Here is a 101,369-nt window from a genome sequence, read left to right as displayed (position 1 = left end):
CCCCACCCTGGGCCTCTGACTCCCTCTCAGGAGGCCTCTGGACATGCGAGGGGGCGGGGGACTGAGGCCACTGGCTTCCTCTACCAGTGGGGTCGGACAGATGGACCGATGATGGGTTTGAAGTTAGGGCTTGTGTGGGGCTCTGCCATCCTAGGCAAGTCATTTCTCTACTTTGGGCCCAAGTGCCCGTCTGTAAAAGCGATCACAAAACCCGTGGCAGGGCTGTCCTGGGGAGTGAAGGTGCACATGCCCGACAGGAGCAACCCCCAGCTCTGACCTCCGTCTCCGAGGCTGGGGGTAGAGGTCAGCATCTGACTTGGGGACAAATGCCCACACCGTGCTTGGCAGCCACACGGGGCCGAGGGTCCGACTACCTGGCAGCTTTCTGAGGCCATTTCTCGGGAAAGGGTGAGATGGCTGGAGTGAAACTGGTACTGGAGGGGACCCCCAGGCACAGGCTTGGGTCCAAGGGCCTTACGCCCCTTTAAGTCCTCCGAGCCGACTTGGAGCTCCTCAAGCCTTTGCTGTGACTTTGAGGGAGTCCTCTTCTTCCTCTGGGCCTCAGTTTCCCAAGATGCAAAAGGGAGAGAGCTGTTCACGAGGGGTCTACCATCCCTACATGCCACAAGTTCCCAAAATATCAACTGCTCACGGGGTGTGTGCTTGGCCCAAGGTGCTGAACAAGAAGCAAGGAAAACCAGCGGGCTCACAGCAGCCAAAACGCAAGCAGCCCGTGTCCATCGAGAGACGGTGGATAAACAAAGTGTGATCTTTCCATACAGTGGAGTATCTTTCAGCCTTAAAAAGGAAGGAAGTTCTGACACATGCTGCAACATGGATGAACCGTGCGGACCTTATGCTACGTGAAACAAGACAGACACAAAAGGACAAATCTCATTTCTATGAGGGACCTAGAATGGTCAAATTCATAGAAACGGAAGTAGAATCGTGGGTGCCAGGGGCTGGGGGCGAGGCGGAATGGGAGTGAGGGTTTAATGAGGACAGAGTTGCAGTTTTACAAGATGAAAAGAGCTGTGGGGATCGATGGTGGTGACGGTTGCACAGCAATGCAAATGGAATTAATACACTGAACTGTGCACCTAAAACTGCTGAAAATGGAAAATGGTATGTCATGTATATTTTAGCACCATAAAAAAACAAATTTAAAAAAAGCCAGTGGGTAGAGTGTAGTCTTAGTGTTTGTTGAACAAAGCCTTTGGAACCAGAGCCAAGCAGCAAACAGCTCGTGGTGCAGGTGAAGAGACGGGCAGCAACGTCCTCCACCACCGAGGCCAGCCAGGCCAGGCACGCTCTGAATGGAGCAGGAAGGGACCTGGGGGCTGCGGGAGAGCTCGGGGAGAGGCCGCTTCCCTCCAGGACCAAGCAAGTGAGCACCCACAATGCAGCTGCGCCAGAATCCCAGTGTCCTCCTCTTCCTCCCAGAGGGGATGTGCTGGCCTCAGGGTCTCCAGAAAGCTGTCCCCTCTGCCTGAATGCTGGTTCCCTCAATGCTTCACCAGGTTCGTTCCTTGTTCATTCTAGTTTCAACCCACGTGCACCTTCCGAGGAGGCCTGGCTTCGCACGGGACAGACTCTCACAGCCCTCAGTGATTCTCCCCTCTGACATTGATCTAATTGTCATCAAATAACCATTTGTGCCATTGTCTGAACACAACCCGTGAAGGTCTCCCCTGCTTCCCCTGCATCTAGCAAGTAAATATTTTTCAACGGATGGATGGGTGGATGGATGGGCAAACAAAATAATGGGCCTGTCCCCCCTACACCCCAAGGGGCTGGTGCATGGTGAGGTCCCAGGGCTGGGGTGGGGGGCTGTGACTTGGGGTCCGGAAGCCCCGGTCAGTCCTACCTGAGCTGCATGGACTTCCCGGCCATTAGCGAACGGATGTGAGACCCTACCGCAGGGAGAGAGCCCCACTACCCATCGGGAGGACCAGCCCTCAGTGTGATCCGATCGTCTTGGAAGACCCATCCCAAAGGGGACCCTGCATGCACACGGAGGACTTCCCGTGTAAATAGCTGCCGCTATGTATCCCTGTTTTACAACCGTGGAAACTGAGGCGTAGGCTTGTCCATAGCTTGGATGAATTTTAAGGGACCTCTGCCCAAAGGCTTTTTAATCTGAAGGTAAGCCCTGCCCCAAGGATCGGGGATTCAGTCCCGGCTCCGTGGCCCGCTCTCCTCCCGACACCCACACCTCTAGTCCTGGGTACCGAGGTGGCATCCCTGCGTTGGGCAGACCGCGAGGGGTCGAGCCCGGAACGCTGGCGGTAGCATCCAGGACCGCAGCGCCCCTTCCCTCCCTCTTCCCCTCCCTCTTCTCCCCCTCCTCCTCCCCACTCCCTGCTTCCCCCCTTTCTCGCCCACCTCTTCTCCCTCCCCATCTCCCTCCCCCTCTTCCAAGCGTCAGGTGGGGCCGTAGCCCTGGCTAGTCCTGAGGCCGGAAATGCTGAATTATTAGGGTCGTTCATCCCTTTCCCGCGGGGACCCGGCCGGGATCCTTGCGGAGTCGGGAGGGCACGGCGCCCCCTGGTGGCCGCGCCCGCAGGGGGCGGCGCAGGGCGGGAGCGCGCGGGACTCCCGGCGTGGTTCCGCTTTCGCTCCCTGACGATCTCATTCATTAGCCGCCCTCTGTCTGTCTGTGAAAGGCGCCGGGAAACGGGCCAAAGAGACCCCACCAACCACAAGCAATCGGGCGGGGGTGGGGGGTTCGGGGTAGTGGGCACCACGTGTGCCGTGTACAGGGGCCTCTCCAAAGTGGGAGACGGACACCTGTTCTCAGAGGTCGCCCTGAGAAGAAGGGGAGGGCGGGGGCAAAAGCACGGAGGCTCTGGGGGGCCCCTGGAGCCGCAGGGTTAGGAATTGGGGGCGGGGGGGGTAGGGGGCAAAATGGATGTGGTTTGGAGAGTCTGGGGGAGCAGGACCCCAAGAATCTCTGTTAAAGGTTTTGGGGTCCCCGCCTCCCTCAACCTCAGCAATGAGCACCAAGGCTCATTGAGCGAGAAGCGCCCCCTGGCTTCTGCGGGGCGGCAAGGCTGGCACCAAGCCCTGCGAAGGCGGTGAAGCCGGGGAAACGGGGAGGTGGAGGTGCCCAAGGCGGTCAGGGCTGGAGGATGGCCTGAGGCCCCCACAGGTCCCTGTGACCCTCACACAGCCTGGCCTCGTGGGGGGTGGGGAAGGAGAGATCATATAGGGTTGTGGCCCCAATGGGAGGACCTTTGGTGCCTCCTGACAAAATCACAGATGTACATGCCCTTTGAGCCAACAATATCTTACAGATATCTGCCCATGTGTTAAGTGACACACAACAGTGATTCATTGCTACCTTGTATTTGCAAAAGGTTGGAAACAACCTAAGTATCCCTCAAAGAGGACTGGTTAAATAAATCATGGTCCAACCATATAGTGGAACACTGTGCATCTGTTCAAAGAAATGAGGAAGTACCATGTGAACTGATACGGACTAATTTCCATGACATATCGTCACGCGAAAAAGGCGGGTATGGAAGGGAGTGTATAGTAAGCTATCATTTGTCGTCAATTCATCTAGAGTTGACTTTTTTTTTCTTGGCCGCACTGTATGGCTTGCAGGATCTTAGTTTCCCGACAAGGGATCGAACCTGTGCCCCCTGTAGTGGGAACACAGAATCCTAACATAAAGCAAGTCCCCCCAAATTTCAAAAGGGTGAAATCATACAAAATATGTTCTCTGACTACGGTGGAATTAAGCTAGAAGTCAATAACAGAAAAGACAATTTTTAAATTCCCCAGTTTGGGGATATCAAGCAATACACTTCTAAATAACCCTTGGGGGCTTCCCTGGTGATGCAGTGGTTAAGAATCCGCCCGTCGACGCAGGGGACATGGGTTCGATCCCTGGTCCGGGAAGATCCCACATGCCACGGAGCGGCTAGGCCCGTGCACCACAACTACTGAGCCTGTGCTCTAGAGCCCACGAGCCACAGCTACTGAGCTCACACGCCACAACTACTGAAGCCAGCGCGCCTAGAGTCTGTGCTCCACAACAAGAGAAGGCACCGCAATGAGAAGCCTGTGCACCGCAACGAAGAGGAGCGCGCACTCGCCACAACTAGAGAAAGTCTGCGTGCAGCAACGAGGACCCAACACAGTCAAAAATAACAAATAAATAAATAAATAAATAAATAACCCTTGGTATAGGTGTTACAGGCATTGAAAAGACCCTAAGAGAAGTTTCAATTTCAGTTAGGATGTAGAAAGTTGTGAAGGACAATTGCCTCCACCGTAACAATGAAAAAATTGCGGACAGTTCCAAGATTTGGGGGACTTGATGCTTACACAAGCTTAGGGTCGTTCTTTAGGCCAAAGAAAACAAAATTAAGAGTAAAAGATAGGTATCCAAGCAAATAGCTATGTGGGACGAGAGAAGAAATCCTAACAAATGATAAATATTTAAAAAAATAAAAAAGAACCCAAAACAAAAACAAACCGAAAAAAAGTAAAAAAGAAATTTAAAAGGAAGAAAAAAAGAAAGAAAAATTTTAAAATCCAGGAAACTATGTATGTGAATTAACTGTTGGACCTCTCTTTACGTACCTTTTCCCTACATTTTTTTGGGTCCACACTCTTTGCTTGCCTCCTCTTACAACAATGATGTTGTAATATTTTCTACAGAGAGAATGGAAATTCTTTAGCATGGTTGATCAAAATGTAGCTTTTGGGGGCTTCCCTGGTGGCGCAGTGGTTAAGAATCCGCCTGCCAATGCAGGGGACACGAGTTCGAGCCCTGGTCCAGGAAGATCCCACGTGCTGCAGAGTAACAAAGCCCGTTCACCACAACTACTGAGCCTGTGCTCTAGAGCCCGCGAGCCACAACTACTGAGCCTGTGTGCCACAACTACTGAAGCCCGCGCGCCTAGAGCCCGTGCTCCGCAAAAAGAGAAGCCACCGCGATGAGAAGCCCGCGCACCGCAACGAAGAGTAGCCCCCATTCACTGCACCTAGAGAAAGCCCGCGCGCAGCAACGAAGACCCAATGCAGCCAAAAAATAGATAATAAAATAAATAAATTTATTTTTTTAAAGTGGCTTTTGTTACCGCTAGTTAAGAACTGTTTTTTCAGCTTCATAACCTATGATTGAGGATCCTGAGGTAAGATTTGGTCAAATATGTTTAGGGAGCATGAAACATGCTACTTTGCCCCCAGATGTGCGGCTATCTGAGGTGCTGCTACAGAGCTGGGCCCTGCACAGAGCTCTGATAAATCCTATTTTGTGTGAACGTCATCAAAAACAAAAATGTATGCTGCATTTATACCTTTATACTTTGCATTATCACATCTATTCCTGATGGGAGAGAACTTCCATTTTCACTGTTGATGAGAACCGAATCTTCTGCTTACAATTTTTTACAAAAATTGTGGTGAAAAAAACATAAAATTTACCATCTTCACCATTTTTTAGCGCATAGTTTGATAGTCTTAAGTACATTCACGTTCCCGTGGAACCATCACCACCATCCATCTCCGGAACCTTTCCATCTTGCAAACTGAAACTCTACATCCATTAAACACTAACTCCCTATTCCCCCTTCCCCAGCCCCTGACAACCAACCTTCTACTTTCTGTCTCTATGGATTTGATTTCTCTAGGTCCCTCATATAAGTGGGATTATACAGTATTTGTCTTTTTGCGACTAGTTTATTTCACTTAGCAGCATATCCTCAAGGTTCATCCATGTTGTAGCATACGTCAGAATTCTCTTCTTCTTTCTTTAAAATTAATTAATTCATTTATTTTTGGCTGCACTGGGTCTACATTGCTGAGCACGGGCTTTCTCTAGTTGCAGCGAGCGGGGGCTACTCTTCGCCACGGTGCGTGGGCTCATTGCGGTGGCTTCTCTTGTTGCAGAGCATAGGCTGTAGGCACGTGGGCTTCAGTAGTTGGGGCACGCAGGCTCAGTAGTTGTGGCTCACGGGCTCTAGAACGTAGGCTTCAGTAGCTGTGGCGCACGGGCTCAGCTGCTCCATGGCATGTGGGATCTTCCTGGACCAGGGCTTGAAGCCGTGTCCCCTGCATTGGCAGGCAGATTCTTAACCACTGCACCACCAGGGAAGTCCCATAATTTTCTTCTTTTTTAAGGCTGAATCATATTCCATTGTATGAACGGACTGTATTTGTTTATCCATTCATCTGTTGAAGGACACTTGGGTTGCTTCTGCCATTTGGCTATTGTGAATAATGCTGCTATGAACGTGGGTGTACAAATGTGCCTTTGAGACCCTGCTTTTACTTATGTTGGATGTGTACCCAGCAGTGGAATTGCTGGACCATATGGCCATCCTATTTTTAATTTTTGAGGAACTGCCATACTGTCTTCCACAGTGGCTGCACCATTTTACATTCCTCTGCTTACAGCTTCACACGTCTGCAGGATGGAGGGATTTTCCATAGACAGGCCTCTGGCTCTGGCTGCTATACTGCCTTTGGCCGTGGACCTTCATATCACACCACCAGCAAACCGTCACAGAAGGCGGTAAGAGGGTATTTCTGGAAGCCATTCTTACGTGGGTTGGCCACCAATAACTTACCTATCACAGAAGTGACTACATTCTCAAACTAAAAACAGAACTATGACCCAACAATTCCACTCCTGGGTATATATCTGAAAAAAACAAGAACACTAATTCAAAAAGATACATACACACCAATGTACATAGAATCATTATTTACAATTGCCAAGATATGGAAGTAAACTAAGTGTCCATCAACAAACAAATATATAGATATAGATATAGATATACATATACATATATATATATATATATATACACAATGGAATACTACTCAGCCATAAAAAAGAATGAAATTTTGCCATTTGCAACAACATGGATGGATTTGGAGGGCATTATGCTAAGTGAAATACGTCAGACAGAGAAAGACAAATACTGTATGATATCACTTATATGTGGAACTAAAAAGCCCCATCAGACTAAAGAATATAACAAAAAAGAAGCAGACTCACAGATGTAGAGAACAAACTAGTGGTTACCAGTGGGGAGAGGGAAAGAGGGAGGGGCAACGTAGAGGTACGGGATTAGGAAGTACAAACTACTCTATGTAAAATAAGTAAGGTTGAGAGTCCGCCTGCCGATGCAGGGGACACGGGTTCGTGCCCCGGTCCGGGAGGATCCCACGTGCCGCGGAGCGGCTGGGCCCGTGAGCCATGGCCGCTGAGTCTGTGCTCCACAACGGGAGAGGCCGCAACAGTGAGAGGCCCGCGTACCGCAAAAAAAAAAAAAAAAAAAAGCCACAAGGATATATTGTACAACATGGGGACTATAGCCAATATTTTATAATAACTATAAATGAAGTATAACCTTTAAAAATTGTGAATCACTATATTGTACACCTGTAACTTACATAAGATTTTATATCAACTATACTTCAATAAAATAATATATATAATAAAAAAACAGAAGAGGAGAGAGACACAGACACAGAGGGGAGAATCCTTCGAAGATACAGATACACAGAGGGAAGATAGCCCCGGGCCCATGCAGGCAGCGACTGGAGTGATGTATCTAATACAACCAAGGAATGTCAAAGACTGCTGGCCGCTCCAGAAGCCGAAAGAAAGGCGTGGAACAGGTTCTCCCCCAGAGGCTTCAGAGAAAGCCCGGCCCTGCCAATATCTTGATCTCGGACTTCTAGCCCCAAAACTGTAGGGAGAATAAATTTCTATTGTTCTAAGACCCCACCCTCAAAAGTGACTACAGATCAGGCACATATATTCCACTCAGTCGAAACGGAATGTACTCCCAATGTGACTTCCCCGAATCAAGCCTCCCAGAAATACCGGTGACCACTTCAATGCCTCCCAACGCAAGGGGAAGTGGGACAGGAGGGCAGGTTAGATGGAAAGAGACAGCAGTCTTAACCAACGGCAGTTAAAATATCTTACCTTTTCCCTTTTTATAAAGACATCTGCCCGTGTGAACACGACGCCAAGGGGCCTTGAAGGAAGGTACCTGCAACTGAGGAAGCCTGATGCTTAAATTTTATTAGCTGCGTGGAAATTTGCCTCTGCCTCTCACATTTTTGAAAATATTTAACTAGGCCACAAAAACTCTATTTACGAACAGTCTTTAACGTTCAGCCTTGTAGATGTTTAGTTTAATTTTGCTTTGGAGCCAGTTGACTAGGAAGACGAATGTCCTCTGGAACAGTGTGTCCCACTTGGAAGTAAAAAGCAAACGGAAACCTCTATGTAAACCCCATCCTCCACGTTCCCATCATTTGCATCGCAGCGGCGGGGCTGTGTGAGAGGATGACTGGGCCTGGGCGGGCTGGTACCTGTGCAGCCGGGGAGAGGGGTGGCCACGCTCCCCCGCGGTTGGACTTGAGAGGGAGCGGGCTGCTGACCCCAGCACAGACTTCTTAGGAGGTCCCTGGTCCGTTTCCCTTCCTCTGCGGCCGCTTTGCCCTTTCTTCCAGGGTGTCATAGGCGTAGCGTGACCACCAGGTGGCGGTGTTTGCCTACGTGGACGCTCTGTCGCCACCTCGTGGCCGAAAGTGAACACTACGCCTTCTGTCCCGTTCTAAGGGCGCAGTGAGAATCCAGTTCCGGCTGGGGAGTGTTAAACCCTCACTGTGTGCTCCATGGACTAACCCAGCGGCCCAGGAAGAAATATTCAGATTCTGGGGCCCAAAGGAAACATTTTCCAAAACCCTCCTTGCCCTCGGTTAATAGAGGATCAGTAACCCCCCCATCCCAGGTACCATTCCCCACACACACACACAAAGAATGGGCTCGCCGGCCAGGATTCAGTATTCAGACCCTGGACCGGAGTCAGATGCGGGAGTTGTGGGTTAGAGGGGTGTCAGGCTGCTTCCCCACCCCGCTCCATGGGATTCGGCCTTACCAATCAGCCAGCAGCCCCTTTCCAACGCCCTGGGGTACCTCTACAGATAGGACAGCTATGTGTCCTCAATCAGGGAGCGGGGACTGGGACGCTGGGACAGCCCAGGGGCGGGAACAGAGGATAGGAAGATGTCGAGGGTGCTGGCCACTGCACCCACCACTCCCGAACCGGGGTCCCCAGATACCCAGGGAGGATCTGAGCCTGTGCAGACCTGGTGGAGAGCTCACCTTGTGACTCCCTGGGGTCTGGTGGAGTGGGGTGGGGTGTGCTGGGGAAACACGCTGCAGGACCCATTGCAGGAAAAGACAACATAAACTGGACTTTGTTTCTCCGCTGCAGTCTCATTGCCTGGTATTGTATTACGTATTGATTTGCTTCCTTTCTTGCTGTCTGTCTCAGCTGATCAGACGTGGTCTCTGCCCATCTCACGGTCTCCCCCGCTGGTCGTCGGTGCCTGGCACAGGGTCCCGCACACGGAGGTTGCCCAGCGAGCCTTTGTGAAACACCTCGTGCTGCCATTCAACCACCTAGGTCGTGCATGGGGCATTCAACACTCTGTGCCACGTTAGAGAGAGCCTCCAGCCTGGGAATGGGGGTCTCTTTCTCTCTCTCTCTCTTTTTCTAAATTAATTTTTACTGGAGTAGAGTTGATTTACAGTGTTGTGTTAGTTTCTGCTGTACGGCAAAGTGAATCAGTTATACATCTGCATATATCCCCTCTTTTTTAGATTCTTTTCCCATACAGGTCATTACAGAGTACTGAGTAGAGTTCAGAATGCTATACAGTAGGTTCTTATTAGCTATCTATTTTATATATAGTAGTGTGTATATGTCAATCCCAATCTCCCAGTTTATCTCTCCGCCATGTTCCCCCCTGGTAGCCATAGTTTGTTTTCTGCATCTGTGACTCTAATTTCTGTTTTGTAAATAAGTTCATTTGTGCCATTTTTTTAGATTCTGCATATAAGTGATATCATATGATATTTGTCCTTCTCTGTCCGACTTACTTCACTTAGTATGATAACCTCTACGTCCATCCATGTCACTGCAAATGGCATTATTTCATTCTTTTTTATGGCTGAGTAATATTCCATTGTGTATATGCACCACACCTTTATCCATTCATCCGTCAATGGACATTGAGGTTGCATCCATGTCCTGGCTATTGTAAATAGTGCTGCAGTGAACAGGGGGGTCTCTGATTTCATGAAAGGGGTGAGGGATGACGGCGAGGCCTGCCATGCAGTGAATGACTTCCAGTAACTCGAGAGAGCAGTGATAAATGGAATATTTATAAATGGAATATTTCCTGCCATATCAATAAACAAAGGAGGTCACAGTCACCAATGATGGCAGCCCTCCGACGTGAGCTGGTGAGCCCTGAGGAAGCGCAGGGCTGAAGAGAATACCTGCCATCTGGCAGTCATCAGACTGCAGCCACTCCCTGCGGTGAGCGCTGAGGAAACTCAGGATGTGAAAACACAGGCTCCAGATAGCTAAGGTACACGTCAATTAAGGAATGATTTCAGTGAGCCCAGACTCTTGCATCTTCCCATATATAGAAAAGCGCTAACTTCCTTAACTTGAGATATCTGGTTTTCTTTAATTAACAATAATCCTTTGACAGTTCCCCACTACCTGCCCTTTGTTGCAAAACTCCAGTATATCCCGGCCCCACCCCTGGCCTCCTCGGAGCAGTTTCTCAGAGCCATCTGAAACGCTGTCTCCCGGGCTGCAGTCCTCATTTTGCCCCAAATAAAACTTAACTTGCAACTCTCACATTGTGCATATATATTTTTAAAGTCAACAGCAGAAAAACTGCCCCACTCGTGACAGAAAGTGTCACGACTCAGAAATGAATCTTGAAAATGCTTTAAAACCCAATGACTCTGTCCTCCTGTACGAGTTTCCTGTGGCTGCCGTAATAAATGACCACAAACTAGGTGGCTTAAAACCCAAGAGAAATATATTCTCACAGCTCTGGAGGGCAGAAGTCCGAAACCCAGGTGTCGGCAGGGCCGGGCTCCCTCTGAAGGCTGGAGGGGAGGGTCCCTCCTGCCTTGTCCAGTGCACCTGGTGGCTGCCAGCAACCCTTGACTAGTGACCACATGACTTCAATCTCTGCCTCTGTGATCACAAGGCCTCCTCTTCTCTGTGTGTCCAATCTCCTCTGCCTTTCTCTCCTAAGGACGTTTGTCATTGGGTTTAGGGCCCAGCTGGGTAATCCAGGAAGATCCCATTATCTCAAAATCCTTATAGCTTAATTACTCTGCAAAGACCCTTTTTCCAAATAAGGTCACATTGGCAGATCTCAGGGATTAAGATGAGGGCGTGTCCTAGGGACCTCCATTCAGCACACGACACCCCCTTAGGCTGCCTTTTTTCTTAGCATATATAATACACAGCATGCCAGGTGTGAGAATTACGTACGTGTTTATTACCTGTCTCCCTTCTTGTGGAGGGACCTACTGCCTGGTGCACGGTGGAGACTCAGAAAGTTTTCGTTGAATGATTGATGAATGGAACCAACGTTTGGCTTCGTATTTGACTACACTGAGTCCTGTCTTACACCCCCAAGATGGAAATAACCTGTTTCGCCTTGATGATGAGAGCTTTATATATCTAATACCTCCTACCCCCGCATTCCTCCCCAGCACTCACGCATGCCATGTGAAAGAAAACATTGAAGCAGGCATAACATTTCAAACCGTGTGGGCCAGTCTCCAGACACCCCAGTGAGGACCAGTGGGTGAAGCAGGCCGTCCCCCCCGAGGGCAAGGCAGAAACTCCACTTGGGGTGGCCAGACTCAAAGCTTCGAGATGGCAAAGCTCCCGCAAGGCTTAGACGGATGCCAAGATTCAGCCTGAGACCCAAGAGGAGAGAGCCGGCGCCTCTGCCTGTCTCGGCGGAGGGTCTCTGAGCCAGGGAAGGGCAGCTCAGCCACCACAGTGGGCAGTGGAAGGCGCACCCTTCAGTGTCTCGTGCCGGGGTCCCCACCTTCCCCTGAGCAGCAAACACTGGTCACCAACACCCAGGTCTCTTTTGGCGGCTGCATCTCTCTTGGGTGGGAGTGGCATGCACCAGGCGCCCCTGGCCCCCACCCCAATCCAGACCACAAGAGGTGGCGAGAGCTGCAGAGACCCCAAGCCCTTCTGTCCAAAGGGATGAAAACTCCCACTGCAGGAGGACGAGGGTGGGGAAGGATGCCCGGAAACCGGGCAGGGAAAGACCCCCTCAGTGTGCAAATATTAAGTGTCATTGTTACCTGCTCCCAATGCAGGTGATGTTTGGGGAAAGTCCCAGCTGCTTCTTTAACTGGGTTCCTGAACCTTCCTGGCCTCCCTTTCCTCCCAGCCCGGCCTCACCGTCCTACTCCTGTCTCTGACCTCACCACCTTGGATCCCAGGTAGGACAAAGTCTTTGCCCTCAGGAAACTGCAGCTCTGGTGGAAGAGACATAAAAAAGAAATAAAACAGCACTGCAGATTGTGTGACAGGATGAGTTTGGATGTCAGGGTCTCAGAGGGTGACACCAAACTCTCCACGCAAGGTGACCTCTTCATGGAACCCTGAAGGATGCTGAGGGGTCAGCCAAGTGGTGGGATGGGGAATGGGTGGGGGAGTCACTGGAGACAAAGCCAGAGTGAGATTTCATCCTAGAGAGATCACTCTTGCTTCCATAAGGAGAACAGATTAGAGCAGACAAAACTAAAAAGGATCATTGGATTGGGGGCTAGAGGTTGGTCAGGACCTCAGTGGACACCCTAAGGCTGTGAGTAGTTTAGAATCAGCTTTGCAGGTTCAGAAACGCAATGCCTTCCATACCCAGAGGTAAGAGCGTCATATTTAGCAAATAAAAATATACCTAGCTAGGTTGGAATTTCAGATAAATAACGACCAAATAATTACTATAAGTATGTCGCCAACATTATGTATGTATCCAATCTAACTTAACTGTGTATCCAATATTTCATCAGTCACTCTACCGACAGTGACAGCCCTCAGGACTGACTCATGTGTACCACACTCAGAGGGGGATGATATAAACACACCGATTTATTAATTTACAATTGTGGGCAGGGGTAAAAATATACATCTATTATTCAGATTCTCCTTTCTGGAAAATTAAACCAACCCAGAATACTGTTTGGTGAGCATGGAATGACAGCACAGGACATGAGAAGTTTAAAAGGACATTTCATCTCAAGGCATGGAAAAGCCTGGAGAATTATCCTGGCCTCACAGCATAGAATCTTCTTTGATGGTAGAATATGCAAGTTCCCACAGGAGAAGGCCGGTCAGGGACTGCTAAGCCGTCATGTCCAGCCTCCTCTGGCCCGTCCTCCACGTGCTCTCAGAGGGGCCTTCTTTTCAAAGTCTCGGGGCTCCCAGCCGATGACATATATCTCACACTCAGATTACACACTTTTCTTTTAAAAATGTATTTCGTGGTCTTTGCAGCCGTTTATTTGGCCTTCTTAAATCCATCTAGAATAATGAGGTAATCTCGATTCAGAAATCACTTCGGAAACTTGGGGTACCCATATCCAAGGGGTCCCTTGCTCTTACTGATTTTTTTTAACACCTTTATTGGGGTATAATTACTTTACAATGGTGTGTTAGTTTCTGCTTTATAACAAAGTGAATCAGTTATACATATACATATGTTCCCATATCTCTTCCCTCTTGCGTCTCCCTCCCTCCCACCCTCCCTATCCCACCCCTCCAGGCTGTCACAAAGCACCGAGCCAATATCCCTGTGCTGCGGCTGCTTCCCACTAGCTATCTACCTTACTACGTTTGCTCTTACTGATTTTTATCCCATGACATCCTCAAATCCAATCCCTTCTTTCCTTTTTTTTTTTTTTTTTTAAAGTATTTATTTGGCCGCACCGGGTCTTAGTTGTGGCATGCGGGATCTTAGTTGCCAAGTACGGGAACCTTTTTTTTTTTTTTTTTTTTAGTTGTGGCATGCATGCAGGATCTAGTTCCCCAACCAGGGCTCGAACCCAGGCCCCCCGCATTGGGAGTGCGGAGTCTTAACCACTGGACCACCAGGGAAGTTCCCAGTCCCTTCTTTCCATCCTCACTGCCACTTCCCTGACCCCAGGCAGCATCTCTTACGTGTATTATGCAGCCTCTCTGTTGGTTTATCTGAATCCACTTTTGCCTTTTCTGGTCTCTTCTCTACACAACAGCCACATAGAGTCTTTTAAATGCATAAATCAGATTCTGGCACTCCCTGCATAAAACCCTTCAAAGCCTCTCCATCACACTCAGAAAAAGCCCATCCGTTAGGTACATCCTTTTTAGGTCTGGCCTATGTCGACCTCTGACCCTTCATCTCCCCCTTACTTCACTCCCTATAGTTTTGTTCCTGGTGAATTTAAGGTTCTTTTTTCATCGCGAAAGAATTCAGAGACGAAGCAGGGAGGTTAAGAAAGTAAAGTGAATTTATTTAATTCTTTATTTAAGAATTTATTTAAGGGTGGGATAGGGAGGGTGGGAGGGAGACGCAAGAGGGAAGACATATGGGAACATATGTTTATGTATGACTGATTCACTTTGTTATAAAGCAGAAACTAACACACCATTGTAAAGCAATTATACCCCAATAAAGATGTTAAAAAAAATGAAAAGAGAATGTGAAAAAGAAATTCATATTTATTTACAGGTAAGACATTTCATGCATTGATAATAAAGAAGCTGAGATATAAAAAAAAAAGAATTTATTTAAGCAAGAATACCGTCTCAGAGGGAGAGCGAGCAGACACGTGAAGAGCTGCTGCCCGGGGTTTCTTTGGCAAGCCAGTTATGAGGGGCATACAAAGGAAGGGGCGGAATATTCACTGGGGAAGGAGGAGTTCGGGGTTCGTATTCCCTGATTTTCATCCCAGCTCCATCTTCCCGAGGGTAGGAGGGATTTTTGTCCTTATTTAGCTTAGATGAGAATTGTCATGGCGTCGATGCATGATGGGTACTTCTGTGAGGCTAATTTTATTGTAATGAGGGCATAATGAGCAACAGGTTACATTTGGACGCAAGAGATTCCCGCCTTTCCTCATCCTTCTTTGTATGCTTCCAGGACACTTATCACTCAGAATGTGTGGTTTCCTGTCAGTCTGGAGGTTCCTGTTTTTCTTTGTCTGCCCATGGACCCCCTGCCACCTGGCCCCTGCCCTTCTTTCTCTTCTCATACCTACCTACCTGCCTGCTGTTAACAGTTTTGCCTCCCGTCATTTCCTAGAATGGCCCCGGTCCCTCCTTTTAGGGTCTTCCACAGCCGCTCACTTAATGCTTCTCTCCTGTTAGGTTCTGAGTAGTGCCCAGCACACAGCAGGCGCTAAATAACTGTCTAAGAAACGAAGGACAGACACCCGCATTCTGCCCCGAGCTCTCACCGGGGGAGGGGGGCGCTCCCGGTTTTCCGTGTGTGGAGGTGGGCGAGCATTCAAAGCACAACTCCCAGGAGTTCCCTGATCGTCTAGTGGGTAGGATTCCGGGCTTTCGCTGCCCAGCTGCGGGGGGTTCAATCTCAGGTCGGGGAACTGAGATCCCGCATAGCCCGCGGCGTGGCCAAAAAAAAAAAAAAAAAAAAGATTCAAAGTGAAATTCCCTTGCGCTTCCCATTTCCAGATTAAACTCCTCCTGGCCTCCGTTCTGGGGCGGCCAGTAGGAGTGGGGGGGCCGAGCCCCCAAGAAACCGCTCCAGCGGACCCGGCGTCAGCAAACCATTTCTGGGACCTCAGCACGCAAGAAGACAGGCCGGAAGTCTACCTCGAGCCCGCCCTCGAGCTGTCATTGGGTGGGATCCGAGGAAGGGGAGGAGACCCGGCCTAGTCCTGGTTCATTATTGACTAAAAACCTATGCAGGCGGAAGGAGGGCGCTGAAACTTCGCTTCCTTCTGACTCTTCATTGGCTAAAAAGTTCGGCGTGTCTCTCGGGTTCTCATTGGCTAAAAGAGTGGGCGTGTCTTACAAGCCTCCAGGTCCCTCGCGGATTGGTGGAAGAGACAGATCCCTACCCCGCCCCTCGAGTTCCAACCCTCCTCGTTTTAAACACGAAGTTGAGGGACGGGCTGTCGTTTACCCCGAGCCTCGGGGCCTCACCTCGGCGGTGTGCTCCCAGAGGCCTTCGAGCCTCGCGGAACTCAGGGATTTAGACAAACGCGAGCGGGGAGGAAGCCCGGAACGATTCCTTAGCGGAACAGATCAGGCTAGGCCTCTAGGAGCTTGGGGAGGGACGGCCCGCGGCGGGCCCGACGAGACTGGCAGAATGGCGGCGGCAGACTGGGGTCCGGGGGTCGCCGTCCCCGTGGAGCTGCGGCGCGAGCGGCACATAGTGTGTGTGGAGTACCCGGGCGTGGTGCGCGACGTGTCCAAGATGCTGCAGACCCTGGGCGGCGAGGAAGGCGTCTCCCGGGTGAGGAGCGGGGAGTCTCCGGGGACCACAGGGGAGGTCTGAGTCGTTTGACTACGGCCGAGGGGCGGGACTACCCAGGGATGTGAGGTTTCCTTGGCAACGGAGCTCGAGGTCGGCTCTGGAGCGGCCAGTGGGCGGGGATTTGCTTCAAGACCCGCCGGGCGTGGAAGTTAGTTTAGCGCTGGGATCAGAGGGGAGAGGGTGTCCATTCCATCCCATCATTACTGCCATGAAAAGAGCTCAGTTGCACCGAACCCCCCCCCCCCGCTCCCCAGGATGTGCTGGGCTGCCACATCCTCATTTCACAGAGCAGAAAACTGAGGTATGGGGAGATTAAGAACCGTTGACCTACAATGAGAGGGGGAGGAAGGATTATGTTATTAGTGTTAAAAGTAGTAATAGCTAACAATTTATTCTGTACCAGCTACATTTCTAGGTGCTTTACTTACATTCAATTCGCATTAGAACCCTGCCAGGTAGGAACTGTCATTGTCCCAATTTTACAAGGAAACCGAATCAGCTTGTTCAAGTTCACCCAGCAAACAGTGGAGCTGGGATGAATTCTTACCTTGTGCAAAGCTCTATGTAAGTGACTTACACGCACCAGATCTTGAAGTGTCTCTTCTTTAGAGAGTCCTTCCTCGACTGCCCTTACTAAAGTGGCTGCTAGCAGCTAACCTCTAATTGCAACCTGAAATTATGTTTTAATGTGTTTATTGTCTGTCCTGGACCTTTGGCTCTGAGGCTGTAAACTGTATGAGAACGGGACCTCCCGTGGTCCTAATGTCCATAACTGTGCCTGCTTCTAAAATACTCGTCAAATGCATGATTGAATCTTCACGACAATCTAGTGAGTTAGGTACCATTATTATTCCCATTTTTCTGATAAAGACACAGGAAGAAAGGTTGGGTCAGACAGGCTCCTACATGGTACAGTGGGAATTTGAACGCATGCACATCTCCCTCTGAAGTCTGAACTCTTAATTCTGCTTCCTCATCCTTTATGAATACTGAAAAACCTTGAACCTGTCATTAAGCACAGGAGGCCAGTAGAGGCCCAGTCAGTCACGTTTTCTTCTTTTATCCTGACTTACTTTACGGCGGCATTGACCAGGACCCTTGCTCCTGCTAACGCCAGGGATGTCTGGACACAGTTACAGTGGGACCCCTTTGGGAAGAGACTGGTCATTCACTCGTTCCATTCCTGTTTCTTGTGCACCTCCTCTGTGCCAGCCCCACATCTGGGGTCATTCCCAGCACAGCAGTCTCAGAGACCTGTTTCCTGACAATAGGGGCTCTTTTTAACTTGCTTTCCCTAGATGCTTCCTGAGCACCTGCTAAGGGCCAGGTTGTGTCCTGGGTGTTGGGGAGCCAGCAGACCAGCAAGCAGATGACCTTGGCCTGGTTAACATTGTTGGTGCTGCCACACGCTCACAGCTGACACTGTGTCCCTCCTACCCAATGTGGGACAAGCATTCCTATATCGATGACACATTACCATGATTTAGGTGTCAGGCTAAGTGCTTTACATATATTTCCATTTAATCATTGTAACAATCTGATGAGTAGGTACTGTTATTATGTCCATTTTAAGGAGAAGGAACCAAGGCATGGAAGGATGAGTCACACTAGTCAGGGCCAAAGTGCTTGTTATTTGTTGATTTCATCTCCTTTGGACCTCGAAACTTTTGTATATATGAGGGTGAATGCCAGGACCCTTTGGGGTGGGTAGTTCCTAGAGAAGAAGCCCTGGACAAGTCATTCAACTCCCACCCAGGCTCTCCACGGCAGACACGGGGGTGACACCTCCGTGAAGTGCTCCCAGAAGAGTAGGTGGTTACCCGCACTGACCTGTCATTCGAGAGACAATGGCTTTACTTAACTGACAGTTACTGTCTCCAACTTTACAACCTCTTAGAAGGAAGAGACTGTCTTCATTTTCCCTACCAGATAAAAGCTAAGATACTTGGGTTTGAAAAATGAGTCTTTCGGGAATTAAAAGCTCAGAACGAAACGGAAAAATCCTCCTGGCCCTTCCCTGGCCACCTGGGTTGCCGTCAGGCTTTCACTGAGGGAGGAGCTGCCGGCTGCTTTGCTGCCCCCTACTTCACTCTGTCTCCTTTGACCTCCCGCAGATCTATGCAGACCCCACTAAGAGGCTGGAGCTGTACTTCCGGCCCAAGGACCCCTACTGCCACCCCGTGTGTGCCAACCGCTTCAGTACCAGCAGCTTGCTGCTCCGGATCAAGAGGAAGATGAGGCGGCAGAGGGGGGCGCCGGGGCCTGAGGCTCACCCCAAGGTCACGTTCGACATAGAAAGCCTTGGCATCGTCTCCACCGTTTACAAATTTCAAGGTAACTGCAAAATGCATTCTTACCACACTGGGTTATTTCGGGGCCTCGTGCCTGCAGGAGCTGCATGGGTCATCCACACGGTGAAGGGGGCCCGGATATGCCCAGGCGTGAGGGGAGTGGCAGAGCGCAGGCCCTGTCCAGGAGGCCCTGCTCGTTGCTGCTCGGTTTTCTGCATTCTTAAGAGAAGCTGGAATTCTCTGAGAAATCGCATTGTTAAAGCCGCTTTACGGGGCCAAGTTAAACTGGTCCACAGGCCTCCAGTTTTCAGCCCCACCCCCGCCCTCGTGTTTGGGGAGCTTCTTGGTTTTTACTGCTGCTGGTCTTGCCGACCCTCTGAAGCCTCCCCAGGTCACCTCAGCCCCTTGGGACCTTATGTCCTTTGAACTCTCAGCCAGCTGGATGTCTCCCGTGGGGTCCTCAATCGAGTTTGCTCCCCACAGGGAACCCCTGGGAGGAGGTGCTAAGGCGTGGGGTGGAGAGGGGGAGTTGTGCCTGCCTCAGCCTCCCTCGGTCTCCCTGTCCGTGCAGTGGGAGCCCGGAGTTCCTCAGACCCTCGTGGAAATTCAGAGAGACGATGCCCGTGTGCCGGTTTGCACACACGTATGGTACTTGGCAAATTACTAACAAGCCTCAAGAGTATCTATAGTTGCAGCTGCAGTTCTAAGATAGAAACTGAAGAGAATAAAGACTAAAAAGGAAGAGGGCGATAGAAAGTGTAAAGAAACTAAAACAGGACCTGGGATCCCACAAGTGGGGCATTTGGAACGTCCGTCATTCTGGTGGAAAGTGGTATTCACCAAAGAGGGCCGTCCGTCCCGGGACGAGGCTTCCCAAGTGATCCGTTTCTTTCTCTCTCTAATTGAGCTGGTACGTCACCACTCAGTGTGTGTCCCAGACCAGCAGCATGGGCCTCACCTGGGAGCTTGTTAGAAATGCAGCACCTCAGCATCTGCATTTAGCAAGACCCCTGGTGAGTCACGTGCACGGTACAGTCTAAGCAGCACTGGCCTAGACTTTATCCTCACATATCAGGTAACTCCCCGACCCCCCAAAGTAGTATTTATCCAGGCGACTGGGCTGTTCCCAGAAGCGACTCGGACATATTGTTTTGGCTCCGGCAGCCTCCCCTGCGAGGCCCGCTCAGCGCACCCGAGGAGACGCGGGTGCTGGTGCGTGGCAGCTGCCAGTGCCTGGGCGGGTGCGCTAGTGTGTCCGCCGTCTGTCTACCTCTCTTCCCAGGAATGTCCGACTTCCAGTACCTGGCCGTGCACACAGAGGCGGGTGGCAGGCACATGTCCATGTACAGCAAGGTGCTCATGGTCAAGCCCGAGAAGGAGAATTTCTTCCACCAGGAGCTGCCGCTCTACATCCCCCCGCCCATCTTCTCCAGGCTGGACACCCCGGTGGACTACTCCTACCGCCCAGAGACACAGCACCGGTAAGTACCTCCCTGTGGCCGCCGCCCTGCAGCATCGGGGCTCAGGGCAAGGGCCCTGCGCTCAGAGGGCTGGACTCTTCCACTCGCGGGTCAGGCGGCCAGGGTGGCCGGCTTTACTCAGGCCCGTGGCCCCAGCAACAGAGCAGCTGGTGACCAGGGGCCCTGACCAGGGGTGTCAGGAACCAGCCCTGGTCCTCGCGCCCCACCCGGAGGCCTTGCTCAGGGCTGTCCTCACACCACAGAGTGTGAATCAGGATGTTGCCTTTGGACTTAGACCCCTCCCCAAAAGCGTGTACCTTGAGGTGTGGAGAGACAGACACCCCCTGCCGCAGGAGCCCTGGGAATGAGGTCGATATTTTTTAGAGAGCAACCTGGCAGAATCTATTACAGTTTTAAATGTTCTTTCCTGATGACCAGGCGGCCTGTAGGAATTTATCCCACAGTGACTGTCGCCTCTGTGCCCAAAGGTACACTGACAAGAGCGTTTTCTGGCTGGTTGTGGGCAGTCGCAAGGAGCTGAGCGGGCCTGGTGGGGCGAGAGAGCCCGGGTGGGCGGGGCCCGCGTTCAGGTCCTGGACCTGTGATCCCTCATCACAGGCCGGGCAGGTGAGCCCCGACCTCCCGCGCCAGCCTCCCCGCCTGTAACAGGGGTGATGATAATAGTAACAGTACTCACTTCTCGGCGTCGTTAGAGGGCTGAATGACTGAGGCTTTTGGAAATACTCAGAACACTGAGTGCCGGGCAGAGTTTGATAAAGTGGATAAGTGAGTGATCAGTCCACTAATAGGGATGATGTAGTTAATTAAACGACGGCCTGTCTGTGCCAAGGAAGACCGCACAGCCTTTAAGAAAGCAGGCTCCATGGGCCAACAAGGCTCGTGTCCAGAAAGCTTGCTCTAGGAAAAGCAGGTGTTAGAGCAGACTCTGTGCTATAAAAGTAAACTGGGTGATAATGGAAGCCTGGAAAGACGGGGAAGTTTGGGCCCAGAGCAGTTATCTGCAGAGCGGCGGGAGGGCGAGAAGCTTCTCTTCCCTCATCAAGTATTTCCATCAACGAGTACTGACCGCCTGTCGGGGCCCAGGGCTCCCCTTGGGGCCAGTGTCAGTGGGGACGCGACAGGCGGCTCCGTGCAGGGCCGGGGGCTGGGGAGCCGGTGGAGCCCCAGTGAAGGATGAGCGGGCGGTGGGAGCCTGCGGGCAGGTGTGTGTCTTAAAGGGGATAAGTGGGGAGTGGGCTGTCATGCACAGTGAGTGGGGTGCGGGAGGGTCCTCAGGGGAGCTGAACTTTGAAACAGACCTGTGTGATGACAGAGCCGGGCAGGTGAAGATCCGGGGAGAACGTTCCAGACCAGGGGGCTGGCACATGCAAAGGAACAGTCGGGGGTGTTGCCCCCGAAGCGCAGAGAGCCGAGAGAGGGGTGGGGTGAGGGTCCCACGGACCACAGAAAGGAGCTTAGATTTTATGCTAAGGAGAAAGGTGTGTTGTCCCCTTCCTTTAAAAAATATATTCTGGGGAGTTCCGAAGGAGAGAGGAGTGTGTGATGGACGCCCACCTACGTCACCAGCCTCAACTTTCTGCTGCTGGTTTCACCTCCCCACCACCTCCACCCCCAGCATCACAGCGCGTCCTCCAGAAACAAGTGTGTGTCTCTAACTGGGAAGGACTTGGTTTATTTTAACTTAGCCATAGTGCTGTCATCAGAACGAGCAAACGTTAACAGTGTCCTTCATGTCATCCAGGGCCCAGTCCTTGCTGCGTTTCCCCATTGCCTCAAAAGTAAGTCGAGAGCCAGACAAGGGTCGATGTCTCTCAGGCCAGTTGAGTCCATAATGCCACCCCCCGCCATCCTTTTTCTGACTGCAGGAGTAAATTGTGCTTGTTAGAAAAGACCAGACATTATAGAAATGTATAACTGCAAGGAATCGGGTCCATTCCCTCCCTGCTGAAAACCCTATTGTGTGCAGTTTTCTGTGCGTATGTTATACTCATTATGAGAGTTTCAAATGTTTTAAATGTACATGTTTCTGAAATTTGAAACTTATTTTTCCCCCACAAGCATTTTACTCTTACAGTCAGAAACAAAAATATGTAGAAGAAGGAACTAGAGGCACCCGTCCCCCACCCCGCATTGCCGGCCCTGATGCTGGACGGCAGCGTCAGAGTCACTGCTCCGTCCTGTAGGGCCTGCAAACAGCTGTCTCCCAGCCTCGGGGAGGGGGACAGGGGTGGAGGGCCGGCTGCCCTTGAAGCCACAGGCCCTGTTTTTCTCCCATGTCGTTTATCGATTTTCCAGTGCGTGGAAGGAACCTGCCTTTTCTCCCAGGGCTGCCATCGATTTTCCTGCTCTGATGGCCCTCATGGGTACCAAGGACTGGCAGAGGAGGCCTGGCCCCCGCCTTGCTGGCCTTCCTGGGTCCAGGGGGGCTGAGCTTCCTATATGGCCAGTGGGCAGAGGACCGGCTGGGACGCTGGCCTGACAGGGGTCCCCCCTCCTCGAGGCAGTGGAGGGGTGAGGGCAGGCGGCCCGCGCCCTGCAGCTGCCTGGCCCAGAGGGAGTGCCCGGGGCTTTCTTTTTCTTCGGGGGCGTCTGGGGCCTCAGGGAGTTGTCTTGGAAAGCAGGACAGTGTTCAGGACGGCTCCAAATGGAGTCATGTTGTTTAACGAAGGTACAGATTTGATCCCGTCTTTGTAATTTTGTTTCCCCATGTGAAAAATCACTTTGTTGTTCTTTATAAACACGCAGATGGTATGCACTCATGTAGAAATTACGGTAAAAGGAAACAAATTTAAAAGGTATTAATCACCTGTGTGACATCCAGGACATACTCTGAAATGCACTGCAAAGTAATTGAGTGGGTTTGGGGTGGGGCCCGGATGGCGTGAAATGGGCCCTGTGACGGCAGTTGTGGAAGCGGACGGTGGGCTTATGGGGGCTCCTTGTACTGTTCCCCCTGCTTTAGCGAAGCTGTGATGTTCCTGATGTCCCACCTCCGAGGGAAGCGCTCCGAGCCCCCTAGGAATCGTCGACCCTGTGTGTTCTGTGCTAACGGCTGGTGGCAGAGCCCCATCCCCCCCTTTTGTTTTTGGCCGCACTGTGCGGCCTGCGGGATGGATCCTAGGTCCCTGACCAGGGCTCGAACCCAGGCCCCTTGCAGTGGAAACTCGCAGTCCTAACCACTGGACCTCCAGGGAGGTCCCCAGAGGTCTTCTTTTAGCCTCTGTGACGAGAGCGTCTGGTAGTATACGTCCTCCCTTCACCGCGGTATCGTTGAGATGCTTCCGAGCAGGACGGAGGTTAGCGGCCCCGCCAGCCTCCCTGGGCTCAAGTCCCAGCTCCATCACCTCGCTCTCTGGCTCGAGGCAGGTTTCCAACCCCTGTGGCCTCAGTGACTTCATGGGAAATGGGTCCTTCCTCGTAGGATTGTTTCGAGGGTTAGATAAGTGACTTGTGGGCGTCAGTAAGCACAGCTGCGCTCTGACAGCTGATTGGTGGTTCCCGTGTGGCCGCCCGCGCCTCAGCTGATTCCACTGTCCCTGCCCTGATGGGCATCTGGGCTGTTTCCAGCTTTTCACTGGCTGGACGGTGCCGTGCTCGACGCGATGCAGTCGTGAGGCCACCAGCCTCACGGCAGGGGCCCTTCCCCACACCCCAGCCTCTGGGGCTCTTGGCCTGGCCCTGCTTCGGAGCCTCTCTGAGCTGACTCAGACTCGCTCCCCCTTCTTCTCCTGGTCATCAGCCTGAGAACACAGGCGCCTGCCTTCAGTGGCCGGGGCTGAGATCCGCTTCTCACCCAGATTCCAGGGAAACGCACCCACACGTGGGCTGCCCGTGTCCAGCGGGCCCACGCCTGGCCCCGCCCTCAGCAGCTCTCTGCTCCTAGGGAAGGCTACAACAACCCCTCCATCTCCGGGGAGAACCTGATCGGCCTGAGCAGGGCCCGGCGCCCTCACAATGCCATCTTTGTCAACTTCGAGGGGGATGAGGCACCCGAGCAGCCGCTAGAGGCTGCGGCCCAGACCTGGAGGAAGGTGTGCACCAACCCCGTGGACCACAAGGTGGAGGAGGAGCTGAGGCAGGTGAGCCCGGCCCCCCGGCCACACCTTCACTGGCCGCACCTTGTCTTAGGCTCACTTATTAACACATGGGAACTCTTCACCTCCAGATGTGACATCTAAAGCTATGCCAGTGTAAGCCCTGCCCTCCCAGAGTTCAAAGTGCTCCTTAAAACTCATAAGAGGTCCCTTTGGGATGGTAAACGTTGTCCACATGTGACCTCGGCGTGGAGCTCCGGGATTCCGGAAGCTTTGTTCATCCAGCCCTTGGCTGCAACACACCAGATGGGGCACCTGGTGTGTACCAGGCCCGGTGCTTCCTCCCCGTTAGAGCCGGGCTGGACGGGGGCCCTGGGCGGAGGCGGCCTTCTGCCTTACCCGCTGGCTTGCAGGTTCTGGGAGACCCAGGCCAGGGGACTCTGGTCCTTGTGTCGCCACAGGTGTGGACAGTAGGTTCTCAGCACGTCACTGCTGACCGACCCTTGCCCCTGCCCCTGTTGAACTTGACTGTCCCCTTGGTGCGGGACGGGGGTGGGGTAGGATGTTATTTCTTAAGTGGTGGACACCTTGTTATGTTTCTAGCAGTTGCTGGGTCGGGGGGAAGTGGGGGCCACTCTCCAAGGCCCCTCGTTGTCATCAGGACACAGCCCAATCTCCCACCTGGCTCGGGGCCGCTCCCACCCTGGCCCTCCCACTCCAGCCCCACTGGGAGGGGGTGCGCCGTCCCCTGCGGCCTTCGTCACATCCCGGCTCAGGCCCCTGCCCTCTGGGGCTGCTCAGGGGCCCAGAGCTCCGGCCCGTCCCCCTCCTGGCCCTGCTCTGGCTCCTTTGGTCCTCTGCCTCCCCGCTGCCCTTTGAGCCATCTAAGGACAGGGACAGCGTCTCTCATGGTCATTTCAGGACCCCCAGGCCCTGCAACCGCACTTGACACGTGCTGGGCGAGCAGGGCGCTTCTCAGCGCGGGACGAGTGGGCGTGCGCAGAGGCCCCTCCCCACCTGCCTGGCCCCTGCTCCCCCCACCCCCGCTCCTCTCAGGAAGGTCCTCTGGGGCCAGACCGTGCGGGGAGCCTGGGGCAGGCGGGGAAGCTGTGGGTGCTCTTCTCAGCCTCTGCCTTGACCTTCCAGCTGTTTGAAATCCGCCCCATCTGGTCACGTAACGCTGTCAAGGCCAACATCAGCGTCCACCCCGACAAGCTCAAGGTCTTGCTGCCCTTCATGGCCTATTACATGGTGAGTGCCCACCCACCGCCCACCCCGCTCCCCACCTGCTCTGTCCTGATCCCTGACGTGCCTCAGAGCCCCAGCAAGGGCAGGCGGCCCTGTCCCAGCAGCTGGAGGATGGCTTCTTAAAGGGATTATACTTTGTTTTTTGTGGTACGCGGGCCTCTCACTGCTGTGGCCTCTCCCGTGCGGAGCACAGGCTCCAGACGCGCAGGCTCAGCGGCCATGGCTCACAGGCCCAGCTGCTCCACGGCATGTGGGATCTTCCCGGACTGGGGCACGAACCCGTGTCCCCTGCATCAGCAGGCGGACTCTCAACCACTGCACCACCAGGGAAGCCCGGGATTATACATTTTTTAATGGCCTGGTATGGAGAGCTTTCTAAGGACCAGGCCCTGGGTTAAGTGCTATGTGCATAGCATCCTTTCTTCTTCTGTGGGGCATGGCAGCAGGGTTTGGACCTCTGATGAAGAGGCTCGGCTCAGATGGCGACTTGATGGGCCAAGATCCTACAGCCAGGGAGTGGCAGAGCCCCCTGGGGACCCCGGCCTGTTTGGCTGCAGCGCCTGGGCCCCTAACCACAGTGCCACCTGCCTTCACGCATTCTCCCTGGGTTGAGGGGCGTTCAGTGGGGGTCACATGCGCCTTGGACTCAGTCCAGGAGGGATGGAGATGGGGCTGTCATCACTGAGATTCCCCAAGGTGCTGTGAGGAAGAGCTCCTGCCGGCCAAGGGTCCAACCTGGGGCCTGGGGAGGCAGACGGACAACGTGACCGTGACTGTGATGGCCAGGAGGTGGGGGGCATGAGACGGGCTCATCCCTCCTGGGCTTAGACCCGACATCACAGAGCTGCTGCCTGCCTTTCAGCGATGGCTTTCTGGACACAAGGACCTCGGGAGCACTGTTTGGGGACAGTGCCTCCATCCATTAGCACAGTTGTGACAGTTCTTGAGCTCTTTCTCTGTGCCGGGCACTGCGGTGAGGGCTTCAGGGGCACCGTCTCATTTAATCCTCACCAAGACGCCATCTGACTGGAAGACCAAGGCTTGGAAAGGCCAAGTGACCTACCCGAGGTGACCGAGCCACACGTGCGAGCTGGGGGTCAGGGTTCCAGAGCCTGTCCCCAACTCGTGGGGGTGTGGTGCTGCCCCGTGTGGGCAGCCACCTGGGTCTGCAACTCAGGGGGGCCGGGGATCAGCCGTGACCACACTTCGCACTCCCGCCCTTTCTGTCTCCAGATAACAGGCCCCTGGAGAAGCCTCTGGATTCGATTCGGGTACGACCCCCGAAAACACCCAGACGCCAAGATTTATCAAGTCCTTGACTTCCGAATCCGTTGTGGAATGAAATACGGTAAACAATTACCGAAACCCTTGCTTTCCTTTTCCCTTTATCGCTTTCTGTTTCCAGCATTCTCTTCTGTAATACGAATATATCCACGTGGAGAGGATATATTCCCCCCTTGGTGGGACTGTTAGGGACAGAATAGCGCAGACACGAGGACCCGAGCTCTCGTCCTGGCTCCTGTGGTGATGCTCTAGTGGCTCCTTACAGCTCCTGTGGTGCAGGCCAGGCGTCCCGTCAGTCTCCTGTCCCCGGCCCGCGGTGACCCCCCCGCACACAAAGCACCAGGACGCGGCGGCTCCTGTCACTCCAGCGGGGGGCCTGAGTCCCCTTCTCAGGAGCCGCCCCAGGGAACCCCGGTGCACCTGTGGCTGCCAGAAGGGGCTCTGTGCCCACCCCAGCTGATGCACGCCCCCCCTCTGGCAGGTTACGCCCCCAGCGACATGCCCGTCAAGGCCAAGCGCAGCACCTACAACTACAGCCTCCCCATCACCGTCAAAAAAACGAGTAAGGGGCTCAGGCTCCCTCTGCGGATCAGGCGCTGGGGAAGATGGGCGTCCGGACGGCGGGATGGGAAGGGGCTTCCCGAGGAGGTCACTCCAGGGCACTGCTGGCCCGCGCACCCCGGGGAGGGGGGGCGGGAGAAACACTCACCCCCGTATTCCAAAGCCCTGCCGTGGTCCCCTCGCAGGCAGCCAGCTCGTCACCATGCAAGACCTGAAGCAGGGCCTGGGTCCCTCGGGGTCGGCCAGTGCACGCAAGTTGGCCTCCAACAAGTACAAGCTCAAGGTGGGTGTCCCCTGAGCTGCCCTCCTGGGTGAGGGCGCGGGGGGCGGCGGCCCCTCCCTCGGGCAGGCCCAGGACCCCTCACACAGCCCCCAGCCCCGCCTGTGACGCCAGGAGGGGCTCCGACTGAGGCCGCTCTGCCCTCCCTGTGCCTTTACGTGACTCCCACCTCCCGGGACAGCCTCTGGGCATGGGTGCTGGGGACCACCTGGGTACGTCTTAGGGAGGGGCTCAGATGCCAGGAGCCCCATGTGGCAGCCACGGGGCTGGTGAGCCTCAGGCGCTGTGGGCCTGAAGCCAGAGCAGGCCGTCTGCACCCTGGCCGCGGGCTGGACGCGGGCCGCCCTCACAGGCTCAGGCTCTCGTTAGCACAGGCGCGCAGCAGGGGCGGCGACTCCCGGGGCCCTTCCTGTGCCTGGCCGAGGTGAGCTGCTCCAGGCTCGGAGGGGGAGGCCGGCAGGGTGGCCCCCTCCCTGGAGTCACTTGCCTCGTAGAGGGGGTGGGGCGGCTGTCTCCCAGCAGCGTCAGGTCTTCGCTCCTCAGGGAGGGCCCGGACCCTCGCCAGAGCAGCCGTCCTCCTCCAGGACTCTTGTCTTAGGCCTTTATCCCCACCTCTGGAACTGGCCTGCAGAGCCACCTAAGATGACCGAGCAGTGGAAGAGAGACGTGCGGAGGGCCCTGCAGGGAGGCTCCGAGGCAGAGCCCAGCCCCGGCCCCCGGCGGCTCACGGTCCCAGGGCCCAAGGGAGGGCCTGGCTGCTTCGACCACCCCTCGACGCCTGGGGAGTTGCGGCTCGTTTTCTGCACACCGGCTCCCCGGCCTGTGGCCCGTCTGCCTCGCCTGAGTCCAGGGAGAAGAGCCAGGCCTGCCGGGTCCCGGGAGCAGGATCGGCAGCCGCCCTGGGAGAGGCCCCGTGGGAGCCACGGCGTGGGGCTCTCCTGCGCCGCCCGCCCCCGGGGCCGCTCCCTCCGACCTTGCCGTCTCTGCCCTCCTTTGCCAGGACTCGGTCTACATCTTCCGGGAGGGGGCCTTGCCACCGTACCGACAGATGTTCTACCAGTTTTGCGACTTGAACGTGGACGAGTACGTACGTGCGGGGCCCTGAGACGCCGAGGTGGGGACCGTGGGACTCGGGGTCAGTGCAGAGAAACCAGCCGGGGACCGAGGTGTTTCCTGCGACTCTTCCACTTCACGTCAGCCTTAATCTCTCAGCGAGAAGGCCGGCTGCCTGGGAGTCCTCTGCCCGGGCTCGCGTGGCCCTCGGGAGTGGCTTCCCGGGTGCGCCTCGGGCCGCACCTCTGAGCAGCCGGCTGTGCTGCGCGCAGAGCACAGCGCTGGGCCGGGGTGTTTGCCTTCCTCCTCCTTCGCCTGCATGGGGGTTCCTGACACGGTCCTCAGGCCCTGGAGTTGATCAGAATCCCAGAAACCTTTAAGCCAGTTGTTCCTAGTGATGTTTAAAAACCTGGGGGAGGGGTGCTGGGGTGGGAGGAGGCGGGAGCGTGGTAAATCCAGCCTGGAACCTGGTGAACGCTCAGGCTCTCGCCAGGCAAGTGGGCCGCGGCACACGCCCGCCTCGTGTGCAGGGTGGGGTCGGGGCCCCAGCTGGGGGTGGACCGCTTTCTTGACGCCCTTCGTGACCGAGCTCCTCCCTCGGGGTGGCGCTCTGAGTGCTGTTTTTCTGAGCACGACCCCAGCTCTGCCAAAACCGCTTCCTGGCCCCTGTGAGCAGAGACCCCACCCTGGAACTCTGTCTCCCAACGCCCAGGCTGCAGAAGATCATACACCGCAATGACGGGGCTGAAAGTCTCTGCACAGAGCGGGACGGCTGGTGCCTCCCCAAGACCAGTGATGACCTGAGGGACATGATGTCCCTCATGATCCGGCACACCATCCGCTCCAAGAGGCCTGGTGAGAGTGCTCGGGGTGAAGGGACGCCCTGGGTGCTCTGGGGCCCCCTCTGGGGCCCAAGCAAGTGTCCCTAGTGGACCTGCTCCCCAAGAAATTGCACCCAGGTGGGAGCCTCTTGCCCTGACAGTGGTGGGAGGGGGGCCTTTGGAGACAGGGCTCAGCCCTGGGGGTTGAAGGCAGGAGACGGGCCCAGAGGGGTGGGGCTGGAACAGGGCCAGTGCTGCCAGGGGGGCCGCCGCTTTATGCCCTGACGTCACCCTACATCCTCTGGCCACGTGTGGGCACGTTGCTCCCGTCTCCCCTGGGAGGGCAGGGACGGCGGGGCCTGGGCTCCTGTCACCCGGCACTGCCTGCCCCTCCGCAGGATGAGCATCCCTGCACGGGGTGTGAGCCCTGCTGCACTGCAGGTCTGACGGGGCTGGGGGAGAGCAAGCGAAAGGGCCCCTCTCGGGGTTCCTCCCAGGCTCGGGGAGGGGGCGTCCCAGACCCACCAGCCCCTGTGGAGCTGATGGGAGTAGGGGTTCTCAGCCTCCTTTAGGACACAGCCCCCCTCTGAGAGTCCAGTTGAGAAAAGCACTGACACAGAGCCCTGCACACTCCTGGGGAGTCCACGGGACCTATGAGCTGCCGGAGGCTCCTCCGGGGAAGAGGTTTTCAAGGCCCTTGGCCTCAGTGTTCCTTGAAGTGCTTTTTCAACTGGAGTCCCAGGTCCCCCAGCCGTCCTGCTTCCCAAAGCAGCTTCTCTAGAGCTTGAGCCCAGACACCCGTATTTGTAGACAGGCCCCCAGGAGCCGAGGGCCTCTGGCTGAGACCAGCGACAGCTGGTGTGGGTGCGCCCAGGAGCCAACGACGGGACACACACGGCCTGTCTTTTGGCCCAGCTCTCTTCTCCAGCCCGGCCAAAGCTGACGACGGGAAAGAACAGCTGACCTGCGGATCTGGGGACGAGGAAGCAGAGGACGCGGAGGACGAGGACGACGAGGACGATGAGGACGACTTCAAGCCGTCGGACGGGAGCGAGAACGAGATGGAGACGGAAATTCTGGACTACGTGTGATGCAGCCCTGGGCTCCAGGCTGGGCCCCCCGACCAGGCCTGATGAGGGACCCAGGACAAGCCGGGGTCCCCTGCTGCTGCCCACAGAAGCCAGAATGTCCCCAGGCGGCCCTGCTGAGGAAAGCAGCCGGGTACAGCCGACCCTGGGTGCCCGGGGCCATCCCGAAGGTGGTGCCCCGACTTTGCACAGCCGCGAGCCAGCCCGGTGTCCCTCGGGCTGAGCCAGCGCCCAGCGCCTCCCTCTGGCCGAGACCAGCAAGCTCTGGAGGTGCAGACGGTGCAGCGGGGGAGGGCCGGCCCTGGCTGCTGCTGAGGCAAAAGGACGGGGCGAGGAGCCTGGTCCGTGGTCACAGGCGGCGAAGTCTGCCATCGTGTCTGGACCCCATCCGTTTGGGGTAACCTGGCAAAGGGCAGGCCCAGCTGGAATTGTCCGTATTAAACACATTTTCCCAAGGAGCCTTGGTGTCTCAGTGGGGATGTCAGCCAGAGAGGGGTTTCCTCTTGCCTCTGGGCTTGGGCTCCCTGCTGGACGTCGTTTGTCCCTTCAGTCGTTCATTCAGAGACCTCGTGGTGGGTGATGCCGCGATGGTTGAGAACAGGCCTGATGCCCCTCGGCAGGTGGGCCAGGTGAGAGCAGCCAGAAGTAACTGCAGCCCGGGGGGCCCTACAGCCTCACGTTCATCCCTTCCTGTTCCAAGTGGGTGTGTTCTTCAGAGGCTCACGGGAGACAGACCCTGTCTCAGGGCTGCCTGGTGTGAAGCCAGAGGTTTCCAGGGATTGCAGGGTCCCTGGTGGGGCTGAACCTGCCCTCCCCGGGGAGTACCCACACACACACTGCCTGAGCCAGAGATGAGCCCCATCACGCAGTTCCTCAGCCGGCAGGCTGGGCCACGGAGTGTGACCACAAGTTCCAAAGTCAGACGGAAGCCCCCTCCCACGACAGGTCAGAAACCCCAGTGGCGCACAGTTGGCCTGAAGTGGTCAGTTCTGGGAACCGGCCTTGGAGAGCTGAGCGCCCCGACGTGCCTGTCGCTCCCACTGGGGGTGAGGTGCAGCTGCCTGGGCCTTCCCCCTTCCCTCACCTCTGTACCGCTTTCACTCAGGCCGAGGTCTCTGCTGGTGGATCTTAGCTGCGGCTGGTCCCACTTCTTAACCATGCTGCTAACCTCAAAGCTCAGAGGGAGAAGGTCTGGGTTCTGGCCCCCCTCTCCCGGAAGCCGCCTTGGTCCCTGTGCAGAGCTGAGAGAGGCATGCCGGGGGGCAGGGACACTCCCTCTGCAGCTAAGCCCCACCTTACCCAGAACCTGCCTCCTATGTGCCGAATTGGACGGGCTTCCCAGGTTCTTGAAAAGTATTCAGGGGTTCCCTACTTAGAAACCGAAATACCTACACACACCCCCTTTTAAAAAGCATTTTATTACGGAAAATAGCAAATATACACAGAAGTTCTGAGTATTGTATAATAAGCCCCTATTTATCCATCATATGGCTTTACCAGTTACCATCCCATACTTCAGTGTGTGTCTAACACATCAGGACTTTTTGTTTTCAAAACACAGTGACGCTGTCATCACACTTAACAAATCAACAGCAATTCAGCTTCGAATGCGCCCATCCAGTTGGGAGGCACCGATGCCTGCTGGGTCCCTTTAGTGACATGAGCATTGACTGAGCAGCAGATTCGGGTGCTGTCGCCCTCCTCCGCTGGCCTCGTTTATGGCTCCACAGCAATGACCAGTGATGACCGGGGGATGCTTTTAGCTCTGTGATGATCTGCTTCGATCAGTTGCAGTCCTGCTTTTTGGTGCCCTACTTGTCTCATGTCTGGCCTGAGAGCAGCCCCGGGTTGGGTCCTGTGTCGTTTGACGCACCCTCTGGTCCGCGCCTTCTTGCTTCCAGCCACCGCGATGGCCCAGGCTCCTCCACTGCATTTCCTGTCTTAGATCCAGCCTAGCCGTTGCTCCAGGGTGCCACCTTCCTTGGTGTGGAAATGGTGTTTAGACACCCCAATCTGGGCACCAGGGGGTGCTTGTTGCTCCTGGGTTTTCTTTACCTCTAGGGCTTTGAATTACACAGAGCTAGGAAATGGACACTTTTTTACCCCCCCAAAAATAATAATAATAAGTTACGAGTTCATATAGATATCTCCCAATGAAAATGTAAGATTATAAGGTTTTACTTCTCTGCGCAGCATGTGGGATCTTAGTACCCCGACCAGGGATTGAACCCACACCCCTTGCATTGGAAGTGCAGCGTCTTAACCACTGGACCGCCAGGAAAGTCCCTCTCTGATCTTACTCATTTCTTTTTCCACCTATGCTGAAAATCTTCCACCACTAGCATAATTACTTTTTCTCCTATAACATACATATATTTTCAAAATAGAAAATATTATAATAGATCATATAAATTATCAAATATACAAATTTAAATAACAAGTGATAAATTATATAAAGTAATCTTTGATAAAATAATATGACCAGCAAAGATCATTTAAGATTGTGTTGCACTTGCTTTCTCCTTAGGATAAATGCTGCTATGAACACAGTCACGCCTCCAAGTCACTTGAAGTAACTGTTTTCTCTGTGGCTACAACATCTACTGATATAGTTAGGTTCCCTACAACTTAAAATGGACATTTCTCTGCCTGAAAACAAATTTTAAATGTTCATTTTGAGCACCTTGTAAACAGTAGACCCTGATAATTATTGTGCTATGAACCTCTCAGACATCGTTCCCTGAGCAAAGGTATCAGTGGGGAAGTTAAGAGAGGTAAAGACACGTGTCCAGATCCCACAGCTATCGAGTGGCAGTGTCAGGGTTGGACCTGTGTCTGTCTGATTTACAACGTCTGCAAATGTTAACACAGGTGCATTTGCCCTTACAGAATGTGCTCCAGCCCAGAAAAACATTTTTAAAAAGTATTTGTGCCATTAAATCAATTTCGTCAGTTTTCTACTTTGTCAGTTATACCAATTCAGAACTTTTGATACTTCCAACCTAGACTCTTTGGAAGGTCACAGATGCTCCGAGCATACAGTGATAACCATGGAGTCTTTCTGAAGGAAAATATACTTCCTCACAAATATGTGCATCAAGTTTCAGGGCCATCCAGGCTCCCATGGCCTGTCCTTAAACTTCCTAACAGGTCCATGGACCAGGATTCAAAACTCCCAGTTCAGACATTTGGATTAAGTTTTCTCCACCAAATTACCATAAGGTAACAACCACACTGCTCCAAGTTTTGTCTGATTTTCCCAGTTTTCTTTTGTGAGAACCAAGGAGTCAGAAGATTGCCTGAGAGAGGAAAGAGCTACAGCCGAGGCCATGCACAGCAAATCCCACACAATCCACAGCAGGGGGACCGAGGTGGCCCAGGCACGCAGGCCAGCCCCTCTTCCAGGTTAGAGTCCCAGGGCTCTTGGGAGATCTGTCAAAGAAAAACCAGACTACACTCCGGTAAAAATGATTAAACACACACACACACACACACACACACACACACACACACACACACACACACACACAGCTGGACAGTTGTTAAAGCAGTAAGAAGACTTTTTTTTTTGGCCGCGCCGCATGGCTTGTGGGGTCTTAGTTCCCTAACCAAGGATGGAAGCCAGGCCCCCTGCAGTGGAAGCGTGGAGTCTTAACTACTGGACCGCCAGGTAATCCCCCAAAACAGATTTTATTCAGGATTATTGCAATAGGGAAAGAGAGACTTCCATATAGATCTGAGCTCAAGTCCAAATACAGCCTGGGCAAGTGGGGTTTCCTAGCCAAACAAAGGGTGAGAGAGAGTCTGTGGATGGAAACTTACTAAGAGGAAACACCAGGGCTTCCCTGGTGGCGCAGTGGTTGAGAGTCCACCTGCCGATGCAGGGGACACGGGTTCGTGCCCCGGTCCGGGAGGATCCCACGTGCCGCGGAGCGGCTGGGCCCATGAGCCGTGGCCGCTGAGCCTGCGCGTCCGGAGCCTGTGCTCCGCAATGGGAGAGGCCACAACAGTGAGAGGTCCGCGTACCGCAAAAAAAAAAAAAAAAAAAAAAAGAGGAAACACCAGGGGAGAGGGGGCTTCCGGAGAGACTGACCTAACAGGATTCTTGCTGAAGACAGACCAGGGCGGTCAGCGATCATCGGTGAGGGGGACGGCAGAGGATGGGGACCCCAATCAGAGATCAAGGCGGGGCAGATATGGAGGGTGGGGCATTCCGGTTAAAGCAATTTAGCGAGAGTCTTGCTAAAACTGGACGATGCAGAGTTGAAGAAGAGGTCGGGGAGCCTGAGTAGTTTGGTCAAGGAGAGGCTCTCTGTCAGACCTCAGCCAGTGGCCAAAGCTTTCAGCTGAGAGGTTGGTCTCTAACACAGGGTCAAGCAATGAACACAGTGGACAGACCCAGCCAGGAAGCCGGGGCGGATTTTTTTACTGGACAGACAGTGTTAGATTCTCCCAGGCACTTCTGGGCATGCTCGTCCTGTGTCTATCGATCACCTACTCTGTGCAGGACCACGTGAGGCCCTCGCTATTAAATGAAGAGGCAGCCACCCCCATTAGTGAGCTGCAGGCCCCCTTCCCTCTCCTGCCCCCTTCCTTTCCTCCTCGGCTACTATAAATAACACTGCACGGAACGTCCTGGCATGTTCCCCTCCCCCCTATTTGGAATTAGCTCCTCTAGAACAGATTCTTAGAACTGCAGGAGCAGGGCAAAGGTGTGAGTCGACAAGTGCCTTTCCTTGTCACTGGCAGCACCCCTCAACACCTTTGCACCCCGGCCCCACACTCGCCAGCCCAGCCTGCATGGCCTCTTCTTCCCAGTGTCCTGACTCCCTCCCACCTGCAGCCGCCCACCCCTCCCCACCTTTCTCCAGCCTCTCTCCATTCACTCTGCGTCACAAAAAATCTGGGCACAGGAAATGGTAGGCGGACAGGCAGACAGACAGATGGACAGCTGTGTATTTGCAGGTTCCCTGTGGCCAGAAAGCCCGGCCCTTCCTTTTCCCCGGGAAGCCCTCAAGGCTGGGCTGGATCTCTCGTCCTGCCCTCCCAGGACTGTGCTGCTGACAGCGAGAAGCCCCCACACTTGGAGGGCGGGACCACCTCATGATGCTCAGGTCCCCACCCCACCTCGAACCGCACAGCCAGCCGCTGCCCAGTAGCCCGTGGCCCTTTCTATCCCAGAAATCACGCACCCAGTCGCCTATCAGCGCCCACTGCTGAGCTGCAGGCACGGCAGGGGGACGCAGCATGCCCATTTCCCCAGGAGCGAAAGCAAGCCCTTGTCGAGGCGCCAGAATGCAGCGCACTTAGCACCCAGCCAAGCCCCAGCCCTCCCCACACCCCCTGCACCCGTGCCATCTGCCTCTGTTCCCAGGTAGGCAGTAACCTGCACAGGTGCACTGTGGGGACCAGGTCACAGGGCAGCAGCTGACCCTGGGAAAGATGGACTGTCCCCACGTGTGTGTGTGTGTGTGTGTGTGTGTTTGCGTATATATGCGTGTTTGCACGTGACCTTGGCCCAGCCCGACCCCGGCTGGAAACAGCAGGTGCCTCCTGACCCCAGCTACACCACCTGGCGTTCGGCCAGCCTGGAGGAAAGGGTAACGGTAGGAGGCGGGGGAAAGGGTCCCCCTCAGGCAGCTCTGGGCTGGCTCCAGGCCCATAAATACCGCAGGCCCAGAGCGAGGGCCACAGAGAGGCAGCCACACACCATGGGGCGCTGGGAGCCGGTGGTCTTGGGCCTCGCCTGCTGGCTGGCTGTAGCGAGTGCGGCGAAGGTAGGCGAGAGCCCAGCAGAGGGGTCGGGCCAGGGGACGGGGTCCCTCTCTCCTCCGCTGAGCCAGACATGGAAACTGGGGACAGGGCCCAGCCGAGGGAAGACAGGCAGAGTCACTGGCAGAAAGAGCCAGACTGAGAAAGAGAACCCGACATCAGCCTTTCCCGGGCGCTTACTCTGCACGTCGTGTTTCGCCCTTCGCAGGATGACTCAGGCTGCCACATAAAATACTGGGTGCCCAATTCAACGTGAATTTCACATAAACCACGAGTCATTTTTGGTGTATGTCCCACCCAATATTTGGGACATACACTAAAAAAATCATTATTTATCTGAAATTCAAGTGTAACTGGGCAGCCTGAACTTTTATTTGCTGAGTCGGCAACCTGACCCACAATACCCCTCTGGCTCCTTCCCCCCTCTAGAGATGTCAACGTTGTCCCTCTTTTCCGGAAGGGGAGACAGGGGCCCAGAGCAGACAAGGGGTTTGCCCAACATCACACAGCCACAGGGGCTGAGCAGGAGCCTGGAACCTGGGCTAGTCCAACCCTGGAGTCTGGCTTGAAGTGTAACCTCCATCTCCCGGTCCCCCACCCGCCTGCTTGCTACAGCTCCCCTCCCCAGTGAGAGTCAGGAGGCCCAGCCAACCCTCCTGGGGCGGCCATACCGTCTGAGCTCCCTCACTGCCCTCCTGCAGCGTGAGGGACACAGGGCGGGGAAACACTTCCAGGGCGGAGCGAACAGCCACTCGCAGAGCGCACCATGCGGGTCCCGCCACCCTTCAAGCTGCTCTCTCAGGCCCTGCTCTTTCCACCCTCTGCCGTCCCGAGGTTCGAACCCCTGCTGCCTCGTTCTGGGCGCCGTCTGCCCCCGAGAGAAGGTCGCTCTCCTTCAGGGGGAGATCTTTTCTAGGTGCTGAGGGGGCCCTGGTTCCCTCCATGTTGCTCCAGAGCCAGCGACGCCCCTCCCCACCGGCCTCGATGGATGGCCAGGGTCCCCATGCCCTGCCCCTCCCCGGGGCCCTCAGGCTGATCTCAGTCACACAGAGCCACTTCTGAGCTGCTCCCCGCCAGGCGCTGACCTGGCCCGTGCCCTCTCCCAGCAGCCAGGGAGGCTGATCAGGAAAAATGCCTCGAGGCCGGGGGTGTGTGAGGCTCCTCCGGGACAGGAAGCGGGGAGAGAGAGAGACAGGGGCCAGCCTGGGCTTGCCGCCTGGGCCCAACTCCCAGGCACCCGGCAGGTGTTGCTTCCAGCCCCTTCCTCTCCAGTTCCAGCCCGCCTGACCCCCACCCAGCAAGGCAGGGGGCCCCTCTCAGCATAGACTTCAGAGGGCAGCTGGGATCCCGCCAGGCCTGGGACGTGGGGCTGCCCTGCCCCTGCCCACCTGGAACCGAGCGCAGCTGAGAGCCAGGAAGCATGGACCTGTGCTCACCCTGGGCCACGGGGTGAAGCGCTGGGAGGGGAGAAGGGCCGGCTCTGAGTTCAGACAGTTTCCCAGCGGTGACTTCAAACAGGAAAGCCTCAGTGTTCCCTCCAGGAACAATGGGTAGCTGGGCACCAGCCCCCGGGATGCTGGTGAGGACTGGACACATTGGTCCGCGGGGGGCCGGCTCCGCACAAGGGCTGGATATGCAGCAGCGGTGCCGGCGGCCTTGGGGGGCAGGGTTCTTTCCCGGCTTGGAGCACAGGGGCTGTGAGGACTTGAGGGGACACCGTTGGGGGAGATGAGCGGAGGAGAAAGACGGGCCCACCGCTCAGGGAGCGCACGGCTGGGCGTGAAACATTCAGTGTCCGCGGTGCACCTGTCACTGCTGGCAGCTGGACAAGCAAACGGGCCACGAGGGAGATACTGTCGTCACCCATCTTACAGGAGGGGAAACTGAGGCTCAAGGGCACAGGCGGCCACAGCAAGAATCCAAACCTCCACCCCACCTGTCCCGGCCTTCTTGGAAGGCTTTCCTGAGGACACACTGCTTGAACCAGGCTCCTCTGAGATTCAGGGAGCAGGACACCCAGGGGGCGCGTGGGGAGTGAGTCCCCTCCTCAAGCAATGGTGGCAGGTGGCAGGGGCCTCGGTCTCAGGTGCAGATGGGCCCCTCCTTGAAGCTGTCTCTGGGGAGCCTCTGGGCACCCGGGGCCTGCGGGTGGGCTCCCTACCCCCAGGGGCTGACCAGCCCAAGCCCCCCTGATCTCCCGCCTCCCATCCCAGCTGGGTGCCGTGTACACGGAGGGCGGCTTCGTGGAAGGAGTCAACAAGAAGCTGGGCCTCTTTGGCAACTATGTCGACATCTTCAAGGGCATCCCCTATGCCGCCGCCCCCAAGCCCCTGGAGAACCCACAGCGACACCCCGGCTGGCAAGGTGGGAGTGGGTGAGGGTGGGGCAGGCCCTGTGGCTGGTGGGCCCGTCCTCACCCCAACCCCTCCGGCCGTCCCCAGGAACCCTGAAGGCCAAGGACTTCAAGAAGCGATGCCTGCAGGCCACCATCACCCAGGACAGCACCTACGGGAAAGAGGACTGCCTCTACCTCAACATCTGGGTCCCCCAGGGCAGGAAGGAAGGTCTGCTCTCCCCACACACCCTCCAGCTCCCCTCGCCCTGCAGGAAGCCCCCAAGTAGCCAGAGGCCCGGTCCCTGCCCCTGGGTTGTGTCTGGGGGCTTCAGAGCTGAACTTCCCTGACATCAGCACAGAGCGGGGAGGGGGCTCATCTGGGATCCCCGGGCCTGCTCCCCCCCCCTCAGTCTCCCGGAACCTGCCCGTCATGGTCTGGATCTACGGAGGTGGCTTCCTCATGGGGTCCAGCCAAGGGGCCAACTTTCTCAGCAACTACCTGTACGACGGGGAGGAGATCGCCACTCGGGGCAACGTCATCGTGGTCAGTTTCAACTACCGCGTCGGCCCCCTGGGCTTCCTCAGCACGGGAGACTCCAACCTGCCAGGTCCGCCGGGCACCGGGGCACTGGGTGTGGGAGTGAGCGTGCCCAGCCCCTAAGCTCTGAGCCCAGCGGGGACGCCCCTCAGCAACCCTTGCTCTGAAACAACTCCCGACATCCCCCTAGAAAGGCCCAGAATCCTATCTGCAGAGTGAGGGAGCTGGAGCTGGACCGTGAGACACAGCTGTAACCAAAGAGAAGAGGTTGCCAGCCAGACCCAGAGAGCGCCGCGGGGAGGGGCAGGGAGGCAAGTGAAAGAGACAGGGGCTGGGACACCGAGGCAGTGACTCGGGACGCGGAAGCCCCAGGACAGACGAGAGGGAGTGTGGCCCAGCGGGAGACAGCTGAGCGGCCCTGGCCCTCCGCGCCCCTTCCCGAGCCTGGGACCCGCTCCCACAGCTCCCAGCCCGCCAGCCTCCTGGGGACGCTGCAGGACGTAACATCCTGGGGCTCCAGAGGGTCTCCGCACAGTCAGGGACGTGCTCATCCCACCCACACGGACAGCGCACCTTGTGTGGGCCAGGCCCCTAGCACCCCGGTCTGGGCCGAGGGTCCCCGCTGAAGGCCCTTGCCCTGTCCCCAGGTAACTATGGCCTTCGGGACCAGCACATGGCCATCGCTTGGGTGAAGAGGAACATTGCAGCCTTTGGGGGAGACCCTGACAACATCACCATCTTTGGGGAATCAGCCGGAGGGGCCAGCGTCTCTCTGCAGGTCTGGGGACCCCTAAGGTGTGGGAGGGGGTGATGCAGATAGGGAGTAGGGGGGGTGGAGCTGACGTGTGGGGTGTCCTTGGCCGAGCCCTGGAGACGGGGGTCGGGGGCGGGCGAGGTTGGTGACAGGACCTCTGTGTATTGCAGACCCTCTCTCCCTACAACAAGGGCCTCATCAAGAGAGCCATCAGCCAGAGTGGTGTGGCACTGTGCCCCTGGGCCATCCAGAAGAACCCCCTCTTCTGGGCCAAAAAGGTAAAAGGAGGAGCTGTGGGGGGGGGAGGAGCCTTCCTCCTTTCCACTCTCTGTCCTGGACCCCGTGTTCTCTGCCCTGAGCACCGCCTCTCCCCAACCCCTAGATCGCAGAGAAGGTGGGCTGTCCCTTGAACGATACTGGCAGGATGGCCCGGTGTCTGAAGGTCACTGACCCCCGTGCCCTGACATTGGCCTATAAGCTGCCCCTGGCAGGCATGGAGTGTGAGTAGGGGCTGCTGGGCGGGGGACACGGGGGCTCCACATTGGGCGCCAGGTCTGATCCTGGCTCTGTCGCCAGCTCGCTGGCGTCCCCAGGCAGCCTGCTGCCACCACTGCCCTTGCAGGCCTCAGTGGCCTCGGCCGTAAGGGGAGGAGGGGCCGTTCTTTCCTCTTGTCTTCGGTGGGTCACGACCCCTTCGAGAAGCTGAAGAATGTTTGGTCTCCATTCCCCCAACAACGCACACATGTGCAGTCATCTGTACACAATTTTTGGCAGACTCGTGGACCCCAGACCAAGAGCCTCTATACTAGACGAACATTCATTCTTTCCTCCACTCATTCGTTCAACAACATTTCCTGAACACCCGCTGTAGCATTTGGCCCTTCCAGCTCTGCTACTCTGTACCCCAGGAAGGTCAGGGCGACCCCAGCAGCAAAATCCTATGAGTGTCAGTCTCATCAGCCCAGTAGGTGAGAATTCTCTCTTGCTCCTTCTTCTAAGGCAAAGCATGATGGGACCCCATCGTTTGTATTTTACCTAATGTGAATTAAACCATAAGTGCTAGGCAAAATGAAACCAAAGCAAACATGGCCCCAAATGCAAACCAACTTCATGTCTGAGGGTTCCGCATCTGGGGAGTCAACCAACTGAAGATGGAAAACGTTAAAAAAAAAATTCCAGGAAGTTCCCAAAAGCAAAACTTGAGTTTGCCTCCCGCTGGCAACTATTCACATAACGTGTGCATGGCATTTACAACTATTTACATAGCATTTGCATTGTATTAAGTATTATAAGTAATCTAGAAATGATTTAAAGTACGCAGGTAAACGTGGGTAGGTTATATGCAAACACTGCACCATTTTATATAAGAGACTTGAGCACCTGGATTTTGGTGTCCTGGTAGCAATACCCATGGATTTGCAGAAATGCGACTCTATTTCCTTTTGAGCTGCACTGGAGGGAAAACGGGCCAGGCCTAATGAAGGCAGGACAACCCTCTGCCCTAAGCCAGCCATACGGTCCTTTCCGGGCCAGTTCAGGGGTCTCGCGCCATTTCCGGCTAACACACTGGAACCCAGCACGGAGAGGGGGCACTCTTTCTCCATCGGTCCCCTCAATGATTTCGAGGTCTTCCTCCCCCCTGATTTAGGCCCAGCAAGAAAAGAGGGACAGGAAAGGGACATCAGCTGCAGCGAGAGGACAGTCTTGGTCCCTGGACCAGTGGTTCTCAACCTGGGCGATTTTGTGCCCGGGGAACACGTGGCAGTCTGGAGACACTTTTGGTGGTCGCAGCTGGGGAGAGGGTGTTACCTGGTGTCCAGTGGGTCAAGGCCAGGAAGGCTGCTGAACACCCTGCACTGTGCAGGGCGGCCCCTACGACAGAACGATCGGGCCCGAATGTCAGTCGCGAGGAGCCCTGGTCTCCATCAAAGGAGGCAGATCTCCACCGCGGCCTCAGGATGGAGTCAGCTCCTGTCCCGGAGGTTGAGGGGCAGGGCAGGTGGGTACCGGAAGGTGTGAAAACCTGCTGCTCTCCCCCGCTCCCCCCCAGACCCCCTGCTAAACTACCTGGGCTTCCTCCCTGTCGTCGACGGAGACTTCCTCCCCAGTGACCCCATCAACCTGTACGCCAACGCTGCGGACATTGACTACATAGCAGGCACCAACGACATGGACGCCCACGTCTTCGCCAGCGTGGAGATGCCGGCCATCAACAAGGACAAACGGGCCATCACAGAGTAAGGGGGGTGGTGGCACAGGGACGGTGCCCCGGGGCAGCTGGGGGAGGCATCGACAGAATGAGGAAGGGAGCACCGTGGCAGGGATGGGGGGGGGTCGCCCGTGGCCTTCTGTGGCATAGGGGTGCAGATATCCTCCTGTGGGCATGGGGTGGAGGATCCAGTGTCAGCCTGGACTCTGCAGGGAGGACTTCTACAAGCTGGTCAGCGGGTTCACCATCACCAAGGGGCCCAGGGGTGCCAACGCCACCTTTGACTTCTACACCAAGCCCTGGGCCCAAGACTCGTCCCAGGAGAACAAGAAGAAGACCGTGGTGCACTTGGAGACCGACATCCTCTTCCTGATGCCCAAGGAGACTGCCGTGGCCCAGCACAAGACCAACGCCAAGTGAGGAGGGGGGCGCGGGGCTGGCCCACCTGGGATCACGCACCTTGCCAGCGAGGTCTGGCAGGTGGGTGGCTCCCAGGTGTCCGAGAGGCCTGGGAAGGGCATGCTCAGTCCCCGCCTGTGCCTGCACCATCTACCAGGCCTGACGGGGCTTGAGAGGACCCCTCTTCCCCTGCCAGCCTTGAGGGCTTTACAAAACCCTCCTGTGAGCCTCTGCCCAGTGCAGCCCTGCACGCTCTCCCACACCCCATAGCTCTCCCCATCGGAAAGTCCTTGAGTCTGCCTTCCATCCCTCATGCTGTGTAGAAGGAGGGCAACACTGAATGATGTTCTCTGCTGTGGGTTTCGAATTTGCCAACTTTCAAAATAAGCCTGTGGCCACATTAAAAACCTCCACATAATAATAGCCGGTGAAAATAAAAAAACAAGTTAGGAATGCTTAAAAAGCAGAAAGATAAAATTACACCTAGAAGTCTGGGATGAAAGCTTTGCAATAAATTTAGCTCTGAGGTTCCTATCAGTCAAAGCAAAAAGGGAGACATCTGAGGGCATATACTACCTTGTCCAATCAAATCAAGAACACAAATTCACTTGCAGAGAAAAAGAATCTGTTTTTTTTTTTTTTTGGCTGTGCCGTGCAGCACGCGGGATCTTAGTTCCCTGACCAGGGACTGAACCCGTGCTCCCTGCAGTGGAAGCGTGGAGTCTTAACCACTGGATCGCCACGGAAGTCACAAAAACAATCTTTCTTGATACTGAATTATGAAAGGAAGACGCCTCCCTATGTTTGGTGGAGGCGAAGAATAAATACAATTGAAATTGTAGAACCCATGAAGTCATACATTTGGCCACAGCTTTCCTTCCCCCAGATGTAATGATCCAGATCCTTCCTGAGCCTTTTTTAAAAAAATACTTTAGATTTATTTATCTATCTATTTATTTATTTTGTCCATACCACGTGGCTTGCGGGATCTTAGTCCCCCGATCAGGGATTGAACCCGAGCCCTCGGCAGTGTAAGCGCTGCGTCGTAAGCACTGCACCACCAGGGAATTCCCCTTCTGAGTCTTGTGGGAATTCCCCAGACCCCTCCCTGCTCCCCCCATGGCCTTCCCCTGGGGCCCCATCTCCCGGGGCGGGCGGCCCCAGGTGAACACCCTGCCAACGTGGGTGGTCTCCACTGCCCTCCTCAGGAGCGCCAAGACCTACAGCTACCTATTCTCCCAACCGTCTCGGATGCCCACCTACCCCCGCTGGATGGGGGCTGATCATGCAGACGACCTCCAGTACGTCTTCGGGAAGCCCTTTGCCACCCCGCTGGGCTACCGGCCCCAAGACAGGACCGTCTCCAAGGCCATGATCGCCTACTGGACCAACTTTGCCAGAACTGGGTAAGGCAGTGGTGAGGGTGGCCTCCTGCCACCTTGCCCTGCAGGGCTGGGGTCCAGTCCCTGTTCCCTCACTTACACTTAACCTCCCTGAGCCTCGGTACCCCCGTCTGTGTAAGGCTCAGAGCTCCTGGCTGGGCCTCAGGATGCGCACGTGCCCAGCCAGTGCCCAGGAGACAGGGAAGTGCTTACGGGGCAAAGGGTGGAGAACTGCCCAGGAGAGCCGGGGCAGAGCCGGGCCAGGGACCTGGGTCTCCAGCCTGCCGTGAGCCCCTGGGCCCCAGCCAGCTACCCAGCCTTTTTTCTCACTCTGCAGGGACCCTAACATGGGCCACTCGCCTGTGCCCACGCACTGGGATCCCTACACCCTGGAAAGTGGCAACTACCTGGAAATCAACAAGAAGATGGATGGCAGCTCCATGAAGCAGCACCTAAGGGCCGATTACCTGCAGTACTGGACCGTGACCTACCAGGCACTGCCCACGGTGACCGGCGAGGGGGCCACCCCCGCGCCCACCGCGGGCCACTCTGAGGCCACCCCCGCGCCCACCGTGGGCGACTCTGAGGCCACCCCCGCGCCCACCGCGGGCGACTCTGAGGCCACCCCCGCGCCCACCGCGGGCGACTCTGAGGTGGCTCAGATGCCCATAGTCATGGGCTTCTAATGTCCTTGGCCTCCAGAGGCCACAGGGTGTGACCCCATGGCCCACCTTCCCTCCCAAGCTCTTCCTAAATAAAGCTTCATCCCTCTCTGTCTGGCATCTCTTTTTGCTCCCAAGACCCAGCTGGAGGAAGGGGGGCCCTCAGCTCTCATAACAGCACCAGGAGCCCGGCCCAAGCATTTCACCCTGATCTGTCAGCCCTCAAGCTCCAGGAAGCCGACAGGACCATCCTCATTTTGGAGAGGAGGAAACAGGTTCAAAGAAGTGAAGCGTCAGGGCCAGGACTGGGGTTCTGGCGTGGATCCCTCCACACAAGGCTGCTGGCTCCGAGGGGCGGGGCTCTGCAGGCGGTGGCCGCCTCTGGACCAGTGGAGCCCAGCCACGGCCAGGTCCTGTGGGGTGCGGGGAGGGGCCTCTGTGTTCTAACTACAGTCTGCCTCCAGCGGGATGCGAGTCAGTGAGAGGGTAAAGCATTGCACTGGAAGGATCAGAAGCAAAGGGTGCAAGAGAACTGGGCGTTGGGCAGTGCCCGATGTCTCTGGCAGAGTCGGCGGGGGGGAGGCAGAGGTCAGAGTCGGGGTCATCTCCACCTCTGGGAGTCTAGCCCAGGCACATGCCCAAGGTCATCAGAGCAAGATTCAAACCCAGAGACTCCACAGCCAGTGCTTGCAACAATGTTGGGGCTTCCTCTCCCCGCTCCCCTCCATTCTTCAGTCACTGTGGGGTGGGGGTGAGGGATCAGAGATTCCGGAGTCCTGAGCAGCTCAGCCTGGGGGTGGGGGGTGGGGGCAGTGGGTGCAGTAGCACCGGGGGTCAGCCGGCCACCCTCCCTCTCCAGCAACAGATGGAAGGCTGAGCCCGGGCAGCGAGTCCTGCAGCCCCACGCAGCAGAGCTGAACAGGGGGCAAACCTGGCCCCCCGAGGAGCAGGGGTCACCCCAGGCTGGCCTGTGACCACCTTGGCGGCTCTGGGCTTCCCGGCCTGGTCGGGTGTAAAAGACGGAAGGAGACAGCCCCTCGCTGCGGTGTGGGCTCTCCCGGTCACTAGCCCTGCTCTCGGCCGATGGAGCCCAAGGATGCAATGTATCCCTGCTCTGCACGCACGTGACTTCTGTAAGTGTTTCTACCTGCTGGGTCTGCTCTCAGGAGCCTCCTCTGGGCCTGGACAGTGCTGCAACGCGGTACTTCTCTCCCTTGCTGGGGGAGAGAACAGTTGTGCCCATCATTCAGGAAATCACGTCCCTGGATGGCTGGGCCGGGCCACATCACAATGGCCGGCATCCAGGTGTGTGCTCAGTCCCTAGGCTGCACGGGCCTCCCTGGCAGGGGCGAGCCCTGCTGTGTGTCTGGGTGACGCCCGCAGCCGTCGGGACAACTTGGGGAGACGCCTCGTAATTCGTCTGGCTCTTGCCTTTCCAGGCTTTATCCAGGGGATGAAGCTGAAAATATCAAGGTGCGGGCCAGAGGCCTGTCCAGAGTCCTGGAGGCTCCCTGATGGGCCAAGTGGTAACCCTTTAACTCCTCTCATGATGAAGCCCCGGGGGAATGCACAGGTGAGCTCAGGTCAGAGTCTGTTTACCACCCTGACGAGACGTGGTGCTTCAGTATGTCGTTGGCAAGGCTGTGCCCAAGCGTGTCTGTGGGTTGGCAGTCTTGGGGGCATCCCCCCTCCCCGCCCCCATGCCTCATCTTTCAACCTTCCCCGCGGGAAAGGTTCAAACAACCCCCCGCCCCGTGACATAACCACAACACAGACTTGGACAAAAAAACGCAGCCATTCTGGGGGACTCTGCAAGCTCTAAGGGCTCCGGCCCAGCTAGCCTTTAGGACATAGTACCAACACAACTGCCTTTGTAAACTGGTGATTGTGTAAGACGGTGGACCTCAGAACCACACGGCCTCTGACTTTATCTTGGCTAGAGAGGGACAATGCAGGGGTCCTTCACTGGCAGGAATCAGTCTCCTTACCCTGGCAAACCAGCACTCACCCGGGATTCATCAGACGCCAGCCCGGATGAGTGGCCACCACATGCCAGACAGAGAGAGGCAGGACGCCTTCTAGCGAGTTTCTGGGTGAAATCAATTGTGTGAAGAGTTGCAGAAAATCCTAGAGTTGCTGGAAATTCTAGTTCACAAGAGCAGAAATGCTTAAGGAACGAGGCCCAGCTGCAGCCTTAAAAGCTGCATCACAAACACTTCTCCCGGACGTGAAACCAGCAGGAAAAGGAATTCTGATGTCAGAGGCAAGGATTCCAGGAGATCAAGGGTCGATCACAGGGCCCTGGAGGATGCAGAGTCCCCTGCTGTCCATAGGCCACTGGCTAATAATGACCCCCTGGCCCGTTCCTTCCCACACTGCACTTTTTGATCTGTTGACAATTTCTCCCCAGTTACTGCTGATGAAATTCCAGAGTTTGACCTTGAAATCTACAAGTGGTAGACTGGTGGTCAAGACACTCTAACAGGACAAGGAGAAAATGCTCCCTCTTCCTGGAAAGCTGTAGAAATCAGCTTGTATATGTCAATCCCAGTCTACTATATATAATACAGATAACTAATAAGAACCTACTGTATAGCATTCTGAACTCTACTCAGTACTCTGTAATAACCTATATGGGAAAAGAATCTAAAAAAGAGTGGATATATGTATAATTGATTCACTTTGCTGTGCAGCAGAAACGAACACAACATTGTAAATCAACTATACTCCAATAAAAATTAATTTAAAAAAAATATTTTGCCAATAAGAAAAAAAAGAAAAGCAGCTTGGGAGGAAGTTATTTTTTTAAAAACTGGGATAAAAATATATATAACATAAAAATGTGAATTTTATAAACAAACATTTATTTAAATATTAAATTATTAAATAGATTATTTATTTATTTAAAGATTTATTATTTATTTATTTATTTGGCTGTGTCGGGTCTTTCATTGCGGCTCTCGGGCTTCTCTCTAGTGCGCAGGCTCCAGAGCGCGCGGGCTTAGTAGTTGCGGCACGCAGGCTCTCTAGTTGTGGCCCACAGGTTTAGTTGCCCTGCAGCATGTGGGGATCTTAGTTCCCCGGCCAGGGATCGAACCCACGTCCCCTGCATTGGAAGGCAGATTCTTAACCACTGGACCACCAGGGAAGTCCCAAATATTTTATTTTTAAAAGTATGATTCAGTGACATTAATTCTATTCACACTGTTGTGCAACCATCACCACTATTTCCAAAACTTTTCATCACCCCAAATAGAAACTTTATACCCATTAACTGCCCATTCCCCCCCTCCACCTCCACCCCAGTAATCTCTTCTACTTTCTGTTCCAATCAATTTGCCTGTTCCAGATATTTCTTACAAGTGGAATCAGTGTTTTCAAGGTCCATCCACGTTGTAGCATGAATCAGAGCTCCATTCCTTTTTACGTCTGAATAATATTCCTATGCATACCGTTGACGAACAATTGTGCACAGTATTCTCTCATAATCCGTATTTCTGTAAAGTTGGTAGTGATGTTCCCACTTTCGTTTCAGGTTTTAGTAATTTGAATGTCTTTTTCCCCTTTTTTTTCTTCAGTCAATCTAGCTAGAGGTTTGTTAATTTCATTGATTGTTTTTCAAAGAACCAACTTTTGGTTTTGTTGATCTTCTCTGTTTTTCTACTCCTCTGTTTCGTTTCTCTCCCCTATAATCTTTATTATTTCCTTCCTTCAGCTAGCTTTGGGTTTAGTTTGCTCTTTTTCTAGTTCTTTAAGGTGTAGAGTTAGGTTACTGATTTGAAATCTTATTTTTTAATGTAGGCATTGACAGGAGTAAAATTTCCTCTTTGTACTACTTTTGCCACATCTATAAGTTTTTGGTACATTGGTTTTGATTCCTTTCATCTCAAGGCATTTTCTAATATCCCTGTGACTTCTTCTTTGACCCACTGGTTGTTAAAAGAGTGTGTTGTTTAATTTTCACATACTTATGAGTATTCCAGCTTTCTTCTCCTGTAGATTTCTGGCTTTATTCCACTGTGGTTGGAAAAGATGCTTTGTACAATTTCAATCTTTTAAAAATTACTGAGACTTGTTTTGTGGTGTAATGCGTGGTCTATGCTTGAGAACACGCCACATGTTCTTGAGAAGGTGTGTTCTCTGTTATATTCTATACACGTTAGCTAGGTCTCATCTGATGTCTGGGGTTGTTCAAGCCCCGTTTCCTTACTGGTCTCCTGTCTGGTTGTTCTAGTCATTATTGGAAGTGAGGTCTGAAGTCTCCACCCGTCTATTTCTCTCTTCAATTACGTCCATTTTTGCTTCATGTGTTTTGGAGATGTGTATATGTTTACAATTGTTCTATATTCTTGATGGATTGAATCTTTAAGCGATATATACTTTCTCTCTTGTTACCTTTTTGACTTAGTCTATTTTGTCTGATAATAACATAGCCGTTCGGCTACCTTTTGTTTACTATTTTCACAGAATATCCTTTTCCATCCTTTATTTCAACTTTTTCATATCTTTGTAGATAGGTGGATCAGGCTTTTTAAAAATCCATTTTATCACTCTGACTTTTAATTGGAGAGTTTAACCCATTTACATTTACAGTAATTACTGATAAGCACTTTCTTCTTCCATTTAGCTATTTGTTTGTATAACTGTATGCCTTCTACACTTTTTGTTCCTCAATTCCACCACTATTGCTTTTTAAGGATTTGATTTTTTTTTTTAATTAAAAAAAAATTTTTGTTTTTGGCCACACCTCGCAGCTTGTGGGATCTTAGTTCCCTGACCAGGGACTGAACCTGGGCCCTCGGCAGTGAAAGTGCAGAGTTCTAATCACTGGACCGCTGGGGAATTCCTTTGGTTGATCTTTTTTTAATAGTGCACCATTTTGATTCCTTTCTTTCCTGTGTATTCCTAAAAAAATATTTTCTTATTGATTGCCTTTGGGATTACAAGGAACATCTTAAACTCGTAACAGTCTAGTTTGAATAATACCAAATTAGTTTCAGTAGTATACGAACATGCAGCTCCTCTGATCTCCATCCCTCCCCCTTTATGTGGTTGTTGTCACAGGTTATGTCTTTATACATCCTGTTCCCATTAACACACTTATACTTATTGTTTTATGAATCTGCGTTTTAAGTCATATAGAAAAAAAAAAAGAAAAGGTACAAACAAAAGTGCAACAATACAGGCTTTTAGAATTACCTGTTAGTTACCTCACCTAGTGTTCTTTACTTTTTCACATGGCTTGGAGTTACAGTCTAGTGCTCTTTCATTCAACCCAAAAGGCTCCCTTTAGCACTCCCTGTAGGCAGGACTATTAATAACAAACTGCCTTAACTTTGCTTATCCGGCAACATCTTAATTTCCCTTCATCCTTAAAGGAGAGTTTACTACATACAGAATTCTTTTTCTTTCAACACTCTATTTTCTATTGTTTTTGGCCACACCGCTTGGCATGCGGGATCTTAGTTCCCTGACTGGAGATTGAACCTGTGCCCCCTGCAGTGGAAGCACACAGTCCTAACCACTGGACTACCAGGGAATTCTCATCTTTCAACACTTTAACTATGTTACTCTACGGCCTTCTGGTTGCCATGGTTTCTAATGAAAAAAATCAGCTGTTAATCTTATTGTGGAGGGACCCCACCCCACCCCTTGCACGTGATTGTTTCTTTCTTGCTGCTTTCAAGATTTCCTTTTTGTCTTTCAACAGTTGTGTTGTAATGTGTCTTGTGTGGCTCTCTTTGAGTTTATCGTGCTTGGAGTTCATTCAGCTTCTTAATGTGTAGATTTATGTCTTTGATCAAATTTGAGATGTTTTCAGCCATTATTTCTTCAAATAATCTCTCTCCTTCTGGGACTCTCTTTATGCATATGCAGTTACATTGGATGGTGTCCCCACAGTCCCTCTGGGTCTGTTCAATCTTCTTCATTCTTTTTCCTTTCTGCTCCTCAGGCAGAATAATGTCCACTGCCTTAGTTCACGGATTCTTTCTTCTGACTGCTCAGATCTGCCACTGAATCCCTCTAGTGAGTTCTTCATTTCAGTTATTGTACTTTTCAGATCCAGAATTTCCACTTGGTTTATTTTTATAATTTCTATCTCTTTACTAAATTCCCTACATGTTCGTACATTGTTCTCTTGATTTCCTTTAGTTTTTTTGTCTGTGGCTCCTTTTCGCTCGCCGAACATATTCAAGACAGCTGACTTAATGTCTCTGACTCGTAATTTTAATGTCTGAGCCTCCTCAGGGATAGTTTCTGTCCAATTCTTTTTTTTTTTTTTCCTGTGAACAAGCCCTATTTTTCTGTTTCTTGATACGCTTTGTGATTTGTTGAGACCTGGATATTGAGAATTATAATATCGTAACTCTGGAAATCAGATTCTCCCCCTCCTCAGGGATCGCTTCTGTGGCTTGAGGGCTGCCGTCTTCCGTTTCTGTAGTGACTTTCCCAAACTGTTTTTGCAAGGCCTATATTCCTTGTTGTGTAGTCACGGCAGCTTCTGCCCCATTGTCTCAGGGGGTCAGTGTGTGACCTGACAGAGATTTCCTTAACAGCTGAAGTTCAGCAGCCGTCACCCTTCATCAAGCACTCTCCTGGTTGTTGTGTCTGATGAGGTTCCAGAGTCCCAAAATTGTTGATTCTGATAGTTTTTTTTCCCCAGCTTCATTGTTGTTTCCATGGAGAGACTGATCTTTACTCCACCATTTTCTGTTAAAAACATTATTTTTATTTATTTAAAAAATATTTATTTATTTGGTTGCACTGGGTCTTAGCTGTGGCACGCGGGCTCCTTAGTTGTGGCATGCGAACTCTTAGTTGCGGCATGCGTGTGGGATCTAGTTTCTTGACCAGGGATCGAACCCGGGCCCCCTGCATTGGGAGTGCGGAGTCTTAACCACTGCGCCACCAGGGAAGTCCCCAAAACGTTGTTTTTAAAAACACTGGAATTCCACAGGTTGCTGCTATGCCGTGTGAAAGCGCTTCCAAATTCAAATACCAGGGGTTCTGAGGGGCTGTCTCAGCTCATGGCCCAGTTTAATGATACTGAAGTGAACATCTGCTCTGTGAAAGGTGGACTTCTCTGTTTCCTTAAGTGAGCCAGAGAAGGGGGGCTGGCCCTTCTTGCTTTTCCTGCCCTTCTTTATTTCCTGTGTAAAATAAACCAATAACCCTGCAAGACTTCCTATTTGAACATGGAATGTGAGAGTCTGTATCTCACTTCAATGAGCACAGGCAATGAAAGAACAATACCACAGCTCCCAGGCTATAGTAGAAACAGGATTTTAATATAATATTCAAGTCTAGCATTTGCTATTTACAACAAATAAATATTGCCCCTCCCCAACTGGTAAACATTTTTTTTCACCTTTTATACAAATATTCAATCCCCCTCCCCTCCCCCCGAAACCCTCCTTTCCCACCAATCCCCGTCTCGTGTGGTCTCGTAAAGCCCAGGATACAGTGGTGGATGGCACTTGCAGTGTCACGAAATCTGACATCAGTGGGACTTGGCCGAGACCGTCCTCACTCACCGGTTAAGAGTGTGGTCCGTGAAGGGGGTGTCTCTCTCCTCTGCCAGGGGAGGGCTGGAGTGGGCAGTGGGCGAGACTCCCTCCCTTTCAGTTGGCCCTGATGATGGAATCTTTGGTGCAGCCTGAGGAAGGCCACGATGGTGGGAGGAGAGAACTGCAGTGGTCAGACCCGGTGGATGAGTAGTGCCCTGGGGTGCCCATGGGCACAGGTGGCAGTGGCCCACACCTGGGAAGGTGTGAGGGAAGTGTACGGAGGGCAGTGCCCGGCGGCATGCAGGGCTCCCTGCCCATTGGCAGCGCTCCTTGGCAAAAGTCAGCTCGTCCTCTGGTTCCAGAGAGCAGAAGGCACCTTAGGCAGCGAGTGGTCCAGGGGAGGCCAGGTCAGCCATCGACGGGCAGGCGTCAATCCCGGCAGCAGGAGAGGTTCAGGGTGAAACTGGAGTCTGGGGGTGGCCTGGGCTGGCAGCTTGGGCGCAGGTGCCCACCTGGCCTGAGCCACTGTAGTCTGTAAGTGCTTAGTTGCCCAGCCAGCTAGACCCTGGAAAGGGCGGCTCTGTGGCTGGCCAGCTAGGGACAAGTTAGAAGATGCCCTTGGCAATCTTGAGTCCCTTCTGCTTCATGCGTGGGAGGGTAGAGCTGGCTCCATGCCTGACCTTTGCCCCCTTGGTGAAGGTCCGTTTCTTTAGGACAAAGTCATAGTTGGCAGTAGAGTTCATGGCGTAGAACACGTTGGCGTTGTCAGGGATCTTCAGCTCTGGTCGGGGAGGGGCAGAGGGTCAGCTGTGCTTATGCGGGCCCCACTGGACACCCCACCACTTGAGAGCCCCCAGGAGGGCAGGCCTGATCCAGACACCTGAGACTCCTCAAGGCAACTCCAGGACCACCAAGGACCCCCCTTAATGACACCTGCCTGGGACAGACTCTGCTGAGGCACTGAGGGACTTCCCTGGTGGCACAGTGGTTAAGAATCCGCCTGCCAATGCAGGAGACACGGGTTTGATCCTTGGTCTGGGAAGATCCCACATGCCGTGGAGCAACTAAGCCCGTGCGCCACAACTACTGAGCCTGTGCTCTAGAGCCCGCGAGCCACAACTACTGAGCCCGTGTGCCGCAGCTACTGAAGTCTGCACGCCTAGAGCCCGTGCTCCGCAACAAGAGAAGGCACCGCGGTGAGAAGCCTGCGTACCACAACAAAGAGTAGCCCCCTCTCGCCACAACTAGAGAAAGCCCGCACGCAGCAACAAAGACCCAGCACAGTCAAAAATAAATAAGTAATTAATTTAAAAAAAAAAAAGAAAAAAGGAACTCAAAAACAAAAAGGACTCTGGGGACTTCCCTGGTGGTGCAGTGGTTAAGAATACGCCTGCCAACGCAGGGGACATAGGTTCGAGCCCTGGTCCGGGAAGATCCCATGTGCCGTGGAACAACTAAGCCCACGCGCCACAACTACTGAAGCCCGCGTACCTTAGAGCCTGCGCGTCACAACTACTAAGCCCATGCACTACAACTACTGAGCCTGAGTGCCAAAACTACTGAAGCCTGCGCACCTAGAGCCCGTGCTCTGCAACAAGAGAGGTCACCGCAATGAGAAGCCCGCGCACCGCAACAAAGAGTAGCCCCTGCTCGCCACAACTACAGAAAGCCTGTGCGCAGCAACGAAGACCTGACACAGCCAAAAATAAAAATAAAATAAAAATAAAAAGGACTCCGACTCCAGGAAGCCCCACCTCAGTCTGCAGCTGGCAAAGGGTCATCCCATCCTGCCCCCTGCTGCCTTCACTGATCGGGAGGTCCAGCTGCAATAAGCTTTCTAGAACCTAGATCACCTCCCCCAAATCCTGCACAACTCAGGACAAGGGCTCTGGGGCCAAGTTAAGGGCGGGCTTTGCCCCAGGCCTCCTGCACAGGGTTTCATAGGGTGCCAGGATCCCAGCAGGTACTTGCTCTTGGCTCTGTTTCCCACCCTCTCCTCTGGCCTTGAGCCTGATACTCTCCACTGCTGGGCTGGAACATGTGTGCTCTGGGCTCCATCGTGTGGCTCTTACTCTGGTCCTCAACCTGTCTAGGTCTCAGGCTTCCTCTTCTGTAAGATGGGGGTCCCACCTGCCTTGCTTACCTCACCAAAATGGTGCAACAAGGTAAGAGAGGATTTAGAAAAGAACTTCTAGCGATCGTGGCGGGTCATTGCTAACTGTCTGGGTAATGGCTGTGAATGCGGGATCAGCTCATGGGAAAGGAAAGAGTGACGATAATCTTTGCAGTTATGGCACGTCTACGGCACACGTACACACATGAGCATATAATCCATGTATATATGGATCAACTCACTGCCTATTTTATCTCCATTGTGGGGATGGGAAAACAGGCACAGAGGACTTAAGGAATTTGCCCGAGGTCTACAAGCCGTAGCTGTCTGGTTCCAAGTTTGTGCTTGTTCTTGATCCTTTCCCTTCCCAGTTTTTAGAATACCCAGCTGCTCCCTAGTAGCCTCTGTGTTTAGTATCTGCTATGGGCTGAAAGTTGGTGTCCTCTCTAAATTTGTTGAAATCCTAACCCCCAATGTGATGGGATTAGGAGGTGAGGCCTTTGGGAGGCCATTAGGTCATCAGGGTGGAGCCCCACGAATGGGATTCGTGCCCTTATGAAAGGGACCCCAGAGAGCTCCCCACGCCCTTCCACCATTTGGGTTCACAGTGAGGAGTCAGCCGCCGGCAACCCAGAAGAGGGCCTTCACCAGAACCTGACCATGCTGGCACCCTGATCTTGGACTTCTAGCTCCAGAACCAGGAGAAATAAATCTCTGTCATTTAGAAGCCACCAGTGGTGGTGTTTTGTTATAGCAGCCAGAACGGACTAAGACAGTGTCACACGTTCACGGATTTTCACAAATTCGATGCTTTAATCCACGGTAGTCGTGATCTTTTCTGAAGCACTCATTTCCCATCTTAGCCAGAAAACGCCCTTTTGTACGGCCTGTGGGCTCGGCCATCTGGCTGCCTGGCCCCAGGAGAAAAGCCTTTTCTCTCCCCTCCTCAACGATGCTAGCACTGAACGAGGTCTCCCACTGACTGTTCACGGCCACGGAAGGGCAAGGGACAAGGGCCCAGCAGCCACCAGGAGCCAGTGAGGAGACACTGGGGGCATCCAGAGCTGCCCCTAGGCAGGTCTGTGTGTGGACAAAGCCCACGCCCACCCTGGTGGCACGTCTTCCGGGGTGGTGGGCCTGGGGCACGGTGCTCCCTGCCCCGCGGCCCCAGCGCCCGCCTGACCGGCCCTGACTTACTTCGATCGTCCGAAATAACCTGCACCAGCTCGTAGTCTTCTGGCTCATCCTCATCCAGGTTGTGTTTGTCCATGGCTTTGCGGATGACAGCTGGGGCCTTGTCCTGGCTGGTCACCTGGACGGGGTGGGGGACAGGCCATCAGGGCAAGGGTCTGGTGTAGCTTGAGGGTCCGGGGTGTAGCAGCCAAGGGCCCGCAGAGCTGCCTCGGCGCTGTGCGCACAGGGGCTCACGGCCTCTGACCCGAGGCTGGGTCCAGGGGGGCTGCGCCTCCTTCTCCTGCCCCTCTGGGGAGGCCTCCATGGACCCGATCACTTACCCCCCAACTCCTGCAAGCCTGCCACCTCCTCCCAACACCACCTAGGGCAACCGCCTGCCCCCGGGGCTGCTCCCCCTAACCGTCCCCCTTGACCCTGCCCATCTGGGACAACGGTATCATTGCACCTGGGTACAGACGGCATCTAGTCCCAGCCCTGGAGGTGAGAGAGGAGCAGCTGGCTGGATGCCCAGTGGCCGCCTACGTGCCAGGCCTCCACTGGCTGGAGGCTGCAGTGGTGGAGAGTGCAGACCGAGCCCTGCTGCCTCGACCCCAAGGGCCAGAGCACAGGCGGGCCTTAGACTCGGGGTGACACAGGTGACAGTGTTAATGGGGCATCTGACCCAGTGTGGGAGGATTCTGGGGTGCAAATGGCTCACTGGCAGCCTGAGTTCTGGAGGATGAGAGGAGTCCCCCCAGCCCCCAACCCCTCCCCAACATACACAGTGTTTGTGGGCAACTCCCACTGGCAAGATCTCGACACCTCCAACGATCCCCGGTGTCTGACACTGCCGGCCACCTCCGCGGCCACCAGCCTGGTGCAGCCATTGCTACCCGCCCTGGATTGCAGCCGCCGCCTCCTAACTGGCCGCCCTGCATCTGCCGGCACCAGCCCATCGCCCACGGAGAGGCCGGAAGTCACTGCTGCCCCTCCTGTGCTCCAACGAACAGTGCTCCCACCTGTCTCACATGAGATCCAGGCCCCTGACGCTGGCCTGCTCTGCTGAGCCCTACTCTTCCCCCGACCCCTGCTCCTTCACTGCGGACCTCCTGCTTCTCCTCCAAGCCCCAGGCACACTCCTGTCCTGGGAGGCTGCACGCTGCTCCCTCCTTCCCCCCACACTCAGGCCCTTTATGGGTGAGGTCCTGCCCCACTGCTGCTGTAAACCCCTAGTCCACCACCCCGGCACGGATCACCATCGACACACAGCTGGTTTTTTGTCGTTTTTTTTTTGCGGTACGCGGGCCTCACCGCTGTGGCCTCTCCCATTGCGGAGCACAGGCTCCGGACGCGCAAGCTCAGCGGCCATGGCTCACGGGCCCAGCCGCTCCGCGGCATGTGGGATCCTCCCGGACCGGGGCACGAACCCGCGTCCCCTGCATCGGCAGGCGGACTCCCAACCACTGCGCCACCAGGGAAGCCCACACTAGCTGTTTTCATTCCCTTCCCTGGTTGGCCCTCTGTCCTTCCCAACCCACCAGGAGACCAGCTCTGGGAGGGCAGGGGTGACCCATGGTGTTCAATACGGATTTGCTGCCCGGCAGAGTGGGGGGCCCGCGGGGACGCCGCCCGGCTCACCAGGATGCTCTTGTACATGTTGCCGTTGTCCACGTCCAGGCTCACCCGGATGATGCAGCAGTCGCCCACCTGCTGGTTGTAGAGGGGCAGGGAGGAGCTGTAGCTGCAGACCCCTGACACGGAGCGCTTGTGGGTGCGCGTGGTGGCCACGGGCGTGGTGGAGGCTGAGGAGGACGAGGTGCTGCTGGAGGCCGAGCTGATGCCGGAGGTCTCCGGGGACGACTGGGAGGTGCACTCCCAGAACTGCGGGGACGGCACGATCAGCGGAAGCCCCGGGCCACTGTCCAGCTCCGGGGGCTTCTGGTGTGCAGCGGGGAACTCTGGCCCTAGGAAGGGCTGAGAAGGGCTGTCAGGGAGGGGGTGGGGCAGTCACCTTCTTCTCCTGGCCGTCAGGGGACTCTGGGACAAAGCTCATGGTGATCTCCTCCACATCGGAGCTGGAGGAGCCGGCCGAGTGGACACTCAGTGCGTCGGCAATGTCCCCGCTGCTGAGGTAGGGGCCGCACCTGAGCTGGTCACAGGACTTGGAGTGGCAGCTGCTGCCGGTACTGAGCTCCGTGCTGGGGGCCTGGCGGCTGCAATGGAAGGGCTGGCTGACTTAGGGGAGGCCTCTTCTGGGACACAGCCCACCCCTGTCCCCTGCACTCTGTGCCGAGTGCTCAGGCAATCACCCCGTTGGCTCCAGCATCCGACAGATCATTTAGCATCACCCCATTTCACAGGGGGAAAAACTGAGGCCCAGAGGGGTGGAGCAAGTGGCCCAGTCACAGGGCTGTCGGCGGGGGAGCTGGGATCCCAGTGCCAGCTGCCTGACCCCCGAGCCCACTCGCAGCCCGAAGCTTCCCTGAGCCCCGAGGGAGCGCCCCTGCCCACCCGGGCACTCAACTCGCTCCAGCGCTTGACGATGGCCGTGTTCTTCTTGACCTTGAGGGTGTTGCTGGCCGACTCGGAAGGGGGCTCCAGCTCACACGACAAGGAGTAGCTACAGGACAAAGCGGCGGCTGTGGGGAGTCGCACCCGGGTCTCCCTCCCGGTGCCTGCCCGGCAGCTAGAGTCCAGGGGCCCGGCCGTCACCAGTGACGGCACCCAAGGCTGCCCAGGATCGCCAGCCACAGGCTCTCCGGAGCTGCCCGGGGCAGCCCGCGTGTGCCCCCCCAGCTCCTGCCCGGACTCACCTGTCAGCCTCGCTGAGCCGCTCCATCGCCCGGAACCAGGCCCCGAAGTGCTCTTCGGCTGCGATGCTGTAATTGTTGCAGGCCGACTGGAGCAGCTTGATCTGGGCGATCACTTCGAACTCCTGGGGCCAGAGGGGAGGACAGGACGCTGACGGTCTGGGTTGGCCGGGCCTGTGCCAGCCTCTGGGTCCCCACTTCCCACCCTGTCCTCACAGCCAGGTTCAAACAGCCCCTCCGGGAAGGTGTCCTTGATTCGACCTCCTGCCCCATCCTCCCGTGGGAAAGGCTCCCCCTCTCTCTGTATCCAGCTCTCCCCAAAAATGTAACAGGGAGGGGTCGGAGCCAGCCGTTCTAGCCAGGTGGCTCTCTGATCCCGCCCCCCACACGGGCCCCCTTCCCGCGAGGCTGCGTCTGCTCACCTTCCTCCTCTTCTCGAAGTTGATCAGTCTCCCCTGGAAAGCACACGGCCAGCGTCCATCAGAAAGTGTCCCCTAACCCATGACCGCCCCTCACGGGCCTCAGGATGCACTACCCAGAGCACACACCAGGGGGCAGCACAGCACACACCTGGACCTGGGTGGGGCCGGGGTGCCGGGGCGGGGTGGGAGGGGCGCCGAGGCTCAGGGGTCTGAGAGCAGCTAGAGAGACTGAGGCCTTGGGCAGGAGGGCCAGGTTGGCCACATGTGCCTGACCCTGGAGGGCCCAGCCGCTCCACCCATGGCCGCCACCTGAGGGAGGGGCTGTGTCCTGCTGGGTCAAACCCCTTGCAGCTCTGATGAGCCCCACCAGGCGGGCACCAAGCTCTGTTCACTCACTGCCGAGATGGGCAGGTGTCCCCGGGACACAGGGACGGCCAGGGGGCTCTCGTAAGATGAGGTGCACCCTCTGCTGAGAGCTCGGGGCTCAGGACCCCCACCCCGACCCCGGCCCTGGGCTCACTCACATACAGATAGTCCTTCATTGCAGTGTCCAGCATCACCAGGTCTGTGAGGAACGTGCCCAGGTAGGGGACGGTGCCCTGGATGACACCCTGTGACAACTGGGCGGGGCGGGGGGGGACTGATGAGCAAGGCCCCTCCCCTGAAAACCCCTCAGCCCCACTCAGGCCTCCCACTGGGAGCAGCCTGGGGACCTTTAGCCAGTTCCCCCCAATCTCCCTCCCAGCGTGCATGGACCCAAACTCCCTCAAGTCACCTTGCAGGCTTGGTATTTGGCAAATCCCCAAGATCTATGGCCCCGGCCCCTCCCCCCTCCCAAATCCCCACTGGGCCCAGATCTTCCAGGCCCCTGCTCTGGTGGTTACTAGTCCCCCGACACCAGCTGGTCAGGGCGCAGCGCCCCCAGGCCCCGGAGTAGGTCGGTCTAAGGGTCACGTCAGGCAGCGCAGCTACAGGAGCGGGGGCTCGGGGCGGCCCCTCCTCTCCCAGCCTCGGGCACACTCACCACCTCCTTCGGCCGCCTCTGGGCTCTCTTGGGGTTCATCTCCAGGGTGGCAAACTTGGAGGTCCCCTCCTGCAGGGCCGAGGACAGGGTCGGTGAGGCCTTCTGACCCTCCCCCCATCACCCACCAGCAGACACGACCTTGGTCCTGGTCACTGGTGCAAGCGCTCCAGCCATCCCAGTGTACTCCATTCCTAGATCTGCACCCCTGCTCGGGTGCTCACAGGGTGTGGGAACGTGGGTCAGCAGCCCGGCCTCCTTGGAAAGTACAGATGAGGATTACACCTGCCCCTTGGGGTCTCCAAGGACTCAGCGCCACACCTACCTCCATCACTGTGGCTGTGCTGTTCCCCCCGACCCCCCGTCTCTGCAGGAGGGTAGGAGGGTCCTACACAAAACTCACGCAGATTTCCCTTCCCCCTTGAACCTCACTGCCTCCCCGTGAGGCTGGCACCCTGGGGTCAGCATTCGCCCACTTTCCAGATGAGGAAACTGAGGCCCAGAGACAGGCATTGCCTTGCCTCTGAATGAGCCTCAGAAGGGCTCAGAGCCTCTGGTGTGTGTCGGCCCCCCGCCGGGCGAGCCATCGAGAGAGGGACAGGGAGTCTGGGGGGGCCTGGCTGAGCAGGGTGCCTGCCGCGCCAAGGCCTTCACAACCCCACGGAGCCCCTCGGGATGTCCCCTGCACAGAGCTCTGCCTTCGGCCGCTCAGGAGGGGTCTCCTTAGTGCCACCTCTGAGAGGGTGAGCTGGGGCTGCTGGGAGCACCGGGTGGTGACACGTGCTTCCTCTTTGTATGGAAGTTTCCGGGGAAGGACCCCCGTGAATGCATTAGCACCCCTGTGCACTTGCCACAAGCCATCTGGGCCATTTGTCACGGCCACCAAAGGCCCTGTGGTGAGACTCTGAGAAGAGTCCCTGGATTCCTTCGCAGTGTCTGCCCTGAGGCAGAGGCAAGAGCCCCCAGCCCCCAGATCTACCTCCTGCTCATTTGGACGACGGCTGGGCGGCCCCTGCAGTACCATCCCTGGGCAGGCGGGGTGCCTGGCCCTCGGAGGTCAGCGCAGACAGGAACAGCAGGGCCTGGCTTTGTGGGGACAGGCTAGGCTGGTCTGGGGAAGGAAGAGACCCCACCCTTGACCTCATCCACCCCGAGTGCCGGGTGAGGGACCAGTGAGGAGCCAGGAGACTCTAATCCTGCTCCTCACCTGCCCGCAGCTCTGGAACAGCCCAGCTGCCCTGCTCCATCCCTGTACTAGGGCCTCCTATCTCCCAAACTGCCCCCCACCTGCCCACAGACCCGACAGATCTCGTGAGAAGTTTTCGAAGAAACTTTCAGTGGGAACATAAGCCCCTCCACCCCGAGCCCCCGGACTCTACCTTGATGAGCAGCTCTCTGCTTAGGGAGTAGTTGTTCTCATCTGAGAAAATCTCTGACAGCTTCTGAAAGATGCGGAGGCTGTCCCTGGGGGAAGGAAGGAGAAAGGAGGACATGGTGGGGAGGGGTGCGGGGGCAAAAACATTTGAGGACCCAGAGACCCCAACTGCCTGGATGGGTGGTTTCCAAACAGAGTTCTGCTGGACCCTAAGGGCTCGGTAGGCCTGGAGGGGTGGGTCTCATGTGGGTCACCGGGGAACCCCATTCCCAGTCGACTGAGCGGCTCTGTTTTGGCCGGTTCTGATTTTAAGTGCACAGAGTCATGTGGGTGAAGTAGACACATGAAAACCCCCAACATGGCTCAAGCCAGTACCTGCCAGAGAAAGAGACCCGGTCCTGAGGCAGAACTGCTGGGCCCTGAGAGACCCCGCCCCCAGGATGCGCTGTCCCTGGGCAGGTTCCAGGCAGCACCCAGCCCCGTGGGAGGCCCCAGGTCCACCCTGGAGCTCCTCCAGGGAGAAGCCTGCCCACCTGGAAACTTCTTCCCACGTCTTCTTCAGCCGGTGGATGGAGTTGCTCTGCAGAGCAGAGAGGATGGCGTAGAGGGACGAAAAGTTCTTGAGGACCCGGCACTCCTGGGAGGGAGGGGCCAGGCTGTGAGAGGGGGCCGAGCTCCCGCCTGCTCCAGCTTCAGTCCCTCTTAGGGGGGCACCCCCCTCCCGGATGGGACAGATGCCCCGGGAGGTGCTCCTGGGGTTGGATGAGATCAACCCAGGGGCAGAAAGGGCTCCCCGGGCCCTTGGCGGCCGCATACCCGGGCCACCTCGATCCAGTGCTCCAACACCCGGGCCCTGGCGCGGGCCGTCACGCTTCGGTCCCCGAGGCAGGTGGTGATGACGCAGTTGGCCACACTGTTGAACTGGGCGACGGTGGCACGGACGGTGGGAGCCAGGTGTTCCTTGCCCCTCTTGTCCCGCTGGGACCAGATGGAGCCCAGGCAGTGGTAGGGCACCACCTTCTTGAACAGCTCCTGGGGGCAAGGGGAAGGTCACCCGGCTCTGCCGCACCCCAGCTCAACGCCCACAGTCCCCCCACCCCCACCCCCAGGCCTAGGCAGGGTCACTGGTCAGAGCTGGAGCTCTGGAAGCCGGGGAGGCGGCTCGAGCCCGGCCGGGGGAGGTGCGGGGAGGTGGTGTCTCTTGGTTTTGTTCCCTGCCCACTGTGGGCACCCAGCGCAAGGTGACCCAGGGTGACCCTGGCAGGAGAGAGAGGTGGCCACCTTCCCCAGTCCACCCTAACTCCCAGCACGAGATGCGGCTCACACCTGCCCATACAGGTGGTGCTTTTAGCCCTTGATCACGCCTCAGGCCTGTCCCCTGTCCAGATGCCCATTCACGTGGGCACTACAACCAGAGGCTGCGTCTGCCGTCTGCCACGGCTTCTAGCGCGCACCAGGTGCCTGCTAAGTGCTGAAGCTGGTGAGACCTCCTCAGCAGACGTGGGGGCAGGGGGGGCGGCCCATGGAGTGAGCGACCGTCTGCTACCGGGTGGGCCAGACCCCGCCCAGCTTTCTACCGCTCCACCTCATTCCACCCAGACACAGTGCGAGGGATGGGGCCCGGGTCCACAGCCTGGAGGGGAGCCGAGGCCTTCGGGTGAGGAAACCTGCCCGGGCGACACGGTTTGTCATGGGATTTGGGGCAGGACATCAGCTCTGGACAGGGCAGGGCAGACGCCTGAAGGAAGGTGCACCCCTGCCCGCCCTGCTGAGATGAGCTGCCTACCGCGTCCATCAGCGTGAACTGCTCTGCCACCAGGTCGGGCGGGAACGCCAGGAGGTGAGGCTTCTCCTCACCCAGCCCGTTCTCTGCAGCCGCGGGTGAAGGCCAGGAAGGCTCTGGGGCTGGAGCTGGTGCTGGTGCCAGAGCTGGCTCGAGGTCTGGACCTGGCACCGGCCTGGGCGCTAGAGCTGGAGCCGGCACTGGCTCGAGGGCTGCAGTCGGCTTCAGAGCTGGAGCCAGAGCTGCAAAGAAGAGCGGAGCTCAGCAACACGCCTGCCTCTTTTTCCAAGACAGAAACCACATCACTGCCTTCTAGAGAAGCCTCAGCTCAAGAAGCACCCCAGGACGTCTCCCCGCCGCGGTCCCCACGTGGGCGGTCTGAGGCAGCCCCGGGGGCTCCTGCGTGTCCAGCACCGACCCCGCTCCTCACCCTCCGGCTCTGCCTTGGTGAGCTCTGTGCGCTCCAGCTGGGCCAGGAGAAGGTGGGCGCGGCGCTCCAGGTCGGAGCCGGGCATGTTGAGCTGCACGTAGGCCACCAGCTGCTTGAGGCACGGGAAGTCCGGGGGCTGACAGAAGTCCTCGGAGTACTGGTCCAGCCAGGTGCCCAGGATGGAGGAGACGGCACTGGGGGCAGGCGGGCGGGCAGCAGAGTCAGGGACCTGGCCTTTCCTTCCACGCGGCCCTCCCCTGGCTCCCCCGTGGGGGCTGGGCTTCTGGGCCCGCCCCTGCCCCACCCGCACTGGGCTGCCAGGCGGGGGCAGGCCTGGTCAGCAGGCCTGGTAGGAAGGGGCCCTCCGTCCCTGGTGACCACCTCTCCCTTCCTCGGGGGAGCCTGACTCTCTCCTGTCTGCCCCCAGCCCCCCGGGCCCTCCCCACTGGGAAGGAAACTGCAGGAGGGCAGGGAGGGCCACGCCTGCCCTGTTCATCGCGCTGGCCTGGCCGCACACAGTAGGCGCTGCACAAACAGGGGAGGGAGGAGGGGACAAGCAGAGTGCGCCCCTGCCTGGCCTTCACGGGCCTCGCGCACCTGAACCAGAAGCTCGCGCACCGACGGCTGCCTTGGTCGGTGCGCCGGAGTGCGGGTCTCGTCCTCCCGGGGACGCCATTCTTGGTGGTGGGGACGTAGCCGGCCCCCTGACCCTGACTGCGCTCCCGTGAGCCCCAGCTGAGCGCTCACACTGGGCTGCGAGGCTGACGTGTCAGCAGCTTGCCCCCCACACCTCCTGTCATGGGCCCCGGATCTGAGTGGGGACGGATGCTCTCAGGGGCCGGCTCTGAGCCCCCAGCCTCCCCTGTGCTCCCTGGGGACATGGGACCCCAGCCACAGCTCTCTGACTCCTTTCCTCCTGCAGCCAGACCTCAGCCCTCCAGCGGGAATCACAAGATGTGTGGCAGCCAGGGTTCTGCCCAGCCCCTCCCATCAGACCCAAAGTCTACTCACTTTTTCAGTTGGTCCTGAGGTCCGCCGTCCTCGCTGGAATAAGGGAGGATGCACCCGTATCTAGAGGAGGCCGTGAGGGCGTCACATCTACCGTACCTGCTATGACGTCTAGTGTTACTGGCTGACCCTCCGGCTAGGATGGAAGCCCGGGAGGGCGGGGATTTTTGTCTGCACCGTTCACTGAATAAAGCCAAGTGCCTAGAAAAGTGCCTGCACACAGTAGGCGCTTCGTATGTATTTGCTGAACGAATGAGCCCAACCAGCACCTTACAGACGCCTGAGTGGGCCTGGGCCCTCAGCCGGCCCCCAGCCAGCCCTGCCCTGGCTACTCCCAGGAAGGACCCCTGAGACAGAATCTGGAACCTCCTCTCCAAATGGGAAAACTGTTCTGCCCAGGGGCTGGAAGCAGAGAGCTTCTCCATGGGGCAGAGGAAAACCTTAATCAAAGCCGCCCCAGCCCTCAGCAGCCCTTTCCACAGGGCCGGGCGCGGGGCCGCACTGTCCATGCTTATCCAACAGTCCTGGCAGCCCGGCCTTCACGTGAGCAAACTGAGGCTCAGAGAGGTAAAGCGACATTCCCAAGACACACAGCCAGTGGGTGGGCGGGGAGCCCCTGTGCCGGGGAGGGGCAGGGCGCTCACCTTTGGAACAGCAGGTCCAGGACCCGCTGGGTGGTGGTGAAGGCTCGGTAGGTACACAGGAAGATGGTGACATAGGAGAGGTCGCTGCCCTGGAAGGCGGGCACCAGGTGCTCCACCAGCTTCTCCAGCGTGCCTGCCTTCACGGTCCGCACCTTGCAGGTCTCATACAGGTTCAGGGCCGAGTCATTTTCATACTGGGGTGGGACAGAGAGGCACAGACGGTCAGCGACGGCACCGTGGCCCATGAGGAGGGCAGGGGCTGGAACTCAGAGGAAGCCCCAAGCGCCCGGCGACTTCCGGACGGAGATGGGACGTGAGTGCCCGGAACAGAAAAAGGGTCTCAGCTTTTGAACTGGAGGTGGGGCGATGAAAACTCGCAATACCAACCCCTTCAGGTCATTTTATCAGCTGAGTAATGACAGCACCTTGCCGTATTAAGGGCAGAGTCCCCGGGATCCCTGGCAAAGCAACCCCGTTCTAGAGATGAGAAAACAGAGGCTCAGCCTGGGGTGGGAAGGCACGGTATGTTAGGGCCCAGAGGCTGTTCAGGGCGGCGCTGTGGGAATGGCTGCAGAAAGGAATCCCGTCAAGGTTCACGGCAGTGAAAGGCTGAGTTATGGCTGGTAACCAGCCTCTCTTCTGAGATGTTACGTATTTGTCAGGCCCCCGCTCTGACCTGGAGGGGTCATGGAGTTGTGTTCCGTGATGGCAAGTTGCAGAGAACCGTATATAGTAGGCTGAGTCCTTTTTGGGTTAAAAAAAAAAAAAAAGCCCTACTAAGTAAGGTGCTGAAAGCCTTGGCGAAGGTGTGGAAGGACAGTCGTTAAAACAAGAAACACTGGGGCAAAATGCATAAGTAATCCCAGCCTAACGTGAAGTGGAAATAGTACGAAAGTGTCTTTTTTTGATGTTCATACAAATAAGTGAACAGAGAACTATGCACTTGGCCCAGCGCAGGGCTGGACAGTAGGGGAGGGCTGAGGGCCCAGATTCCTTTGGGAGCAGGGCTGGGGGCCCCCCAGGCAGGAAAGCCCTGGGAGGGAGCCCAGTGGAGTGGCCAGGGTGGCCCCTGCATCCCGGGCCTTGTCGGGGTTCTGGGCACGGAGACCCCCCAACCACACTCACCCCGAGCCAGCGCTGGCCCTTGTTGGCGCCGTGGTGCACCTGAACCTTGCGCAGGGAGATGGAGTAGATGACGCCGTTGACCAGCTCCTCGCCAATCTCCTGCGTGGAGCTCTGCAAAGACAGCGCCCGGCCACCGGGCGGGGGTGTCGGGGCCTGCCTGGCTGTGTGGCAGGCGGACGCCCCGTGCCACTTCCTGCTCCCTAGATGAGGCAAAGGTCGGTGGCCACAGAGACCTCCAGCCCAGAATTTAACAGGACGACAGCTGGAGGGCCGGGGGTTACTATCGGGGCGGCAGGCACTGCCCCCAGCACCCCCGTCCTCACCCCACCAGCCATGACTGGGTGTGAACAAGACGTACCCACTGGGGTTCCAACAACAGCCTGCCCCTGCCCAGGGGGATCCCCCCGCTCCCGCCCCCACCCCAAGGCGAGTACTGTTATCTGGTCATTTCATAGGTGACTACACGGAAGCCGAGGGAAGGGCAACCCATCCAAAGCCATGCCGCTGACGGTAAACAGCGGAGCCGGGACCCCGAGGCCCTATCTCAGCCCACTGCACCTAGGGGGCTCTGGCCCCCCGAGAAGATGCCTCCCCCAGGGCGTGAGGCCCCTGGCCCCCTCACCCTCATGTGCCCAGACGGCACCTGCGACAGCTGCCCCAGCCCTGGAGTCAGCCTCCCGGGTCTGGGGCAGGTGCGGGCATCCTCGACGGCCACAGCCAAGGCCACTTCCTTCCCTTTCTGCTCATTCAGTCTTGTGCCTTCTTGGGCAACAGAGGAGTTCCCAGTTCCCTGTTCGTCATCACGTGCATGGGGACAGCATGAGAATGATGACAGTGCTGGCATCCGGGCTGATGCCCGGGTTTCCACAGAACTCCAAAACCACGGGGCTTTGGCTAGGCCAGGAATGGGGGGGGGGGGTGTCACCTGGCTGCTTCCTAGACCCCGGGCAGGAAGACCCTTGTTTTAAAAGGCAGTGATCCCTCCTGCTGGGCAGGCTGTCCCGGGGGCTGCATCAAGGCCTGGTCAAGGCCACTCAGTCGTTGCTGCCCTGGGCTCCTCCACCCCCTCTCCCACTGCCCCTGTCCAGGGACGGGGTAAGCTTGCAGTGGGGAGGGGGGCCTAGGAGTAAAGAGACAGACCTCTGAGAGTTCAGGGAGGAGGGGGGAGGTGCTAGCTGGCAAAGGGCCATCATTCACATGGTCAGTGCCAGCAGCTAGGATCACGGGTCACTGCCCCAGCTCAGGGTGGGCGTGGAGCTCACAGAAGGCCCAGTGGAAGTGCTGACTCAGCCTGGGCCCCACCGACAGCCTTTCCCTAAATCCCTCGGCCTAAGCTGGGCCCCTGGGTAGGAACCAGGTGCCCAGTGTCCTGTGGGCTGTACCCCCGGACATCAGCACCCCTGGGATCAGGGGCTAGGGAGCGGGATGGGCCTGGACCTCCTGCCTCAAGGGCTCTGGGAGGCCTGGGAGCCATCCTCCGGAAATCTACTTCCTCTGACCCAAGGCCGCCCTCCCACTCTGGGCATTGTACCAACAGGAAAGCCAGTGCAATCACACAGGGGCTCCTGACCCTTCGCCTTCTCCGGAGACACAGCCAGCCATTTCTTGGAAGTCAGCAGGGAACCCGCAGGTAGAGGGCCCTCACCTCAAGAGCCCACGCTTGGGGAGGTCCAGCCCTTCCATCGAGGAGGGGAAACTCCTCCTCCTGGGGCAGAACTGAAGCAGATGCGCACTTTCCTTCCCTGGGTCACACATCCTTCCCCGGCCTAGAAGAGGCCGCGGTGATGGGTGATGTCAGGGGCCTGCCATCCACCTGCGAGACCAGGGCCCTGTCCACCCACCCCTACCTCTCCTCAGGGGTCCTCGACTGCCTCTCGCAAAGGCTGCTGCCCGCCCTGGAAAGGCCCGTCCCTCTCCGGGGGATTCCAGCCACTTCTGGTCCAGCCTGGAGCCAGACAGTGTCCTGAGCACCCCAGTCACTGGCAGCACGTTAGAGTCCCCGTGCTGGACCTGCCTGACTGTGGGCACGGGACTCGAACCCCGTGGGAGCACACACAGCACCTGGCTCCCAGCGGGGCCCCATCAAGGCCTGCTGGACAGAAGCGCTTCCTGGCCAAGCCAACCAATGGGAAGCCTCGCCATCCCTGAGCGGGTCTAAATAGCGGCTCTGCAGTGAGCCATGGGCCTCGCTGGCAGACGGAGCAGCTGGCTGCCCTGCCCAGGCGTCATGTGATCCCGAGCCCTTCCCCCACCCCGAGGGGCCCCCTTCTGCCAGCCCGGTGGGGGGCAGGGCAGGACGCTGAGAGCCGCACATGCTGGGCCAGGGGGAGTCACCGCCTCGTGGCACAGATGGGGAGCTGCTCCAGCCCCGCGGAGCTAACCCTGTCCTCTCCGGGCCCTTCACCGCAGCCCAGCAGCAGGAACAAAACCAGATCGTCCAAGCAGTGCAGAGAGCAGGCGCCATTTAAACCATCGACCAAGAGACAACGGCACGGCGGGATCCAAAGAGAGCTGCCCGCATCCTGGGCACAAAGCGGCAGAGTGGGGCGTCTGCTCCGCGCTCCCACCGCGCTTCCAGGGACAGAGAAGGACAGCGGCCGACAGCCCTGGCACCTGCCCCGGGACCCTCCGGGGCAGGAAGGGCTGGGCCCTGGACCCCACAGGTGACCCATCCTGTTAGCAGAGCAGATAGCACACAGGCCCGGGAACAGGCAGCCCGTGTGGGCAGCACCAAGCCCCTGGGGAGGCTCTGGCGGGGGCTGGGGAGCTCCCGGGGGAGGGCATGGCCGAGCAAACAGCAGACGCCCTGGGGGAGGCGTCCACAGGGCAGCAGTGAGCTCTTAGGGGGAAAGAACGCCAGGTGGGTGGCTGTGTCCTCAGGGGACAGATCCTCCTGTCCCGCCCCAAGCAGGCACCCACAGATGTCCCCAGGGCCCGGGGACCCAGCTGGCAGCTGGGCCTTGCACACACTGCCCAGCCTACCACCACGTGGGTCTGGAGCGAGGGTGGTGCGATGCCTCCAGGCCCTCGTGAGCAGAGGCTGGCAGAATGGGCACCAGGGTGCCCCACACCCCGCTGTCCCTCGGAGCACAGCCCGGAGCCCCAGGGACAAGGAAACAGCCTGGGTGACCCGATCAGCCTTCTTGGGGTGATGGGCCAGCAGAATGCCGTGGCCCCAACTGACTGCAGGCCGAGCCCCGATTCCCGCAAGACAGAGTAACAGGGCTGCCGGGAGCCGATCCCACCCTCATTTCTGGAGAGAACAGAGGGGACCTACTGGGCCTTTTCCAGCCCTGCCATCTCCCCCAGAAGGCGGCTCGTGCCTGCACACACGGGGGTGGCGCCTTCTCCCATCCTGGTGACCTCTCTCCTCCCACTCAGCTGTACCTCTGCTGTGGAAGCTGCAACTACAGACCACACGGGGCCTCCAGACCCACAGACGCCTCTGGCTGCAGACCGTCTCCCCGTCACTGGCCAGGGGCTCACGGAGGAGGAGGGCCTGAAGCCACACCGTGGTCTCCTCCCTGGGGCTGCACGTGGAGAAACCTGGTCTCACGCAGGCGAGGGTGGGAAGTGGGGGGGCGGTGGCCCCCACGTGCATGAGATCACCGCCCGGGGACCTCATGGCACCCCGCTGAGCTGCTGCTCAGGCCCACTGAGTCACAGAGGTCACCCAAGGCCCTGACCCAGCCACCCGCCAGCACCCTGCAGCCCTGGGCCCACCGGACCCACAGGTACTGTCTTTCCTGCAGGGCTCTGGCTCCCAGCTCAGCTGAGCCCTGCAGCCCTCGGCCTCAGTGAGACTGTCTGGGAGATGGGCGAAGGGCAGCAGCTCTCCAAGGGGACGAAGGCGGCAGGGGTCACGAGAGGGGACGTGAGCGGCTCGGCGCCAGGCATACAAAGCACCCAGGAACAGGACCTGAGGGCGCTGTGGCTGGCGAGCTGACGATGGACACCGGGCCAGGGAAAGCCTCCCGGGAGACCTGCCAGACGCCCGGAGAGCTGGCGGAGGGCCAGGTGAAAGGGAGGGCAGGTCATCCTAAATCTGTATGGAGGAGGGAACCAGGCCTGCGGCTTCCGACCCTTTAGCCTCTGTCTGAATGCAGGAGCCAGAACACGAGTCGGCTCAGGGATCAGAGAGAGCTGCTTAGTCTCTCCGAATCCCGGGACAGTTTGAATACAAAGTCGAGCACCCATTTTACAGAGGTGGAGACCAAGGCCCAGGGGAGAGGGTCAAGTAGAACGTGTCCAAGCCCTGGTTCATCTCTCAGATTGTGTGCCCAGGGAGGGAGGAAGAAAACGCCAAATGTGCATGGCCCTCCCGGTGGGCGACGGGGCGCCACCCTCGGGCCTGCCCCCACCCCAGGTGGGTGTCCTGCACCCTGAGCCCGAGGACATGAACAGACCCCCAGTGAGGACTCAAGGTCAGCCCTGGATGGGGGTGGCCACGCTCCTGGTCCCCAGGCAGCGCAGCCCAGAGGTGGCCTTAGTAGGGGACCACACGAGGTGCCTGGGCGGTAGGGCAACCGGGGAGCTCAGTGACCCCAGAAACTGCAGTTTGGGGATCAGCCTGTGCTGAGCCTCCAAAGAGGCTGACCCATCTCCCCAAGAACCTTCTCGGCCAGCCCAAGCCTGGCTACTCGTCAGCGTCTCGAAGAGAAACGTGCCGCCAGTGGAGAGCGGAGACCAGACCTCAGGCTGGCCTTGCCCACCTCGTCCTCCTGCCCCCCCAGCTCCCGACCGTCAGGCCCCTAGGGGCCAGGCCTGCAAGGGGGCATGGCTGGTGACAGCTGAGGAGGAGGGTGGCCTCTCACGAGGGGTGGAGGGGGGGCCAGCCGACATCAACACCACTGGCCACAGCATCCAGCATTTGAGGGCATTTCCCAGGTGGCAGGCCCTCTGCACACTCAACTCATTTAATCCTCCCGACACCTCACTTGATGGGTGGCGAAAGCCAGGCGGGGAGCTCATCCCCGTCAGGAGCCAGGAAGAGGCAGCCGGGGCAGGGATTTGAACCCTGGCCCGTGACAGTCATGTGCCGTGGAGACACATCTAGGCCTCGCTCCACTGGTGGCTGCCACCGTCACAGCCTCAAAGTGCAGTTCAGCCCCTGGTCACACACATGCTAGAGGGAGGGAGACCAGAGACAGAACAGGCTTCCTCAGGTCACACAGCCAGAGGGGGGCGGGGGGGCGGGGAATGGCAGTTCCCTCGCACCCGCACTTCTCCACTGAGAGGGGATTGGTCGGGGCTCCTGCCACAGGATGGCCAGGGCACCCACAGGCCTGGGGTCAGCTACGAGAACCAGGCCTGGGAAGCACCATGCTGACCAGGCTGGCCAGCGTCCTCCTGGAGCCCTGGGCATGGGCACTCCCCTGGCACCTTGTCAGAAGACACAATCGTGGCAGCCACGGCCTGTCCGGCTCGGACGCAGTACCAGGCGCCGTGGGGACCGCTTGCCAGGCCGCCTGTCTCTTTCGGTCCTCACCAGAAGCCTAAGCGGAGCAACTGGCCTCGAGTCCAGATAAGGAAACCAAGGCTCAGGGACCGAGAGCACGTCTAGGGCTGCGAGAGGCTGAGCCGGCCTTCCAGCCCAGCTCTCCTCCCTCCAGAGCCCAAGCTCTGGACCAGCACGCGTGACGCTGCCCCTTGGGTCAAAAGGACATCGTGCCTCCCTCGAGCCCGCAGAGCTGCCAGAGCCTGCCAGCATCCGGGGGCTCCCTGGGGAGGAGAGGAAAACGCCGGGCAACACGCACTCCCCGAGCTCCCAGAATGCAGGCCCGTGCTGGATGCCCTCACCCTGCTCACCGAGCACCCTTCTGGCAACCATCGGCTCACCCCTCCCCCTCCCCCGCCACAGGCTGGTCAGGGGATGGAAACTGGGGGCTGCTCAAAGTTCCGCTTCTCCTGCACTGGGCTGCAGGTTTCAACTCCCACCTCCTCAGAACTGGGTTGGGGACAGTGGCTTCACGGGAGCCACATGTCCAGGAACGCGGCACTCCTGAGCCTGAGAGGCCGGACGCCGAGCCTGAGGCAGGGCGGACACAGCATGGTGCCACGCTGTGAGGGCCTTACAGGCAGCCAGTCCTCCACTGGGTGGCGGGGTGCCACCTCCCCAAACCGCCCCCACTGGCCTGCTCGGAGGCTGCAGGTGGCCAGTGCTAAGTCTCCTCCAAACCCTCCTCACCAGCAGTGAAGAAGGGCCTGGAAACGGCTAACTCCCAGGCTGAGGATGGGGGCCCAGTCCTGCCTGCCAGCGGTCTAACACCTCCCAGCACTGAGCCCCCACCCGCTCCTGCCCCAGGGCCATCCCAGAGCCGCTGGGGAAACAGCTCAGCGTGCCCAGTCCGGAGAAGTCCTCCCCGCCAGAGAAGGAACAAGGACCCAGTACCAGCCAGCCTGGCCCCTGAGGAGTAAAGCAAGAGGGGAACCCGAGAGTCCATGGGGGCCCAGCAGGTGGCAGCCGGTCAGGCCCCTTGTGAACCTGACAGGCTGTGCAGCTGCTGGAGGCCGCCGCCTTGGAGCCTGCCGGGAAGCCTGGCTGGTAGATGACAGTACACAGACTTACACACACACACACACACACACACACACACACACACACACAGAGACACACACACACAGAGACACACAGACGCACGCACACACACACACACACCACACACACACACAGACACCACACACACACACACACACACACACACACACACACACACACACACACACACACACACACACACACACACACACACACACACACACACACACACACCCACCCACTACCTCTCAGGTCATGCCTCTTGGCCTAAGGCTAATGAGCCCTGGGGGTTACACTGGAGCCCTGCACACCGTGAGATCAAGAGACCCCCTGCACATCTCTGCTCTGCCCGAGGTTCCGAGAAGGCTTCCTCATTTCATTCCACCCACTTACACCGCGCTCAGGGCTTGCAGACCCCCTGCCTGGGTGGGAATCCCGCCCCTGCCACTTGCTGGCTCGGTGAGTTTGTGCAATCTAGCACCTCAGTTGTTCCATCTGTTAAATGGACGACAGATGATCCTGACCCCCAAAGACATAACGCACGCAAACTGCTCCGCACACGGCCTCCCACCCAGTGCCGGCTCATATTACCTATTATTTAAAACCTTTAGGGTCCAGCTGTGGGCTTGTTTCTTCCTTGAAGTTCTCCCCCGTGTCTTGTGGCCCAAAGCACTTTCACCTTCCTCTGGCCTATAAGCACCCCTACCCTTCACCAAGCACGGGGACTTCTGGGCTGCCTGGGCCTGGTTCCGTTCCCCTAACAGCTCCACCATCCTCCTGGGGCACGTGTAATTGTCTCACTGCGAGGTATCCTTCTCTGACCCCTGTGGGCTCTCGTACACAACAGGCGCCCAGCACAGAACACTGCCCAGCTTCAAATCCCGGCTGCGTCCTCGCTGGCTGCGTGTACCTTTAGTTCAGGGACTTCACTTCTCTGAGTTCCAGTCTCCTATAAAGCGGGGTCGGCATCTACTCGGGAGGGCTGGTCAAAGCCAGCTGGAACGAGGGGGTGGTGTCTGCAGACAGTAGGTGCTACGGACTCCGGGACTCCTCCTGCCTGGCTGAGGCAGTGGCCTGAACGGAGGCAGGGGCGTGGGCCCGGTGACCTCCAGAAAGCACAGAACTGAGCAGGCCGGGCTGGGTCAGCAGTGGCCTGGCTTAGAAGTACGATGATGAGCAGATGCCCAGATGTGTGAGGACATCTGTTAGCCCAGAGAGGGAAGGACGGGGTGGAGACTTGTTAAGGAAAGGGGGACCGGGGAAGGAACCAGAAACTGCCTAGTGGTTTCCAGACAGGACAGGGACCACGAACAGCCGCTTCAGCTCTGGCAGGCCCCAGCGACCAGGAAATCGGCCCCAGGATGGGGGGGGGCGGGGTGTTGGCAGGAGGGACAGGGACTTCCCCACCCCCTCCCCCAGCTCATGGTAAATGGTCATTGTGTTTGGTTTCCGGCAGTGGCCTCCTCTCCTGCCAGGACCCTGGTTTTCCTGCCCCAGCCAGAAGCTTCCCCTTTGATTTCTAAACAGCAGCCACGGCCTGGATCTCAGTGCTGGGGCCAGTGAGGAAGAGGAGGGGGGAGAGGGGGAGAGGCGGAAAGAGAGAGAGAGGGAGACAAGGCAGACCCTTGGGCAGGGGTAGGGCTCAGCTCTGCCTCTCCCTCGGTTCCTCAGGGATACAGACGGACAGAGGGAGGGAAGGAGGGAGGGAGAGAAGCAGCTGAGCGGCCCACCCCTGCGAGCACGCAGGCTGGACCCTCCAACACACAAAGCCCGAGGAGCTGCCAGACATAATGAAAGTCAGATGAGTGCTGGGCTGGTGTCAGGCCGCCCACCCCCACCCTCCCAGGGGTCTCGCTCCAGCCACTAATGAAGACCAGAGCTGTGGGTGGATGAGGGTCGGGGAGTGTGCCTGGCCGGGCCACCGGCCAAGCTCAGCAATAAAGGGTCTCCCCGGCCCGAGGTTCTCCCACCAAGAGCTCCCTCCACCCCCTGCCTTCCCCCCAACTCTGGGCAGGGAGATGCGCTTTATCCTCGGGTAAGTATGCATCCCGGCCCCGTCTAGGCACTGGGGACACACAGAGGCACGAGACCCAGGCTGGCAATTACAACTTACCCGGGCCTAAAGTGACAAAGCAGGGATACCAAGGGGCCCTCGCCAGCTCGGGGGCTCAGGAACCCTGCTGAGCTCTCCGACCCAGGAATGGCCTCTGTCCAGGCCCCAACCCTGGATTCTGCCACCCTGGCCGCACAGTCAGGTAGGAGGCGTGGGGGGGAACTCCTCCCCCGCCCCCCGCTGCCCAGAGCACACTAGAGACAGGAGTCCAGCCCTCACCTAGTTCCCCCAACCACATGCATGATAGGCACACCCCCGTTCTGAATCCTCCCAAATCCTTACAGATTCAGGGTGTTGGCGCATTTTCTAATCAAGAAGTGAGTCACCCCTCCACCTGAGAGGCCCTTGTCCCAACCTCCCCGCCTGGACACCGGGCCCCACAGATTGGAGGCCTGTCTCCCCACTCCCCCGCTTTGAGCAGCCCAGAACATCGGAGTCCACTTCTGCCCCCAAGGGGGGCTGTCTGTAAGACCACTGTGCTCCCAACCGCCTCTGAGGATTCTAGAAGATTGCCGCCCTAATCACTCGTTCACCACCTGCATTTCGAAGCCAAACTGCCTAAGCCGTCCCCGGCCTGGCCACGGGGACTAAATACGGCCCAGCCCTGCTGTAGGGAAAGGCACAGACGCAAACAGACAGCGACTGCCCGCGGGAGCAAGTCTACCTGGGTTGCAGGGGCGCGGGAGTGGCACACCTGGGCTCGGTGAGGTCACGCACTGGGACGGATAGAGGGAGGCACGAAGACCCGGTTCTGGTCCCGAAACTGTTGGACCGGCTGGCGGCAGCCCCTCCGCCCACCTGGCTGCCTTGGGGTTGGCGCAAGGAGGGGGATTTCTGCAGAAGGACCCTCCCCCTCCGCAACCTCCGGACTGGGGGCGGTGACCACCACCGCTGGAGGTGGGTGACCCGCTAAGGACGCTGGGCCCCCACCCACTCCTCGCTCGGCCGAGCGCCGGGCCAGCCTGGCTCACCCACCTCCAGGCGCGGCAGGTCGGGGTCGAGCTGTGTGAAACTGTGCAGCACCACCGGGCAGCTGTCGGGGCCGCCCACCTCCAGGCGCACGGCGTCCCACACGCTGCGGCTCCGCCGGGAGCCCGGAAACAGCGGCTCGGCGCCGCCCGCAGGCCCGGCCGCCTCGGCCCACATGCGCTGCACCATGGGCGGCTCGCAGCGGCGCGGGCGGCCGGCCGGGCCGCGGGACCCGGGGCGGCGCGGGCGCGGGGCCGGCCCGGCGCGCGGCGGCGTCGGCGGCGGCGGCGGCCCGCGCGGCTCGGCCCTGCCTGCGCTCTGAGCCCGCGGCCCGGCCCCGCTGAGGTCAGGCCGGGGGCGGGGCCGGCTGGCCAGGGGCGGGGATCGGGAGGCGGGGCCGGTGGCGTGGAGGGGCGGGGCCAGGAGAGGGAGTGGCCAGAGACGCCGGAGGGGAGTGTGTACGCCTGCGCGCGCGCAACCCCGGTGGATTGATGGCGGCTTGTGTCTTAGGCAGTGCTCGTGCGGCGTGTGTCGTGGGGCTGCGGGTCCCACGGTTAGGCCCTTTGTGTGGGTGCGTGCGCGGGCGCAGCGCACGGGTTGTGTAGCTGTGTGACTTGTGTAAGTGTCGACGTGTGGCCAAGCAGTGGGTCTCCACCTCCCATAAATTCCAGTTAAGCCCCTCCCTAGCTCTGTGGCCTCGGACAAGTTGCTTAACCTCTCTGAGCCTCAGTTTCGTCACCCGAGAGGATCACAGTGGGTAACTGACATATATAGCACTCACTCTGCCGATGCCTGTGCCTCGCTGTGTGCTCCCGCGTCGTGGAACCGGGTCCTCAGTGCACACGTGCATTTGGAAGTCATAAGGGTTGGGGTGTGTATTTGGTGCGGGGGGAAGGGGCCTCTGCCTGCACTGTCTCAGCCCTAAGGCCACCCTGAGGAGGTACAGGCAGAAGGGAGGCAGCTGAGGAGGGGCAGTTGGGGGAAAGGGGGAGAACCCAGACCAGGCATCACCAGGTGGGGCCAGCACTCAAGAGTGAGGAGGGATCACAAGAGACAAATGCCAGCTGGGCACCTGCCACTGGTCTGGTCACCTGGGGCCACTCACTGGTGGCTTGAGTGCTCAAGGTCTCAGGGCAGCCTTCAGGGTGGATGTAAGGATGCTGAGGGCTGGGGAGGAAGCAGGGCTAGGGAGCCTCAGCTGCGCTTTCTAGAAGCTACGGAGGAGGCAAGTAGACGGATGAATGAATGGGACCTTCCCGCACACCAGCACACTGCCCAGGCCTGCCCCGGGCCTCAGCCCTCACAGAGGCCTGCAGTTGCTGTCAGCAGCCCCGGCAATGCCACCAACCTCCCCAGAACTGGTTCCATACCACTGGGCCTCAGTTTCCCATCTGTAAAATGAGAGGGCAGGTCCAGACTACTCATTCCATAAGCATATCTCGTGCACCCACTGTGTGCCAGGCCTCAGATACCCATGGACAGTGGGGGCCCAGCAGCTCCCACCCACTTGCGTGCCCATGTGGGCAGCTTGAGCACCTGCCGGATGGTTCTCCATCAGGCACAAGGCGAGGCCTTGACAAAGACGCACGGAAAACAACTTGGTGATTTCTATTAAAGGCATTAAAAACGCTCATGCCATGAAAAAGAACGTGTATATGCATAACTGAATCACTTCGCCGTACATCAGAAATTAACACAACATGAGTCAACTCTGCTTCAGTAAAATAAATTTGGTAAAAAAAACAAAAACGCTCATGGCTTTGATTCGACAATCCTGCTCTTGGGAATTAACCCTAAGGAAGCATTCAGAGATGTGGGCATGGATTCCTGTACAACGATGTTTATGGAAACCTCAATTACAACTCTACCAAAGGAATCAACTCAAACACCCTATGCAGACTTACTGTCAGGACCCCGTGTGCCATTACCTACCACAGTAGGACAGTGATACAGGGAGATGCTCGGCTATAACTGTAAAGTCAGAAAACCACGAGGCAGAGCATGCTTTTAGAAGCTGACATTCCACGCGTGATATGACTAGAGGGACCTACTTTGCAAAAGGAATGGTGGCTATTTCTGGGCAGTGCTATACACTGTTTTCTTTTTACTTCTCAGAATTTGCTAATTTTTCTAAAATATTTTAGTAATCACACACACATAATAAGAAACGCTGGGTTCTGTTTGTTGTTTTCGTTTTTAAAGCAAGATGGGTAGATTTGGCTGGGGGTGGAGACCCCTAGGAGGCTGTTGAGGAAGCCCCAGGGGAGGGTGAGGTGGGTGGGACATATTTAGAGGAATGAGGTCTTCAAAGACCAAGACAGCGGTGACCTGGACACTGGACACGGCCTTGGGCTAGAAGCTTCTCTTCCCACACTCCTCCTGGGGCCAAGCTCTCAGTGCCTGGAGAGCCCAGCACCTGCCTGTACTCACTTTATCTCTTTTCTCTGCTCCCTTTATCTCTTTCTCCCAGGGAGGGGCCTGGGAAGCAAGCTCGTGCCCGTTTTACAGCTGGGGAAAGGGGCCCATGGAGGCCAAGTGATTCCTGAGTGCACCAAGGTCACTACCTCTCTGACCTTGAAGGTCAAGGGGGCCGGGGTTAGGGGGGCCCAAGCAGGCTGGGGAGGTGAGGACTGGGGAGTTCCATCAGGACGCAACACACCAACACAGTCGGCCTGGCTGCCTCCCATCCGACTACCTGGACATCATTTGCATGCAGGGGGCGATGGGGGGGGTTCCCTCTGGTTGGTGTCTGTCTGGTTGGTGCCTGTCCCCCTCCCGCCTTGTTCCCCCCACTTTGGGGCTCCCCTCCTGGGTCCTGGCAAGCTTGTTTGCTGCTCCAGCTGCGTGAACATGCGCGCACACATACGCGCACACCCTTAGTTCCCAGAGGGGCAGGTAGCACAGAAGCCAGGTGCTGGCACTGAGATACCTGGGCTTAAAGTCCAGCTCCACCCCTTTCTTACTGTGTGACCCTCCCTCCCTGCCAGTGCCACCCACCCCTCAGCCCTCGGCCCCCGAAGAGTCACCCGATCTCCAAGGCACAGTTTTCTCCTGGTTAGCAAAGGGAAGACAGCACAGGTAAAGCTTCTCACCAGGGACTGCAGTTCACGGAGGCCCCCCTCCCCGGTCCTCAAGCACGTCCCCTCACGATCCTCCCCCAAAGCTGTGGGGTAGATCTCTTCCCAAGGGCAAAAGAGAGGGGGCCAGGACGTAGGTGCCACCTGATGGATGAACACAGAGCCACCCACGAAGTGCCCTTGCCAAAAACCTAACCTGAATCCAACCAGGCCTCTGCACGGAACAAACTTTTGGGGGAATGACAGGGCACAGAACATGTTAAACACATATAAGGATGCACCCCACAAATTCCAGACTCTGGGAATCTTCACAGGACAAACCATCCAGTTTCAACAAATACATTTCAGGGGAAAACACAAAGGGGAAACTGCAGATTAAAATAAAGGTGAGACAGGGACTTCCCTGGTGGTCCAGTGGGTAAGACTCTGAGCTCCCAATGCAGGGGGCCCGGGTTCGATCCCTGGTCGAGGAACGAGACCCTGCATGCATGCCGCAACTAAGAAGCCCGCGTGTCACGACTAAGACCCGGCGCAGCCAAAATAAATAAATAAATATTTTAAAAAATAAATAAAATAAAGGTGGGACATACGACCAAATGCAACGTGCGGATTCTGGATTGTGATTTGAACAGGGCAACTGTTTTTTTTTTTTTTTTTTTTAAAAAAGAAAGAAAACCCTGAGGAACAATTGGGATTATTTGAACACTACTGGATATCTGATGATAGCCAGATGATAGACATCATTTTTCGGGTGTGCTCACAGGATTTTGGTTACTATTAGAGTAACGTATTAAATATTGATGGATGGGGCTTCTCTGGTGGCGCAGTGGTTGAGAGTCCACCTGCCGATGCAGGGGACACGGGTTCGTGTCCCGGTCCGGGAGGATCCCAAATGCCGCAGAGCGGCTGGGCCCGTGAGCCATGGCCGCTGGGCTTGCACGCCCGGAGCCTGTGCTCCGCAATGGGAGAGGCCACAACAGTGAGAGGCCCGCGTATTGCAAAAAAAAATATATATATATATAGATAGATAGATAGATAGATGGATGGAATGATGTGCCTGGGATTTGTGTCAATATCGTTTGCTGTGGGGAAGGTGGGCAGGACATGGGGCCGGTAAGAGAAGAAGACGCAGCACGAGCGGCCCCGCACTTGGTGATCACGAGCGCTGCGTGCCTTTATGCCATTTTCTCCACTTTTGTGTCTTTTTGGAATTTTCCGTAATAGAAGTTAGAAAAGAAAAAGAACACAGTTTGAGACTTGTCCCCTAATGCTGCTGAGGCTCCCAGTAGCCCTGGAGGGAGGGGAGCAACCTCCGGACCCGGGGCCAGCGCAGTGACCACGCCCCCACCTTCACCATTTCCCAGGCTCCTCGCTCCACACCCAAGGGGCACTCAGAGCATCCTTACAACACAAGGGGCCCGAGGCAGTGGGCAGCTGGGAAACCGAATCACGCAGCTCAGATGGGGCTGGAGGCAAACCCAGGGACCTCAGGCAAGCCTGAAATCGAGTCTATGCTAACCTGGGCCCTTGGAGAGTCTGCTGGGAGGGAGAGCGAGTACAAAGCACTGTACAGCCTTTCCCCGGAGAGTGGATCTGTCCTTCCCTGGGCGTCACAAGGAGCCCTGGACGATATCGCCATACAGACCGTTCCTGTAGGCAGGACGCTCCTCGCACGGGAAGCTCAAAAGACAGGTCTCTAGCTGACAGCTGGGAAGAGAACCGGGCCAAATCTAGCCCACGTGTGTTTTGGTTGGCTTGCAAAGTGCTTTTCCATTTTTGAGCCAACAGTAAAAGGTCAGGTGATTTCATAGAAAAATCCACATTTCTGGCTGCTCCTGTCACTTTGGACAACCCAGCCGCACCGGGTCTGTGTTCCCACGCAACAGGAGGCCGGGCGGGAGCTGACAGGCAGCTGTCCTCTCCAGCCGGGCCATCTGCTTGTGGGTTTGCCCCAGACCCCACTGGGCTTCCCATCACTCCCTGGCTCAGAGGCCCCTGAGTAGCCACCTCCGGTTTAAGGGAAAGGTGTCTCAGGCCAAACCTCTGGGGCCCCTTTTCCTACCCGCTGTCGTCTGATCATTGGTCCCCCTGATGCACAGCAACCGGAGGGGTCTTGACCCTTCAAAGCCCCCCAGCCCCTCGCCCTCAGACAAAAGACCAACTGCTTGGTGCACCCCAGCTTGCATCTCTGGGGTCCTCTCTCACCACGCCCAGTGAGGCTCACACAGAACAGCTGCGGTCCTCAGAGCCTCGAGCCAGCCCTTCTCTGCCTAGCCCATGCTTCCCACTTCCCACCCATCACTTTGCCCAGCACAGGGTCCCAGAAAATGGGGTTGGGGCCCAGGGTGCAACTCTGGGGAAGCCCGGCAGGCACACGGTGGCTCAGAGCGAGAACTCATTCAAGGAAATGTCCAGATGACAAGGGCCTTGGTCATCACCTCCTCCAGCCTGGGCTCGGCCAAGGTGATGGAGGGAGCTGGTGGCCCAATGAGGAACAGGTACCCAGACTCGGACCAGGCCTTTGTGGAAAACCTTTCACCTCTCACTGGGCAGGTGGAGGTCACCAGGTCTGTCTGTCTTTTCTGGTCTATATTTAGAGCCTGGGGAGGTCATGGAAGGGGTGTGGCCTGGCCAGGCTCCTCGGTCATTCCCCTGACCTGATGTCACCATTCCTGGCAGCCTGAGTCCTGGGGTAGCCCTCTGTGGGCGGGTGAGCACACACCTTGGCAGGAGGTGATGCACCTGGGCTGAGCGTGGGAACTGTTGGCACAGCGAGTGGGCCCAGCTTAGCCCCACCTCCTCTGCCGCTGGTCCCTGGGAACTTCCAGGGACCGCCTCCTCCTCTTCGGCCTCACAGGCTGGAGGCCAAGCTCAGAAATGGTCAGGAGGTGGGAAGTGAAGCTTCCAAACATCTAGGAGACCATCCTGGGTGGAGGGGTTTGACATCGTCATCGCCCCAAATCTCTGACCTCACAGGGCGTTGCAGTCCCAGGGTGACCAGAACAAGATGAATCAATGCCCGGAGCCGTGGAAGTGGCTCAGGACGAGGATACCCAGCATTCCAGATGAGCTGTGAGCTCGCTGTGCGGCCTCCCTTCCTCCCCTGGAGGTGGGTGTGCGTGGCCCTGACTCTAACTCTTGGGACGCTAAGGGGGACACTCGGAGGGGCACACGTGTGATCCAGGGCCACAGAGTGAGACCAGGAGCCACTCTGATGACTGTCCTCCACTCCCAGAGCGCTCAGGGCCCAGCACCCTGAGGGGTCCCTGACGTCCCCAAAGGCCACCAATCCAACGTGTGACGAGCCCGAGGTGGGAGTGCAGGGGAGGAGAGAGGAAGAGAAACGGAAGGGACACAAACACGTGGAAACTGAGCCTGTCACACGAGAATCACGGAGGGGAAGGTCAGAAAGGGAGGGGTCCCGTCCCTCGCAGGGACCACGCCGGCGGAGCGCTGGGCACACACGACCAAGGAGCGGGCCTGTAGGTTTGGGAAACTCTTAAAACGTAGAGCCTAGGTTTGTGTTCAAGTCCCTGCTATGCACCTTCCTAGCCTCAGTTTCTCCATCAGTAAGAGGGGATAATAACAATAATAATAGTAGTAGTAATACCACCACCACTCGGCTCTCAGGAAAGAGGATGAAACAATGCACAAGAGCTCTTTGTAATCTGAGACGCATCATATGAACCCGCGGAGCCGCTAGGACAAGCCGCAGCCACCCTAACCCGCCTGGGCAGGGAGCAGGTAGACAGCCGGCCAGGTGGGCAGACACGGGTACCAGGGTAACCGCCACCACCACCACCCCCCCCCCCCCCGCCTCTTTCACACCCAGAATGGGAGATGGAGCCTCCCCGGGCAGCTTCCAGCCAAACTTCTTCCACCAGTTCTGACGGGAGGGGAGGACGTCAAGGGCCCTGGCCGCGGCCTAGCCAGTCTCTCAGCAGAGGCACCGATTGCCCGGGAAACTCACCTCGGTGGCCGGTGCCGGCAGAGGTGTCTTCGGCCAAGGTGTGGGGCTTTGGAGAGCAGCACGGCGGGCGACGGCCCTCCGTCTGGTGGTCACCCCAGAGACACAGGCGAGGAACACCCAACCCTTCCTGCCTCTGGGCTCGGCAGGCCTGGCTTCCTGGGCCATCACGGGGTGGGAGCCAGGCCGGGGGTGGGCTCCCAGAGAGGGCCTCTGCCAGTCTGTCTGCCCATCTGCCGGCCCCAGTGGAGTCGGGCGCCCGAGTGCCTAGGCCTGGTGTCACCCGCGTGGCTGTCATACCTGTTCCCGTGATAAACAGGGCCAGGAATTCCCACTCTTACCAGGCTGAGACCCAGCCAAGGGTGGGTGGACCGGGCTGTGTCCTGAGCCGGGCCAGTAGCTGCAGCTCAGACCTGCTGTCTTAGGGTGGGCCCAGCTGTGTCCCCCAGCACCCTGGGGCCCTGTCCCCATTCCCCCTGCCTGGGGGGAAATCACCACCCAGAGTCAGAAAAGGTGGCGAGTACATGTCACGGAGGTCAAAGCAGCTTGGCCAGTGGGGCCCCCAGGCAGGTGTGAGCCCTGCCAGGCCCTGTGGAGGGTGCGCAGGAGACCCCGCTTTCTCTAAGCCACCATCTAATTCCAGAAGCCTTCCCCGCCACTCAGCCCTCGGAGCTCCTCCACCCCTGGCACCCAGACATGGGATTTAATTTTAAACTGCGGGGACCAGCTAGGGTTGGCAACTGTTTATCTTGCCAAGTAGGGTAGTTAAAAAAAAAAAAAAATGCCATCACTATCATTACCACTATCACCACTATCATTACCATCGTTTCAGAAAAGACCCCACCAAAAGTAACAAGCAGGGCATACGATCAGAAAAATGGATAATTGTTAAATGAATACATTTGGCTTTAAGGGAAACTCACGACCTTGTCTCCATTTTTCTCATTTTGCTGCAAACCAGACATTGTATGCCATGGGATGAGCCCAACCCACACATCTGACAAATGGAAAAACTGAGGCCCCGGGGAGCAAGGACTTGCCCAAGATATCACAGGGAGAATCCGGGTCCTGTCTGTGTGCACCTCTGCAGAGCCCACATACCCTCCCTTCGTCGGCATACACAGCCCAGATGCCCAGACCCAGAGATGCCAGGATGACCCAGAGGCCAAGGGCTGCTTCCTTACCCTCCTCGGACCCTGGTGGGCAGCCGGCTGGGCACGCAGGATCGTGGAGGCCGAGAGGAGAAGGGGGTGGACAGGGGGTCCGGAGCCAGCCCACAGGCACATCAGGCCCCGGGGCCCTGGCGGGGTTGCCGGGGCCCAACATGCCGCCCTGACACCAAGCCCCGCCAGCACTTGCTCTGCCTCTCTGAGCAAGTGTTTCACATCCTCTTCCGGTGGCTTTGTGGGGCGCAGGCAACCCGAGAGCAGGCAGCTCAGAGCCGCGGAACCGAGAGCTGGTTCCTGCCCCCGCCTGGTACTGCCTCCCTTTGGGACTCGCAGGTTCCTCTTCTCTCTGAGCCTCAGTTTCCTGATCCATTATGGGGGGGGGCGGTGTACAGAGGTTTTCAAATTCGAATCCTCGCCCCCCACCTCTGGGGCAGGAGAATTTCTTTCATGGAAGAAAGGATTCCCGGGACACAGGAGCCCCTAGGGTGGGGCTTCTCTCGGGGATGTGGGTGGGCATCTGGAGGTTGGGGGGCTGAGTGGGAGGGGTTCCAGGTAGACCTCGAGGCAGCCGTCTTCCTGCCTGCAGGTGCCCACCTCATGTCTGCACCCAGAGTGCAGCATGTTTCCCCGGCACTAAAATCCCTCCAAAGGCTTCTGTCCAACCCACAGAAGAATCCAAAGTCCTCCCTGCCCCCAGCCCCCTCCCACTCACTCGGCCCTGACTCACCCCATGCTCACCTCCACTCAGGCACCCCCTGCTTCTTCTCCCCAGCCACCTTAGCCCTTCTGTGCATGGTGGCTCTTAATCTGGACCTTTGGGAAACTGGTGGGTTTGGGAGACTGGGCTCTCTATTAGCAGCTCTGAGACTCTGGGCCAGCGACTTAGTGGCCTCAGTTTCCTCATCTGTAAAATGGGCACAAGGATGCTGCAGGATTCAACAAGAACTCAGCACAGGCCTGGTTCGTGGCTGGAACTGGGGGGACCTGCACTCTGATCGTGTCCCATGGACATGGGCCTGGCATGTAACGTACACTCAGTGAATGTTGGCGGAGTTGCCCCTGCACCAGGGGTACTGTGGCCTGGCTCCACCTCCAAGAGCAAACTCCAGATGGCAGTGTGAGGTCTGTTGGGAGCTCGGCATGCAGTCCTGCAACCGGATCCCAGTGGATAACTTGGAAATGTTTGTTGTCACCCTGGTCCGGCAGAGGGGAGGCCAAGAGGGCTGGCAGACACACTCTGGTCCACTTTCTCGAGGACAGGCTGGCATGGCAGGGCTCCCCCAGATGCTCAATCTTGTTGGGGAGAAGCCCCGTGCAGGCTCCAGCAGGACATGGGTGAGGCAGGGGGCAGTAGAGTTCTGAGGAGGGAGACAGCCCTGTGGGGCCTGGGCAGACCCCACCCTTGGCCTCTCTCCCCCTGTGTTGCCAGCTGACTGGCCATGTGACCTCGGGCACCCCTCGATGCGGTTTGGCTGCCCTGGAAGTGGACCAGCGAGCTCTCCCTAGCCTTGGGGGCATTGGATGAAATGGGGGAGGGCCTTCCCCGAGCCATGGCCTCCTGGTCCCTGGGCCCAGCGCTGTGGCAGGGATGAGCGGGTGGGCGATGGGATGGGAAAGCCTTTCCAACAGTGAGGACATTCCTGGGGGTGGCGGAGAGCTTCAAGACGCCTTTAGAAGAAGCAGGGGTGGGGTCACAGGAGCCAATAGGGAGCCAGGCTGCCCAGTTAGGTGTGTCTGTGTGCTAATGCCTTTGATTTGACAGGCATTTATTGAGGGCTTCCCGGGTACCAGGATCCGTGCCGGGTGGCACGTCTCCCTCCCGGAGCTCCTGAGCACCAGACAAGGCTCCCTGGGCTCTTCTCCAATGACCCTAGGCCCCCGCACAGGTCAGCCTGGCCTCAGAGACATTTGGGCCATTCCTTTGTGAGCCAGGCCAGGCCCGGGCAGGGCTGGACCCGAGCAGTGGGCCCTGAGCTCTGGGAAGGCCGAGGGCCTGAGTCACAGCCAGGAGGTAGGACAGGACCAGCTGCAGGCAAGAAAGGCAGGAGCCCTGAGGAGGAGGGGCGAGGGGGGGAGAGGCGGGGCCCATCCACCCCTCCTCCCACCCGTGTAGGGCAGAGCAGAGGCGCCTTTGTTCCTTGCCGGCCTTGTGTCACCACATGGCCCACACCATCACTGTCACGGCCTGGAACGGAGACCGGCCACGGAGAGCCAGGGCTCTGAGGCTGGGACCAGTTAGGGGTGCTCCACCTGCAAACCCCCCCCACCCCCGCCACTTCTCCACCTCCATTCCTGTGCCCCTGTACTGTGCACGGAGCTCTGGGTGGGCGTGGCCTCGGGGAACATGCACACCAGCCCTGAGATGCTACCCCGGCTTCCACGCCTGTCCCAGGACACCAAGGTCACGTGACCTGAAAATGGCACTCTGCCCACGATGCAGGTAGCCCCGGGATAAGGCACCTCGTCAGCCACACACGAGCCCGGACGTAGCAAAACCCCACTGGGGGACACACGTGTACGCACAGACGTGCGCCCCGAATCAAGCCCTTTGGGCAGGGGAGGGATTCCAGGGGAGCCTGCTGCCTCCGGCATGTGGGGTCCTCTCACCCTCGTCAGACTCCGGGGGCGGGGAGTGGGGGCAGGCCCTGGTGGGTGGGAAGCACACTGTTTATAAACACCGTGTGGCTGTCGCTAGGAGCTGTGACTCAGAGCCAGAGTGGTGACTCCAATTCAAGCTGTTTACTCAGCACAACATCCTGTCCAGGAAGCAGGCGGGAGAGGCCTGGGGCCAAGCTTTCGTTCCTGTTTCCTGCAGCCTCCTGACCTGACTTGGGGTCCTGCTGGGGGTGGGGACAGCCCGGTTCTCCTCCCTCTCATTTCTGGGAACCTGAGGCCCATCATCAGGTCTCTCAACACAGTCACCACCAGCCTGGCTCTGCTAGGTAGGGGTGATGCCACAGCCGTGCGCACCAGTGGCCCAGCCCCACAAGCTGGGAGAGGGGCTTAGGTCCGGGGGGGGTTCACCTAAGGCAAATAGAAGCCTTGCAGGCAGAAGCGGCTACTGATGAGACAAAACACCTTTCCACCCAGCATTTGTGAAACAGATGAAGCCACGGCGACTACCTCTGCTGTAAAACAGAAAACCGAGGCCCAGAGAGGGCAAGCAACTTGCCCGCGGCTGCACAGATGGTCAGTGCCAACCCCAGGTATATGCCTGGGCCTGTCCGGTCCCCAGGGCAGCTTGCTGTCCTCCACTGTGCACTGGGTTAAAGTGGATTTGTTCCTGGCAGCACGGGCAGGTTTGGGGCTGCTGGGTCCCCGTCAGCAGGGTGGGTGGTCTGTCCGCTGTATGAGGCCCAGCTTGAGATTCTGACATCCACTTCCCTGTTCACCTCCCCCACCCCCAACTCCATGCCTAAACCGGAGTCAACGACCTCCCTAGTATTTCTGCTGTTCACTGAGATGCCAGTGTGGATATCATTTAATTGTCACAATGTGTGAGGCAGTTTTGCAGGTGAGCTTGGGGACAGAGCTCAGAGACGGCACTGAACTCACCCAAAGCCACACAGCAGTCTGGCTTTGGGGCTGTTGTTCCCAAGCTGCTCCCAGCTTTTCATAAGAGCCGAGGGAGAGTCTATCCTCGAGGTGCCCTTCCATGGGCAGGGGGTCCCTCTTTACATGAAGGCCATCGGGGGCCTGAGCCTCAGAGTGACTTGTGGAAGGCCACACGCCCGAACCGGGAGGCTTTGTCCCCTCTTCCAGGCTGGGGAGACGTGGGGACTCCTGGGAACGGCAGAGCCACAGGGAGCATCTGCCAGGGGAGCTGGGAGGGAGAAAGACAGAGGGAGAGCTGAGGCTTGGCCCCGCCCCAGGCAGGACAGTAACCCAGCGGTCAGCTGCTCTGACTACTGATTCATTGGCCACAGGGCTCCCCTGCTCGGGCTGTCCACCCGTCGGCCCCTTTAACCAGCCCGCTGAGTCACACAGTTTGCCGAGGATCTGAGAATCCGGGCCCTGCCCCAGCTGCTCCCCATGGCTTTGCGCCAGCAGGATCTAGCCGGGCCAAGGGTGCCAGCGGCCCCCTCCCGTGGCAGCCGAGGACAGTTCCCCGCCCCTTCGGGCCTGCACCCGCGTCCAGCTCGGCAAGGAGCTCAACATCCAACTCCATGGATTAGAGTGGCAGCCACGAGCTGGGGCTCCAGGTAGACGGAGTCTGGACTCAAACCCAGAGCCTGCCACTCACTGGCTGGGGGAGTTGGCAAGTGACTTTCTCCCCACCCCGCGCTGAGCCTGGTCCGAAGCCACACATGGGGATGACCTCTGCTTCCAAAAGCTCGCATGGGTTAAATGCAATATCGGATGGAAGCACTTAGGATGGGGCCTGGCATAGGCCACATGTTCAAAAAACCTTATCCTCAAGTAGCCTAGGACACTCTGTGGGGAAGAATCAGTGGTTTTCCTTTTTAATCCCCAAATCGGGACTGACTGACACTGTCGTAAAATGCAATTGAAATGTCGCGGCAACATCCAATTGCCGTAAAAATCTCTAAGCAATTTCAGTTTATCTTGCATCCCTGAGGGACTGGTAACGGGGTTTTCAGCCTGCACCATCTGCAGACCAGAGTGGCCCCGGGGGCCCAACTACAGCACCACACTCAGACCACCACTGATTAACTGAGCAGGTACTAGATGCCAGGCCCTGCTCAAGTGCTGGGAATATACCAGGGAATGAAACAGATAAAGATCAGCTTCTGGTCCTGCAGTATAATAAGTAAAATACTTGTTTGAAGGCAAGCATGCTAGAGAAGAAAAAAATAGAATAGAGTAATGGGATTGGAGAGCTGCAACTTTAAATAAGGTGGACGAGCTGAGAAAGTACCACCAATAAAATGTTAATAAAACAATCATCCAGGGCTTCCCTGGTGGCGCAGTGGTTGAGAGTCCGCCTGCCGATGCAGGGGACGCGGGTTCGTGCCCCGGTCCGGGAAGATCCCAGGTGCCGCGGAGCGGCTGGGCCCGTGAGCCATGGCCGCTGAGCCTGCGCGTCCAGAGCCTGTGCTCCGCAACGGGAGCGGCCACAGCAGTGAGAGGCCCGCGTACGGCAAAAACAAAAACAACAACAACAAAAAAAACAATCACCCACTGTGGGATTGGTTCGTGTCTCACCACTCAGTTGGGCTATAAGCTCAATCTGCCCCGTTCGCCCTCATACCCAAGTACCTGGAACGAGGACCGGCCCGTGGTGGGTTCTCACACTGCCGATGGGCAGATGGATGACTGTGTCACTCACACGTGCACACGCACACCATCACAGGAGTGCAAAGGCCACTGTGTTCTAAGCATCTTTTCAGTTCTTCCCTCTCTTATTGGAACGGGTCTAAGCTCCTTGATAGCAGGGACACTGTTCCCTGACGTATCGACCCCTGAAACATTTCCTGGCACACCGTGGGCTCTCAACAAGTACTCCGTGGTCCAGGTGGTCCCTCCGGCTTCTAAGTTCCTGGACTCGAAAATATTCAGGGTTTGGGGCCAATGAGCTCCATCTGGGAAGATGACCAGGAAAGCTTCCTGGAGGAGGTGGTGAGGCTAGAGAGGAGCCTGAGGAATGGCAAAGAGGAAGGGCGAAGCCCAGTCTGCCAATCTGCCATCAAAACGCTTTCCAGAGAGTGGGGCTGGGAGCACAGGTGGAGGGCATGCCCAGGCAGGAGCAATGGGGAAGCCAGGTTTTCTGGAAAACAGGAGCCTGGAGGCTCCCAGAAGCCAGCCTGCCTGGGGATGTCGGTCGGGGGAGGTGGGCAGTCGATTCAGCTCTGGTTCCACCTGGGGTTTTTTTCTCCTTCGTGAGTCCCCAGCTCAGTAACAATTCTTCGGGAACGGGTCTCTGCTCGTCGGGTAAGCAGAGCTCGCTCTGGCGTGGTTAGGCCTGGCCTAGAGAGCCCCTTCCCGAAGCCCAGCCAGGCCTACTGAGGCTGGGGTGGGGGCGGGAGCTGAGCCCACAGTCAGGCCCCTGTGCCCAGCGGGGCCTGGTCAGTCAGGGCTTCAGGGCCAGGGGAGGCAGGACAAACGGGCTCTTGTGGTGAGGAGGCTGCCTGCCGTGCCAGGGACACTGCGTACCCGGCGCTGCCACCCACCCGCCTGCGGGGGCCCAGGGCCTGGGAAGCGGGGCTGCCCTTTCAGAGGGGGACCTCCTGAGCTGTCCTGGCCTCTGAAAAGGACCTGGGGCTCCAGCTGGCTGCGGGAGATGGTGGGGCTGGTGCCCACTGCCTTCTTTCTCACAGTTCTTCTCCAGCAGGACGGTGGGGGGTGGGAGGGCGAGAGGGTGCCCTGGGGCTGAGTGACGGTTTCACGGCCTTTGTCCCACCCTCCCACCGTCCTCTGTCCTTCTGCCAAGCCCTGGACTTTGCTCCTTCCTTGGTTCCTCCCACAGAAGGCGACACTCCAGGGCCTTCACCTGCTCATACCTGGGACAAGGGACAGGGGCGCCAAGGCACCAGCTGGCCTCCTCTGCCTGGGGACCCTCCAAGAGCTGTATAGGTCTCCACGCGACCGCAAGAGCGTGCCCACGCGTGCCAGGCATGTGCTAAGCACTTTAGAGCCCTGTGAGCTGGGCACACTTCTCAACCCATTTAAAGATGAGAGGTTGAGAGGTCCGGCCTCCTCATGGTCAAGGCTTGGGCCTGGTGCTCTGAAAAGGCAAGATGCCTGCATGCTCGCATGTGCACACACGCCTGTGCTCTCACGATCCAGGCTCTCCCTCCCCCAGGCACCAGTCGTGAGTCTGCACGTGTCCTTTCACACGTGTGCTCACTCAGCCACTGCCGGACTGCCGTGCCCACTACTGGCACGTGATGACAGACGTGGTCACAAATTCACTCAGACGTGCACATATTCACCCAAAGGCAGGGGGATGCTCCCAAGACATTCGCATGTCCATGTGCAGGATGGGACACCCAACCCCAGGAGCCTCGCCTGTACCTCACACTGCCAGGCGATGGCCACCCCATGTCCCCAGACTCAGTGAGCACGCTTCCTCAGGGACACCCCATGCCTGCTCCCGGCAGGGCTGGTGAGAGAGGAAGGAGGCCCGTACTCTGTGCTGGGATTTCCTGGTCCCAAGTGGCCGTGAAAGAAACTGTTTTTGAAATCCTGGAGAATGGCAGTCGTTGCAGTCGTCTGCCGTGACGTGGACGCGGCACTGCCCACCTACAAGCTCCCTGCCCCCAAAGTCCGCAGCTGCCACCTCCCTGGCCACCCAGGGCCTCAGGCCAGGTGGACTGCCTCGCCCTTGAACTTCAACCCCGAGCAACTAGAAGGTCAAAGGGCAACCTTCCAGTCCGCACCTTCCAGTCCCTATGGGGGCAGCGGTGTGGGGGGTTGGTCAGGGGCCTGGAACGCAGGCTTTAGGGAAGAAGGCTACGCAGGGAAAGCTCACCGTACGGCCTGGACAATCTTCTCAGCTTCTCTGGGCCCGTTTCCCCAGCTGGAAATATGCGGGGATTCAACTTGGCGCCCTGCCCCCAGCTCTCCAAGGGTGGTCAACACTGCTTGTCCACACAGCTGGTGGGCCACACGGCCACCTGCCTTTCTTGAAGGGTTAAAGGCATTTCCTGCCACCTGCAGAGGGCTTGCCTGTGCCCGTGCCAGGTGCTTCAGGGACATTTCACACACCTTGACATCCAGGGAGTCCACAGGTGAGGCAAGCAAGGCAGGGAGGAGCGAAGGCATCTACCTGTCTGGATGCCGCAAATCGCCCCAGACTTCTCTCTCCCCTTTGACCTCTAGACAGCCTCACCTCCCACATGACCAGGGGCCAGGGCCTCCCTTACAGATGGTGATGGAGATGGGCCACAGCCCAGACAGATGGGGGTGGGTAGCAGCAAGAATCTCGTTGGAACAGATTCATTTCAGATGGTGGCAGCCCCAATGGCTTCAACACTGTCCTCCTCACCTCCCCCCCACGTTCTCACCCTCCCAGTTCTGAGCTGGACAGTTACTGGGAAAGGGCCTCTTGCGACAAAGGCCTGTGGTCACGGTGGAGTTCCAAGAGTGGAGGGGCTGGGAGGTGGGTAAGTTTTGGGGCTCAGGGTCACTCACTGGCCAAGGGGACTTTCCTCTCCACCGTCCAGGGTCACCCCCTCCCCACCGCAGCTCCAAAGAGTCAGGTGGGCACACCTGGACTCTCAGGTGGTACCAGAGAAGAGGCCCTGTGCCTTCCCCCAGTAAACCGGTTCTGGACCCCAACCCAGAAAGCGGGGACGATCTGGGGTGCCCCCCCCCAGCCCCGGGGTGGACCCGCCCCCTCTTACCCTGAGGGGTGGGGTGGAGTGGGGGAAGGGCCCAGCTGCCTCACTTCGGTGAACTGAGCTCCCTCCCTGCAGAAAGCCCAGGGTGGGTGGGGGCAGTGCCCCCGCGTCTTGGTTCCCTCCCGCGCCGGTGGCCTCCTGCCCGTCCTCCCCGGCCGCCCGCGGGGCTGGGGCTCACCTCGTCCGCCCGCGCGCTCTGCGGGACCACCAGCATGAACGCCGGCAGGGGCGCGCCGCCACGCCCCGCTCCGGGCACTGCTGCCGGCGCCCGGGTCCCGGGCCATTGTCTGCGCCGTCCTCGCCCCGCCCCCTCCTCCCGCTGCGCTCGAAGAGAGGGCTGGGGACGGGGTTGCGGGAACTGGGCAGTCAAGGCCAGGATCGTCCGGCAGCCCCGCGCTGCCCGCACGCCGAACACAGGTGTCCAGCACCGGGTTACCGGGTGCCGCCGGAGCCTCCCCCAACCCTGGAGGTGGGCACGCCCCCTCCCCGTTTGACAGATGCGGCCAGGGAGGCACAGAGGGGTGAGACGATGGCCCGAGGTCACTCAGAGAGTGAACGGTCACGGTCAGTCTAGAATCCTGGCTCGGGGTCACCAGCAGTCCCACTCCTCCCTGCCCAGCTCCAAAATCCAACCACTGGGCAGCCTGGCCCCTACCAGAGTGGGGCCAGCCTCTCCTCCCTTCCAACACGCCACCCTGTCCTGTGGTCGAGGGGCTCCTTCCTGGCTACCCACAGCCCTCATCCCTGTTCTTGGGGCTGCTGGGCACGGGGTCGGCGCCCACAAACTAAAGCAGCCCCTAAGAGGCCCACAGGGCCGGACTGCCTTCCATCCCCGTGGCACCCCATTTCCTCACACTGGGGAGCAGTGAGCCACCACGGGTTTAATGCCTGTTCCAGGACACTGAGTGCTAAGCACTGAGCTGGGATACAGACACAGGTGTCCATCTCCAAAGCCAGTGAATGGCCTTAACCACGAGGCCGCCTGCCTCCCCTGGACCGTGGAGACGGATGCAGATGGGCAGATGAAGAAGCAGTGCCTGGCCTGGTCCTGGTCCCTCACCCTCCCACCCCAAGGCCCCATAGGTGGCATAATTTATGCACTGAATGGTGAACACACGGGTACAAGGGTAGCTGTGACTACAGACGGGGAAACTGAGGCTAGTAAGAAGGGGCATGCCAGGGCCACACAGCCAAGTCTCCAAGGCGGCCCAGAACAGAAATCTTCTATCTCAGCGCTCTACCCGTCGCCCCCTCCAGCAACACCCTGCGTTGCCGCCCTGCTCCAGGCCCAGGTGACTCATGGCTTCAGCGTGCAGGGGGTGCAAAGCACAAGACACCATACTCCCCCCAACCCTGGCTGGTACTGGGTTCCACCTGCTGTGCCCTCTGACCCTGCACTTTATGACATTCTGCTACCATCAACTGTCACTCAGGTGTCCAGGAAATAGCCGTTGCTAGGAGACTGGCCTGATGCAGGTGGCTGGCTGGCAGGGTGGGGCAATGGGGAGCGGGGAGCAGGCTAGGGTTTCCCTCAGGAAGACTCTGAGGTTGAGGCTGCTGGGTGGAAGAGGAGGGTGTGGTAGACCAGCCACAGAGTGGCTAAGGCTACACACACGCCATGGGAAAGCCCCAGCCCTGAGCCTTCCTGCAGGCAAGTATTTTGGGGACCCGTAGTTGCCAAGCAACTCCTCCCGGTTGCCATGGGAACTCTCCTTTCTCCTGGGACTTATCATTTTTAGGGGGATGCCCTCTCCTCTCCACCTCCTCACCCTGGCCTGGCTGCCCTGGGAGGAGACACTGACGCCCCAAAACCTCATTCCCCCACCCCCAGGGAGACCACTCAGCCGTGACCCTAAGAGAAGACTCACTGAGGTTCAAAAACCCAGAACCCTAAGAAAATGCAGAGAACAGAGTCCAAGGCCTTCATTACAGCGGGGTGAGGACAAAGGGGTTCATTAGCTCTGTTTACGTCTCCACTCCCGCTGTTAACCACCACCTTGGGGCCTGCCCTGCCCTGACCGTTGGGAGCTCACTGTAATTGGAAGGAATTTGCCCCCAACGCCCATGCCCATGCCGAGCCCCTCCCAGGCTTGTCTGCACGCAGGGACGCGCCCTCACCAGGCCTGCCACTATCTAGCTGTGGGAGTCCCTTGGCCTTCCAGGGCCTCAGTTTCCCAAAAGTGAGGATGGCAGCAGTGCTGATCTTGCAGATACAGCGAGACACTGCAGCCCAAGGCCAGACGCAGGGAAGGTGCCATGGGCTGGCTGTCGTTACAACAGGCATCTCCGCAGCCCGGGATGGAGGTGTGGGAGTGGCCTAGAACTCTACAGAGCGTGGCCCCGTGGCCAGTGTGCCACTGCTGGCCGAGCGGCCACCAAACCCAGGTCCCCAGGGTCCCAGCCCAATGCCTTCCCCACTGGATCTATTGCTTGTCCTATACCCTTGTCCCTCGTGTCTATGGTCAGATCCCCTCAGATGGGAGTCAAGGTGCTCCGCACGGGCCAAGTGCTCAGCTCTGAGGCCCTCGATGAACATCCGCTGCGTAAATCCCTCAGTGACCCACCGCCAAGGGCTACTGGCCCCGGCCTTGTGAGTTGCGGAAGCGCCCAAAGGACACAGGAAGAAACGGCCTCCACTTCCCGGGCCAGGGCCACGCGGGGCACTTTGCTGCATCTCAGTGATGCCTCGGGGAGCCCAGGGGCCCTGGTCCTCGGCAACAGATGGTGCTCCCTGCTTTGTACAACCGGGCAGAACCCCACGAGGCAGGCCGTGGGAGAGCTCAGGCAGCATCGCCCCCTTTGGGCAGGGTCTCTGGGGAAGGGCCCCCTCAAGCATTGACCTGCTCGGCCTGCCCACCCATCCCCATGGCTGCCTTCTGTGATCCCCCCAACATCTGGGACGCACGGACACCCGGCCGGCGGTAATGGGAGAGCTGTCTGGAAACCACCCCCGGTGTAATCATAGCTGCAGGGCCCCTGCAAGCAGCTGAGAAGGGTCGGCTCAGCTTGCAGGTATAGCAGGAAACGAAAAACTAACCCTTGTGGGTCTGACGGGGTCGGGCCCCGTGGCGGCCCATCCAGGTCGCCACCCAGTCACTACCCCGGGGCCCCGCCTCGTTTGATTTCCTCCGCAGCGCGTCACCTCTGAACTGACTGTGCTCCTGGACTGTTTACAATTTTGTGTCTGTCGTCTCCTCGCAACTGGAAGGTGAGACCTTTGTCTACGCGCCGCGGCTGTTCAGAGCCGCGCCGGGGCCGTGGCAAGGAGGGCACAGCGCCACCTGCTGGTGCTGCGTCAGGACGCGCCGAGCTGGGGAGCCGTGCTGTCCCCGACAGGGCACCCCCAGGCTCCACTCACACCCCAAAACCTCCAGCCGGGGGCCAAGCCCTGGAGACCTGATCAGACCCCAACTGCTGCTCCCATCCCTGAGGACACCTGGGTACCTGGCCTTCGGGGGTAGAATCACTTCTGTGTCCTTGTTGTGGACTGAACTGTGTCCCCACGAAAGGTAAGTTGAAGTCCTAACCTTGTGCACCTGTGAATAAGACCTTATTTGGAAATAGTCTTTTTTTTTTAGGAGCACTCTTTTTTTTTAAAATTAATTTTTACCGGATTATAGTTGATTTACAATGTCGTGTTACTTTCTGCTGTACGGCAAAGTGAATCAGTTATACATCTACATATATCCACTCTTTTTTAGATTCTTTTCCCATATGGGCCATTACAGAGTACTGAGTAGAGTTCCCTGTGCTATATAGCAGGTTCTTATTAGTTATCTGTTTTATATATAGTAGTGTGTACATGTCAATCCCATCTCCCAATTTATTCCCCCCACCGCTTTCCCCCTTCGTAAGCATAGGTTTGTTTTCCACATCTGTGACTCTATTTGTTTTGTAAATAACTTCATTTGCGCCATTTTTAAAGATTCCACATATAAGCGATATCACATGATATTTGTCTTTCTCTGGAAATAGGGTCTTTGCAGACATGATCAAGTTAGGCTGAGGTCATACTGGAGTAGGGTGGGCCCTAATCAAATGACCAGTGTCCTTATAAGAAGAGGGAAAACTGGACACATACACACAGAGGAGGCCATGTGAGTATGGAAGCAGAGTTTGGAGGGATGCGTCTACAAGGCAGGGAACGTTAAGGATTGCTGGCAACCACCAGAAGCTGGCAGAGGCAAGGAAGGATCCCCTCCTAGAGTCTTCGAAGAGCATGGTGGCCTCCAGAACTAAGAGAGAATAAATTTCTGTTGTTTTGAGTCACACAGTTTATGGTACTTTGTTACAGCAGCTAAAGGAAACTAATACACCACTCCACCTCCAGTGGACCAAGTCCCACCTCTGCTACCCCAGCCAAGTGCAGCCAAGCCAGTGTTCCAGGCAGAGCCCAGGAACCTGATGACCACGCAGGTGACCCGGGGCAGTGAGGATGGAGCGCAGGTGAGCACTTGGAAGATGCCAGACCCAATCATCATTCTCATCTTCAGCATCATAACCTCCCCTCCTCAAATCAACCCTGACCACAGGACATTTCCTTCCGGAATATCTCTCTGCACCCACCCATTGCCTAGATGAATCCCACCAATAACCCGAGAATGATCTCAGAGACGGACCCCTCCCTCACTGAGCCTCAGCTGAGACCACAGCCCAGCCTCCTGGGGGACCTCGAGGCAGAGGCTCCCAGCTGAGCTGAGCCTGCCTCCTGGTCACAGACACTGAGAGGGTCAGTGTTTGTCCTTGTAAGCGCTACGTTGGGGGATGCTGTCGCCGGGCACAGACACCGGGACGTCCTTCCAGGTCTTGCCCTGCCCTCCTCCCCGCTCTCCTTCTCAGCTCTCCCAGCCACACTGGCTCCTGTCTCACTTCCTCCTGGCTACAAAATCTTCTGTTTCCAAGTCTCTGCACCTTTGACCTTCCCCCAGGCTCACTGCTCACAGAGTGTGCAGGGCTAGGCTGCTCTTGTCTCTCTGGTCACAGCATCAACGTCACCTTGGAGGCCTTTTAGACCCTCCAGGGGCTCCTGGCCCTCCTTCCAGGGCCCTGACTCATTCCCTAGAGCACTTGCTCTTCTCTCTCACGGGGATTTGCTTTCCTGCTTTTGTCCATCTGCCCTTCCAAGCTGTAAGCTCCTGGGTGAGTGCCCAGGGCACAGTAGCTGAATCAATAGAGGATCTTGGAGCCCCCTCCTGCCTCTGAGCAGCTCATATTGTGGACCTGGAGGCTAGCAATAAAAGGTGCCTGTTGGGTCGGAGGCAGGGGGATGCCCAGAATGACTCCCGTGTGCCCCTTCCCTGCTCCAGTTGCTCCATTGAGCAGAGTGAGCACAGCCCGCCCCCTGGTGGTCATCCCCAGCACTGCAGCCCCAGGCAGGAAAACCAGAAAACAAAACACACACCTTTGTTTGGGTGTAGTCAAGGCAGCGACTCTCCCTACCCCGGAGGGGCAAAGGAGCAGGACATGCCGGCTCCAGGGGCGATGTGCAGAACCTCAGAAGCCTCTCTTGCTCCCCTCTTTCCCGCCACTGTCCTGGTGTCCAGTTCACTCCGGACGCCTCCTCACTCCAACCAGGGCAGTGACTCCACCCACTTCCAAATGAGGACCCCCAGGTGCCAACAAAGACGTGGTCCAATGCTCTGCCTCATTCTGTACCACCCAGGTCCCCAGGTCCCCAGGCCCCCAGGCTGCCCCCTGCTCAGAAGGACCTCGAAGGAGTAGAAAGCATTTTCTACTCGGAAGAGTTGGAGCACAGTGGGTCAGGGATGGAGAACCAAGGCCAAAAGACTCTTCTACGAGCTGCAGGACCCTCGGGATCACTCCATCTATGCACCCCAAATTACAGTGGAGTAAACCGAGGACTTCTCTCCTGTAATTCCCTCCACACTACGGGGGAATCTCATCCTAGTTCCAGGCGCCCAGAGTGGTGGATGCAGGACCCGAGGAACTGTCCTCTCCAGGCTGCCCTGGGGATTGTTCCTGCCTACGCCGACCCCCGGGAACCTTGGAGACGCCCAGCCCGTCTGCCTGGCACCTCTGTCCCTCACGCTTTGAGCCCTGGGCATGTTGCCAGGAGACTAGATGGTCCTGCCCCGTGGTAGAGCTGCCTCCAACCAATTTCTTCTTTCCCCCTTGTCACTTCTGTGTCCACTCTCCTCTGGATCTACGCCATGGTCCCCACCTGTGAAGTCAATGTGTGTGTATGTACCTGTGGGCGCGTCGGGATACCGAGAGGAAAGGGCCCCTCATGGGTGGGGGTGAACAGGGGTCGCCCGGAATCTTAGGGGCTCTCATTCCCAAAGGAAACCCCATGATAGTGGCTGAGCACTGGCATTGGAGGCTGGAACCCTCCCTTCTCTTCTGGACTCTGCCCACCTCGTGGCCCCGGGCCAGTCCGTGTCTTTCTCCTGGCCTCAGTTTCCCAGCTGTACCAGGAAGGGTGGGACGCGGAACTGTTGCGTAAGCGCGCGCTCAGCGTGGACTCGGCGCGGTGCTCCTTCCCGGCTGGATGGGGTGCGGGCGGGGGGGGGGGGGCGGGCACGCGGTCCTTCCTCCACCCCCTGGCGGTGGGGAGGGCGGTCGCGGCCGGGCGGGGCACTCACCTGGCAATCTACCATCATCCTCAGCCCTGGCAGCACATCGCCGGCCCCAGGGCGGGGCCCAGGGCTCGCAGAGGCCGCTGGCCTCGGCCCGCGCGCGGCGCAGGGGGGCGCCCGGCTGCGGGGCTCATGGCGCGGCCTCCCGTCCCCGCCGGGCCCGGGGCTCCGCCAGCGCCACCGCCGCCGCCAGCGCCGCTCCCATTGTCTGCGCCGCGCCGCCGGCCGCTCGGGCCCCGCTGCTGGGTTCCGCCCGGGCTCCCGGGCTCCGGCCGGGTGGGCGGGGACCGCCGCGGCCCCGCCCCGCCCCGCCCCTGCCCTGCCTACCGCAGGTGTGAGGGGCGGACCCCGCCGAGCGAGCACGGGGACGCGCAGCGGTCTCCCTCTCGCCGGGTGACGCGGGTGGACCCCGCCGGGGCAGCAGGGCCTAGAGTCTACGGCCGGGAGCGCACACGGGGCCTGCGCGGGCCCGTGGACGTCGCGTGCACGTGAGCCCCGCCTTGCCGCGCGCTCGCGCGCAGCGCACCGGAGAGTCACAGCGCGTCTCCCACCTCCGCCACCTGCTCTGTTCCTCCTGTGCCCCCTAGGACCTCCAGCCGCCCCAAACGCAACCGGGCGGGGGCTGGGCCGGGTGGTAGTGTAGACCTGGAGATGTGAGATTGTACACCCCCATCCTTCCGTCCTACCCCGTATGCCACCTGCTGGGGCCAGCTCAGCGCATGAGCGCATGGCTGGGACAGGCAGTCCTGGAGGCGGCAGTGGACACGGGGTACAGAAAAGAAGTTCAAGCCGCCCCTACCACCACCCCCCCTACACTCCCTTCCTTGTTTTCCTGGCAGGACTTCCGGACACGAGGTCCAGCCTGTCGCCAGCTGCAGCCCTGGCTGGTGAAAGGGGGCTGGAGGAGCCCAGGGAGGAGGGGCCCACCACTGGCTGAATGACTGTCGGCAGTAGTTAGTGTTAGTAAGAACACCCCCTGGGTGCTCCGTGATTTTGACTTTTTATTTGTGAACAGTGGCCTCAGCTCTCAAGGTCACTCAGCTCTAAGTGAACAGGGGACTCAGAATCATTGCTCTACCTTCACTGAGCCTGCACTGACCATCAGAGGCCTTGTCCTGTGTTGGGCGCCCTCAGCCAGACGACCTCCTGAGTCCAAGCACTTTGGGCACCTTCCCCCTGCTTTAATCCCCAACACTCCCTCCCAAGGTCAGAGGGACTGACCTTATCTTCAGTGGAGGAAACTGAGGCTCTGAGAGTCACCACACGAGCTTGCCTGTCACAGGGCTGTGACGTGGCCCCGCTGTGGGTTTCAACCCAGATCATTCTGACCTCAAAGGCTGTGGTTGCACAGGAGCCCAAGGTTGTGGCCTCTGAGCCCAGCCTTGGAGGTGAGTCCCTCTTGGATGGGGGGCTTCAGGGAGGGGCGCTGCAGGCAGGGGCTCTGTGGGGGGGAGGGCTTGGTGGGGTCCCTGGGGGAGGAAGGCTGTAGGGAGGCTGGGGTAGGAGTGAGGGGTGCACACACTGGGGAGGGTGTCTGGACCAGACCATACAGGGGTCTGAGTGTGGGGCAAGGAGTTGGGGATCACTGCAGGTTGGGGGCAGCAGGGGACACGATCCATGTGGCTTTATCAGAGCCACAGCATCTCAACTGGAAGGTGCGTTATTCACCCCACCCAAGCATGCATCCCTGAGATGCAGCCAGGGATGGGGTCTGCCTCAGTTTCCTCCTTTGCACAGTGGGGGCTATGATGGTCATCTGCCCTCTCCCAGGGTTGGGCATGTTGCCTAGCTAGGTCCCAGACCTATCTACTTCTCCAAGTACGTGCCCAGAAGTCAGTGCCCAGAGGTCTCCCAGCCATAATCCCATTTGATCGTCACCCCAGGGCCTCAGAGAGATAGAGTAACCTGCCCAGCATCCCTCGTGTGCTAGGACAGACTCAAACCCGTGTTCTCTCAGCTGCCTCACATTCATGCAGTCATTCAACAAACATTCATGGAATGCCTCCTGGGTTTCGGGTACCAGGGTAAACCTGGCTGACCGCCATCTGTACCCTCTTGGGGTTTACCAACTGGGGAAAGGGGTGGAGATGGGCAGAACACTGTCAATGATGACATAGGGATGAGGATTTATGGGAACACTGAAAGGCACCCACCCTGGAGGGGGAATAAGTCAAGGCAGGCTTTCTGGAGATGTCAGGAGTCTGTCCCCAGGAATTGGTCAGGTGATTGGACAGGGAGGCCTGACCAGCAGGCCGTGTGAGTGGAGGTGTGCAGGGCCAGGCCCTGTGGCAGAGCAGGGATGCTGGACTGTAGGGAGTGGGGAGGTGGCAGGTGGCCATGAGGGGACAGCAAGTTTAAGTTTCAGGGGCCTCCCTGGCAGGGGGCACTGCAGACATTTTGCATCTGTAATTTTGTCTATTTCTATTTCCGGCACTCCCCCTCCCTCTGCTGTGTTGGGCCTGTCTCCTGCCAGCCCTCCCACTCCTACCAGTCCCCTTCTTCCCACCCACGGAGCAGCTCTGGCCCCAAGCCCTCAGCTCCTCTTTGGAAAGTAGCCCGGACCCCGGTTTGGGCCCAGGAGTTGGGCCCTGTAACCCACTCCACTGTGTCTGAGGCCTGCGCCCTGGGATGGAGACCAGGGTAGCCATAGTGCCTGCGGTTTGAGCCACGG

General features: G+C 57.5%; 3 protein-coding genes across 11 annotated transcripts; 2 read left to right on the top strand and 1 right to left on the bottom strand.

Annotated features, from left to right (window-relative positions):
* Positions 1-15,939: 15,939 nt before the first annotated feature.
* On the top strand, positions 15,940-30,961 carry GTF3C5 (general transcription factor IIIC subunit 5). 2 transcript variants are annotated; one of them, XM_030838427.3, is made up of 11 exons: positions 15,940-16,341; positions 18,477-18,696; positions 19,936-20,134; positions 24,018-24,213; positions 25,315-25,419; positions 26,650-26,764; positions 27,182-27,262; positions 27,447-27,544; positions 28,542-28,624; positions 29,307-29,449; positions 30,226-30,961. In XM_030838427.3, the coding sequence occupies exons 1-11, from the start codon at positions 16,195-16,197 to the stop codon at positions 30,504-30,506; spliced, it is 1,668 nt and encodes a 555-aa protein (XP_030694287.1). In that variant the 5' UTR covers positions 15,940-16,194; the 3' UTR covers positions 30,507-30,961. The 2 variants fall into 2 exon arrangements, with proteins under 2 accessions (XP_030694287.1, XP_030694288.1); XM_030838428.3 differs by having other exon boundaries at positions 15,941-16,341; positions 30,331-30,961.
* A 942-nt stretch (positions 30,962-31,903) lies between these two features.
* Positions 31,904-98,825, bottom strand: RALGDS (ral guanine nucleotide dissociation stimulator). 8 transcript variants are annotated; one of them, XM_060300237.1, is made up of 18 exons: positions 75,593-75,796; positions 65,967-66,077; positions 64,842-65,035; positions 64,201-64,410; positions 63,190-63,383; positions 62,763-63,001; positions 61,793-62,008; positions 61,510-61,613; positions 60,981-61,065; positions 59,605-59,673; positions 59,105-59,200; positions 58,581-58,613; positions 58,162-58,283; positions 57,873-57,968; positions 57,360-57,561; positions 56,987-57,229; positions 55,373-55,487; positions 31,904-33,935 (listed from the first exon to the last, which is right to left on the bottom strand). In XM_060300237.1, exons 1-18 carry the CDS (start codon positions 75,773-75,775, stop codon positions 33,910-33,912), a joined length of 2,538 nt encoding a protein of 845 aa, XP_060156220.1. In that variant the 5' UTR covers positions 75,776-75,796; the 3' UTR covers positions 31,904-33,909. The 8 variants fall into 8 exon arrangements, with proteins under 8 accessions (XP_060156220.1, XP_060156221.1, XP_030694286.1 ...); XM_060300238.1 differs by lacking the exons at positions 31,904-33,935; positions 75,593-75,796 and adding exons at positions 51,823-52,843; positions 98,705-98,825; XM_030838426.2 differs by lacking the exons at positions 31,904-33,935; positions 75,593-75,796 and adding exons at positions 51,823-52,843; positions 98,705-98,825 and having other exon boundaries at positions 64,201-64,296.
* Positions 36,215-44,578, top strand: CEL (carboxyl ester lipase). Its single transcript, XM_030838443.2, has 11 exons — positions 36,215-36,280; positions 38,489-38,639; positions 38,717-38,839; positions 39,021-39,218; positions 39,796-39,926; positions 40,073-40,180; positions 40,285-40,402; positions 41,953-42,139; positions 42,324-42,527; positions 43,719-43,916; positions 44,230-44,578. Exons 1-11 carry the CDS (start codon positions 36,215-36,217, stop codon positions 44,576-44,578), a joined length of 1,833 nt encoding a protein of 610 aa, XP_030694303.1.
* Positions 98,826-101,369: the final 2,544 nt, after the last annotated feature.

Source organism: Globicephala melas, chromosome 6, assembly GCF_963455315.2.
Source record: "Globicephala melas chromosome 6, mGloMel1.2, whole genome shotgun sequence".
Taxonomy (NCBI): Eukaryota; Metazoa; Chordata; class Mammalia; order Artiodactyla; family Delphinidae; genus Globicephala; species Globicephala melas.
This window is presented reverse-complemented; position numbering and strand designations above follow the sequence as displayed.

What these genes read in the sequence shown, in the direction of transcription:
- GTF3C5 (XM_030838427.3), top strand. Translation starts at nt 16,195, where the DNA reads ATGGCGGCGGCAGACTGGGGTCCGGGGGTCGCCGTCCCCGTGGAGCTG. An exon ending in GCGAGGAAGGCGTCTCCCGG is followed by an intron (nt 16,342 to 18,476) that starts GTGAGGAGCGGG and finishes GACCTCCCGCAG; the next exon opens with ATCTATGCAGACCCCACTAA. An exon ending in CACCGTTTACAAATTTCAAG is followed by an intron (nt 18,697 to 19,935) that starts GTAACTGCAAAA and finishes CTCTCTTCCCAG; the next exon opens with GAATGTCCGACTTCCAGTAC.
- CEL (XM_030838443.2), top strand. Translation starts at nt 36,215, where the DNA reads ATGGGGCGCTGGGAGCCGGTGGTCTTGGGCCTCGCCTGCTGGCTGGCT. An exon ending in GACAAACGGGCCATCACAGA is followed by an intron (nt 42,140 to 42,323) that starts GTAAGGGGGGTG and finishes TGGACTCTGCAG; the next exon opens with GGAGGACTTCTACAAGCTGG. An exon ending in CAGCACAAGACCAACGCCAA is followed by an intron (nt 42,528 to 43,718) that starts GTGAGGAGGGGG and finishes TGCCCTCCTCAG; the next exon opens with GAGCGCCAAGACCTACAGCT.
- RALGDS (XM_060300234.1), bottom strand. Translation starts at nt 75,775, where the DNA reads ATGGTGCAGCGCATGTGGGCCGAGGCGGCCGGGCCTGCGGGCGGCGCC. An exon ending in AGTTCACGCTGATGGACGCG is followed by an intron (nt 62,009 to 62,762) that starts GTAGGCAGCTCA and finishes CCTTGCCCCCAG; the next exon opens with GAGCTGTTCAAGAAGGTGGT. An exon ending in ACTGGATCGAGGTGGCCCGG is followed by an intron (nt 61,614 to 61,792) that starts GTATGCGGCCGC and finishes CCTCCCTCCCAG; the next exon opens with GAGTGCCGGGTCCTCAAGAA.